At 36.4% G+C, this 144,179-nt stretch overlaps 4 protein-coding genes across 9 annotated transcripts; 3 read left to right on the top strand and 1 right to left on the bottom strand.

Annotated features, from left to right (window-relative positions):
* The first annotated feature begins 44,665 nt into the window (after window positions 1-44,665).
* On the top strand, window positions 44,666-90,140 carry LOC579173. 4 transcript variants are annotated; one of them, XM_779303.5, is made up of 9 exons: window positions 44,666-45,397; window positions 76,197-76,365; window positions 77,155-77,417; window positions 80,450-80,654; window positions 81,202-81,656; window positions 82,017-82,254; window positions 83,961-84,162; window positions 86,214-86,396; window positions 87,128-90,140. In XM_779303.5, exons 1-9 carry the CDS (start codon window positions 45,367-45,369, stop codon window positions 87,425-87,427), a joined length of 2,046 nt encoding a protein of 681 aa, XP_784396.3. In that variant the 5' UTR covers window positions 44,666-45,366; the 3' UTR covers window positions 87,428-90,140. The 4 variants fall into 4 exon arrangements, with proteins under 4 accessions (XP_784396.3, XP_011664479.2, XP_003723483.2 ...); XM_011666177.2 differs by lacking the exon at window positions 44,666-45,397 and adding an exon at window positions 56,460-57,346; XM_003723435.3 differs by lacking the exon at window positions 44,666-45,397 and adding an exon at window positions 67,983-68,388.
* Window positions 90,141-98,927: 8,787 nt separating this feature from the next.
* Window positions 98,928-103,809, top strand: LOC753028 (beta-3 adrenergic receptor-like). Its single transcript, XM_001180985.2, has 3 exons — window positions 98,928-99,335; window positions 99,667-100,119; window positions 102,922-103,809. Exons 1-3 carry the CDS (start codon window positions 98,928-98,930, stop codon window positions 103,252-103,254), a joined length of 1,194 nt encoding a protein of 397 aa, XP_001180985.2. The 3' UTR covers window positions 103,255-103,809.
* Window positions 103,810-112,987: 9,178 nt separating this feature from the next.
* Window positions 112,988-126,064, top strand: LOC100889523. The gene is made up of 12 exons (XM_003723434.3): window positions 112,988-113,163; window positions 115,948-116,128; window positions 117,184-117,255; window positions 117,723-117,799; window positions 119,102-119,155; window positions 119,792-119,892; window positions 120,378-120,500; window positions 121,466-121,546; window positions 122,608-122,746; window positions 123,605-123,687; window positions 124,271-124,367; window positions 125,456-126,064. The coding sequence occupies exons 1-12, from the start codon at window positions 113,008-113,010 to the stop codon at window positions 125,633-125,635; spliced, it is 1,344 nt and encodes a 447-aa protein (XP_003723482.2). The 5' UTR covers window positions 112,988-113,007; the 3' UTR covers window positions 125,636-126,064.
* Window positions 126,065-126,869: 805 nt separating this feature from the next.
* On the bottom strand, window positions 126,870-139,766 carry LOC100891210 (transmembrane protein 241). Of its 3 annotated transcripts, XR_004062118.1 has the most exons (11): window positions 139,657-139,766; window positions 137,162-137,289; window positions 136,395-136,476; window positions 135,777-135,880; window positions 134,939-134,990; window positions 134,397-134,491; window positions 133,686-133,756; window positions 133,131-133,200; window positions 132,070-132,228; window positions 129,689-131,026; window positions 126,870-129,188 (listed from the first exon to the last, which is right to left on the bottom strand). XR_004062118.1 is itself a non-coding variant. In XM_030974832.1 (10 exons), the coding sequence occupies exons 1-10, from the start codon at window positions 139,720-139,722 to the stop codon at window positions 130,897-130,899; spliced, it is 957 nt and encodes a 318-aa protein (XP_030830692.1). In that variant the 5' UTR covers window positions 139,723-139,766; the 3' UTR covers window positions 129,626-130,896. The 3 variants fall into 3 exon arrangements, 1 of the variants encoding a protein (XP_030830692.1); XR_004062119.1 differs by lacking the exon at window positions 132,070-132,228; XM_030974832.1 differs by lacking the exon at window positions 126,870-129,188 and having other exon boundaries at window positions 129,626-131,026.
* Window positions 139,767-144,179: the final 4,413 nt, after the last annotated feature.

Below are 144,179 nucleotides of genomic sequence, written 5' to 3'. Positions count from 1 at the left end.
GATTTGAGTCTCTAATTCCTAGGTCTGGGTCGAACAATCCATTTATACTAGATTGTACTTGGGGTAATGGCTACCAGGAAACCTGGAAATCCAAGATGGCGTCCGAAATGGCGTCTCCTTACTATTTACAGATAGGTTTTAATTAGCAAGATTAGAAATTATTTTTAGAGCTCAGGATATTCACCGGTATGCTTTGAATTGTCATGGTTTAGAGTTGCCTTATACTCAAACAATTTGAAACATGGCCTCAATCTTGTTTTGATTTAGTTTTAAATCCGGAAAGCAATGTAAAGATACTGATATTATATGTATGGGTGAGATACCTAATATCTTATAGCCAATATAAATATGTTGGCAGCAACTTTGAATGGCATCTTCCGTCTTGGATACATTGCTCTATATAAAAGCTAAACTTATTCTCGTGCATTAATGAATATTATTCCCCTTAAAATGTACCTTTTCACTTGATAACTCTACTGTAAAAAGTAAACCAAATCCGATTATGTTACGATACTGGCTATAATTTTAGACACCACCATTAATTTCCCGGTTTTCTGGCGGCTATTACACATTTTAAATAGTGTGAAGGGATAACTCAACCCCGAAACCTAGGTATAGATACCGAAATTACATCTCGTATATGGATATGTCACGATATATGGCTTATTTCAGTTTTCGTCGGCCATATCGGATTACAAGTGAGTATATAAGGCTACTTTAAACATTTATGATAATTCAAAGCAAACTCGTGAATATTCTCAACTCTTAAACATACATTTAATCTTCCAAATAAACAAGGGTAACTCACTTCCTGTCATTTTTAGGAGCATGGCGGCCATTTTGGACGCGATTTTGGATTTACAGGTATTTTGGTGGCTATAACCAATTGTACAGTGGATTCTTCGACCCCCGAAACCTAGGTATATACAATAAAATCACATTTCCAAGATGGATATACATCTAAAAAATAATAGATCTAGATAATATTATACATTCTCAGATTTTATTGAACAATAATTTGCCAATGTGTGTTTTGCGTAACTGCTAAAGCATGTGTATGCTACACTGTCGCTCATAAAGTTGGAAAATTTTATTTTTATCCCAATTTATGGAATTATTTTAAAAATAATATAAAAATAATAGATCTAGATAATAGTATACATTCTCAGATTTTATTGAATAATAATTTGACAATGTATGTTTTGCGTGACTGCTAAAGCATGTGTATGCTACTTTGCTTATCAACTAGGGGACCTACGCCCTTAAGTCATAAATGACAGTAATGAGGATTAATGCCCCACAAAAGGGCACTAATATAGCACATCGACACGGTTTTGATCCTGGGGCCTCACAGTTACGAGGCCATTGCTTTGTCACTGAACCATGACTGTACGCAGCGGGGGCTAGAGTAGGGGGCAGTTTCCATAAATAAAAAAAACCCAAAGAAAATGCAATACATTTTCAATAATTTATTGCATTTTACCCCGGTCCCCAACATAAAAAAATCCTCTGGATGGCCATGCATTATGGCTCAAGGCATGGACACACAGAGGATTTTTTTATGTTGGGAACCGGGGTAAAATGCAATAAATTATTGAAAAATTGATTGCATTTTCTTTGGGTTTTCTTTATTTATGGAAACTGCCCCCTACTCTAGCCCCTGATGCGTACAGTCATGGTTCAGTGACAAAGCAATGGCCTCGTAACTGTGAGGCCCCATGATCAAAACCGTGTCGATGTGCTATATTAGTGCCCTTTTGTGGGGCATTGATCCTCATTACTGTCATTTATGACTTAAGGGCGTAGGTCCCCTAGTTGATAATCATAGTAGCATACACATGCTTTAGCAGTCACGAAAAACATACATTGTCAAATTATTATTCAATAAAATCTGACAATGTATACTAATTATCTAGATCTATTATTTTTGAATTATTTTTAAAATAATTCCATAAATTGGGGTAAAACAAAAATATTCCAACTTTATGAGCGACAGTGTAGCATACACATGCTTTAGCAGTTACGCAAAACACACATTGGCAAATTATTGTTCAATAAAATCTGAGAATGTATAATATTATCTAGATCTATTATTTTTAAATTATTTTTAAAATAATTCCATAAATTGGGATAAAACTAAAATATTCCACCTTAATGAGCGACAGTGTACATGGTAAAATTGTCGTTATATTTAAAAGTAATCTTTGAAACTGTTGAATATTGGTTATACACACTTGGCGGCTATTTTGAAATATGGCTGCAAATGTTTTTCAGCATAATAATTTCCAGGAATTTGACCTAAATTTTTTGCAGGGAGATCTCCTGAACATGTTAATACCAAACAAACTTTACAATATCCAATTTCTCAAAACCCTCAAACTGGACTTTACATCTAAGGTAACGGATCTAGCCTGCGATTATGCTCCTAATTAATTAAAATAAATGACTTTATTCATTCTAACTCTCACCAATGACGGATGAAGTACAGAGAAGTAGGAAAATGCATCTCAGGTTAATGACGGATTTATGTCTCTGCATCTATATTGTATAGTCACAACGAAAAGAAATTTCAAGGGATTCAGCACTGTAAAAGTAAGACCGTTTTATCAGTTTTACGAAATGTGATGTAGAAAGATAAAAATTGAAGCCCTTAAACTATTGGATTGGCTTACAGATAAGGATAGGGATAACGAAATAGATTTTTACAAAGAACGCTTTGCGAATTTTCTTAATGCTTTTAATAACCAAATATGCCAAATGGGGTCATTAATGTTAGATAAAACGTAACAAAATTAAATTAGAGTTGATGAACAAGTTTATCCCCCCCCCCTAACAAAAAGAAAAAGAGATTCGTCAAGTCAGTTTTATTTTGTATTTATTCATAATAATACATGTACAAAATAAATTTGTTATCCAATACAATCGGTCATCCTCGTCTAATTCTTCGATAAAATCCGATTCGACCCTTCATAAGTCTTACCTTAAATTGAAATTCCACTCTGTGATTAAACTGTGTAGATAATTTTTTCAGTCGAACAATAATCTTGAAGTTTGCAGTACCAAAAGTTGTTTTCCAAACGAGGAGCAGGCAGAATGTTGTATATTTGCACACACAAAATAGATGGAAAATGCCCTACACGTACTTCATTTAATAAACGAACGACACTACAATTTGGCGGCTGGTCGCAATTGATATCTGTTTGAAATGTTATAGAGCGGGTGTTTTCCTGCTGAAGGAGCATTACAGAACAGACAATGGCTGGCTCAATTTGTATGATAGATGCTGTATATCATCGGACCAATCAGAGAGCTGATTCTACCAAGGACAACATCCTCCCTGGTTCATATTTCGTCCGAAGTCTTCGTAGGAAAATGTCGAACCATCTCGTTGGCAACGTAGTCTGTATGTATACATTTAAATGTCATCCTCTCTCTCTCTCTCTCCAGGCGCGGATCTACGGGGGGATTTAGGGGGTTTAAACCCCCCCCCTCTTGGGCGCCCCCCCCCCCCCAAAAAAAAAAAAGAAAAAGAAAAAAAAAAACGCACGCTGGAGAGAAACCCTTTCAAGTGCAAATATTGTGAGAAGATATTCAACTCATCTGGTAACCTAACCAAACACATGATAACTCTGGATATAACTGTGTATTAAACTGTTTACTTGATTTAAAAAGACGTTATCATGCACTGCTTTTTATGGTCTCCATTGTGTTAATAGATGCCAGGAAAACATCACTTACGGGGTTCAAATAAACACCCCCGAAAAAATCGGCTCGCCGCTTCGCGGTTCGTGGACGATGCTCCGCATCGTCATTATTTTGGTCAAACCCCCCTTCTCCTCTTTTTCTCTTTTATTTGTTGCAATTCCCTCTCCTTTCAAATGATACATGTATATCCGAAATGCGACGAAAAATTTGTAATCCGTTGGTATCACCAGTGGCGTAATGAGCAAAAACATTTTTTTTTTTTAGACTGGGGCGGGGGGCACCAAAAAAAAAAAAATCCGCGTCACCACCACTCTTAAGCGTTACATTCAAGCCCCGCGGAACGTTTTTTAAAAGTGGGGGGGGGGGGGGGGGGTGAGGGGGGGTGAGGGGGGGGGGCTAAAGTTTTTACCATCAGGTAAAGTGTAACGTAAATTGGCGTGGGCTCTAGGGGCAAAGCCCCGGTGGGGGTCAAGGGCGGAGTCCCCGGAAGCTCAGCGGTTTTAGGCATTTAATTACGTTCACATGAGCATATTTTTGACACCTTATTAGTGAAACTGGCAGGTCACTAATTGTGGGGTTCAGGGGGCTTCATGAAGCTCAGGGGCTTTTGGAATTAAATTACGGTCAGATGAGCATTCAGGGGCCCACCCTAGGGCCCTTGGTGGGGTCCACAGCCCCCGGAAGCTGGGGGTCTTGGGCAGTTAATTACAGTCAGATGAACATATTTTGATACCTTATTTTTGCCACTGGAAGGACAATATCTGGCGTGGGGTCCAGGGGGCGAAGCCCCCGAAATTTCAGGGGTTAAGGCATTTCATTACGGTCAGAGGAGCATCCAGGGGCCCGTCATTTGGCCCCTGGAGGGGTCCATGGGCAAAGCCTCCGCAAGCTCAGATGTTTTAGGCCTTTAATTAAGGTCGGATGAGCATATTTTGATTCCTTATTTGTGAAACTGGCAGGAACCGCAGGACACTATTCTTTCTTTCTTTCTTTCTATTTATCTTTGACATCTTTTTATTAAAAAGTGGGGGGGGGGGGGGCTCAAGCCCCCGAGCCCTGCCGTTCCGTGGACCCTGACATTTAGGTTTCTTAATAAGCATATGTTTTGCCTGACTGTAAATTTGGAAATGTTTTATTGTCCAACAAACGCAAAAAACCCCGTATAATTTACACAAAAGTGAGGAAGCATCACGAAAAATCATGTCATTTCAGCACCATTTGTAAATCACGGGTATCGAATTAGAAATAAAACAAGTTTGAGTTTTATTGGGGGGAGGCAAATACACCCCCCCCCCCACCCCCTTCCCATCAGTACGCTAGTGTGTATCACGGTGATACCAACGGAAAACAGATTGTCTACAATATTTACTTGTACATTCTAAAGGATATTATGCGATTTTTTTTTTTTTGCATTTTTATTAGTCTAAACGCTTCACTCGTGGGCCCTCCAGAGCCTAGAAGTGTGTTGCAGACTTAATTCAGTATTCGCTTTACAATTTTCTTAATGCACTTTTTCAAATTTCAGGGGGGACCATCCCCCTAAACAAATTGAGGGGGGACGTGTCCCCCCCCCCCCGTCCCCACGGGATCACCGCCCCTGGATATATCCAAGTTTGGAACCTATGGTCCGCCACTATATATCTCCTCCAAACACCTAGAGTCAGGACCAGATACTAGGGTATACGTGCCGTCAGCGACCTAGCACCTTCATTATGGACTGTGCTTCCTCTTCAGCTTCTAGATGCATCCTCCAGCAGTAAAAAGAACATCATCTCCTCCCTTTTGTAACTGAGTTCCAGTTAACATTATGTTTTTATTAAGGTACTCTCTCCCTCTTTTTCTCTCTCTGTCTCATTGTCTCTGTCCATATGTTCCTCTTTACCTCTGCCTCTCTTTTTTCTGTTTCTCCTCTCTCTTCATGTCTGTCGTCGTGTCTCTATTTCTCTTCCACCTACGAATCCCTTCCTCCCTCTTTCGAATCCCTCTCGCTATCTACCTCCCATCTTCATGCTCTACTACCTTCACATTTGGTCGTTTATTCTTCATCTATGTACTATCTTTCATTATCTTGTCATATTTTATTCTACCTTTTTGTCTCTTTTTTATACCTTTGGTCTTCTTCTTCTTTTTCTTCTTCTTCTTCTTCTTCTTCTCGTTGGTTTTCTTTTTATTAGAGGACATTTTCTTTTTTCTTTCTTTTTTCTCAGTTCAATTGCATGTATATTCCTATATGAAAAGTGTGATATTTTATATTAGTATTAGCTCGCCCTTGACTTGAGCTTCATCATTGTCATGTTAATCCTTTGTTGAATGATATAGTGACCTTGTCAATTATGAAGGCCATTTTCTTTACAGTTTTTTCCTCATCTTTTGTTTGTTGCATTTTAGCATTGCATGTTGGCCTCGAATGAAGGAAAAAGTTTTTGAATAATTGATACACGTCACTATGCCTACATTATTATTTGCTTGCTCTTTCTTAACACTGCATTCAGCCGTTCATGATCACCTACGTATCCTAATCGTAGTAGAATTAAGTTCGAGAGGTTTTCATGCCATGGCTAATTAAATGAACAATGATAATATGTTTATGTCTTGCACGATTAATTTCACTTATGGTCGCCATAGCGTTTATTATTTCTCATTTCGTTTCTATTTGGTACCAATGCGGAGAAATAATGAATGTCATTTTTGCATGTTTGCAGCTCAGCGAAAAACTCATTTGTTAGGGCTGTTTATGTCCTCATTTGTTTTGTTTTGTTTGTTTGTGTTTTTTTTTTCGTTTTTTTTTTTTTTTTTTGGGGGGGGGGGAGGGCCAATTGTTAAAAAAAAATGTATCCCATTATTCGTGAACTATTCACATTTGACAGAAAGCCTATAGGAACCTAGATCATCGTGATTTTTTTTGTTTTGTTGTTGTTTGTTTTTGTTGTAGCTATATTATGAACCTTATATTGACACCTTGACCGTATAGAGCATGTCGATAACTCGCATTTATTTGTTGTTTACTTCACACAATTCTGTTACTATAAATACTAGTTTCTTTTCTCTGTACTGTCTATCCTGGATATTTTATTTCTTACTATATTTTGCTTGGAAATTTATGTTTTGCCATTTTTCTTTGTCGTTTGTTAATGTATATTGTATTGTTTTACTGTACCATTTCTGGTCCCCATGGAAGACCAGCGGTAAAATAGTGATACCGCTGAATATGGGCTATCCGGCCATTTATTTTATCTCGTAATTCATAATTCTATTTGTTAAAATTTTACTGAATGCATGGTGTCTTTGTATTCAGAAATAAACAAACAAACAAACACACTATAGCAGATTCAGGGGAAAGGATTGAAATCCCATTACTTTGACGGTTTAACAATATTTAGATTTGTTCTGTTTGCCTAAATACGTAAAGAATAAATCCCAACTGATATGATGTCGATAATCAGAGTCCATTAATGAGCATTAACCAAACTCACTCTATCGCCATTTTGTATTTATCAAGATTGTTTTTTCTAAAATCTAAACTTCACATAAACGTTATTAGGAAGACATTATAAGTTCATCGAATTTATTATCCAGCTTTTAATCCATGAACATACGAAACACTATACTGCTTAGAAATCGTTCTTTTTTGCTAACCTTCTTGCAACTACACAACATTATTTGGTTTCTAAATATAATGCAGAATCATCACATTGGATTGTCTCGTTTAGATGTAACACATTCAGTAATTCAATTCCGAACAACCAACAGCAAATTAGAAATATAAGTAATCCTGAATGTTTTGCAACAAAAGGATAAAATTCAAATTCTAAAAGTCATATAGAATGGAGTTCTGACCGATGCTGAGAACATAAAGACCTGTTTTATTACGACGACATCACTCTTACATATCCGATCCTCTGTAATATCATCGACCATTTTAAATACAGTAACAGGTACTTAACAGTACTGCCCCCTCGCACTTACATGGGACATCATTAAATTATATATCCCAGCTAGGAACCTATACGGTCCACCGCTATAAATCTCCTCCAAACTCTCAGAGTCAGGCCCAGACACTTGGGGGAGCGTGCCTTCAGCAACGTACACCTTTATCATGCAAAGTGCTTTTTCTCCGAGACACACCATCCAGCAATGATTTTAAGCTCTGGAAAAGTACATCTTAAGTTTCTTCTCGTTTGTAATTAAGTTCCAGGTAACATTATGTCATTCATGAAGTTACCTTTGTTATTACATTTTACTTTCTCAATTTTTAACCTATTTCATACAATGTGTTTATGATATTTTCTTTACTTATTTAATTACGTTATCGTAAGTATTGTCATATTAAATGAATCTTTTCTTTTCTAGATCTAGAATCATTTAAGTAACTTTACAATGTAATTATACAATTTTATCATAGAAATTACAACATAGTACGCGCTATATACGCTTCACATGTATTGATTTTGTTTATCTTGCAGGAAAACGAATCCTACGTTAAAATTTGTATTAACGAAGTATACTTTAGAGTAAGCTGCTAGATGCATATTTATATTCACAGAGTAAAATCTACCAGAAGAAGAAAACATTGTTGATTGTCAATACACCTATATACAACAAATGTGTTTAATTAACAAAAACAAAAAACATATCCAGTTATTGCTATACTACAAGGGAATAAGAGACATTGGAGGTATAGACCAGTTTTGGAAACGCCCCTCTCTCGAAAAATGAAATGGAAGCTCTTATTACCAATCATGTGAAAAAATGTGTTATGACTAATACGTGATGATACAAATTTTGCCGGGAAACCGCCTACTAATTGATATATTTGGTAAATTATTATATCTGTCCGGATTGGATAGATATCGCGTAGTCCCATATACATCTTTCTGTGTACAGTGCTTGTAATTTTACCAAGACCGGGCCAAATTTCTTATCATTTTGATGATTCTAGAACCTTGCAGTACACACCAATACTTGTATTCTAAATGATCAACCTTTTCTGATCAATTCTTTCACAATGCAATCGCATAACCAGAACTGGTCTATAGGCTACCTTTAAGAAATATCATTATTTATTATTAAATGCAGTTTTCAAGTCCTTCCTTCCCGATGGTTGCCGTTATGTTTAATTGTGTTGACTGTTGTATTTTACCTCACGCTATCGCATTAGAATGAGCCACGCTGATTCGCTGAATCACTTGCCTCACTAACGCGCAACTTGATAAATAAATTACCATAATTACTTATATTCGGGGATTCGACCTCTCTCATTACGCTGATACGCGAATTGTTTTTGTATAAAGTAATAAACTTATTATAATGTACACCTTGCATAGGGAGCATCTTACAGAATGCAGAATGCATAAGGGGCTCATGAATTATTTTAGCGGCGTTTATTTTAGCTTCTAATGGATCCGTACGTTCCACCATTGGTCTCTGTCTGTCTCCCTCTTCGTCTAAGACAGAAGAAAATCGTGCACAACAGATTGTGAAAAGATTTGCTAGCAAGCCGGTCTTTTTAAAGTGTTGATCTGTTGGTGGCTGACTCATGGGATTAGTCCTGGCTTGCATGTACAAACAGTACGGTTAGCTAACGAATTGCCGGTGCATCTTTATGCGGCACAGTGCCTTTGGTGGACAATATCTTGTTGCGATATGGCATGCAATAATTAATTGGTTTATCGCATGGACGGAGCGTGGTGAGCAGATGTTTTTAAAAGAACATGGACAAATCAGCCAGTTTAATGCCAAATATCGTCATTCAACCTTGCTGCAAAAGATATGGACTTATTTATTTAACTATTTATTAAATTCTCTGCAACTTCTACCAGTACTTGTGATCTTCCGATGATATTTATTGTAAGTATAGCATTTTCAATTGCGACAAAATTATTAATCCTTAATAACTAATTTTTGTTGTCGGGATGAAAGTGATGTAACAGCTGTCCTTTATCTTAGTTTTTAAAGATGATAGTAAAATAATTGATTATAACTGATTATTAACGCACTGTGTACAGTTGTATAAAAACGACTTGTTTGCTTACTAGTTTCGCCTGATAAATAACTGATCTTGCATACTAAGATGTTGATTTTAAAATTCATTGTGAATTTTAAGCGTGCTCTTATTTCTTTGTTATGACTGTTTCATTGCAAAGCTAGTTTTCAATATAAAATTTGACACCAATCGACGCTGTCCAAAAAGTTAAAAGCTCTTTATTTTGCTCAAACAATGAATTTACTTGTTAAGCTATGCATATAAAAAAAAATTGACGGAGCAAATTCTTTACTAAAAAAATGTTAAAATCTTTAAACAATAGCCTTAATCAAAGTTAGAAACATTGAAAAAGTGTACAGATTTATTCTACTTAAAATTCCCTGCAAAATACTTGAATGTTGAAGGGAATAAAAACAATTACGTTATACAACGTAGTACATGAGGGTCCAGAGTTTGTTACTCTAAATGAACAATGACATATGTATAGCCATTTCATACTAGGATTCTAAGCGCCTTACGTTGTAATTGTTATTACCCCGGACCCAAGTCATTGGAAATAATCGCCAATCTGCACATGATAGTGCACACTCTTCCCTCTCTGGGGAGTATTCTAGCAAAATATATCGGTATGAGTTTCTAGAGTTACTTCCATTCCAGTTCTCTATAGTATGTGTGTATATATTCGGGTATGAACGCATGTCATGATAGCATTAAGTGTAGACAAGCAGTTGAAACAATTATGCTGCTAGGAATGTTATGGTGAAATTAGATATCATCTCTTAATCATGTTGCCATGGAATTTGAAACATTTGGTGTCTGGTGTCCTCACAAATTATTTCATGATATAAAAAAGGATATTGGGATATATGCAAGGAATGAGGGAGAGAGAGAGAGAGAGAGAGAGAGATTGGACACAGAGTCGTAGAATGACGCAGTATGGAAAGTAGGCCTACCTGAATTTCTCTTTAAAAATAACTTGTATTTCTGAAAAAAATATATTATTCCTTTTTTTCTTCTCCATGCATATATCACTACTACTATACAACTACTGATGATAATAATAACTAAAAAAGAAATAACAATGATTTGTTAACCCGGGGAAATGCTATTCTTTAATAACAGAGTAATTGCCACTTAAAACCCGTTTAGACCTGAGTGGAGGGTGACAAATTCATGTCGATTAATATCTAACCACAGGCCATTGGTACCAGGCCGGTATTCGAACCCTCAACCCTAGGATTGAGAATCATGCAACAACACCTCTACAATATACTTACCCTCAGTGTCGCCCAAATCGGTCGTTTTGATGTCGGTTTCGCGGGGGACTTAGCTATCAAGAAGCGCCAAGCCCCTAGAGGGGAACATCTACCGTTTAACATATCTCCAGGGAGGAGATTAAATTATGATCAGTCATGAAACAAGATGAATCATTATTTTGCGAGGGTGAGCCCGAATTCTCTATGGACAAAATAAGTAATTGAAATCAAGGGTTACATTTAACATCCACCTTACAACATCCCACTCGCCTCTCTTGCCCCTCTCTCGGGCTGTCCTTGTTCTTGCCTCGTAGTTTGAAAAAATACTAGTTTTAGGATTTAAAAAATTACAATCGCGACACTCTTTCACTCTAAGACATTTTAACATATTGATTAAACATGATTATCTAAGTTTGTGGAGTACAAAAAAGCATTTTAATTTAAAGTATGAGACGTGGTGCGTGTGGATTAATATTTCTTTGTTAAGTCTAGATGAATTTTTTTTTGGTTCTGTACATCAAATTTTGTTATTCATTGTTTTTTGCCCTTGATAATAATTTTTTTTTAACATATTGACATATTTGTTGTTTTGTTTGTTTACGGCTCTCGCATCACAAGCGGTTTTTTTCTCGAGAAGTATACGTTTGAACATAAGAAACATTGGGGGGGGGGGAAGGTTTACTTGAAATGAAAGAATAATAATTTCGTATTTGTTTGTTATGATATGACTTCTCATAGTGTTATAGAATAGACTATGATTATCGATATAATTGTTGTTTTATGCGTATAGCGCTCCTCGTTATCAAGTAGATGAAAGAACGAAAAATGGAAATGGGCCCCTGTCTTGAAAAACCGGGGAATTGCGTGACACACTTCCGGTTCCCAAACAATCCAGGAAACTCAATTGTTCCCCGTTAATTAAAACAATCTACTTAGTGAACCGGTTCCTCCGACTTAGGGAGATTTGTTTGTTTCGTTCTAAAACCTTGCTTCGAACTCATAAATGTCCAAAAGCAAACACTTTTGCGAATTGGAGTTTTAATAGAAAGCCACACCGGAGTGGTTTTTCCTCCAGGCACCCTTTGATAATATAGAAACGTTAAATCAATTTTGCCAGCCAACCAATTATACAACCCTATCCAGCACACACTATACAATCCTCTTGCGATCCGATTTTTGGAGAAATTGTAATTATATCAAACATGGAATTGTAAAACAATCGTCGTTTACTTGATTAACGATAACAATAACAATACTAACCATCGGGAATTTAAGTGCATTTAAGTCTTCTATTCAGAATAAAAGCCGAATTGGCATCGACCCGTAGACAATCACACTCACTATGAACATGACGGACAAAGAAAGAGGACAAAATATACAGTTCCTCATGTAGACAAAGGAGCATCCCTTCACTGCTGTTAGGTAAAAATGTGTAGAACAGGTGTCACATGCATATTCACCTGTTTTACTCATGTTTACATCATAGCAGTGAAGGGATGTTCCTTTGTCTACCTTAGGAACTGTATATTTTGTCCTCTTTCTTTGTCCATCATGTTCATAGTGACTACTGCATTGTCTGACGTCACTATATGATTCTGATCTGATCTAGCTCTTCCTCATCAATTGAAAGATAGAATTTACTAATCATGTGACAATTGAGATCCTCGATCAGCAAGATTTTACAAGTTTTAATTTTCATATCAGATGATATTGCAAATTCTTCCCAAATCGGAGCGTAGTCAGAGTGTGAGTGTGCACCGGGCCTTAGTCGTCATTGATTATAGGCTATCCTACCATATCAAGATATGCCAGTCATAACATCAAGAAAACTGAGCATGTTGGTTCAAAGAAGAAATCACTTCTCAAGTAATGTCTTTGACAAAGGGGACACCCTAAATATATAAGCAAGTTTAGTAAAAACAGCAATTTCTGACAGTGCTCAACTGTAGGAGCAAATGTAGATATAGAGGTTTGAAAGGTTCAGCTTTATTGGTAAGAGTTGTATATATATATATATAAACGACGATTAATATTGAAATATAGGTAAATAGCATATCATGCACATTTTGCAAATTCACTAGGAATTCCTTGATATATTTTTAAAATATACAATTAACAACTAAATTATTCTTACCCCTTTTAAATTTGATGGGTTAAAGGGGTTGTTCTTTGTAACTCAACAATGAAAGGTCAAAGGTGAACTGGTTGAATTAGGGTCTTCAATTTTTGAATACTTTTAGATGTAAGCTACAGTACATCACTTTCCCAAGAAACGTAAATCGGACAAATCAATTTTGACATACTTGAATACTTTTTAAGTGATAACAAAAAGTGATTTGCCTGTACAATAATATCTGATACGGATTCAGTAATAACCTTCCTCACTTAATGAACCTGCAGATTTTAAAAATAATATAATTTTCTTATGTCATTCGATTAACAGTTGGCTGTCAAATTTTGAGGAGTTTTTGTTAAGGATTTTATTCAAAAGTTTAGTATGTAACAATTCCACTGATAAAAGCTGCATGAGACAGGATTATGTGACATGAGTGAATATCAAAATGAACCGATAATACTTCAGAAGAGTTAAAAATCTGTGTTCAGCATGATCTTATCTTAAATGCCTTTGAAGGATTTGTGTTTTAAACAAAGACAGACATCTGAAATCTTTTCACGTAATCTTGCTTCGTTGGTTGATGAAAACTCAGATTAAAAATGGATGAGAGCCGGATTGCTGGAGAATGGAGAAACACAAGAGGAATGACGCGACTGTTTTGAAATCGAGGTTTAAAATCCGCCTTCATAAGATTTGCCAGAGCTTGTAATGATGGAAGAACCCGGGATGACTGAGTATGAGTAGATAAAAATGTATCATTGGAAACAGAAATGCTCGTGTGCGTTAATTAAAGGCGGAATGTTATGTTAATGTTAAAATGGGCTTGAAGAAAGGAGGCATCGCGCTGTATAAGGACCCCAAGGAAGAACAGTAGTGTTCTATAAACACTGCTGAATTGGGCTATCCACCGATTTTTGTACATGTATAAATATTTTACTTTGTATATTTTAATATGTATAATATTTTTTATCTGATTTCAGAAATAAAAACAACAACAACAACGGATTATAATACAACTACCTTGCCTTATCGAGTATTGCAACTTAGATTAGATAAGATAAGAATCACGTTTTTGTTGAAGATTTATGCCAATGTATCATAATTTTAATATCTGAAAATTCGTTTTTGTACACTATCACTCAAAGACATCATAGACTGTATTGCATTGTTACCTTATAATATGCCTATGTACTTTAAATTGTTATATCATATCTATTAGGAGGAGTCGTGTTACATATAGCTAAATCATTCAGCGGCGATTTGCCGTGATCATAATTTCGGAATGGGATTAACTATAGCGACTTTCAAGAACATTTTCATCAATACAAGTATTACATCACACAGTCTTCTTTAACTGCTAAAAATATTAAAGACTCGAATCTAATAACCATGCATTTATGAATCAATTTGTTTGAATCCAACATTCAAATTAGTAAAGGCCTTTACGAAAATACGTTTGTGGATATTATTCCAATAAGATTTGTTTTGATGTAGGAAGTGTGGAATATTTTTACAATTTCTGAGCGTAGAGTTAACTCAAATGGCAAATTTGAAAGGAAGCAATATTCAAGCGAACATTTTGGTATGCATAAGCAATAATATTTTTTACTAGTTATTCATTTACCAGCCCTTGATAACAAATTGATACTCTGAGGTTTTTCCCCTTAGCTCCAAAACTGAAGAAACCATTTTGGGGGATATCTTTTAATTATTTAAGAACATTTTATGCCATGTACGTGCTACAACTACCAGAGCATTATCGCGTAAAAGTAATTTCTTTTTGGTTTTAAGACAGCCTTCAACGTAACGTGCATCGATAGGGGTCCACGGTAATAATACCGACTTCATAAACTTCTGAATCCGGAAAAATGGGATTCCACCCAAACCATGTAGATTTGATAGTGCCATGTTAATTGCTAAACGTGCTAAATCAGGTTAATTCTATACTTACAGAAGATATTGATCAAAGTCATATAGATCCTTGTACAACTTGCAAATGGAAGTTCCTAGATTTATTATCAAATATATCACTATTCTGATTATAATTGCAATCGACGTTTCTTTCTATGTATATTCTTCATGTTGTAGCTATTATTGCCCCTGGTCGAAGACGTTCCATGCTGTTCCATCTATTTTATGCAACCTGGTTCTTTCTTTTATAGATCCCTTTTTTCTCGTCTGCTTCCGATGAATAAGTACCATGACGTAGGAACTGTAACTATTGTCATATCATAAGGAAGGCATTTCAAATTAAATATTCATTCCTAAGCCTACTTTTAAATGGCATGAGCATTCGAAATGGAATGCATAGTTGCATCCAATGACCACTGACCAGTTATCTAAGTTCTCTTTCAAGGTTCTGTTTAACACTTTGGGGCTACGTTTGTAAAAAAAAATATAGACAATCCATAGTCCTTTTTTTATACAGAGATGACATAATCCGTGATTCCTAGAATAATTTTGATATGTTAGGGCATTGTCAATGATAATACAGTATTTTGTATAATTTATAGTGGTTCAATGTTGCCCATAAAGGCGGACTATGTTTTTCTTACCACTTTTCATGAAATGATTGTAACAATATGATTTATTCTTGATAAAGTTTATATCTTCTCAGAACTTTAGTGATGAATACAGATTGATCACTTAAAGATAAAATCCAGTTCTGGTAAAAAACAAGAAAATTAATTCTCACAGAATCAAACGAAACTTACACTGAATGTTCAAGATTAAAAATAAATGACATGTGCCAAACAATTTTGGAAGAAAATGTATACTGGCTGAGTAATGAGCATAGAAAGACAAGGAAATCAAGGTAGTACTATCCCGGCACCATGTGTGTTGTCCCATATATAACTTTCTGTGTACAGTGCTTGTTACTTTACCAAGACTCGGCCAAATTTATTTTGATTTTGATGACTCCAGAATCTTGCAGTGCAAACCAATACTTACATGCTAGATGATCAACTGTTTCTGATCCATTCCACACCTTTTCTTTCACAATGCAATCGCATTTCCAGAACTCAAGTTTATCTTTAAGTTCTGAGAAGATATACACTTTATCTAAAAGGAATCATATCACCCCCTTAAAAGAGGTATAAAGGGAAATCATTCCTACTGGAACGGTTTAGTATGGCTGTAGTTGATGATTGCTTCCATGAAAAGAGAGGAGAATAAATATTCCTAATTTAAGGGCAACTGTGTAATATGGCAGTAACTAATGATTATTTTCATGAAAAGAGGTAAGACAAATTATTCTAACATTATGGAGAACAGCATAGTATGGCCATGATCTCTGTATTTGAAGTACATCTATTGTGTTCATATTTTTTATGGGACCTTGTCCGTATGCCATGCTCTTTCCATGCTCTCTGTATACCCCCCCCCCCCCATACACACACATTACTGGCGGTTTAATTGGCAAAGGAAAACTCTTATTGTTCTTCATCATTAACAAATCTAGCATTCTACATCTCATGTATTCTGTGTTTGATTGAGGTTGTGAATAGATAAAGTTGGCACTGAAAGCATCATTATGCTGTGCTTAATTGCAAGCATTCACAGATAAGCGTGCCAATAACATTTAAAGGTGCATGTCAACATTACTATGCTAGAAATTAGACGGAACTCAATGGATTGCCTTATTGCAATTGTCAATGCAGTACCAGTTAATGCACGTATCAGGAATTTGCCTAAAAGGGTATATACAATTTGGAATTGTTACAATGATAGTTCTTGCTAAGCAGGCAAAACGGATACTTGAAGTTTAGTAATGCCTTATGTATGTATGTATATATATATATATATATATATATATATGAGTGTGTATATTAAGAATGCTATAAGTAGGTCAACTTTTAATGGACAAAAATAATTATGTAAGGAGGTCCATGTAGATAGAAGGAGGTCCATGCATGCATATAGATGTACGTGCGGCATGCAGGCAACACTTAGATCAATATCACGATGTTTTCTGCAGCGGATGTGATTAATATTAGAGGATTAAAATAAAGAGGGTGATTATAAGAGGTTGAGGACACGGGACATGGAAAATAGAGAGAGAGAAGAAGGAAAAGCAGGAGGAGAAGAAGAAAAAGAAGGAGACGAAGACGAAGAAGAACAGAAAAAGGAGGAAAATATTAAGAGTTATTGAGATTATTTGTTTTAATTCAGAGGGAAAAGGAGAAAAAAGAAGGGGAAAAAGAGGGAGGGGAAGAGGAAAAAGACCTGTATAATAAGAATAAAAAGATGTATGGAAGGAAATAAAGACGGATACTTGGAAAGTAGAGCGGGGGAGAAAGAACAAAAGATAAAATACTGAGGAGAACATGTATAGAAGGGCGAAATTTGAGGTATTTGGGGCCAAGTAATTTTAAAATGTCGGATCGCGCGGTCTGATGCCACCATATACCCCCAAAACATAGTACAACATTTTTTGAATTTCTTTTTACTTTTGTTACGTTGTGAAAGTTAAACTGTATTTAAAGCCTTGCATACATCTGCTTAAAAATTGATGCATTGTAAAATTCAACCAAAAAGTTATCGTAATAACTGTGTTAAGAAGGAAATTCCCTCCGTTTTTGTATCATGTTTGTTGCTTTACTGCATTTCGTCAACGCTCCTATAGAGGAAGAAATAGAAGGAAAGAGGTATTGTTCATGCAACCTAAACATGAAAAATATTCGACGTTTCAATGACTCATTTTAACACTAACAGTCAATAATGCATTACTTCTCAGCATTTCCAAATAGAAAACACTTGTTATCACAAAAAAACTCTGGCAACAACAGATTCAATTTGAAGGCCATCCCTTTCACATGATGCTGTACTGAAACTGTTCTCAATGAAAAGTTGTAACGCTCGCGTAAATGTTGGCACTTTTTCAGCAACTTAAAAGGTCATTAAGTCATTATTAGACCGCGAACTTGTAATGCATGGAGATAATTACTTTGCAACATGAAAGGCGTGTGGAGAAGTTAAAGGCCGCTATACTCACAAAGCCGCTTTTCATTATGTTGTTAAAAAGGTGTTGTTATCAATTTATATAATTCCAGAAAGGGAATTATTACTTCAAAAATCTATTGGCAAGCTTTTAAGATCTCTCATGCATTTTCCAAACGATCTGATGTAAGACAACTAGTTTTGAACGTGCCATGCATATTTACCGTTCATAATACTTTCTCTGTTGAAGAAAAAAAATCGTCGATGCTAGCTAATTTCTATCTCATCGAAACGCGACATATGTTTATGATTGCGGTGATTTACCTCAGCCAAGTTGCTCATTAGAGTGAGGACTGCATGCTATATTAGCAATTAGCTCTAATCTCATAAATAAGGGTTTTGCTATCATACGATACGAGTTATTGTGCTTAGACGTGTTGTGTAAACTTTCTTTTGAAGAAAGAAATCAATCGCAATAAATGTTGATAAGGAAAAAACTTTTGTTCTTGCCGCCCGCCTGTCCCGTAACATTTAAAAAAAATTGTAAACATGTCAGGACTTTGAAAATATGTTTCTTTCTTGTGTTTCTAGAAACATTTTCCAAGGCTCCCCCCCTACACACACACACACACCAACAAACATGACATGACAAGCCTGGCTATGGTAATGCTCAGCGACGTAGCTTGGGTCCTGTTATTGAGGGGGCACTGGCATAATGCAAAGGAGCGGCGGCACCGGTCTCACTAGATGAATTAAATGCGAATGCAACCCATTGTATTTTAGGGGGATCCCCCCTCCCCATTCAGGGGCGTGTCCCATACCCGTACCTCCTCGTAGCTAAGCCGCTGCTAGTAGTACAGCATTCTTCATTTCCAGGATGACCTGCCGTTATACTGTAAAATGTCCCAGATGCAGATTAGCCGCTATAATCAAGAGTCGGAAGTGTCCTGGATGGATATGTTCCGCCTACATAATGAAACATTTCTTGTTTACCGACAACCAACACTGGTTGCGCTCGAGGGGGCTTCCCCACCAGGGTGTTTCCAATAAGATATTAACCTTTGGGCGGGGGGGGGGGGGTTAGGTGTGTTTCATATTATGTTAAATATGTGAACAAATTGTTAGTACGAACACCATATGCTTATTACTTGTTAATTGGCACTACATGTGGTAATTATAATTACACTCTAAAAACATATGCTTCATGTCTAGATGAGAGAGGAAGTAGAACGAACAAGCGAGAGAGCTGGAGAGAGAGAGAGAGAGAAATAGAAAGAGAGAGAGAGAGAAAGAGAGGGGAGAAAGAGAGAGCGGGAGAGAGAGAGAGAGAGAGAGAGAGAGAGATAAACCTCACTTTGTATGACTAGAGTCGTTGATCTAAAGCAGTTCATTCTTGAGACATTTCGGACACCAAAATGTAATGAATTAAGTCCGCTGTAATTAAGTTTCCCGGAGTCTGTCATGTAGAATTGGTTCAGATATCCTCCAATGGTGCTAGAATACGGGAATGTATAGCTCCAGTCGAAACAATAAGCCCGTATTGAGACAGATTATTGCCAAGTATGCGAATATACAGACTGTGTCCGGTTTGTAGTAACGTCCAGATTTAAAAAATGCAATACAACGCCATACTGACTATGCACACGTCTTGATGGTGCATTGTTTCCCATATTGTTCTCAGTGTTTTCAAAGGGATTAGGGACATGTTTATCCGGTGATTGATTAGTCTGTTTCACGACGTCTCAAGTCCAGGAGAAATGACGATTGTCTGATATAAAGTTCTGTTGACGATTCTTGTCGGTCAACCTCAGACACTTATCAGATTCATCAACCTGAACCCAACTCCATACTCTAACCTAACCTACCCTAACCTAAAACCCAAAGGAGAAATGAGTCCTAACTCATCTTTACTTTGACGAAATGAAGGTATGGGCAAGTGTCGGATCACTGAGATGACATCGGATATTAAAGTAGCTATACTGAGATTGTTAAAGATGGGCGGGGGAGGGGGAGATGGGGCTACGTGCAAGGAGATATGTAGAGGGGGAGGGGGGGGGGGCATCAAAGTACAATCAAGCTTCTGACTAACTCACAGGAGCTTCACTTTCTGAGGTACCCGAGAGAGGAAAGAGTGAGAGTTCCATGAAGAGAATGAGGCGGGAAGATTAAGAGGAAAAGGAGAAGGGAAGGTGCAAGAGAAATGCGGCATAAGCTACACTTTGATTCCCCCTGTCTCTCTTTCTTTCTTTTACTCTTCTTTTCTCTCTCCTTCTCACTCTACCTCACGCTCTCTTATTCTCTCTCCCTAAGCTTCCTCACCCACTCACTGCCTAAAGGAAGATCATGCGCGCATCTATGTCACTTTACTAACGAGCATGTTCTTGAGATGTGAATCCATGCCTGTGTTTTCACGTTCAAGTAAGATTAACATGAATCATGTTCACCCAATAACATCTCAAGGCCTGCATGTGATATTGTATCACATTTCCTTTTACAAAAGTCATGGAAGAAAGAAATATCATTTATCTAATTAATTTTGTTTGCATCAAGCAACATTTTTGGTAATATCTCGTCGCGAATGTATAGTCTTTACCTGACTGCTAAGAAAGCATTTGTATGCTTGTATGTAACCAACCACGAGACCGACGGCAAGGTCCTATGGAAAGGACTTGGGGGAATGAGGATTAATGCCTCACTGAAGGGTACTAGCGAATCCACTTGGTATCGAACCTTGGTCCTCCTAGTTACGAGACCATTGCTCTACCATTTCGCCTCATTCACAATGGAATTTATTCCGCTATGGACGCAACGGGAGCAGGGGTAGACTGGGACTAAAATTGGGGTGAGATTTCCAATGTGACCTGCCCATTCAATCTATAACGTTGTATAATTATAAGCTAATTATTTACCGTACCGGGTCTTAAATGGCAGATATCGATATTTTCAAAGCCAATGCAATGTACACTTCTGTCCCACGACAGAAAAAACCACCCATTATTAATCTATTTTGATAAATAATTATAGTACCTATATTTTTACCATCGCACCCTTAGTCATGTCATCTACAGTTCAAATTTCGAGATGACAGAGCACCTCTCTTATGATAAAGAAAGTGCCACTTTCAAGGCTTCTAAGGCCAACGTGCCCCCTAAAGATCTATTTTCTCCTACATCATGACATTGACATGAGCCTTTCCCTACATGTTTCCCTCTTAAAGTACTTCCTATTGTGAGTCTTTTATTCTAAAAAAAACAATTTCCCCTATATTCTTTTTTTTTTAAACTTACCAAACATCTATTTTGTTGACGATGACAGGTGCTCTATTTTGTGATTGTTTGATAGTTTGTAACAGTATGCGTAATCCGTTATTAGGAAGGGACCAATTGCTGTGATTGCAATTAGGGGCGTTACTGGACGGGAGATGGGGGTGGCACACCTCAACCTTTTGTTCTTCTTTATAAGCTATCTAAAAATGTGAAATCAATAACAGCTTTTTTCAGTCGATTTTACGGCAAATTTGGTACCACATCACCCCTTAACCATTCAAAATGGTGACTGCAATATTCACTTCCGTATGATTTTTTTTTTTTTTTTTTTTTTTTTTTTTTAACATGCTGCCATTATACATCTAAAAAAAGCTTGGATTGAAAGGGGTGATTATTGTGGAGAAATGCATCTACAAATACACGAGGCCCTATCAATTAAACTTTTGCTGAGTCAATTTTATATAATTTTAAGGTGTAAATATGTGCCATTTCTCAATCGTTTTAAGAAGACAATGAATGTTTGAAAGGGAAGACTATTATTAACCTAATCAAAGCGGAAATACTGCTAAATTATCACCTCCATTCTTTTTAACCTTATCTATTCAAAATCTTTGTCTCGATTCCACATCATATTTTAAGTTCTTACATGAAAAAAAGGTATCAATATGATTTTTAAATACGCGATATCTCAATAATTCAAAGAAGGCGCTTAAATTTGCCCTTTTCGGTTTTAACATAATTTTCTCCTCTTCTCTGCACGAAAAAAAAAGCAATCATGATTGTTAACATGAGAAGGAATCAACCATTGGAAATGGTAATTTGTTTTTGGATTCGGGCCATGTTCTGATAGAAAGGAGTTTTCAGGGTCTTGTTTCTAAATATCCAGCAATGACTGCACATGACAAAATTAATAATGTCAATTATTGTAATCAGCCATATTAAACTTGAGTCAATATATGTATATATGTATGTATATGATTATTACATACACCTAACGTATGCAGTAATTATGATAGTTATTATATTTATAATAATGATAACAACAATAATAATAATGATAACAACAATAATAATAATGATAACAACAATAATAATAATGATAACAACAATAATAATAATGATAATAATAATAATAATTATAACGATATTAATATCTCTCCAGTTTGAAACGCAATATGAACAATGAAAGCAGTGCTTCATTGTCAGCAATCACAATCATACGATAATTAATTGATACCCGTTTGGCACGTGTACCTCATTCAACAACTGTATAAAAGCATTCTGAATTGAGAGACAAAATACAATTACAGCGCGGATAATGTTATAATCCTGGTTTTAAATTTAGAATATCACGAGAATCACTGAATGATGTTCGCACAATATCATTTTCCTAATCACGTGGTTGAAAAAGACAATTAAAATCATTGATGTTTGAGCATCGTTGTACAATACTTAAATGTCTATTTACCCCCAACCCAGTAAATATAGCGTATTACTAAAGAGTTATTTATTTGGTTTACTATGAAATACAAAAATATATGAAATGCATGAGCAAACTAAATTAATTCGAGCACCCTGTTCAGCCCTCTAAACGATGAGGATGGTGATATTAAAGATCATGATGATGACAATATTGATGAATATAATAATAATGATAATGATGATAATGATAATAATAATAATAATAATAATAATAATAATAATAATAATAATAATAATAATAATAATAATAATAAAAAATAATAATAACAACTATAAATAAAATATATTAATAATTATATAATTATTTAAAAATATCAATGCCAGCATTCTTTTCAAAATCGCATTAAAGGGATCGTTTAACAATGTTAAATCTGAGATACACGGTCCTACATGTTACCAGTGTCTGTGAAATGGTGTAATATTGAAGCCCTTCAAAAATCACGCTTCAAAATGACCAAGAAGTGCCTCAAAAAAGTAAAACTCTTTGAGTGACCGGTTTTACCATACTCGTTTTGCCCAATAGACTGTAATTCCAATCATTAATATCTCGATAATCAGACAGGCGATCGGCTTGTAAAAGTCATGGAGTTCCTGACTGACCTAAAGGTTTATAATTATCATTGCAGCATGAGCTAAATCAAGGATTATTTCTAAAGGATCTAAGACAAAGTTACCGGATCCCTTTAAGGTGTTACAGCTCCTTTCGTGGAATCTGTGTGACCAACAAATAAATACCCCTTTAAACATCATATCCATATAATTATTTTGCCCCTTCACCCATGCGAGTCATTGCCCAGGCACACCGGGTACTTAACAAAAATTACATTTATATCTTTTCCCCGATAGCTTCGTGATTACAGTTGATCAGATTTAGCGAAATGCGACCATGAACATGAAAATCTTTTGACCGGACTTAAAAGTGCAGGGGACTTGGCCCAATAATATGTAATCTCTTGATGGATGGCCAAAATTTCAAAGTCAAATGTTAGCCAATTCATAATCATCCGTTGAGTTTGAATAGGTGGAAAGATTCGGTGGACCGTATTGATGTTTTTATTATTACCAGCGAGTTTCTTACATTGTACAAAATCAGTGCAAACTTCCTTCCAATGACAACCAGGTATGGTTATGAATTAAAGTAAAAGTGGCCTATATTTCTCCATGGGCGTAATGTATTCTCACTATGAAATACATAATAAAACCTGCACATGTAACGGTATAAAGCAGCATCCCTTATAAAAAATAATAATAATAATATAATATCTAAGATTTATATAGCGCTGGTATACAGATAATTTCTTAGCGCTTTACAAAACAAATGCAATGGAAATTACGGTTAAACTGAATATGTAATAAGGATTAACAAGAACCGTGAAATGAACATTGCGCTTCATTTGGACGAATTACTTAACTAGCAATGTAAAACAATAACATGATAATAAAAAATGAAAATGAAAATACAATAATTAAGTAACATTAATGAAACTGCAATAATCATGTACATTGGATAATGAATAAATTACAAGAAGATAGGACATGTGGTTATAAGTACGGTATGATGATGGGGAATTAATTTGTGTTGAATAGATAGAAATAGAACGGACAAGATACAAATAAGATCTTTTCTCATGCAGATGTATGTACCCTTTTCATGTGTGAATCTATGTTTTCATATTTAAGTTATGTATTCTCTCCCGAGCATCCAGGATGTTAAGTAAGGGGTGCCCTTGACGCTTTACTTTTGATTATGAGACAGAATATAAAAAAACTATCACAATTATTATGATTATTGTAGTCTTTCGTTAGTACCACGAAGTACAATATATTAACAAATAATTGTATATTGCTTTTATTATCATCACAGTTAGCAGACTTTTGTAAATAATTGTTAAGATAATATTTACATTCCGGTTTTATTATTATCACAGTTAGCAGACCTTTCTAAATGTTAAGATAATATTTACATTTCAATTCTAAGATGGATTTATGTTGTGGTTGCTTACGATGGAGCTATCTACTTTAGAATACAAACTTCATGTTCCTCCGTTTGAAAAGAAAATAAGAAAGCAAAGCATTTGCATGAAATTTCCAAGCAACTGGAGTACATGTTATCACTAATGAAGGTAAACCTTTAAAGGAAGAAAGCAATGAAGATTCGCGTCTATCTGGCCACGCCCATGTATCGTTAGAGAGGTCTTGTACAGAATGAGTCAATAAAGGATGTCTTAGGCTCAGTTTAGTGAGAGTGGTTTTCCTTCGTGCCAATGCACTTTCTTAATATGTTTCGTATGATTATTGTCTGTTAAATGAAAAGATTGTTGTTGAAAAAAGGCAGAGGAGAAAGCATATTACCATCATAACCGCCAGCATTTTTACCTCAATTATTAAAACTTTGTTGTGTTGTTGGTGTTACTACTACTACTATTACTACTACTACTACTACTACTACTACTAGTAGTACTACCACTACTACTACTAATACTACTTCTACTACTTCTACTACTACCACCCATTATTATTATCATTATTATTATTATTACTATTATTATTATTATTATTATCATTATTATTAACATTATTATGATGATTATGGTTATATCATCATTACTATTTAATGTGATATTATCCCCCACCCACGGATAATATCACATTAAATGGCACTAAAATACCTGATCCTAGTCTTCATGCAAATTCATTTAACTCATTTTTTACGAATATCGGCCCTGAACTCGCCAGCAAAATTAATAGAACTCACGCTCACTTTAAAGACTATCTTTCCAATCAAAACCAAGAGTCTCTCTTTTTAAATCCGACAAATCCTAGCGAAATTACTAACATTACCTAATCTCTTAACAACTCAAAATCGCACGGTTTTGATAAAATAAGTATGTCTCTCCTAAAAGAACTAATGTATCCACTTGCAAAGCCTTTAACTCACATATTTAATCACTCGTTATCGCAAGGTGTTTTCCCTGATCTATTAAAACTAGCTAAAGTCAACCCCATTCTCAAAAAAGATGATCCTCACGAAATAAGTAACTATCGTCCAATTTCCCTACTTCCAAGTATATCCAAAGTCTTAGAAAAGATCGTTCATAATAGGCTACACAAATTTATCACTAAACACAAAATACTCAATTCAAATCAATATGGCTTCAGAAAAAATTACTCAACTGACTTAGCATTAATTCAAATTTATGACAAAATTACAAGTGCCATAGCTAACAAAGAGCATGTTATAGGTATATTCTGTGACTTGAGTAAAGCATTTGATACGCTCAATCACGCTATTCTACTCTCTAAACTCAGTCATTATGGAATTCGGGGTCAGCCACTCTTATGGTTTAAAGATTATTTAACAAACAGAAGACAATATGTTACATTTAATAGTTACGATTCTGATCCTCTTTTAATTCAATGCGGTGTTCCTCAAGGCTCCATCTTAGGTCCACTGTTATTTCTTCTTTATGTAAATGATATTATCAATACATCCCCCCTTCTTTCTTTTATCTTATTTGCCGATGATACAAATATCTTTTATTCCCATAAAGATCTTAATATGTTAAATAATACCTTGAATTATGAAATTAACAAAGTATCCGATTGGTTTAAATCCAATAAACTTTCACTTAATACAAAAAAGACTCATTTCATGTATTTTAAACATCATTCTCATAATACAGAAACACCTGTATATATTAAAATCGATGGTATGCTACTAGAGAAGAAAACTAATTCCAAGTTTTTGGGTGTCCTTATAGATGAAGCCTTGACTTGGAATGATCATTTACACCAAGTTACAATGTGCATTTCCAAAAGTATTGGAATAATCTCCAAGTTAAAGTTTCTTCTACCCCATGCAACCTTATTCCTACTATATAATTCGCTAGTTCTCCCGTATATAACATATTGTAATAGTGTATGTGCAAATTGTGGTTCGACAAAAATTAATTCTATTTTCAAACTGCAAAAGAAAGCCATACGTATTTGTACAGGTTCGCATTTCTTAGCTCACACTGATCCTTTATTCTATAAACTTAAAACACTAAAAAATTTCGATCTGAACACTACTCAAGTAGCAGTTATTATGTTTAAGTACATTAATAATCTGCTTCCACCATCCTTTGATAACATGTTTAGGTTTAATAATTCCGTTCATTCATACTCTACTCGCATATCAGGAAACTTCCATCTTACAAACCCCAAATTATCAATAACACACAAATCTGTTAGACATTCTGGCCCGGACATTTGGAATGATTTACCCGACAACATAAAGTCTTGTTCAACCATCTACTCCTTAAAAGCTACACTTAAACGACAAATAATACAATCATATGCTCCCCTCTCTTTAAATTAGTATAACAAAACCGTGACTTAATTATTCTTTATCATGCAACTGCTCACTGCACCTGCACTTGCACCGCACCCTCTTGGTCACTCAGTTTTTTCGAAGAGAGTTATGTCGCCAATTCTTTTACGAGGCCGCCATCCATTTCCAGCCTAACCGCTCACGATGGTGGTCTCCTGCGTTCCAAATTACCTCTCTAATTTATCGAAAATATTTCATATTTCTTATGTTATTGTATGCTTCGTACATGTTTATCGAATGATATAATTGTACATGATTTTTCATTCAATTACTTTTGTAAACATTGTATTCATTGTATTTGTTATTGTTCGAAATTTTGTACTTTGACTTTGAATTTGTATATTTTTGAACGCAGAAATAAAATCAATCAAACAAACAAACAAAAACTATTAATCGTACTGTTGTTGTTGTTGTTGTCTTCTTTATACAGGGTGGTCCTTTCAATATCAAGTAATGATCTTCTAAGGGGACCAGTCTGTATGAATAAAAACATTTTAAGTTATTGAATATAAAACACGACAAAATAGAAACATTAATAAGGAATACAACAAATTAAATAAACTAAAACAAAATACACATAGATACATATGGAATAGCTCTTAAACGCACCGGCAATGACAAAATGTAGCAATACAATTTAAGACAATAATAATATAAATATGAATCAATTGATATAAATTTCTTTTCAGAGCATCACGCACTAACCAATATAATTTTGAATAGTAATATTATACATATAATAGAATTTCGGTTACATAAAGGGGGAAAATGATTATAACAATAATACAAAAGAGTGTTCTTTTCCCCCCTTTTGTCAACAGAAGCATTGACATTTTTCTGTTTGTATGATGCCCTTTCAATAACAATAATTCTTTAGTCAGTAATATCATTCGCTATTTCAAATTCCAAATTAGAGTCACTGAACTGCGTATAAACTGCTGACATCATGTGCTAAGATCACGCTCAAAATATGATTTAACCGTTGAAAAGACACCAGAGTTGAATATTCCAACATTGTATTTTGGATTATGCATATTTAATGATGTTTCTGTTTAAGATGATATCGCATTTTCACTCGCTCGGACAGATTACTATATCTGTCACACCCAAAACGATATCTCTGTATCAGTAAGCTGGTCCGAAATGAGATCCTTTGTGTTCCACCCACATTCAATTTTAAGCCGAAATTACCCCCAAATTAAAGAAATAGTATAAAGGACTTTAAAACACTTGGATTACATTTCAAGAAACATGAAACATCAAAATGTGATAATCCACCCACTTGATACGACAGATATGAATTCCTTGAATTCCTTAAAAAGTCGATTAAATTGACATGTTTGAAGGTAGGTTTCAATCTTTTTTTAGTTTATAGGCTTAGTTCTCAATTATCACTGTGTGTATGGGAGGGGTATTTTGCGTGTGTGTGTGCGTGTGTGTGTGGCGGGGGGTATTCCTGTTATGTCATCGGGGAGTTTCTTTAGCACAGAGAATGAATGAAGCAATGAATTTAGAAAAAGACTCAATTCTTTTCCACATATTTTCTATTCATATTGCCCAATTAAATCTCTATTTTGGGATCATATTTCGCAAGTTTTACGTCAATATCTCTGAACATATTTGAACCTAAAGTACCTAGCCATATGGGGTATTTGCATTGTTTTTTGTTGTAGTTTGCACGCGAAAATATAAAAACTTTGGGAGCCAAAATTTCAGATCCAGCAATTTAAGCATCTGGTAATCCAAAGGAAACGTTTTATTAGTATTTCTGAGTGTTGTGTTGTGGATTTCTTTCCCGTTTATGACACCTGACTTAGATGGCAATGCGGTAATCACAATTATTATAATATTGATTTGAGCAAAGTTGGGAATCTGCCCGGTTTGTGGAACAGGCTTGATTTACCAGAAACTGCTATATTTAGACGGTAGAAATGAAACTTATATGAGTGTTCTTTTTTACAAAGATAATGTTGCAAGAAAATGATACCTTGAGCATGTTAAAGTGAACACCCACGTCTTGTGAAATTAGAACATAAAGAGAAAAATCGAGAATGCCATTAATGTGCATTTGATGTTGGAGACACGTTTTCATAAATGCACTTAAGATAAGGATTATAAATAAGGAATGTCAAATTTTATCTGAACAAAATTGTTCGGTGTACACTATCGATTTTGTTATCTTGTGACACCTCCCGTCGACGGCAAATTTCGTCGGGTGACTTGCGGTGTAAACAGATAATTTCGTTTATCAAGAACTATCATTATCATTAACTCTTTAAAAATAAAGTTGATTGATAACTTTAACGCGAGTGGAGATTGTCTAGCAGTTATTTTAAATGGTAGATTAATTTTGTCAATTATGACAATAGAAACGTGTGTTGTGACGTTGCAGAATCATAAAATTGGAACAATGGTGGACTTAATCTCACTAAAAGTCACAACAATGACACTTGATATAGGTAAATTTTTGTACAAAAAACATCTGGCATCGGAATATTGCTTACCATTTCATGCAATGATTTGACAAATGAAATTTTGTTTTCCTTCTAAATGACAATAAAATTATTGAGAAATCTCACAAATAATTTATCACCGTTAACAAATCTCAATTCAGCAGTCTAACAGAAATAAAAAAATGATAAACTTGAAAGAATATCTTGTATTACCTTTATGCATTGACCGTCTCCCACTTCTCATTTGTGAAATATTACATAGCACTAAATATATAACCAGATTTGATTGTGTATTTGATATCTTTAATTTTTTTTTCGTTCCGTTTCTAACAGATTTAAAACTATCGAGAAAGCAACTTCTAACAACTGGAAACTATTTACTGAAATAACGCCAGAAAGAGTACCATCGTCACCTGAATCTTATTTATTTTTGGAAATAATGAAATATGGATATACTTTGCTGTTAAGGTAATAAAAGTAACGAACAAAGTCGTTTTTTATTTGGAGTCACGTGATAATGAAAAGGCCGACTACTTCGAAATGAATCATCAGTCCATTGTACGGATATCGAATTCACTACTGTGATTGTTGGAATATATCATGGAAATTCTTTTTGGCGCGTTTTTTGCCAAAGTAATCTCTCAGACGACTCTCTTCCGATTGTAACAAAGGAAAGATATCGAAGGATTATAAGGCGATAGGCACGTCAGAAGAGATTGAATTGTATCAGCTGATCAGCGGAAATTGGACCGATATTCGACCGGATATCGATGTGCATTGATTAACGGCAGACTATACGCCTGAGAACAACCAAATGAATTTTGAATACTCTCTGGACTCGGTGACAAATATTGATAAGTTGAATGTAAGATTTAAGGAGCGGGCATTTTCGGGAGTTGTCACTGTTACGGGAATCCATCCTAATGAAGTTTAATCAATGTTATTATTCTTTGTGATGAGTATCGGATTTAAGCGAATAAAGCCTGATTTTCTTCTTGTGGTGACAGTCATTTTGGATTAAAGCGGAGTTTGCACATTGTGAAAGCCCGCGATGCTATGTGGTGACTACGCTGATCCGTGGATCTACGAAGTGGATATAAATATTAATGCTACAAAGGTGAAGCTAAGTGACAAAACATGCTGGATGCTAATCATCTAAAAATCACAGATTTGCTTCTCAGGACTGGGACAAAGCAATGAACAAGTGCATCCTTGCCGCGTGTTTAGCTGAAGGTGATCATTAATCTTCGCCGACTCCTACTCTAGCCCGCGAGCTTTACCTCGGATTACAATCCTCGTACATCAATCGAGAAAGCCTTGATCTTCCTACATCCATCATTACAATTATTTAATCGTATTCAGATTTTTAAAAACTTGACTTGAACTTGAGCGCAGAATGCAGCTGGTCCCGGTTAGCAGAGTGAACTACGGCGATGGCGGAGGTGGGCTATTCCACACCGCTGGGGCCCAGTACCCGCCAAGGTATAATGGTAATCGCATAGATCATAATCGACCGCCTAGCTTCAACTTCAGTTCCTGGGCTGGCAACCTCGAGGGGATGTGGGGGCGAACCAAGGACAAGTTCAACAAAGGTAAGCTCATCCCTCCATGATTAACCCTTAGACGTTCACAGTTTTTGATCGGTCTGAATTAATCATCTGTGCCTCTTCAAATTGGCATCATTTATGTTTATTTTTCACTTTAACATTCTTTAAAGCCCCACTGTCCTATTGTAGCTACTCGCTCCCTCTATATAGAAAACTTCCCCAATCGGTGCCTGTTGGTCCCCCATGATCCTCTATTTCTTATGTTATTTGAGAGCTGAGTTGATGAGATAGCCACCTGTCAGTGACCTCGCTGTGTGGTCTAATTCCTTCTAGCCACACTAGTGTTGATAAGCTTTAAGACAAATTGAAATGCATATAAGAGGAACCAATATATATTAAACAAATCACAAAATGCATCAAAATTACCCATTCGTACATTGAAAAATTTATTATAAATTCAATCCCACGTTGCCAATTTAAATTTTAAATATAATACTTATTTTCATTCAAAAATTATTATATTTCAATAACTGCTACTGAATCAGACTCAATATTTTTGGTGATTTTTGCTCTTTCTTCGCGTGTGTTATGTGCAATTCATAGCATTTTGAATAAAAGGATAATGCTCACTCAAACTATAAAATGAGTTAACCCATCTGATCCCGTCTTCAAAGGACACATTATGCATGGCAGGGGCGTCCACCCACGGCCTATCAGGGATTTCTCTGTACGAAGGACGGCAAAGACTTCACAAAAATATCATCCCCCTTTCTGCCATTACTCGAAAAATAAATAATTACACAGTTTAGATTGAGCTGAGCGTGTGGGTATATATCGTGCATAAGCGTTTAAGCTTCGATCAAACAGTGTAGACACTATTGAGGTCTGGTGAGAGTGAAATTCGACGAGAATTATTCATCAGTTTCATCTTAGTGGACCTGACTTATCGACCTCCTTCTTTCTTGAGATAATTTGATAGGATTAACTATATGATGACGTTATCACATTTCATATCGTAAGTCTTTGATTTCTTTATATAACCTATCTATATCTTAAAATTGACTTTAATGAAAGTTTAGGAATATTAGCTCTTCCCCAATCATTCTAAGACAAAGCACATCAGAGGTTGTTGCATGCTTGATACGAACACCATGCTTACCAAAACAAAATTGTAGTGTATGATTTCATGAAATGAAACCGATAAGGTCATGGCAATATGTTTATTTCTGGAGACTTATTTACTTATTCAATTATTTATTTCTTTATAAATTCATGAATTTTTAGATTTATTCATTTACCTATTTAATGTACATTAATCTATTTGTTTGTTTCTTTGTTTGATTAGTTATATGTATTTACTATTTATCTTTCCATCAATTCATTGTCATTCATTTATGAATTGTTTTTCTAATTTTGAATTGTTTGTTTGTGTGTTTAAGCGCATTTATCATCGATGTATGTTTTTTTTTTTGTTAGAAGACATGTATCAATTAGATATGATTATTGCGTCTAGGGACCGACCTATAAGGTCACCTTTAGAAAGACGTGACCCAGTCTTGAACCAGGCTCCGTTACACTTAGTTTCGAGGCGAATACAGAGAGGTGACCTTACCGCTAGATCAACTCACATCTCCTTCATACAAACAATTACACATCAACTGAAAGTTACATGTAGAATTCTATTTTTCCGTTACGGTAATGAATTGTCGGCAAGTGTTAAATTAGGACTCTTTCCTATAAGGATTCCTTCAATAGAGATATCACGGGATGATTGTGGGTTGAAATGCGTGGCAATGAGTAACCCAGTGTTGGTTCAAATGATCGAAAAAGGGAGACATTTTTCCTTCCTTTAACTAAAAATAATTCTTCACGTGTCATGCTGCTCTTAAAGGTTTCTGACTTTCCTTCTACCTTTATCTGTACGTGTAGAATACGGGAATATGGAACACCTGTTTCAGACTTAATCATTTCGATTTACATTGTTTCATGCACTTTATAAATACATCTAGGTATAGTTTAATTTAATGATACTTATGCATTGTATTTCTTGGTATATTCAGGTCGAAGTAGATATAGATATATGAGTGTACGAAATTATATCCACTGGTCGTCCAAAGAGGTAGTTCCATTCATAGAACTACATAACTCCATAGTGTTTCAACCATCCCGACAACCATGAAAGGTGAACGTAATGCAAAGACGTAAAGTTTATAGTAAATATGGCTGTATATGTCAATCCTCTAAGTTTTAAGCATAACTAAATACGAATGCTATATCCAAATCATCAACCATTTCAGATCTTGTATAACTAAATGGAGGCAACATTCAGCATGTATAAAACAAACTGTGCTCTTTTACACTTTAGGCACTTGCCTCGTTGTTAGAAACAAGCACAATCGGATTTGTGCGAACACGAAAAATCCCAATTTTCAATTTCCTCAGGAAATCGGATATTGGTTGCTCCAATTATACTCGAGCTCGGGTGGAGCTGAAAAGCAGACACCGTTTCATTTTCAAGTTTGTGGGGAAAAGGAAAGGAAATAAAGAGAGAGGAAATAGTTATTTCAGTGCCGCAGGAAGTACTCGAAGAGGATACTAGAAATAGAAAATGTAAATCCACTGTCAATATAATTAGCCAACGATTGTAAATGGAGCATTAAGAGTTCTTACCCCTTTTGCAAGGGTCATTACGCATGCGCGTTTTCTGAAAACTGTACTCATTTGTGTATGTCGTATACTTTAAACCCTATAGAAACATTAAAACAATAATTTCCATATTAACAAAACTCTCAACTAAAGTGTTCATAATGCAATCCCTGCTTTGTTTATCGTGAGGCAAAAAAAGGATTATACATTTGTCAAATATAAACTGCTTTGAAAAAATGCGATAGTCGAATCACCAATATCGTGTTTGGTAAAATGATGTCTTTCTCTTTATTTTCATTACACTATCTTAAGCTTCCCTCTTTTTAAAATCTTCGTTTGGGCTTATTTTGTGATAATATTCGTATGACGCATCCAAAGATAATAATAATATTTAATTCATGCTGTACACTACACTGTATTTCCACTCATACAGTAAGCTTTGGTAAATATAAATTTGCTTTATTCACTTGATATTCTCTTGATGTCAATAAATTTAACTCTTATTTCGACATTTCAACCACATCAAAACCTTTGTGTCATCAAATTCTACCGACCTACGCGTCTATCATAGTTGACATGAACTAACTCTTCATTGTTCTATTTTCTACCACTCAAACCTGATCTGGAAAGATCCGGAGAGGCCGAATATACGAAGACCTAGGAATGAGGCCCATCATGTTTGCTTGTTCAATTCCATTTCCATATGTTTGGGGCCAGTACACCATGCATGAACTGTGACTCAGCACTGGGGTTTATTTTCAGCTTCTTCTATAAACTAGGGATATTTTGGGAAGGGGGATATATTAAGTCAGACTGCGGTGGAAAAACCTCTTTTTTAGACTCCACAGCATTTGAGTCTACTCTCGGAGCTATATTCTCCAGACAGTTCTTACACAATAGCATATATTTAAAGACGGGGTGGAGGGAGAGAGAGAGAGAGAGAAAGAGGAAAAGGAGGGGATGAGGTTGAAAAACAGGGTCGATCTTAAAATGATATTACCTCTTACTTAGTGGTTTCTATTAATTAGTGACGGGATCTAAGTGGCAACTTAGAACTATTTGCAAATAAATACCGGATTGTACCTAATTCTCCCAGGAAGCCTAATATTAGAAAACCTAGAATGAGTTTTAAAGATCTGCTTCTTTGTTGAATTTAGAACATTCAGAACGGGAATTCTTCAAAAATTATCTAACTTTAACTTTAAAACAGAGCAAATTTAATCTAATGTCAGTAAACATCTGGTAGCATAGTGACAACACATTATGCAGCTTAATAAAACGTGGTGCACAAAGTTTCCTTTTTTTCTAGTTGTGCAATTGATATAGTAACAAAACACCGTTTTACTATGTATTGTATAAAGTCATATTATATAAACATGTAATAAACCAACGCATTTGGCCACACCCTTCGTTTCGCCACTTTGATATCTACCTTTGATAATGTACAGAATTACAACATTTTTTAGAGATCGCTCTAAAAATATGGACCTTGAAATAGAATTTGATGTCCAAAAATAGTACAGATTCATGAAACCCCTGGCAACAATATTCCTGCACCCCTGTGATATATTACAGTGTCAAGAGAGTTGTGAACAGGTGATTGTCTCGTTCGTTAACGGTATTTCGATGGCTATAGCTGTCATTACCTTTGATTACGAATTATAGAAAAAGGTTGTTTGATAACCCTTCTCTATACGGATCTTGGATTGGTGCTTTTTTCAGTGTGAACCGTGCATTTTGGAATGGAGCCTTTCACTTTATAAAGAAAAATGAGGATACTGCAAGTATAATTGATATTTTATGATATTATGATCGAAAGCCATTATACAATGACGGATCTGTCTCTTAATAACGTACCAAATCGATGTTTGATATCTATTGACTTTCTTTTCGCAGCTTTCATAGGGATGTCTCCGGTGAAATAAATACTCAGTAAGCTTCCTAGATATTTTGTAATGTAGATATTGTTAGTTTTATGACGGGTTGTTAACTAAACTTTCAACGCATGTATAGAAGTTTACCTTTGTAAAAACATTAATGCACTCAGTGAAAAAATTGAAATAATAATAATAGCATCATACATTAAGGAGCTCTAAAATCTAAAAGTAGCGTAGCACTTACAAAATTACAAAATGTAAAGAGAAATGTTAAATACATGGACTCATTTATAAACGTTAAAAAAGATAAATCGCAATAAGTTACTGAGGGGGATTGTATGTCGTAAAGGGGTTGATTCTCTTGATGAAAATTTGAAAATCTCTCTCTCTCTCTCTCTCTTTCCCCTATGATATAAGGGGTTAGTTCAACTAAGGACCCCATCTACAGTACTGCTTGGTAAAGTGCACATAGGTTAATGAGTGTTAAGGATGCATGCTGAGTACGACGTGAATATCCCAGAGGGGTGCGCTTACACCCCTGGCTGCCTAGAGGGGTGGGCCTTCACCCCTAGGGGCTACATATCCTGTGTCTGAGTGGGTTATTAGTAGCAAGTGGCGAAATAAGATACTAGATACATGTAAATACACTTACATTTTATCAGCATCACCCCGACCGACCTATGACATGCTATGTTTATCATAATTTTAGATAGTGGCGTTGCGTTCGTCAAGATATTAAGGAGACACTGGCATTATGGGGGCACGGCTCTTTAAAGATTGATGACATGTGAATGAACAAGAAAATCGATTTAGGGAAAGCATGTGAGGGAGTCCTTCTATTTTCTGTGCATTACCTTACCCAACATCATCCCCCTTTCTTCTCTTTTTGTTTCTCTTTCTTTCTTTTTTTTTTATAACAAAACATTATTTGCTATGAATAGGAGATCATGTGCCCCTAGCCCCGAGCCCCGACCCCACGCCACTCACCCGTAGCTATCCGACTGATATTTTTTAAGTTAATGTTATTTTAAGTATTATAACCATTTTATACAAATTGATTTTACGTCTTGAGGTTGCTTACCACTGTGCATATTTTTTTTTCCACTGGCCACAATCCTCTATGCCGTTTGAGTTAATGTATACTCAGGTTGAGGTGAAGGTCAGTAAAGGGAAATGATTAAAGACTTTCAAAGTACCAGTTGACGGATTACCCAAGAGGATTATGATATTGTCAGTGGCCTATCAAGTAAGGGGCACGCGCTGGGCACGTAGCGACGTAGCCCCCAAGGAATTGAGAGCCTAATGGAAAAACGAAAGGGTGAAGAGAGATAGAGAGGAACGAAATGGAAGGGAAAAAAAATAATTCGAACCCTCCTTTCCCCCCTCTTTTCATGGCCTTTGTTCTCTACAATTTCATCCACATATAGTCTTAGATTGCATTTGAAGAGAGTACACACTTTAAAAGATATCCCCATATGATAAATTCGCGATATCTGTATGATGTTTTCTCGCGAAATTATGGGTGACGATATATTTAATCGGATGGTACAAAAATAATATGACAACATTTTAAATGACCTGAGTTAGCCCAGGCTAATTTCGAGGAAAAAATCAGGAAAAGTGGTTTGCGCAAAAATGTTCCAGTCTTCAATTATATCAAAGTGTATATCAGGCATCAATTGCAATTGCTCTGCTATCATCAATAATTTATAAGAACCATCAGTTGATCAAAGGTCAATGGCTGGACCCTTGCTATACCACTCTCGCAAAGACAATACAAGGCGAAGTAGATTTTCAAAATATCATGTACGTGTTAACCCCTCGGTTGTTTTGTGCTAGGATGGTCTTTGATCGAAAGTTTTCAATATTTCACAGAACTTTAAAGATAGAAATTTTATAAAAATTGCAAATATTACGATTATTGGGAAAATGCAACGTTAGTTTAAAATTTAGATTCTCATGAGTTATTTTCGTATCTTTTCATTCCATAGCTTATTGCCAAGGCCAATAGAGCAAATCGCCAATAACTATGGTCATGCAGGCCTCAAATGACGTCACAAGTGTATACATGAGAATCGCCAAACGGTGTATGGCGCATTATAGCATTTAAGGTGACAAAGGAATTTGCTAATTTTTGCTACTTTCAACGCAAGCTCTCCCGTTTAATTCCCTTCTGCTGTGAATTGTATTCTTGGGTTTCTCATTTGTCTTTCTCTTCATTTTTTACTCCAATTATTCAATCTTAGAATTTATTGGTAAGAACATATTCCAAATAAATACTACCTGAGCATTTGGATTAACATGGGTGCGTCTGTAAAAAGGCTACGATGGGGTGGAGAGCAAATTAAGAGTGCAACATCGTAATGAAATCCAATGACCAATGTTATAGTGCGGTACGGTATGTCATTGAAACAGCTCCCGTAGGAATTTTTGTTTTTTTGTTTTTGTTTTTGTTGCATTTTTGGATTCATTGGGGTCCAAGCTATCAGAAATTGATGGGGTTCAAATTTTCCCGAAGACACCAAATCTCCCTATTGCGCTTTATATAAGCCATTTTGGCGCCCAATATGGACCCCCCCCCCCCCCCAGGAAGCGAAGGAGGGGTCTGAAAATTTGAACCCCATCATTTTTGGCCAATTAGGACCCTTTTGAAGCCAAAACAGGGGGGGGAAATCAATTTTGGCAAACATACCGCACTATTAGAAAGAGTATCAAAGTAGCAGTTGCTTATATGTGAAAAGACGACATGATATAATAAACAGTACCATTATTACGTGAAGATAATCACATAACACCATATGAAGCCATTTAAAGAGTAAACAACACACACAATTAGCAAGGGCAACACAAACTCTTCAAAGAAACTTGTAGGAAAGAATAGTTAAGTCTACATTTATCTTGAAGAACTTTGAAATAAACGATGTAATAATATAGCTTTATGATAACAGAAGTGGAAACGAAGGAAGAAGGGGGCATATTGTGGGAATCTATCTTTCAGCGCAACGCACAAGGAGATTATCTAAGTTCTAAGTCTTACTCCGGTAGGTCAAATGGATACTGAAACTTTTAAACGAATAATTTAGGTTAGGGTCATGAGTCCGTGCAAGAACTGCGCCCTAGATTTGGTTTCCAGATTCAGGCGGTAGAATTTCAGCGCCGAATTAATTGTTTTCTGTCAAGAGATGACGCTATTGAACTATTACGAGCTTGCAGGTTCCACCGAGGTTCAAATGAAGCCCATAAAAATAGAAATATCAAAACTAAAAGGTGAGGTCCGAGGAGACTAATATTATGAGACTAATATTATCTTTTTCCTGTTTTCAATTAATTCATTGTAAAATAAATTACTGAATATTTGATTTTGTTATATTTGATATGATTTGATTTGATTTTCTTCTGCATTCATATAGGCCTAAGTACACAGTTTTTTTCGATAACATTAGTAATATAAAATACAATAAGTATTTTTCTGACAGTGAATCATAAATAAGCAAATATGTATAACAATTTTTATTTAAAAAAAAGGAAATGATAAACTGTAATAAATATTGAATTTCATCAAACATTATACAATTATTTGCGGAAACAAAACTGTCATTGTAAGCAGATTGCTTGAAAATAAGACAGCTCCACTGGCAGAAGAATAGACAGAAAAACATTCGCCATCATGTTTTGATTTGTCGGCTAAAGTGATAAGTTAAAGTAAATAATGTTACTCATTTTTAATTCTGTATTTCAGAGTAGTTATTCTTCGATTTTAATTTCAATACGATGAATTCATTTTATTACACATGTTGACGTTCTACTCGGAAACACTTGCGGCGGAATAAACTTTCTTATACAAAACATTTGGGGATGAATGCAACAATGTGTTTTTAAGATTCCTACTTTGAATCTAACCGACGTATCGCTCCTTAGAAAGCTCTGTGGTAACTTAGTATAAAATGATTGTATAGCGTCCTCTTCGACCGAACTAGATTTACAGCACCGTGATTGAAAATACAATGCTATTTGATTTCGCCGTTTATATATAATGTAGTATATGTGACATTATGTTGTTAAAAAGACTGCATTGAAGTTGAAAATGGCTTTTTGCTTCTCATTATTTTAAAGGGGACCCTATGATAATGGCGAGCGGGTATTTATTTTGTAAAGACACTGAACAAATCTATTCACTTTCGTTTCTGGATTATTTTTTTCACCTCTAAAACGATATTTATAATATTTATTGTTGATTTTCCTGCCTGTCAACATCACTTTTCACAGCTGACCAATGCGATAGCAGATATTGTTCCATTGGTGTATTTTGTATCATCACCAAACCTGTAGGGGTCAGGAGAACAAACGGATCAGTGCTTGTTGAGCTACAAACAAGCTGTTCATTGGAGGCGGTTGTGAAACAGAGACTTATGGCCTCTTTAAAGGGATAGTTGAGTTCTATTTTCAGACCGCAAATGCCTTCAGAGTGCATGCATATTGCTCTTATTCTTATCTATGACATTTCTAGTGCCCTTTTGGGACCTAAAATTGCGATGAAGGTAATTTTAGACCGCAAAATGTGTAAAACAGTTTAGCCACTACGATCATAGCATGGACCTAATTTAGTAGGTCCATGATCATAGCAATTCAGCTCCACTTTGCCAAAAATACGGTGATCGTTAATTAATAATAACAATACATGGGCCGGCTGGTTGTGCGTAATATAACCAACACGACAAAGCCAACAAAAAATCCAACATCAGCATTGGCTGAAATACAACGTAAAACGTAAAACGTAAATTTCGATTTTTTTTTTCAACGGCTTTTTCAAATTATCGAATATTTGTGGTGGTACACAAATATTAGAAATCGTTATATTTAACGACATTTCAGCCGTCTCTAAACCGATTTTGATCAAACAAGGATGCGTTTGTCATTTAAATTGTATGTTCTTTCAAATTTGACACTCAGTTTTTTATTTTATCACGCACAATATTATTGTGTAGCGCCCTCTTCAACAGAACTCAACTATCCCTTTAAACCACATGGTAAGATCAAAGGGTTCGGATCAGGATATCAGGCTTTACAAAATGCAGGGTAATAGGAGAAGAGGAAGTCAAAATATCTGATGGATAGAAGGTGTGCATATATACTTGCACAGTACAGAGTCGCCGGGAGAAGGTTTGGCCATTGGGTCACTGGGAGTCGAGGACGACTTGATGGCACCTATCAACAACAACAACAACAACAAACAAAATAAACCGTCTTTATCGATAAAAAACGAACCCAGACTCAATATGTTTGTGTTAAGGTTATAGCTTTTATGTTTCGGCCAACTAGAAATTAGAAACTAGAAAACTATTTTGCTGCCTCATACGATAAAATGAGACTACTGTCCTTTCAAGGTATGGCGTGTTAATATACGTTATGGTTTATCCGATGCTATTTTTTTAATGAAACATTGCATTGACTATCAATTATCATCGACAACATTGCACATTTGTCCAGCAAATTAAGTGCTTTCGACAAAAAAATTCTCACCACGAGTGTTTGTCATTGGCTTCCATCTGGATTTGGTTCCTACCAATTTCCTTTCAAAATAATCCTTCAAGAACCTCAGATGTCCGATTTGAACAGAGTGCTTTATCGTTCTTTCTTTAATTAGTCCTATTCCTGTAGTATTCCATTCTTCTATCATTCAACACTTGTTTACTATTCACGTTTTAACTTAAAAGATCGAACCAATCAGAAGTAGTACATTATAATCCATTTTAAATGCATTTTCCGCCTTTCTTGCTACAAAGAAGATTCCGAAATGTCATTTTCGAAAGCGCTATCTTTTTTTTAAACTAGAGAGAAATTTACGCTTTGCTGTAAGGAACCATCCACATCGGCCATGTTGATTCTAGTTGGTAACAATATGACGTATTTTGCCAAGTTGGTCTACCACACTACCCTGGAATATGCGCCATCTTGTGTCCAACTAAAACTGAGTTGGCCACACTCTGTGTATGTGTTTACTGTGTCTGTGCCTAAGAAACCATATAATTTAATTAATTTTAAGAACAAATTCGCCAATAACTTAAAGTTCGAATAGATTAGAGTTAAATGAATTGAATCGTGCAATTGAATTTAAAAAGGGTTGTTTTCCAGGCGGCTACACCTAGAAATGGCCCTGAATGTTCGAAAATCGCCTGTTTCTACAACGAGGGTACATTGAATTTAAAGGAATATCAATAACGTATCCTATGCTACACAGACCTGACGATGGCTTATTTCTTTTTCAAAAACAGAATACATCTTTTAAGCAAAGACATTTAAAACATATAGTCAATCACTTTGAAAGAAAAAAAAAATTTGCAGTTAAATTGCATTGGCGTTAAAGGGAAAAGTACACCCTGATATTAAATTGGTTTTTAATAAAAGCAGAACAAATGAGGGAAACAAATTAGTGAAAGTTTGAGCAATATCCGACTGAAAATAGGAAGGTTATGAATTATTGAAGTCGTCATCCGTAACATACAAATTGGCAACGCTGTGACGTATCTTGCGAGGTCCTCTCCAGATTGCTTTGTACAGAAATTGTCATAAACTTTCTCGGGTCCTGATGATAGCAATTCTTATTAATATTATTTACAATAATTATATTTAGGCTGAATGCATGGTTTAAATTTTTCTTTCTGAAAATGGAAGGGGACCGCGCGAAATACGTCGAAGAGTTGCTAACTTGTGTATGATTGATCGCACCTTCAAAATTTCGTAATTTTCCTATTTTTCAGTCGTTTTTTCTCAAACTTTCACTGAACTGTTTCTCTCATATCTCTGCTTCTTTTATGAACAATTTTGTATCAGAGTGGACTCCTCCTATCCTACGTAAGACATGGCGCAAAGTCACTCATGTCAAATTAAAATAATCGTGCAGGTGCCACGTAACCCTCAAGATGGCCTCTTTTAAGAGGGATAAAAATCGGATAAGAGAGAGAGAGAGACAGAGAGAGAGAGAGAGAGGGGTATAAGGAGAGAGATAGAGAGAGAGGGGGGTGTAGATATGAGGAGGGGTAATAGAAAGGGAAAGGTTGATGGTGATAGAGGGGGCAAAGAGAGTGAGAGACAGTTGGAGATGTAAGAGACAGCGACAGAGAAAAGGACATAGTTGGAGGGATAGAGAGACGTTGAAAGGTTAGCAAAAGAAAAATATGATAGAGAGAGAGGTATATATATATAGAGAGAGAGAGAGAGAGAGAGAGAGAGAGAGAGAGAGAGAGAGAGAGAGAGAGAGAGAGAGAAGCCTTGCGCTTTGAAGTTAAAAGCTTACATGATGCTTCTTTAATACAAGGGATTTATTTGATAACAATTCAACAATTTCAGCAATAGCTTAATGGATCATTGCGTTTTCGACACCTAACGTTCTATCTTCCAATAATGCCCCCTCTATCCGTGTTCTCTCTGTCTCTCCCTCAATTTCAGTTGTCCATCCATTCCCCTCTTTCATATCTTATTTTGACACACCCTGAGAAATTATGCGTGCTCAAAAGGTTCATATTGGAGGAAACACGCTTTGTGCCGGGCGGAAGTTTTGAAGATTTGAGATTTTTCTTGGCTGGGGGCCCAAAAGAAGGGGTCAGTAGAAATACTAGTGTATATGGTAACAGCAGCAGTTTCAATTGACGCATCTTTTACAAAGAGCATGGCTTACGAACAGATCTGTATGAATTATCTTAGAGAGCAGCTTATAATTATTATAAAGATAGTCAATACAAGGAAGGTAGCCCCGAGAACAGCGTTTCGCTTTAAGTTTAATTTATTTTTAATACACTTATTTGTTTGGCCGTCGATCTTTTCCTGAAAGTCACTTGTAATTGTCACTTGTAACTGTAAGTCATATATGATACGATTCTTTAGTTTTTGATAGCCCTTAGGTTTCCATTTCATGTTCTACATAATTTACGCAATTATTTCAAATTGGTTGTTTCGAAGGCATCCCCTCTTAAAATATTCCATAAGCGGCATCTCTAGTGAGCAATATATTTATATCAAGACACGGTACATTACTATAGGTTTTGCATTTTTTAATTTCCAATTGTTCAATTCTATATCACACATCCAAATATTAAACAAATCCAAATTCAAAGTTCATAAGGAGGAGTTGTTAGCACATTGAAAGGTTAATCAGTAGATATAACAGTTTCATATGAGTTACCTTGAAACAGAATTACATCAATAAATACATTTATTAAATCACAACATTGTATATACATTGTGTGTAATATGTGCTGTAGGTGTGTACATTAAAACAAAATTAAAGGTGAATGTTTTGACTTAATGTGAAAATGAATCGAGCCTCCTTTTGTGACATACTGTTTATGATCGCACAATATCTAGGTGTTCCTTTTTATCAATGTTTGTTTTTTCTTGTGCCATGCACCGGTTTTTCATCTAATTAATCTTGCTTTTACTCTAGAAATGTTTCAACTGCAATTAAATCAATCATATAGCCCGTAATATATTACGCTGAGTTATTATCAAATTCAAATGCATGTGATGCATTATACCGTTATCTTGTAATGATGATTATGAGCTTGGCTTTGACATCTCCAATTATTTGGATTTTACTTTTAAAATTAACGTCTTTGAAGCTATGTAGCTACATAATTTTTCAAAAATGCAACATTCGATTAGTTGTGTAATAAGATTCATCTATATATAGGGATAGACACTGTACATGACGGTTTAAGGGAGTGTGAAAACTTTAGTTGACTCCTGTTTTATCCGACTTTATCAGGCTTTGTGACAACTCTTCCAAATAATCCTCTCAAACACATACATGTTTATACAGTTGTTTTGCCACGATAATACAGACACATAGAGGAAGAAGGAGGGGAAGATTTGTTAGTGTGTGTGTGGGTGTGGGTATTTGTGTGGTACTGTGTGCGTGTGCGTGGGAGGCGAACAATACCCAAAATCGGTTGCTTATTTTTCTTTTTATAAAAATGAACAGGAAATGAACATCAAAACACAGTTACTTCAGACGTATGTGACAGATGACCATTACGTAGCAAATATATATATCATAAAATCGATTTTCGGGGGTAAATCCCTCCCCCTTGTCCCCTTTATTGTGACTTTCCCCGTAATACATAGGGATTTTTCTATATTAATCCCTCCAGGTGACACCGTTAATTAATTTCTGTCTTACTTCCCGCCTTTAAACTCTCCCAAGGCATTAACGCCTAACTTCCCAGCAACTGCTCTATACTTGTACATGGCTTAAATCCCCATCTTCACGATGACATGGGTTAACGGGGCTCGATGCAAGTTAACGGAAAGGCGACCAAGTCGTTAATGACAGTGTATTCCCTCGCTAGACTAATTTTATCGTCGAAATTAGAGTGGCAGCGGTAATCGTATACGCCGGACGTGAACCGATCCTGAACTTAGAACGCCATCTCCAAAAGTAGGTCTATCATACACTTTCTTGACTGCAAGGGGCTTTAAGAGGCCTTAGTTAGCTTCACAGATCTGCTACAAGGGCAAACGGCAAACTGAAACCTGATTAACGCATCGAGAAACTAAATATCAGAGCCTTAGCTGACAAGCTATCAGTTATCGAAAGCACCGGGATTAGCAATAAGCATGTTACTGTGTAGCAGATTCATGTGAAAAGACCGTCACATTTCCGAGCCTCCTGTTTAACTCTTAATCTTCGTATACGTGTCCGGAATCCACACGAATCTCACGTCAACATGGATGTGTGGGACAAGTATAAAAAGATGGGTAAGTTACCTAAATATTCTTAATAAGAGTTGCCTTAAGCCGGGTGCTATGAACATGTCAAGATATTCCAGGAAACGTTTATATACGAGGGTTCGGGGTTCATTTAAGGTTCCACTTAGAACCGTGTCCAGAACACGTACGCTACAAATGCACAATTAGGAATTACCTAGCAAAACAGTTCACCCGCATTTACTTCGCAACCGTAAGGAATATGCAAATCAATCATGTTTTAGGAAGGAAATGATAACGAATTGAAAATAGGTAACGTGCAGTGAGAAGAATATGTCTCCTGCACTTTATCTAGCATGTTAACAAAGTCGGTCAAAAATGCAGTATTTTAATTTGGTTTCAGATTAATTTTCGGTTCTAACTGAGAAAAACAAATCTCTCTGTTTTTATACATAACTCTAACAGATTGAAATTTGTGTAGCATGATGTTTTATATGTATATGGAGAAATCTTTTCATAACCGTAACATGCTGAATATAGTCATACTTTTAATGTGAACCACCGGCCAGAAAGAGGTAGGTGACTTCTTGATGACGTTAGCCAAATGACGAACGGAGTGAAACAAAATGTAGGCACCTTAAAAGCAGAGTTGGTGAACTATTTTTGACAAACTTGTGTATTTATGATAATTACAATAATACTAAGTTTTTATAGCGCTTATTACAATCACTAAGCGCTTCCGAACTTGGAGATTATTACTTATACTTAATGACTCCACTTAAATCCACTCTAAGGAAAAATATTGCTATTTTCATAATTTTTGCTACGATCACACAGGTTTCCATGCATACGAAATTCAAAGAATTTGTTCTCTCATTTCATTTGTATTGTGTGAATTTATTTCTTCAGAACAAGCTCACTGGATACAGCACCATTCTTTGTTTTACTTAAGAATGCACTTCGTGTGGAGACAATCATTCTCTAGACCAAAATATCAAAAAGAAAGCCCCCTTCAAAGTCATAAAACAAAATACAATTACTTCTTGGGAAATACATGTTTTGACTGACACTTTTAAATGTTATTTTACTTTAAATTAAATTTGTTTCGTTAGATATCAACGTGATGAAGGCACATGTATTCTTTGTGTATACACACTTCCCGTCAGTGTGTCATTAATTACGCTCACTTCCCCCTCCCCGTCTCCCAAATAGAGAGTCGTATTGGCTGTACTTGATTTAGCATCGCCAAAAAGGGAGACATTGGGCTTCTGAATTTGTACCCACTCTATACATGGCTTACGATTAAGGTCATATAAATTGCTCAACACTGGAATCTGATCATTTCCCTTAAACTCTTTAGGTGCTAGAATTACGCCTATGACGATACCATATTATTTAGGTATCTTAAGTTATATTTTAAAGGGTATGAGGGATAATACAATAATAAAGAAAAACAATAAAAATATCCGACTCGGTATGATGAAACAAACTGTCGTACCTCTCACAGATGTTAATATGACGAAATACCATTCAAGACCCCGTATTATTACTTTAAACGAGTTTTTTTGTTAACATGTTTACAGTTATTGCGGAACACACAGTTTTCATGACTGAAAATTATATAGGAGCACAATCAAAATAATGTTTTTATTTGTAGAGGTATTGTATAATAATAATGTATTGATGTATAATGATTGTACATGACTCTAAAAAAAGGAACGAGGCATTCTCAAACAACAATTTCTTAATCGAAAAATGTTTCACCGTCAGGCTCTTTGGTACTAAAACTATATTTCGATCGAGCCCGTCTCCTTGTTACAAAATATTCAACCTACTCTCCAAAAAGATGTGAAATATTAGCCAATGAACAATCATGTATACTACTTTTAAATTCTTATCAGGTTTCTGAATCGGTCACATGACATACCGCCGTTACCTCCCCGGTGTTTATTTTTAGTCGTGAACTTAGTCTCTTTCCAAAAGCACGTGACATCATTTCTATTTTAGAGCAGTTCTAGTTTTGTTTGTGTTTTTGTTTGTTTGTTGTTGTGTTTTTTTCGGAGGGAGGGGTGATGTGGAATATTACTTACCCTCTTCCTACTTTATATATGACTGTTCGTATATATCCCTAAAAATTTCTTAAACTGTTGACGTTTTACAATGTATGTTGTTGTTGCTGTTGTTGTGACTTTTGAGATTTAGATGGAGCTCTGTAATCTACTAAGATTATCTGCGCCACAAACTTTACATATAAACTTCAAGTCAATTAAATGAATAAGTTTGTTATCGTCTTTTTTGTCTTTACAAATGTTTTTTCTGCTGCGTTTCTCAATCATTTAAAACATAATTTCATTTGCAGTGATGGCTATTAAACGACACGGATTCACATTTGACGGTTAACTACAGAAATCTGTAGCCGGTCCTAAACAAGTTTTTTTCAGTATGATGCGGGAAGCATTGAATGCCCCTTTCAAACACGCCATCAAGGCCTACTATGGAGACTACGAGTCATGGTATAGAACTTGTTCTGGCGCACAGGAAACCGATTTGCCATTACTCATCTATTGCATCCCCTCCCATCATGCATGTCCCCCTCCCTGATATCAATTGTAACCCCTCTCATACCATTATGTTACAAGCCGTTTCAAAGGGCTCACTCACTCACTCTATACAGAGTCATTTTTTTAAGTATTCAATTTCAATTCCTTGGTGTACTAATATGTGTCTATCATACAAACTTAAAGAAAGTTTAGCGTTGATCACCACTTTTGTTATGATGATGATGATGATGATGATACTACTACTACTACTACTACTACTACTACTACTACTACTAATACTACTACTACTACTCCTACTACTACTACTAATAATAATAATAATAACATAGAAAATAATAACAATGATAACGTAAATAATAATATTGATAATGATAATGATTATCATAATAGCAGTTGTAACGGTAATATTAGTAATAGGCTATGATAATAATGGTAATGACAATATTAATGTTGAATAAGAGTGTTTTCATACGAAATCAACATGCATATCACATTGCTAAGAGGACACTGATGATATCGCCAAAATCAAGGGGCCCTGCCTGCATTGAAGCAGCTGTTAAGCTATGGGGGTGTTTCCAAATTTCAGAGTTTTCTCTTAGACTCCATTTAATGTCAGGCCGATGAATTTCAGGGGCCATAAATTCCCATTCTCTCCAAAATATCGCCAACTGCATAGTCATCATATCAATGAATTATGAAATAAAAGGAAAGATGAAAAGAGTCTGCAGTGTGTGAAGAATAAATTTACCGTCTCACCACTCTCCCTCTAAAAAATATGATTCAATATTTAGCCTCTTATATTTATACAGGGCCCTATACATCCCCCAAAGAAGCTGGCGCGTATTATATCAATGAATTACGATATAAAAGGATGGGTGAAAAGAATCTGCAGTGTGTGAAGAGTAAATTCATCGTTTCACCACTCTTCTTCTAAAAATATGATTCAATATTCAGCCTCTTATTTATACAGGGCCCCATACAGCCTCCCCCCCCCCCACAAGAAAAAGAAGCTAGCGCGGTGGTTACGATAACATAAAGGGATGAATCATTCCATCGGGGACATAAGTTTGCATTACAATGGGGGGGGGGGGGGAGACATCAATCGCATTTAGAATCAATCCTTACGCATCCATTTGTCATCGACGAGTTTCACAGTTCCAGGCATCTATTCTTCCTTTGCATTGATGTAATGTGTTTTTAAATGAATATTGTTTTCCTTTATGATTCGAAATCTCGGTTCGTACACTTGTACTGATATTGCAATTGATTGTATTATAAACAACTTTATAAACCTTGTTATTTGTCCACTTCATTTGCACTCGTTTCCTCACTCTTCTCATTTGTCTCTTAATCTCCCTGTCTCTGTCTCTTTCTATCTCTCACGTTTTATGAGTGACTACATAGTTTACATTTAGGGACCACTTATGCAATTTTTGCAATGTATTACAGCCATAATATCAGAAATATTAAAACCTCTTTTGGACCATAGGTACAATATCATGCGGGGTAAACAGTAAACACGACGACAGAAGTGAATGAATAAGAAAACAGGAAGAGGAGGAGGGTAAGAAGAAGAAGAGGAAGGGAAAAGAGCAACAAGAACAACAACTAGAACAAGAAAAAAGGAAGAAGAGATGAAGATGTAGAAAAGAAATGCAAAAAACGGAGAAGGAGATTAAGAAAAAGAATATTATCCTGTAGGTCCCATAGCGGTGTTTTCTAATCGGATTGACCGAACTACGAAGCTTGAATAATGTTTAGAACAGGATCCGAAGAAGATAAAAAGAGGGAGAAAGAGGGGAACACGTGAGGAAGATGAAGAAGGTGAAACAGGAGAAGAAAAAATAGAAGAAGAAGAAGACGACGAAGACGAATAAGAATAAGAATAAGAAGATGAAGAAGAAGAAGAAGAAGATGGAAAGAAGAAGGAAACTGAAATAGAAGAAGAAGAAAATTTAGAAGAAAAAAAGAAGACACGAAATGAAACGAAAAAAAACTAGAAAAAGGTAAAATAATGATCTAATCGAAATGACCTCAAGCTGAAATGGGGCATTGAGTTGGGTTATCTCATCCTGCACCGTGATTCCATATAGTATAGGACATTTTGTGGCGGGAAACGGCATTAGGCAGCAAAATTTATTTTCGAGTGGGAGCGGACGACAAAATTCAAGGTTTTATATGGTCGATGGGTTGTAAATGATAGTTTCAAGTTTAATCAGTCTCTACTTCAAGGTATTGATTTTTGCAAGATGCTCTTAAGTCCTACTTTCATAACCATGTTTAGAAGAAAAAACATCTTCTACTTGTTATCTATTCCCCGTAATTTCAAACTTTTACAATGTTGAACAAAGTAGGATTCTACCACCCTTTTTACAATGCAAATGTGAATACAAATAATTGCAAATAATTCAATTATTTGTATTCACAGAGACATCGCACATTAAGAGGTGGTACAAACGTGTAAATAACAAAAATATACATATTATTATGTATTAGTCAGTGTACATATAATATATGATGATTTGCTATTTCTTAGTAACAATGTACTGAATTATCAGGCGATGTTCAAGTGTAGTCCGCGAAAGTTATCTTAAAAATCTGATTGCTTTAGTTGTCATAATATAGACTGGGATAAGATAGAATACTACTTATTTTTAGCCCTAATAGTGGCCTAACCCGGCACATGTAAAGGCCACAAAGTTCAAAGCACCTTTAGGATGCAAAACTACTGGTAGTGCTATTAAGACAAGTAGATACAAATTTCATAATTTGTGTTTTTTAACTGTGTAGTTCTCATTAGCTTATGTTCAACGCGTATCAATTCTGGGTTATTACCAAAGAATTGTTGGATTTCATATTGTTTGAGTACAAAAACACAGTCTTAAGTTCGACTATAGAAGGTAACATGCAAAATATACAAACCAACTAGGCATGCTTCACCCTTTCAAAAACATCTTGCAACACCATGTTATAGCCAACGTATGTGTTGCCCCTCAATGACTAACAATGATTGAAGTCTTAACCACAAAAGTTAGAGGGATTAATGAAAAAGTTCTTTCCAGAAAAATATAATACTGTCATTGGCAGAGTACTCGAAACGGCTGTTGAACTTATAATGATGATGATTTGAATACAATGTGAAGGTTTAGAACGGCGGGAGTGCATATAGGCATAATACTCATGGTAAGATGACAAACACATTTAGTGGACATTTCTACCCTGTACAATGTATATACAGGGGCGTAAATCCGTACCGAGGAGTGGGGGGGGGGGATGATCGACGATAGCCATCACATACTAGCACGAGCACACGCCCACACTAATTTACGCAAGCGCGCGCGATCGCGCACGCACAAACACACACACACACAACACACACACGCACACACACACTCACACACAACACACACACGCACACACACACACACACACACCACACACGCACACACAAACGAACAAACAACAGGGGGTGTGGGTAATAGGCCACCGCGCGAAGCGCGGAAGCTTAGACGTTTCCTTAAATTATTAGGAAAGGAAGACGATTTATTGTACAGTTCTCGACTGTTAACCCTTGTCTGAATGAATTTCCTCCCCCCCCCCCCCCCCGCGCGAAGCGCGAAAGCTTTGGCGTTTCATTAAATTATTATAAAAAGAAGACGATTTGCTGTACCGTTCTCGACTGTTAATCCTTGTCTGAATTCAGTTTCCCGCCCCCCCCCGGCCCCCCCCCTCCCGCGCGGAATTTTTGGCGTTTCATTAAATTATTAGAGAAAGTAGACAATTCGTTGAACCGTGCTCGACTCTTAATCTTTGTCTGAATTCGGTTTACCCCTCCCGCGCAAAGCGCGGAAGTTTTGACGTTTCATTAAATTATTAGAGAAAGCAGACGATTCGTTGTTCCGTTTTCGACTCTTAATAAGCCCTATATATCTGAATTCAGTTTCCCCCTCTCGCGCGAAGCGCGAAAGCCTTGACGTTCCTTAAATTATTAGAGAAAGCAGACGATTGGTTGTACTGTTCTCGACTCTTAATTCTCGTCTGAATTCAGTTTCCCCTTCCCGCGCAAAGCGCGAAAAGCTTAGACGTTTGATATAATTATTATAGAAAGAAGACAATTCGTTGCAACGTTTTCGACTCTTATTAAGCCCTATTTATCTGAATTTTATTCATTCAATATAACCAACAAATTTATTCATTCATAGACCTACACAAACATCACAAGCATTGCAGCCCTTAAAAATCATACCCTCGTCCCTTAAGTTTTAGGTGTGAACAAATGACAACCACCGAGTAGGACTTGGGCAATGCAACAGTTACCGTATTATTTATCACTCTCAATCAGATGCATTAACAGTTTTCACACCTCATAACAAATGTTTCTGGAATTCATATAATGATACATGTACTGTGTTTATTAATTAAATCTAATAAATTCTTTAATTTCTTCAGCCAAATCCTTTCTCAAATATAAAAACAATAAGAATGCGTACAGGCTTACCTTGAAATAATTGAAGAGACAAACGACCACTGTAAGTCTTGAACACGCCAGGCATGCGCGTTCCTAAAATCTCCAGGAAAGGGGTACTTTTTCGCGCGACAAAATCCGGCCCGAGAATTGTAAAAAAAAAAGGGGGGGTATTTGACTTTTCACCCGGAGATTTCTTTAAAAGGGGGTGGTTTTTTTTCTCTCTCTCTCTCTCTTTGGACTCCTGAGAAATGTAAAAAGGGGGTTATAAAATATCTTGAATATCATAGAAAAATTGATCAAATCCCGGGATCAAATTCCTGAAATTCCTGCTAGCTTTGAAAGCTCATTCAGGATTATTTCATTTTGAAAAGTAAAAACATTGGCCCCCAGTCACCCTCGATCGACTAGAGCTCACCTGAAATTGGGGGGGGGGAGGGGGTGGTACATTTAGCAGTGTTCCGGATTTTTTTTTTTTTTTTTTTTTTTTTTTTTTTTGGGGGGGGGGGGTCTCCAAGGCAGGAAAAGCCAGCGAAAAGCCGGCGAAAGGGGGATTCAGAAATGTTGGCAGCCCTGAGATAGGGGGGGTGCTTTCAAAGGGAGGGAACGAGCATCCGCGTACCCTAAATAACATTGCGTGGGGGGGGGGGGCATCTACTGTACATGATTGCACTTTTTAAGCGCTCGCGCGCTGGCGCACTTTACGTCTGGGCTATAATAATACCTTGCAAAATAATGAAAAATCATTCTGAAGTTTATGAAGTGCTTGTTCGCGCACGTCGCGCAACTACTCTTAATAATGATCGTGACATACTGTATACGTGTAGGCTATACAGTTACAGTTATACAGCTATACAGTTATACATACATAAACAAATAACTCATTTCTCATGCATTATGCTGAAATTGAAACGATCACCTTTTTTTTCTTCTTCTTCTTCTTCCTTTTTTTTTCTCTCTTTTTTTTAATATCAGGGGGATGTTTGTTCAGGCCATCCCCCCTACTTCAAGCCAGGGGGATGCAGCCACCCATCCCCCCCCCCCGGATTTACGCCCCTGTGTTTATAGTGTGCATATGCCTACAAAGTTGCATTTACCTATTTCCCATATAAAAAAATGCACGGCAGTTATGTCATGGAGCAAGGCATTTTATCTACATTGCTCCTCTCCATCCAGGTGTTGGATGAGTACCCGGTAGGTTGGATTAGCAGGTGCAGAAAAAGCCCTTAAAAATCCGAAATGCTCACCACCAAGTGGAGAATCTGCACTTTAATGTGCAGAAGAACAATTGAATCCAGTTAAAATACTGTTAGCGCTTTGCAGTTTATGGTAAAGCGCTTGAAAAAAAAACAGATAGTACTATTATTATTAATATTATTATTGTCATCATTATAATATGAATATTATTATTTTCATCATTATCATCATTAATAATTATTGTAATAATCGTAATAAATTATGGTGGATATGGTGGATTTTTAACGAGGGCAGAAATTAACTAAAATTTTAATGGATTATATTTCTTGGGGCATCTCGGAAGACTAATAGCCCAAGGTCTACCTCGATAAAAGAAATGTTAGTTAGGTCCGCGAGACCATCATTAGGTTACGTAAAACCTCAGAATGCTAACATAGGTGCTTTTTTCGGGCAATACATTTATTTCAATTTGTCATATGTATTTGCTCGTCGAAGAGGTCATTAAAATAATGTATAGCAGTCTTTTATAAATAGCGGTCCTTATAAATAGCTAGCAGACCCCCTTTTATATTATAGGAATAAATCAACTTGACTCTCTGCATTTCCTGAGTTTTCCCAGACCTTGGAGGCCTGCATATCTTACTTTCGAAGAGGGTCCCTCGATCTGGCCTCGAACTGAAATCAAGAGATCCATATCTATACGATCTACTCTCTCCCTTGCTCGAACAAAATAAAGATGTATGAGTTCGAAACTACTTCTTTGGCGTTAATTGTAAAAATATTTGTACCTGATTACACATTACCCATTTCACATGATTATTGCTTATGCGCTTCGATCAAAAAATACAATTTTTGCTTTCAGTTCAAATCATTCCCGCACAACAACCATTAACCAATAAAGTAAAACGGCTAATACCAACGCAGTTGTAGTTGGAGCTTTTGGAGATTAGTCGTAAATTGTTTATTTACCAAAGGACACGAACGAAGATCTCTCCCAATGCAATTATTAATGAAATTATCGATCATTAACAATAACATGACCAGGAATGGCTTCATCCAAATCAGTTTTCTCCTTTGTGTATCATGCTGCCTTACGAATTGTGGATGTAATACCATGACCTGATATATTATTTCTTTTTAAATCTTAAATCAGGGTGTTTCATGAAAAAATAAAAACTTGTCCATAAACTAAACATGAGTGAAAAGATACTAATTTCAAGATATTTATCGTTTCTTGCAAAATGTGTTGACATACAGTATCATTACCGAAACTGCTTCGGATGATTATTTATACATCTAATACAATGTGTATAATCTATTGTTCCCGGGATGGTAGCTGTTTTTCCTTCTTTCTAGATTAGTGTAAGTTCCTCGACTTGATAAGCTCAATCTTTACGAATGATTTCCCCTCTGGATTTGCGAAGTGTTTCAATTAGAGTTGTGTCGTTATCTTTCTCTAAATTTTCAAACTTGTACCGTTATGAGTTATGTCATTCTCTACAAAGTGTTGTGTGATATCCGTGTTGAACTGTATTATGGGGGCATCACGTACTACTCAACAAAGTTTTAGAACGTGTTATTAAAAGCTTAGCGAACGTTTACTATTAGTATCCTCTGGCCCTCTTTCTAGGAAAAAATATTCCCCTCATGTTTTAATCTCGCTGAACTGACCCATAGTTCATCTAATTACTACTCGGAAATGAATCATGGTTTTGTAAGGGTATCATTACTAAAATACGTCACATTTCAGTATTCTGAAGATTTCGCAATTTGTTGGACAAATCATGATATCCAGTTAATATCATAAAATCGTTGTCTGTCATTTCTATTCATACAGCTATTATCCTTCATTGTCTATATTATTGATGACATTATCTCAATAAATGTATATCTATTAAAATGATGGTGGAGCAACAGATAGCGTGATGTACGCGCTATTTGTACAGGAATAACTCCACACATAATCATTACAAGTATTTTGCACAGGTGTTACTTTTTTTTTTTTTTTTACTATTTATGGGAAAAGCCCTATGATGTACTTTTGCTGCTTGACAACGATCGAACGAAGTCTATTGGTACACATAAGAATGCCAGTCACTGTACATCACTAATTGAAAAGAAATAATAACAATGAATACTCAATTCCAAGGGACAATTCGAATGTTCTGATATGGGAATATGACAATAAGACAGTAGAACATTTGGCTGATTCATATTTATGATGGTCATTTTGTCATAAGCTTACTCCCCTTTAAGCCTATCGTTTCTGTTCACTTTGAGATCAATAACAGAGGTTGTGTGATATCAGACGTCACTGCCTGTGTTATTACAAGCCCCAGCATGATGACCTAGGCCCGTGTTTAATGATTCATTGATACTGAATAGTCATTGTTTTAGGAAAGGTACTGTTACAGTAGAATTTGGCAAAGGACATCATCTGTTCTAATGTCACTTTTTTCAGATAGCCATCATGAGGCCATACTTTAGGTCTGTTCTATTTTGTTACTTTGACAATATAATAATTTCCCTCTCTGTGCCATTAACATAAAGGCATGCTTCAATTTTGTATGAAAACACTGTCCTTGTGCTGTGATTTGCGCGTGTGGGAACACATTGATCCATAAACTGGCTTGGAATATGGACTTGTGTGGGCTTAAAAGATTAAACGAGTTGGCAAAACCTGCGCTATTCCCTCACCCGTTTCAGTAGCTCTTCGTTGACGGGTTTCCATACAAACTGCACTAAGGCCAGTGAATATCAGGGAATATCTATCTATATAATTTGAATGGCTGTATCAGAAGCGATGCACAGTTATCAATATTAGCGATGACCAAATGTGGACATAGTGCTTCTTCCCCCGTCGGATAAAACTAGGTCAAAGTAGCCGGAAGTATTCGCTCTGAATTAAGATAGAAGTCGTGTTTTCGTTTATGGTGCTACCTGCAATCAATATGCTGGCACACTTCAAATGCTTCTCACCCAAACATGTCTGATGTGTTCAAGCATTAAATATTCAAGAGCTGGAATATCAAGGAGGGTTTTTATCATTGCATTTCCTGTCCACGGAGGTACCCTGAAGCTACCGGTTAGCCTCTGGGAGATGATGTTGGCTTGGTGAAGGTTGTGAATTTATGTTGTCACCCCAATTTCACTTAAAGTGAGATTCTCGGAGCAGTGAGAAAAGATCCGAAGTGCAGGGATCATCTCCAGGCACTGCGGAGCACATCATAGAACCAATTTCCCTTGGGTATATCACCAGGAGATTATTTCTCGTGTATCAGCATCCTTTCAAACATTGATTGATGCGTCTATTTCGCGAGTCTACAGCTCATTTACCACATTTGTTCTGCCATGTTTTTTCTCGAAATCCAGACTGGACCCGAGTTTTAATGCAGACATTCACCGGAAGCAAGCCTTGTGTATTCAAGTGACAGATAGGTTTTTTAATAGCAAGCTAGCTAGCTAGAAGCAGGAGGCTGCACAGCAGTTATTCCTCCATGATTAATCCTCCATTAAGACAGGGGTACTGTGTAAGAAAGGGAATAGTTCATTTGTCATATTCCTGTGCCTCTTCTTCCCATGTTTTCAACACTGTGACTTGTGTATATGCCGATGCATAGTCTTTTACATATATTCTTATCCAACATAACATGGCCGAACGGTATGTCTATACTCAAAAGGCAAAAGAAGAGTTAAGAGCCGCCAAAGACATTGCGGATCGCTTGGCCACTAGAGGATGGTGTAACAGTATATGTCAGGGAAGAGAATGCAGTGCATGTGAGTATACAAAGTCTTCTTCCGCACTCTCATACAATAACAAATCTATTTTTGTTTGTTAGTAAAGTTTTATCAAGTTATTTCGAACGGAACATACATTCTAGCATCAAATAAACCTTATTCTGTATTACTTAAAGTCCATTATTAATCGCAGAAGCACTGCCCCTTTAATTGTTGCTCTATGTTTTGGCATCATATTTGTTTGACCTTTGCGAGCATAACAAAGAGAATGCATTCTATTTCCGGTCAAACGCATTACGTAATTTGCTGTCTTATACAGCAAGTAAAGTACGGCCATCCTGGTTATTGTTGTACAGTGAAGCCAGGATGGTCCTAGTAATTATCGTGTAAGCTGTGTAGTTTATCTTAGGTAGGTTTTGGGGGGTATGTAAGTATAAACATACCTTTTGTATTAGGTAGTCTCTTTACGTTGTCGGCATCTCACACATTAGTACTGGCTACTCGATTTATGTCTAGAAAGGACACTATTATTTTAAGCAAAAACAATAGTAACAGATTTTTGAGTTTAGTGTTACCTGAATTAAATAATAACAAAAACTATTATCTCTTACTTGATTTGTATTATTTGAAATGTGGAAGTATGATGTGTAATCCAACCCGCAACCCGTGGTTACCCAAGCAATTTCAACTCAATTCATTTCACAGATAGGGGTAATTAATTTTGAAAAATCTGAAATTTACAAAACAAAGGGACTCTTCTAATGAAATAGTGTATTTAAAATGAAAATAGACTATGTCGTGTATTTTTATGTCTATAACAAGTTCCCCTTTGCCTTTAATTGAAATATGAAGGAATATCTTTTTTGCCAAAGACTATTCAGACGGACAAGAACACATTTTCGTCATTCATTCATTTTCATCCATGGCCTTGACCAATGCTTGAAATAGCTTTTAAGAGCTTGACAATGATTATAAATATTATTCCAAGGCACCTCTGAGTCAATCATTGTCTATGTGTAGCCATATTTGGTTTATTGAAATTCCGTTCCATTACAACGATTTCACAGCTGGTTTCAAAGATATCACTGTTTTTCATGACCTTTCATAACAGGGAACCCCTTCTCTAACCAATTGGTTGTGAGAAAGCAGTGGGTACTCATAGTTTTACGGTTGTAATCAGTTTCTGATCAATAATAATAATAATAACAATAATAATATTAAATACATAAAGCGCACTTATCATATTACTTTCTCAAGGTGCTATACAAAACAATAATACACAAATGGACCGGGTATCGCGTTGCCTCTTTCCGTTGCCGTGGTGACTAATTTAGATGACTCTGATAAAGTTCAGGATTCTGTGGAGATACTTCCGCTCGCATGCGACAGTATCACATATTTCTTGCCGAGGATTTTAAAAAGTACATTCCTTCTTCCATGATTAAGTAGCAATATATACATCAATATCACATACACAAATATACTGTACATGGTAGACATACATAACTATGTAAGAGGCTTTACATACTAACAAATTAATAGGGGAATTCTTTAAAGATCAATTCAGTTCCATAAAGTTAGTACATTAATTGCCAATTAAATTGGATTACTTTAATTCCTACAACTAAGTCTTATACAGAGATTGGCTCATCGAAAGCGATAATATGAAAACAAATCAAAGCTGCCAATTTTAAGTTATGAAGAAAAGTGCCAAGATTTGTATGATTCCATAGCATTGTTTATGATTTGCAGAGTAAATTAGCAACTAAATTAGTAAAGCACTTATCGAATAATGCTTGGTTTTCGTAAACTTTAATTTGTACGAAAATTAATTGCATTTTTATCTAATTAAGGAAATTTCGTTGAATGGTCGTATCAGGGAGTAGGTCTGTATTTTCGTACATGTATACACCTTCTTTTACGACAATCTTTTAAAGCATTTCCCCTGCCTGAAAGATACCTGAAAGATTCCTATCATATACAGTACGTTAAAAATATGAATTACTGGTATTACATGTACTTCATAATGTATCTTCTTTTGATCTGGTGGAAATCAAAATTTGTATATGTAGGGGGGACAAGAGATTTATTGACCCACATTAGTGACCTCTCAATCTATAGAAGGCTTCATTTCTCCTCAACTAAATGCTGAAATGATTAAGTAGCAATAAGTGCTTCCTAAAATAGTCTGAAATAAGATAACTTCTAAATTCGGGACATAAAATTTCATTCAAGGTATCAGGTGTTGGCTATCGATACGCCATTTAATAGGTATCCAGTGAATATATAATAAATTCGGCTGTAGGAATCTGGCGTGAACCAAAGTGCAGGAAATGTAACGCAGGAGGGAATGTCGAATTCAAGGTTTAAAAATAGATTGAAATACAAGCAGCCTTCCCAACTAAAATTACAGGTCGTCGTATATAGTGTAATTCAGCGAACTTTACTCAAGACTCCTCGATTTCGGGAAGCATATGAGTCATTAGCTCATTTCCAAGCAATTTTTGTATGTAAACAAATTAAGAACTGCACTTATTTTTATGATTCAAAGTATAATACCTCGAATTAAGAATTATCGTCCGCCAAGTTTCTATAGGTAATTTCTTTAACGATTTCTATACATTTATCATATTACAAAGATATCAATGAGACTTTACGAATATACTGAGTGCATAAATTTCTATTCATATTTTGTGTCATTAATATTTAATTATCATAAAAATAAAGAAGTATTTGAAGAAGATGTAAAGGTCATGATCTAACCAAGGTTTCTTTATTTGCCAAGAAAAGAAATTAAAACACACCTGTATTATCACTATGCAGATTACAAATGGTATTATTTAATTCACACACTCGCATTACTAGTCATTCAAAGTCCGAGCCAATATATCAAATTATTTCTGACTAGAACATTAAGAAAAACCACAAATTGGTCCAATTTCTGAATATCTGTCATTTTCGTGATATCTATGTGGTGAGTGACGTCATTCGTGGTAAACACCAATCAGATAGCCATCGAAAAACGGTGTGTAAAAGTGAGGAATTAATAGAAACTTCATATATGCATTTCATTAGACGTACAAAATATGTATTGCATTGATTAACAAGGGGAAAATGCAAGAGTGATAGATAGAGTGAATCTACACGTTGACGGGACATCATTTATGCTATCTTCTTCATCATCTTTAAAGTGTGAGTTTTGTATTATATATTGAAATGTATTCATTGATTTTGTAAAACCTATAATTGCGACTGAACTTTTCATATGTGGGATTCCTTCCAGTTTGAAAGGTACTATATAACGTTATATTGGTTTTTACGAAGTCGCTTTAAAAAGTGTTTGGGATGCCAGGATAAATATCAGATACAATGACGTATGTAAATACCTGCCTTTTTTTTTCTTTTCTTTTTTGGTCTAAGTCTTTTTGAAAGATTATAAAAACAAATACAAAATAATACAAAACAAACTCTAAAAATTATAAAATAATGGAACCAACTTTGTTCAAAATTATGTTTTCACCTTTTCTCAGGAAAAGTGATACAACGTTTCATCGGGTATACCTAATGTTAACCTTTAAGAAACTCCATAGATTAGAAATCTAATCAGGCTAATATGAGTCTTGTATTGATATGAGTGTAAGAATTGAAAGGGCTTACGCTGTTTTGTCTTGATATTGGGCTATATAAATGTCATTCGTTTTTTTTTTTTTTTTTTTTTGGGGGGGGGGGGGGGAGTAGGCCTACTTATTTGTATATCAAAATTACATTTCTTAAAGGGAGGCTTTACTACTTCAGCCAGAAGGGATTAGACCGCACAGCGAGCCAGCGAGGTCACTGTGACAGGTGGCTATCTCATTAACTCAGCTCTCATTTAACATAAGAAAAAGAGGATCATGGGGGACCAACAGGCACCGATTGGGGAAGTTTTCTATATAGAGGGAGCAAGTAGCTACAAGTAGGACAGTTTGCCTTTAATTGTAATCACCGATTACGTTCGTAGTTGCCTTATTTTTTTTTCGTATTTTACCTCCCTTTGGCTTTAATAATGAACGTTCATTTGTGTGGTTGCCAACTTCTGTCAAGATCAGCCATACGGATAAGGCTGCTTGAAAGCCAGTCCATTGTGTTATCATCAATCTCTTTTAAGCCTTCACTGTAAACCATTGTGAGCTTCGTGAATATTATATGGAGAGAGAGAGAGAGAGAAGAGAGAAAAAGAACTTACTGTGGTAATGTTCAGGGATTTTCATATCAATGTTTATTGTTTTGTAGAGAAAGTATCGTTGTATGACTATTTCCCGTTGCAAATGAAAATATAACATTTGTATGTATACAGTTATAGTTATGAGCCGAGTAGCATTTCCTCTGGCAGGGCAAGGACTTGCAACAGCGCCATCTTTCAACGGACGAAGGAAACAAAATCATTCTCTTGCTACGTGGTTGTGTAGCTCCTTGAAATGTGTTATGGCAATTTCTGTATCTACTGATTGATTCAATAACAAGCTTGTTAATTTCTTACCTCTATCGCCTTTTCAGTCAAACAATCCATTTTCTGATTACTTTGTACATAGTCCATCTGAATTAGTAACTTTTCCCTCTATATATGGAATCTTAAGGAACGTTTGAAAATATGAGTGCACTTGCAGTGGAACCAACCAAAGACTTTGAGTATGCCAAAGTGAATAATACGATGTCCGAATGGTGGTAAAATATAACCAGAACTTGATTCAATATTAACCATGGCTTGTAGAATATGTATAATAACTCTCACGAGGCCTTTATAATAAGTATCTTTCAGAGAACGGAAGCCATTATAATAATTTGGCTTTTTGCGCGCAAACCCTTTTCCTTTTCCTTTTCTTTTAATTTCGTTAAATTCTGTTTGTACCTGACTATGAGTGACCTACTTGGTTTTATTTAAGTTATTCTTTTTTAATATACTTTGTTTTCACGATTTTTAAATATTTCTGTGTACAATAATGAATATCATATAATTTCTGCTTTTAAACATAAATTGGGTATAGAGTTTTGAATTGAATAATATAATAAAAATCATTATGTACATTTTAACGATTTTGAAAATTATGATTAGAAAGAGTAATAAAGTTTCAAATAAAAAGAATTAAGATGCGTAATATTGAGATCAGGAAAATTAGTACTGTTAAATTGCAAAAAAATTATGTTCAAACTAATTACAGCTTATCGTCTACTCACCGTTAAAGTCGTTAACAAATACTGGTTCTTTAAATGTCAAAATATCAAATCAGTTATTTCAATCTAATTCTGATTCATCGAGGTCAAAATAACTGGGGCTTCATTATCTTCGCTTTGTTAGTATATGCTTTAAGCTTTATTAAGCGTCCCTCGTCTTTCGTTAAAGTTTTCCAGTCCATTATTTTTAGCCCACACAGGAAATGGCATCACACAGAAAAACTGATGTTCCAAGGGTATTTGTCCGCAATATTACCCCGCCAGTGAGTCAGGGTTTATTTCAGTCCTCTCCTTGTACGGGCCCCTGGAACTGTCATTTACCGTAGGAAAAAGGGTGCGATATGGCCCCTTTTATTTACTCTCTCTCAAAAAAAATGTATTCTTTCCTATTAAAGTTACTTTCTGATAATAAAAAAGAGTGATGGTGGAGCTACAATCGAGAACACCGCAGGATATCCTGATGCCAAATAACAGGACGTAATAATAGGTAACTTAAATTCTATTTTTTCTTTCCTCACAACGATTTTTCATAAGACGTTTACTCGAGCCGTTTTCGCAGTATGAAGCTTTTGCGAATCTTTAATATAAGTATAAAAGGCACCGTCACATTATGCAAAACGTAAATTATTTGAGTCTACGATAACTGTAGGGTATAGACATGGGTGTCGATCCCGGGGGGGATGGGGGGATATATCCCCCCCCCCCCCCCAATATCTCAGGTGGGGGGGGGGGGATGGCCTGTACAATCATCCCCCCCCAATAATTCACCATCAAAAAAAGAAAAAAAATGAAGAGAAAAATTAAGGATGAGAGCCCGATGAGAGTAGTTAATGGTTATTACTCGCAAGATGACCATCAATATACACATTTTGCTATCTCATTTTCATAATACATACATATATACGAAGTAAATAAGACAACCGTATATGAGGCAAGAATAAATTGAATTCTCGCTCATACGGCTTCATCAGGAATTGATGAATTTATTCAATGTGTTCAATCAACAGCATCATAGAAATGCAGAGCGCGAAATGCAAAGACGCAACGTCAAAAAGCAACGAGCTTAATATTAAGCGCGAAGCGCAAAAATAGCAATCTGCAATGCACATCAGACAATCCTGGACAGTGTAAACATAGATGAACTCTGTGACGATTTCGTGATGAGATCGGAGACAAGGAGAAAGATTTTCGGACATTAGTATGACTTATAAAATAGTTCTGTAATTGTTATGTTGTTTCCGTTCACCCTTTTTAAAATTCACGTCATTGTATCTTTATTTTTGTTTTTTTCACTCATTTTATTTCCTGATATTTCATAAAAGATTTTTTATTTTTGGAGAAAGATTATTATGTCACAACTTATTTGTAACACAATTATTTTCAGTGGGGAAACTGAATTCAGACAAGGATTAATATAGAGACAGTACAACGAATCGTCTCCTTTCTCTAATAATTCAGTGAAAAGGGCAAAGCTGTAAGGGGCAACTGAATTCAGACTTGGATTAAGCGTAATAATCAAATGAAACGTCAGAGTACACGATACAACGAAGCGTCTTCTTTTACGAATAATTTAATGAAACGTGAAAGCTTCCGCGCTAAGCGCGGAATGGGCGAAAATGAATACAGACAAGGATTAAGAGTAATAATTTATTGAAACGTTAAAGCTTCCGCGCTTCGCGCGGTAGGGGGGGGGGGGGAACTGAGTTCGTGAAGGACACGATACAACAAATCGTCTTCTTTCACTAATGTGAAAGCTTCCGCGGTTCGCGCAGGAATGGGCGAAAATGAATTAAGACAAGGATTAAGAGTCGAGAATGGTACATAGGATCGTCTTCTTTCTTTAATCATCTAATGAAACATCAGAGCTTCCCCGCTACGCGCGGGGAAAAGGGAATTTGATTCAAACATTTAGGATTAAGAGTCGAGAATGGTACATCGAATCGTCTTCTTTCTTTAATAATCTGATGAAACGTCAGAGCTTCCGCGCTACGCGCGGAGGAAGGGGAACTTGATTCAAACAATGATTAAGAGTCGAGAATGGTCCAACGAATCGTCTTCTTTCTCTTATAATTTAGTGAAACGTCAAAGCTTCCGCGCTTTGCGCGGTAGGGGAGAAACTGAATTCATGAAGGACACGATACAACAAATCGTCTTCTTTCTCTAATGTGAAAGCTTCCGCGCTTCGCGCAGGAATGGGCGAAAATGAATTCAGACAAGGATTAAGAGTTGAGAATGGTACATCGAATCGTCTTCTGTCTCTAATAATCTAATGAAACGTCAGGGCTTCCGCGCTACGCGCGGAGGAAGGGGAACTTGATTCAAACAAGGATTAAGAGTCGAGAACGGTTCAACAAATCGTCTTCTTTCTCTTATAATTTAGTGAAACGTCAAAGCTTCCGCGCTTCGCGGGGGGAACTCCCCCTCCCTGCACGCAACCCCCTAGGGACCGCGCTTCGCGTGCTCACTACCGCTTGGGAGGGGTGCAACTTGCCACACGCTTCTACCTCTTGATTGCTTTGATCCATTGCCGAAAATATTTTGACACCTATCATCCCCCCAACCACGGATACAAATCGACACCCTTGGGTATAGATAAATTCCAGAAGTGTACACAATTCGAGATATCGGAGAGCCATATACGTTTAGTATTCTTAGTATTCTTAGAAGGTTCCTGGTTTTATTGTATACATCATTTAATTTGTCAGATTGCGAAAATAAAATTTGTCGCAAACAATGCTTTTATCACCAGAGCATATTCAAACTATATTTTTTCAAATTAGGATTAACGGTGGAATGAATTATTAAGTAATGAAGTGTGCTTACATAATAGGATTCGTTACATAATTGTATAGACTATGGTTGAATGAGTTATCCACGTAAATGTAAATTCTTTCATTTTCTCGAATAGAGTTTTTCTCTGTGTTGATATTCTGCCTGCAAAATTAAAATATATCCATATAGATGAAGACAAAGTTTGCTTGCATTATCAATTTAATGTGCATCATTTATCAATCTTATAAATTATTTCACATTCAGTAAAGCCAAGAGTATTTTGGTACAATCGTTAATCAAAAGAAACCAGACAAGCATTTGTTTGAGTGCTAGAATTTGCTGCAAAAACACTTTGGCTGTAGTGTTCAACCTATTGTGGTGATAAAGATCAGTATATAAACCCGTCGGGGAAACCGTTGCCGACGGTTACAGTCTATGAATTGCAGTTTTCTCACTTAATACTCAAACCAGGGCTTTCTTCGATCATTCCCAGAGAGAGGAAATCATAATTGCCGGGACGTCGCTATAAATACCCAAATTAAACGCTCCATCCCACCTGATCAGATGCCAATTCTGTGTGCATTTGTCACCTCGTGTTCTACTTTTAGCATCATGTGGATTTTGTAACACAACGTGATGGATCTAACGGGTTTGGTGGATACAAGAATGATTAAGGCAAAGCAACAAATGTGTTCTAGCAAGTAGTTCAAATAAAGCATAGGGTACAAGGGCAAGTGAGGCCTCTCAGATACCGTATGATATTCCTTACCCCACTTTTCCAAACCTCTATCGCGTTTCTGTTCTTCTAAAATGTTTGCAATGTCTTGATTGCGCTTTTTTTTTTATTGATTAAAACTCGTAGATAGATTAAGAAGTTTGTGATCAAATACCTTAATCAAAATGTTGTTTGTATTTCTTACGTATTAATATCCTGGAATCAATTCCTTCTATAATTCTCAAGAATCGACTATGCTATTTCGAGTAATAAAGGTGATGGATCATTAAAGTGAGGGTGTGGCCGAGGCATGATAGCTTAGTGGTAGAGCAATGATCTGTTAACCTGGAGATCACGGGTTCGAAACAGAGTCGAATGCCCTTTGTAAGGCATTAATCCTCATCTCTATTTACATCAGATATGATTTGAATAGCAACTAATCCAGAAGTCCATCGGTTACTAATGTAAAAGCATGTGATTTCTTTCCTAGACGTCATAACAAAACAACAACAAAACAGTCAAGCAACCACTTATCATGATGACACAAATGAGAACAGTGATTGGATGTATAAGACTAGTTATTGGCCGATCTTTGCCGAGAGAGCTCCGATCTTATCAACGGAAATGATGAAAGGGAATGCTCGTGGTTTGAAGAGTGCTAGTTCGTTGCCAAGTCACACTTACAGTTAGAATGTGACATTCATAACTACTGAACCCCATATGAAATAATTTTACTATCTTTAATAGATTATGTTTCGAGTATCATAGTTTGTTCTCTTTTCTTAGATCTTCCCACAATACCTTTATACGCTATCATGTTAGTTGTGGCACTACTTTTTCAACCTCTTTACTATAAATTTCTTTCGCCTTTTTTCCATTTTTACCCACTTCACTTTCTTCATCTAGTCTTCTTTTTTGTCTATGTATTCATACCTTATCGTTTTACTCGTCACAATCATATGCTTATTGGGATGAACGCCTTCTTCTTTTATATTGTTAAAATGTTCTTTAAATTAGTTATTTCATTATGTGTACATTTAATACTTAGTCTTTTGTCTATATGATGAAATAGAAATAGAAGAATATAAACGTTACTTTAAATTGAATTGAATTGGGTTTAAATTAAGTGTTCAAATTCGGAAGACGATTTCAAAAATAAAAAATGGTTTATATTAAATTCTTCACTTTGCTTTCAACTTGAATATCAAAATTTATAAAATGGATGAAATAAGCTATCACATACCTTGTGTTATAAATCATGAGTGCGATTTATATGTTCTATATTGGATTGCACACTCATGTACATCTTTCTACATCTGTTTGCCTAAAATGAAACGTAGAGATATATACACGGATAGTAAGGGAATCCCTGTCCTAATGCGAAGACTTGTAGGGGCCTTGTCACGTAGGCAGCCTGAACCGAGTTTCATATTGTCAGACAATTACTTGTCGGACGATTACTGTTAGCCACGTAGACCTAGACAAGTAGACCCGGACCATCACCCTCCTACCTAGGACAAATACCCACCTGAGACAACTCGCCATGGAAAATTATTACGGACCTAATGAATAGACGAATATATTGATGTACTCGTGTGAAGTGTGAAGTTATGCATTAAGCTAATGGCCATCTTTCTTGTCGCTTCAAAGGAAACTAGGCCACCAATCATTCGAGGGGGAGGGGGTTCTTGCATCTCCCCAGTAATTGCGGTTACAGTGCACATTTTACAGTATTTCCAATCACAGCATTGCACCCCACTTATCAAAATGCATTCATAATTAATTGTCATGAATCGACATTTCTAATATGCCTTTGGGTACATTTACTTTTTTTCTTTTTTTAAAAAATGGCACTGTCTACGATGCCTTGGAGACAGTGAAATGTAGCCTGTTGAAAGAGACTAGCAATATCATGCGGAAGCCCTAGTCACCAAGGTCAGAAAATACCCCTTCCCGTCTCTCTTTTCCCGTGGGTGAGGGGGAAAGAGACAGTTGTCGGGCAATACGGGTGTGTAGGGTGCGATATACGCGGATGTGAGCTCAACCTAATTCGCTTCTCGTTTGCCCTAACGGCAGGGGATGCTTTATCATAGACCTGTGGAAAGCTGAATTATTCCCCTTTTCTATCTCCTCGACGAACGACAGCAAGAGGCCCCTCTAATACCTTACTGTGCCCCCTTCCTTTGTAAGGCATAAAGTAAGGGGATCACGATATGTCTGCAAGCTGCTCTGGCGGTGCAGCATAAGGATCATTGCAGTAGACATTCTAGTATATTCCCTGTCGATACTTTTTAAGGATTGTGACAGTGAGGACGGTTCATCTGGGAACAGGACTCTGTTAGTTTTCAATTCGGATTGCCACCGGGGCCTTTACGCCCCTAAGGTAAAATTTTAAATTTTGAACTGTATTGTTTTTGTCGTATACTTAATAAGAAATGTCCAATGGTCGCAGATATGGGTGTAGACCTTACGATTCTGCAAGGTAAGGTTTAAAGTCGTATTTCTAAGTATGTGAATATAGAATGTAGGCCTGATTATATCTTCCGCTGTGAAATCTGTTCGTGTGTCTAGGAGTTGATGAAAAGGGTAAAAGACAAACTGTGAAATGTGGGTGGTTGCTCTTTTTCGAGATCAAGAACATATTTCGTAAGCTAACAAATAAAGTTTGGAGGTTGGTTAACAGAAAAGTCATTCTGATTTCATTTTAGAGTGAGCCTATAAGATTTCTTTTCATAAACGGATTTAACGAAACATAGAAAACGGCCTCCCAACGCCTCTCTTCTGTCTCCTCATTGTTAAGGATAATAACCAGTTCCAAATGTAATTGATACGGTGCTATTACAGCATTTCATCTGAATTACATTTCCGCGATAATTATAATATCTAAGGAATGTACAAAGCATATCAAATAAACGAAACTGATATCAAATCTATAAGCAATGTTCATTCATAAACGCAGGATAGTCCATATTCATGATCGTCATAGAATATAATGTAATAGGATGAAAACACATGTTTTCTATATTTCAGATCACCTTCTGAAGATACATGAACTTTAAAAGAGACCAAATTCTAAATTTTAAAATGTTCTGATTATCAAAGATTAGATATTCATTACAATTCTCAATTGAGTGCTTTATAAGTCCTATAAAAAACCTGCAAGTTACTATCTCGCAAACAATCAAGATATACACGGAGCATCTATTTTCATTATTCTCCTGAGTAAAGCAGTGATTACTGAATGATATTAATTAGGATTTATAAATGAGAGGGTAACGTTTTCCAATCATGGACATTACGAACAAATGCCTTTTTATCGAACAGCGGGTTTTTATATTTGTATGCAACGTGTAGAGTGGAAAGTTTTTTTGCCAATCAGTATCACTATAATCAGATAAATGGATAGTGTCCATGGCTCTATGAAGTACTGTATGTATTCGATTTATCTGAAATTAGCATTTAATAACATGACACGACTGCATATCCAAGGATGCCCACATTAAGTTTTTGACAACAGAAAGATTACCTGGAGAAAGGCCAATAAAAAGTGCATGTGACTCACAAACCAAGAGGTAAGATGAATGAAAATAAAGAAAAAGGTTCAAGAAATATGAACACATGAAATGAAAATGGAGAAAGTAAAGTAGACTATTATCTTTGCGCGTAATGATTAATGAATTTGTAAAATAAGTTGGAGTTTCCCGAGTGACATGTGATTATGATTATAATGTCTTCTTTGAATTCTTGTCAACTTTCATCTAAAATGTTTGCTTGTTGGGAAGTGCAACACATAGAACAAGAAACTATATTTTCATCACACCGTATGCGATTAGTTACATGATGAACATGCAATGACTGTATTCTTATATTGTATTATTATCTTCAAATCTAGATATTGCTATAAATCATTTCCCCTTGCTACAAAAATATGTAGATATTTTATACATCCTTATATATAGATTGTAGACCAGTAACCCTACCTAAAGCCATATTTGGGAAAGGACAGTGTGGTTTATTGGATTTCAGGATAGTTCTTTGCTGCCATATATTTGTTGTTAGGGGGGGGGGTACAAAATGAACATTTACTTGTGATCACGTCATTAATGGTGTACAAGTTTTACGTGTTTCCTCTCGTCCATCAACTGAAATTCTTTTCAGTGAATCTTTCTCACCAATTAGTAGGTCAGCATCTAATTAGTTATTGTCGGTCACTGTCACTCTATTCCTCATCTAAGAAAACGTGACCGAGAATCATCATGCTAACCAAGAAAGGGACACTCCCGATCAACCGAAAGTGTCCCATTTAATAAACTTATCTTTAATCATTGGTATTTGTTTACACCCTTATCTCTTCACTTTAGTTGCTATGTCAAAAAATAAAACTTCACGTAGGTTATATTCAGGATGGTCTCTTGAATTTTTTGTTCAAAAGGAGTGGAGGGGGTGACAGACCAAATGTGCCGATACATTTGCAAACGGGCAACGCTAAAAAAAAGTCGCAAACATGAATATATTCTGCATGATGATGAGTGGCACTACAGAGATTTTAGATGGATGTGTTGGAACCCAATGCACCCCTTACTAGCGACGTCACTAATTGTATTCATCATTTTCCTGTTTTGCATAATTGTTATCTCATTATTGAAGCAAAATACTTGTTTTTGTCATATTTAGATGTGTATTTTCTGAGAGAAGTTGAAAGTAATTCCAAGTTATTGTACACAATGCTACAGAAGAAATTCGACTGATGATGAGTCTGAAAACAGGCACCTCCTTTATCATGTGAATTGTCGTATGATCTAAAAATGGAAGGTGACGACTTGTAGGATTAGTTTTCTCTAAAGCCGTCTGTATGGGTTATTTCCGTCCCCACGTACCGAGCGCCTTGAACGTTTGAGGATACCGGAAACGTCTAGGTGAAACAGGGGGCAATTGCATCTACCATTATTACATCATCCGTTGCCATGCTAACATTATCAGACATGACCCACCTAACTTTTAAACCTTGACAGTTTGGATTTTATTTTACTCAACACTGTCAGTTAGTGCTCTGAATCCCAGAGTTTTATTTTGACACATATGTAATTTAATTCAAAAATGAATGTTTCGCACCTGTCTTTAGATAACATAATCTTTGCAGGAACACACAATTAGATATTTATGAAAGCGGTATTTTAATACATGCCATTTCAAAAACATCGATAAGAAATTAAATCTGAAAGGTTATTATCAGTTTCTGATTTAAATTGCTTTGTATCAGAGGTCTTCCTAACATCGGAGGGATGAAAAAGGTTATTTCAATCCATCTTGTAATAAAAAAAAGACGTTGTCATTAATTTTTTATGTGGATATTATTTGATGATACATTGGTGGATTTAAGGAGGATATATCCGGCCCCAAACCCAATCGTGCATTTCTTAACATGGACACACGCACGTACAGGGTTTCCCTTGATAGGGTCTCTGTGCCCCTCTCAAATCTTACATCAAAGGCACACTATAAAAATGTAATTTCTCTTTTAAATTGATTTCTTCTTGTACACTCGTCAGGGATTTTGGGGGGTAAATAGTCACCCAAAATTATGATGACCTTTTTTCTTTTCACTGTCTTTGTCATTATGATCTATTTTGCTTTTCATTTACCTTGACATTGAGGCAGTGTGCCCTCTTTCATCCGAAACTCTGGTTCCGCCCCTGAATTACATTTTTTTTTACAAAGGAAACCTAAAATACATTTGATGAATAATCATCGTCTGGTACTTTCTAATAAAAGATCGTGTTTTGGGTTTTAAAAAACATCGTCTAACTTCCTGGAAAAGAGTCAAACATAGTAACCTCAACACGATCCTTAATTCAATTGCCAAAGAAGAGAATTGGTGAGTAAAATAGCTCATTGTCTGACATCTGTTTCCGGGTGAAGGAGAAAGTCTTTTGAACAAATTGGGGAGTAGTAGCTATTGGTTAATTAGATGATCCGGATGCACATGACGAGGGGAATATAATCCCTCCATTTATTATCGGAAATGTCAGATTTAGGGGAACCCTGTAGATGATCGAATACGTTATGTTTAACGTGTTGCTAAGCATCGATGCTGTCTAATAATGGGTTTAGAAAGTGTATGCCAATTTGGATAGTACCACGAGATAAAAATGATAAATTCACAATGTAACATATTTTAAAGTCAATAACGAAGAAAGTATTCATCTTAGAAACAACATAACTATATATAAAAGATACAACTTAGAACATAGTGTTACTTGCCAATGATTGTGCGGTGTTTCAAATCATCATATTTTTGTTGGTGGCTATGATATAATAAAGTTATCAACAATTCGCAAGGCAAAGGGAAATTCAATATAAAAAATGACATAATCATCAATGACAAGAAAAGGAAGATTTACAAAGAGGCGGGGTGACAAGACAATACTATAGACTGATACATTAATGACACATTGACTCGTGATATAACAGACACTCCGTTTTCAATGAAGAGTCAGCCGTCCCTGTCAGAACGAGCGCCTACCGCAAGTCGAGGGTTCTGCCCCATCCAAAATCTATTTTAGACAAAATTTGCCTAAGAAGTTAGTTTCTTCGATGACTAAATTCTATATGTTTTACTTTGTGTTCAAGCCTTCAGTAGACAAGTAGAATTCATAGGAATGGAGTTTCATTCCAACTTACTAGCCTATGCTTATTCGAAAGAAAAGCAAGGCCTTTTAAAAAATATTAACAGCTAGTCTGAGAGAGTTGATGTAAAAATGCATGACAATTAATTACTATTTGTAGAATTCACTTTGCAATGATATGTGTCTAAGTTGAATTATTCTGTAGACATCAGTGTAGTTTGAGAAATAACAATGTAATGAAGTCGGCTAAATGTTTATAAAAATGGGGAAATGTCCATAGATTTCTGTGTCATTGTATTTAAACACTGTAACCTATAGTTTATGAAGTAAATTGGAATCAAACTTTCCTAACTGCTTTAAAAGTCGTTTACAAATATTATTTAGGAATATCAAACGTTTTTTCATCTTTATGCAAGTAAGGTATTTTGAGAATTTTACAATGCTGTGAATTCTGATATTTATGGGATGGGACAGTAGAAAATCTGAATTTCTTTGAATCGGTGATGCCACTTTTCTTTCAAACAGCTCCGAACATTATACTATACATTATGTTAATATCTAGGTTCCAACAGTTCATTCGAAATATTTTGTGTTTATCATGTCGCCCTATTGTTGAATAGTTGCTAGTATTGTAATCATCACTATCTCTCATTGCCATGGAAATATAGCAAAAATGTAATGAGGTCCATCTTGCGGAGTCTATTTCAAGGGTGTTTCGCTCGGCTGTGCGCAGGTCTGACGTAGGTGTCTTTCTATTTGTCCCGCTCGTCGCCGGGAAACTGTGCCAAGCATTTCCCTTGGCTCATGAGAGCCATCTAAAAGGCGACTGTCCCATAACGGACCCAGTGACGTCACCGGGGAACCGGTGACGTAAACAGTATATATTCTGGTCAACATTTATCTCAGTTTCTTTTGCCTGAAATTGGTACGTGATATACAAGGAGTGATGAAAAATAAGGGACCTGAGTCATGATCCGGTTGGCCTACAACATGAATTATCCTCAATCAGAATGCAAGGAGCAACGCTTGGGTGTCCTCACATTCAGTAGCGCAGTTTCTAGTGTGACTCTTTTGTGGTAATGCAGCTGTGAGTGTAGGGTCTTGGATCTTTACTTTGTCGTCTGCATATAGCAATAGAACGGGAGTTGCTAGCCATTGGAATCCAGTCACGGAGGAAGGATGGATAGCTTAGCTCTGGCTTACCCTAGGAAGAATAAAGGTGATACTTTGGATTTATGTTTGCGTATTTGTTCTGGAATCTACTGGAAAGATATTCACGGATCAATTCATCTCATTTGCTGCTCGGAGTTGAGTTCTCCTGTATTCTTTAAGGTCTTCGTATACGTATTTACCGTAGCGACATAGATGTTCTTCCAGTCCAATAACGTGGTTCCAGCCGGAGGAGCGGAGGGGGGGGGGGGGCACTGTTGTCATGGGCGGGGTGCCACCTGTCTTACTCGTTTAAGTGCATGATAGAGAGCAAGGACATCAAGTGAACACGGTGACGTGAGAGTGCCATCCTTTTCATATTAACCTTCACCGTTTCTCTTCCTCTTACTCTCATTTTTGGAAAGAAATACTAACTTCTTTATTTCTGTATTTTAATATTCGATTGAGGCTGATGTATGAGCCCGCCCGCCGATGTATCTGCACCTGTTTTACTTGGTTTTTGTTGTTGTTGTTGTTTCTATGTATTGATTGGCCATGTGACATTTTGCTTGAGGGATGCTTTGACATTTATCTCCTGACTTACATGAGCCTTGAAGAGGTTTCCTGAAGTCATGATCGGTCTGTCATCTTATGACCATGAATCCATTTCCCTAACCTCTCCTTCTCTCCCTTTTTTCTCTCTTTCTTAAACACAGACACAAGCCCACACACGCTTAAACATTTTCGATTTCGACATCTCCTAGCTAACCTCACTTTTGCCAGTTTATAGTTTCCTTACTTGCTCTCTCATTTGCCCCCCCCCCCTCTTTCTCCACCCTCCCTCCCTATTTTAAGACATGGATTTATTTTGTAGATACCTAGGAATGTTTTTTTTTGTAAAATTTTCATGAGAAAATGGTGAACTTATGGGAAAATGATTTTTTTTAAAAATAATTTCGCTATAGATTCAGTAAGTAATGTGTAAATAGATCTCCTTATTAGCCCCTTCTTTATATACAAGTACAGCCCTTTCTAAATATAATTCGATGGTTAACTACTCAACAGTAGGGCAGTGTAAGGCTTGATTGTGGATGTGTCGTCGACGAAAGAGGCGACTGATACGTAGATGACTTTTAAGAATCTGTCCCTCTTTGGCTAAAACTATTTCCTTCTTCAAGGAGACCTTAAAACGTGTGAAATTTCAAAGCTTAATCCTAAATGTACTAGGCCTAGTCAAAAATATTTGGTATCGCATACGTTTCCAAGTAAACGCTTGCAATGTTTGGTTCATCTTCATGAAGGTTTCTAGCAGGAGAAGAAAAATTGGAATTATTGTAGAGAACATAACTTGACTTCAGTCTTGTCAATTCATTGATCACTGCTCTAGTATTCACTTAATCCAATGATCAGACAAACATAAATTGTAGATGCACGTGTCAGGTCACCTATGTTTCAAAATGACTTGGAATAGCTGTCCCACCAATAACAATTGTTTTTGCGCTTTCAAAGATTAGCTACCCACTCATAGTATAAAATTGTTCCCATTATATCTTCAAGAAGCGTTTCTATTTAATATACAGAATCAAGTTCTATACACTTAAGCAGGCCTATCCAGGGATGACGAGACTGTACGAGGGAGCCTCTGCAGTTCATGAGTTTCCTTTTTAAAGGTTTTACGCAAGAAGCGCTGAACAGTTGTGGCAAACTAGCCAAGGTTGTCTGCAACTTCCGCCTGCAACTGCTCCGAGCTCAAATTTGTCATTGGCGGATGTTCTATTCCAGATACCATAGGCCTACTTAATGTGGATCCACTTATTCATGTGCATAACGTTCAAAACATAATGGCTTAGCATCCCTCTCAAGTATTTTAAAGGCTTTGAAACAGTGTAGGGGACGTGCAATAGTGGCTGATTCTCTTGAAATTCAAATCCAAGAGTTGAAGGTTTGAATCCCAGCCCGACACTACCTCCTTTGTCAAGACTTTATTTCACATTTGCCACTTTCCGGCCAGGTGTAGATGAGTACCTTGCAATTGCTTGGGTCATTATAATAACACGGCTCTCAGGAATACAGCACCGAAGCTTGTAAACAACATCATTACCATTATAAACAGTATTATTATCCTTACTATTATATACATTGCGAAAAAAAGGGAATGTAATACAAACATTTAGTAGGAACTGATTTTTTTTTCGGCTGCAAATAGTTTTGTTTTAATGTTCCATCAACGCCAACGTATCTTGAATTTCAAAAAAATGTGTACAAGGCTTCATCAGGTGAAAAATAAATGGAATTTTGCGCGATCAACTTTATGTTGCAACTGGAAATGTCATAAACCATACTCAGGCATTGAAAACCACCGATAACTTATCCCTAAATTATGTTTCCTTTTGTTTCTTCTCTCTCTTCCGTACAGCGTATAATTTCGGCAACAACCCACACCGTCCACACTCGTCGCTGTCCGACCAACAAAACATGGGGACCCTGGAGCTGAGTCTGCGCTACCCGACGGGGGTTCACGTCGGAATGGAGCCCGAGTGCAATAACTTCCACGGCCTTGATGATCACGACGACCATGAACCAGAGTAAGTAGGAGTCTGAGTCTATCGTTTTCACACCTGGTTTTTTTTAGCGGGGCTAATTGAGGGTTTTTAGCCCTGCAAGTTAAAGGGCTTTCTTCTGTGTTTGCACTTGGTTTTTCGAAAGTGGGTTAGCACTGCAAGTTCCCGGGCTAAGCTGGACCTGCACCCGAGTAGGGTTATAGCGCGGCAAATAAACCGTTTTCACACCTGTTTTTTGCGGGGCTAATACCGTTTTCACACCTGTTTCAGATATCATCGGTGGCGCACACAGTCCTGCGTCAGGCAAATGACGTCTCTAGTGCAACGGACTTAAGGTAGTAGTGTTATGGGTATCGTAACCGCGTGGGTAAGGCACCGTAATATGCACCAAATGGTTCGGGTTTTGAATCCCAACGGCGCAGCGGCACTTCAAGGTTATTTGGCGAACAACAAATCTCCATTTGCATTCAAGTTTCATAAGCAGAGCCATATGTCAAAGTATTCGAAAACCTTTTTACAAACAAATTATACAGTCAAATACATTGACTGTGATAGTGAACGCCTCTGGCAATAAATGGGGTTAAGTAAGTTCATATCTTAATTAGATATTATGATCAACTCTTGCACTTCTATCCGATCACAATATAAAGGGTACTGTTGCAGAATTAGATAAAATGTATCCATGTAGATCAAACCTGTAATTTGTTAAATTTTAAGCAGGTTTTGTTATGTTATTCATTTCATTTTGATTTGCGGTGTAATTCATATCGAGTGAGAAAATAATCTTTTACAATATTCTTTACCATTTTATAGTGAAGACTTGTGGACACTGATGAGCATGATGCACGGTTTGATCGTGGTCACCATGGTGTTTGTCCTCGACACCGCGCAGGTCTTCCTTCGGGACTCGACGGAGGCTCGACCCGTCTTACTGAGTCACGTCGAAGGCTTCTTCATCTTCCTCTATCTCGTCTCCATCGCCTGGATGATCGTCGTCATAGTACTAAAGAGACCACTGCCCTCTAGCGACGACGAGGAGAGAATCGATACCCAGGCGGGAAGCCGATATTCAAATGGTAATTAATTCTCCAGCGTTCATGATGTATTTAGAATATAACCCGTGATAACAAAAAAAATGCCATTTCTATAGGACATTATGTAAACTAACAAGCATATTGGTATAGATCTGTAGGCTGTGGAATATTAATTTGTACCCTTGCATTTATTCCAACAGTTGTTGACTGCGCAAAATGCATTAATAAACCCTGAGTCGACAAACAATTGCAGGAAAAAAAGGAACTGTTAACAGACATAGTCTTGCCAACATTTTCATTCTTAAAGTATTCAGCGAGTTTCAAGTGAATGAAACAATATACCAGGGACTGGGCTGATCCTCATACATCATTGCGTCTATAATGGAAAAGAAGACTTTTGAAACAAACTTGGACAACGTAGGACTGCCTAACCCAAGTGATTTTGAGGTACAATGTTCTTCTTTGAATCGACTTATAAGCCACATTTGAAAGCCAATGGTACAAGGCGATCAATGTGGACATATATTATGTAATGTTAACCACAAACGGCCAGATCAGATTTAGGTTATGGATTGACGAGGAATATTATTTACAATATTCCAATTGTAATTGGATGACGGTGAAGGGCATGTGGCTTTACAAAGATAAGAAGAAGATGAAACAGTAAACCTGGAAAGGGGCTCAAGTTTACCAGAACATGTTCAATGCCCTTTATTGGGTGGGGCCAAATTTGGGTGATGAGTTGGGGGTTAAGAATGGCGAGATTCGTAAATGCCAAAAGGTAGAAGGGGTTGACTCGATGACAATGTTTCCTACAGCAGTAAAAATTGCCAGTACGGCTAACATGGATGCTTGCACCTTTAGGGGGTCACGACGTACTGTGAGGTCCCGACATAGTGGAAATATCTTGCTGTTGTTGTTGTTGTTGTAGAGGTTTTGTGGCCTAGTGGATATGTCACCGGACTGTGGATCACATGAGTCACATTTCGAGTCTCACCGTGACACTAATGTCCTTTAGCAAGACATTAATATACATTTGTCACTCTCCACCCAGGTGTTGAATGAGTACCAGGTTGGATGTGAACGCTAATGTGGTTAGATTGGCATGTGTTCGCTTGTCAAATGGCGGCTGCTTGGAATACTCCCCAGGAAGCGGAACATGTTCACTATCACGTGCGGATAAGCAATTGAATCAAATGACTGATAACAAATGAGTAATAATAACAAAAGGTTTGATACACTTGCACCTGGGTCACATTAATATCGTGTTTTTAATCAATTTCTTTTGCACGTAGGTTTTATTTGCTTCATCTGTCGAAATCTGAAAAAACGCTTAGAAAACTCTTTAGTCCAAATTTTAAAAATATTTATTAGAACAATATTTATTTCACCTTACTACATTTTACATTCTTTTAAGAAGAAAAGAATTGGCTTATTTCAAGAAGGTTTTCACTTTGTATACTTATATGGCTATGATACCAGAAACATGAAATAAAGCTAAGTGAAAAGTTGGCTGAAATTAACTTCTGAAATGTATAAGAAAGTTTCACATGGTTCACGAAATGTAGGTCGGGTGCTATTTTATCTCAATGATATAGGAATATAACTAAAGCATGACAGGTGAAATCAAGATTTCACCTGAGCTTATCAATAAACCCGCATGCTTTCATTAATAGTCGTGTTTATGAAGTTATTATAGCAACTAATTCCTCATATCTCACCGTCCATCGCAATAATAGCTGCGGTTGTGAAAATCACGCGCCTGCATTTAAATATAGGTCCCAGTGACCTTATCAATGCACATTGGCTTAGAGAAGAAGTTCTTGAGTGGGATCAAGAACTTGAATTTTCTAATTTTAGACAGAGTATAGTGTACGCGGGATTACAGGAAACACATGACGGGACTGTATTACCTTGCGGGACATTAAGAGCGCACGGATGCTCCTAAATCATATTGCAGTACATAGGCAGCTATTAAAGCGCACGGATACCGCGCTGCACACGACACAATCCCTCTCAATGTGACCTGCGGTGAGTCAGCGAAGGAATCAAATTGATTGTTCCGGTGCCATAGCTATAATAAATTTCATTTGGCTTTTCGTTGTTTGGTGTATTAAAAACGACGAATGTTTAATACAATCATCCAAGCTGTGATTGTGAAAGTGCAAAAACCTTGGCCCTTTTCCGGTGTCATCCCACAATGTAAATTTAACAATACCTATGAATAATATTATTAGTAAACCAGTGTCACGTTTTCTTTAAATAACTCAAGCTCTACATCAGTTCAAAACTGTGATAAGTTTCTGAAGTAGTTCTTCAAGTTCGAAGTGTCTTGTTCTTTAATAGGACAGACATTCACAAAGAAACAGTTTACTAGATACTTTTAAAGGTCAAGTTCCTTTAATTTAAGAAGATGTATTTATGATTTATTTGTGAACTTTCCCGTACACTTAATGCACAGCAGTGATTAATTTATTATACGCAGTTAACGATATTTTTTGCCACAGCATAATCGCGACAGTGCAAGTCATTACCTATCATTTGTTATTCAAACTCTACTGTGGTTGCTCCCATCATTACTATCATTACCTGAAGGTTCTACTTCATTCTTATACTACTGTTCATGGTTAATAGTGACTGATAATTTATTTTAGCTTTTGATATCCATGTGTGCATACGCGATTGCAGTTTTACAGAAATATCAACCATCCGCAAAGACCAATAGCCTCGCAAATTTTCACAACATTTCACCTTTTTAACATTTGAAAGACCTCTGCCAATGTCAACCAAAGATTTTTTTCTACAGGCAATCTTAAAATCGTCCTCCGGTTTATCTTTTACAAGCTTTTTTGTAATCGTGCGTGCATACATTTTCTAAACGAGATTGTCCGATGCATTCAATTCACCCTCTCCTCCCCTTGCTCTCTGATTCTTTATCTTTCTTTCAGTTGGATTGCTCTTTTCGAAACAGACAGTTTTGAAGGAGAAACATATCGTGGCACGTTTGTCATTTAGTTGTCATTATATCTAAAATTAATTATTTGTATGGTTCTTTTCTTCTTTCTTCCATGCAGTCGGATTGCTGTTTTTCGGAATAGGCAGTTGCCTGTGGGCCATCATGAGAACGGCGTCGCACATCGAGAAGAATGGTGGGCCATGTGGCGCCCGGGGCATCTTCGCCTTCGGGTCGATCCTCAGTGTGGCCTTCACTATGCTGCAGATTTACTACTTCTGGCGGTTCTCCCGCTATTGTATCGTCAGGTGGCAGCCCTTGGCCAAGTGAGTTTAAGAGATTAAAATTGATCCGGGCCCCGTTGCATAATACTTACCATTGATGGTAACTTTGCCATCAATGGCAACTACCATGGTAACAGGGCTCAACAGCCCATCAAAATCAAGGTTTCCATGGTAGTTACCATTGATGGAAAAGTTACCATCCATGGTAAGTTTTGTGCAACAGGGCCCGGTTGTTAGATTGTGCTTTTTGGATCATTAGGAATCTTAATATAACATATATATATATATAGGGGGGATACTGCTGATACATTCTATAATGACATACGAACCAAATCAATAAAGATCTGGTACCTTTGCAAACTATTCACTGAGATTAGTGCAATTCATATATTGTTTCCTATGTTGATTTAGAGGGGAGGGGGCGGGGGCTCCTTTTTGTCCAAAGAGGATAAAATTTCCTACGATTGGAATATTTTGAGCGTCATATAAGTTCATTTCGTTAGTTCAAAATAATCTAGCGTATCTAGGTAATGTTAAAAAGGAGATGTTCCCAACTCTCTCTCTCTCTTTCTATCTTTCACAATGTCAGAATGGCTCTCATGCACCTTTGCGCAAACAACGTCTCAGTATGGGCACGAACCATGATCGAAGAGACATGGGAGGACTTCTTGCTTAAGTACATGAAAGGTACATACGACAAGGGCGCCGGTAAGGGCTACGACAAGGGATCGTCAGGAAAGGGCTACGATACGGGTGGTGCTGCCTACGACCCAACGGGAGCTGGTACGGCGTACGATGCCGGCACTGGCTACACCCCCAGTGGCGGTTCAAACGGCGGCGGGGGTTACAACCCTGGTGGCGGTCCAAGCTACGGAGGAGGTAGTCGGACGCCGGGGTACAGCACAGGAGCCAGGTTGTTGCAGGAGCTGGCAGGGTATACGGCACAAGATCCAGTCCCTGTGTTTGGTGCGTATGGGGACCCTGTGTACGGCTACGGTTACGGAGGTGCAATGGATAACTACGTGAATCCGAATGACGTCATCTGTGAGTAAACCTTCTCACTACCTACCTTATTAACATTATTATTGCTCCTCTAGAAGCTGAAAATGATGACCCTTTAAATTAGTCATTCAAAACATCAATTGACTTTTGGTAATACATGTAAAAAATAATTCTACTCAATAAACGAAATACCTAAAACGGGCAAAAAATGTACGTCGTGGCATCTCATCAAAACTGATGGGTATGTCAATATAATTGATATCATAAAATGACACATTTGGTTACAGTTCAAGATCAAACTCCATGATGCGTATGTGACATCAAACATACCAAATACCTTGGACTTGCCCCATAAAGACCAGATTATCCTATAAGACGATTCTACATTATTTCACTACCCAGATAACGGTACCACATTCGGTGGAGGAAATGGCTCCCTCTCACCGGTTGAGGAGTGTCTGGACGGCAAGTACGACACTGGTCTTGGTCTGGCTACCTACAAAGCTTCTGTGTTCCTGTATTCCTTCACTGTGGAGTACAGTATCATCGGAGCGGCCATGGCTTACGTCATGTGGAAGAACATCGGGAGGAAAGTCCACACCAGCCAAAAACCCACCAACAGTACGGAAATGAGTTTTAGGTAGGTGTGAAGTCAACCGAGATTTTAATGATTGATGCATGTGTGGCATTTGTAGATCCAGGGGCCGACATTACCGGTGCGCTGGAAAATAATTCCGAGAGAAAAAGAAAGCTCCTTCCTATCCCACTCTTGGCTTCCTCACTAAGAAGGCCTAGAGAATTCAAGTGGGATTGATAAAACGAGAAACATGATAATTCTTATAAATATTCGACCCCCCTTCTATGAACAAATTCGGAATCTGCCTCTGTTAATGGTAGTGATGCCTGCTGTTGTTAATTTTGTTTGCATGGTCAGTTGAAACACTGAAAATAGCAAATAATACATATCTGCTGATTAAGTGCTGGTTAACTTCTTTACAGAAGTTGCGAGTTTTCCGCTTCGAGGATTCAATGAGTGCACAGAATGGAAAAGCGAGCTGAAAGAAAATTGGAAAATATTTATAGCATCATTTTCAACCCCACAAAATGACAGCTTAATGGTACAAATTACAGTAACGGAATGGAAAGAATTGATTATACTTTATTTTATGATTTTTAGCAGAGTAAGATAAAACACCCATTAGCAATTCCTTTCCATTCAAATTTGTATTGACAATCCCATCGGACATCTCCCTATATACTTTACGCATCCATACGCTCTATGTACAAAATAAAAGAATAGTGTAAAAACGTTTCCCACCCTCGAGAGTTACAGCTGTCATTTGGATCCATTTTTAGAGTGATTGAATTTTTCAAATAAATATTTCTCGTTATTGTCCCTTCTGCTTTATTCTCTTTATTTATTTTTTAAGTTACTGCAACTTAGTCCCCAAGAGAAAATCATTTATATAAATTAGAGTCCATAAACAAAATACTTAAAGTTCTGATTATGTATACCACTAATGGACATAAATTTACGATGGACAGTTAGTATCAGCTTTAAAATATTGACGATTTGATTCGACTTTCATGATAGAAAAACTCTACTGAATAATTCTGATATTGACATCATATTGTAACAATTTCTTTTGTATTATATAAAGACCAGCCACGCGTCTAAAAAAAGAACCATGAACCTAATATATAACGATAATATATTTTTTGAAGAATTTAAGACTAAATAAAACAATTTTGGTTTTTTCTTTCCATCAGTAACTTTGGAAAGAGTCGTGTAACAGTCAATTTGGACATTAAATTTTCATACATGTTCTTATACAATGGTTACGGCTGTATCACTTTAGCTTGTATGAGTATACCTCGAATAGCAGCACAGAGTGCGTCCAATATCCTTTTTTTTCCTCACAAATCACTGAAATACAATACCTCGAAAGAAAAAAAGGGGTGATTGCAATAGTAAAGAACAGTGTAGCAATGTAAAAATCGTTCCCCACATTTATTATTAACTTTACAATCAACATAATGAAAATAATAGGCCTAATCATAATTAGATCAATTTATATAGCGCAGCTACTATGTAAATTTACTTTACTCTGCTAAATATTATCTTAAAATCGATATAATTCACTGTAAGGTGGAATTAATTGTAGCAAAAATGAAGAAACAGTACATTGTTAAAAAACTGTTTTTAAAACCGCTTTTCGTGTTACCTTTCTATGTTATATTACCCTAGTTTATGATTTATATTTATATTACGTCCTCAGCTACAATATATAATTTCCATTAAGTTATTGTTATAATCATTTTAAGTACGTCATTGGTTATTTATAGTTTCGAGTGCGGTCTGCTCCTGGGTGTCCTCTGCACGATGTGTGGCGTTATCATCCTCATCCTCAACATCATCTATCTCGGTGACCCCGAGAAATCGAAAGAGAGCTTCGTCAGTATCCATGGTTACCGAATCTTTCTCAATTTCGTCTCGATATTGGGATGTATACTCGCTTTCATTGGAATACACAGAGGCGGTTGGCAGGTAAGATTTAGATGAGTATTCGCATGCCCGTTGCACATGAATGAGGAGTCGGTTCAATTGGGTTATCAGGGACTTTTAGATTCGCACGAAGACAATGTGGATTGCTACGGTCGACGTCCTTTTAATGCACTGCCTTGAATGGACGTCACACGTATCAGTCCACGCAAATCTAAAAGTCCCTATTACCTGCGCTAACCAAACCTGTGAAGTCCATTATTCCACACATCATTAATTTAACGCTATGGGTGCATTGTTCATCTCGCAATCACTTTTGGACGATGTCACCCGCACACGATGCGTCAGCTAGAGACCGGACCAGAGAGATCGAGTGTTCCGTCTGGCTTATGACGCCTCGTATTAAACGGCCGTTTCACCGCTGTTATACTAGTTGTCATTTGCTGATGTGCGATAAAACTATAGCGACTGGCACTGTCTCTGTGAAAGTGATATCGTTTGAAATAAACATTGCACACTTTACTTTGAATTATTAGAGTGTGAATTAATGACCTTTATATACCTCAATTTAAAAATCGAGCCATTTGATTGGTCGAAATTGGGGACGTGATTTTAGCCATTCCCGTAGGGCACTTTTCAAAAGACTATTGACCGGTTTTGGCATGTTAATCTCAATGGGAAGGATTTTAGCACACCAACTCGAGTGGTGCGCAATCAGACACCCCATTAAGACTAGGTCTCGATAGCGTAAACAAACTTGATTACCATGATTGGTAAGTCGCACATGTATTCATGTAAGTTATAATGACTGCTTTGATATTCGAGGCATAGTTGTTTTTATAGGCTCTCGGGGAGGTTACATCGTGCTATCACCCCTCGGAACGCTTCGGGGCGATCTAACCTCCCCTTGAGCGTATAAAAACAACTATGTCTCTCATAGTAGTCATTATTACTATATTACAGGCTTGATTACCGGAGGTAATGATTGCGTTATTGACACATCGGGTGCAACGGGTAAAACGCATTACTTTGCAATCACGGTTAAAATTACTTTAATTGATATGAAACTGTGATTTAATTTACATCTCAGAGGAGTATGAATGGGACTTTTTGATTATTTGATCATTAATACATTAATATAGCTTTCTATATACCGGTAGTTTTATAGAATTTTCTTGATTTTCTTATTCCAGTAATGGGATAAGATATATTAATCGAATTTGTCGATCATTCATATTGCTCCGGTTGTCTCATTTTTGCTCGCTGGACGTATATAGCAGACGACAATTGGCAGATTAGACGTCACTTGGTAGTGAATTTGTATGTGAGATTGCTTTGCTTAATATAAAATACAAGAACATTTTCCATATCTTTAAACTATCGCTGATATCTGATAATTAAACAGTTATTAAATTAAACCTACCAAACTACATAATACAATGAAATACCTGACTTAAAATAGGGGAGTTTGATATGGTGCACAATTGTACCCCTCTGTAAATAATCGAAAAGTCCATGGTGATCATGAATATTCATGTGTTTGCTTACCTCGGCAAAATGTTTGCTTTTACTAAATGGAAAAATGACGGTGGGGGTTGGATGAAATGGACATAATGAACCAAGCAGAAGTGATCTATGATAATTCATGCTTCTTATCCTTCGTGTGCTTGACATATAATCTTGCAATCGCCTGGCAAATTGAGTCCAAAGTTCGACTTGTTGTACATGTGTTATATAGTCAATGACAGGCTTGCAACCTATTTTGATCAAATTACGGTGGGTGAACTTTCAAAAGTCAATGGGACATGAGGGTTCCAATGAAAGAGCTAGTGATAACATACGTCGGGGTGGATGTGCTTTTCGTTTAAACAAAACAAGATTTTTTAACGATTTGGGGGGTAAAAGTCCATAGGCTAATTAACGTACATGTTAGGCAGCTGGACTGTGCCGATAGGGGGCGTTCTCAAATGGGACTAAACGGAGCTATATGTTCCCTCCATTAGTTTGTTTAAAACTGTACAATTAAAATGTTTTCCTTTAAAGAGTTCATTTTAGACGAAAGATGAAAATATTTGGTGGCCTTTTACTCGTTACAGACGGATCACAGCGCTGGACCTGCACATCGAGTGGACGCAGCGCTGCTATGGATGTGTGTGACTGGGGTGTTCCTGCAGGGTATCTACACCTTTGTAGCCTCTGCCTCTTCCATGGGCGTGTCCGAACACGCAGGGCTCATCTGGGTGGATGAGACTACGCATTTGATCCAGACCGTCATGCAGGTGAGAAACTTTAGGGGAAAAAAATCTTCATCGGGACGTAAATAAATGGTACACTTTAATTGTATAGGGCCCCGTCTTACAAAGTGTTGATATCCATGGCAACTTATTTGCGATTGATATCAATCACAGCTTTGTACATAAGAGATAGGAGACTGCAAACTTGCGATTGACTGGAGGACTTCCGATTGATATGGATCGATCGTAATCTTTGTATTAGACGGGGCCCAGGAGTGGAAATGTGCTATTTATGATTCATTTTAAAGATCACTTCATTTTGGAGTGAAAAATCCACATTCAAAATAGTGAAATCTACTCTCAAAAGCGTATTTCAATAAATACCTTGAAATGAATTTAAACCGTACATTGGTGATCACTCTAAACTCCTAATTAGATGTCCACTCTGTATTAAGAGAGTACGGTCTTATTACATATAGGGTAGCCTTATCAGTACTAATACGCTCTCCTGTCGGCTCTGTAATTACTAATTCTCTAGCAAAGATGTGAGCACCGAGCAATGATCAGATTAAGACCTCTTGTATGAGAGCTAAGACAAGAAATAGTTGAAAGTTATTGACCTTTTAGGCTGAAATTTGTGTTTTGAAACCAGTTACCGTCCCAGTCTATTATGGAAAGGCTGTGTATAACTCCAAAATATATAACAGATTGAGATAATAAGCTGAATATGCGTTTCTCTTCCCCAATTCCTTATCACTTCATTTTACCTTATCCAGGTGCTTCTAATTTTGGACGCCATGCATCGCAAGCCGCCTGAAGACTTCAAGCAGACCCGCACCAAGCAGATTATCATGTTCCTTCTCGTCTGCAACATCACCTGGTGGTTGGTCAACACGTACGAGCTCAAAGGTGGCTACGACCTCTTCGCCCTCGAGAACAACTACTACGGCGCCACCGCCTGGTATGTCATCGTCCACATCGCCGCCCCACTCAAGATCCTCTTCCGATTCCACTCCACCGCCTGCTTCTTCGAGATCTGGAGCACCAAGGGGGTAGATTCCAACAATGGACATTAATCCTTGATGGGCTGATCATTCGCCGATCATGGTATATGGTTGATTCCAGTGCCATTGATTAGGAGAGTTTGGCCAACCCGGTTCGACACGGGCACGATATTGCGAATACTGCTTTGTTCGGCAAGCACAGAACAAAAAAATATACGCCACGTTGTAACGTACTGAAACCAAGTTGGCCAAACTCTATGTATAGATGGCTCTGGTAGGTCCTTCATGGAGATGAAAAGCTCTCAACAGAGGGCGGACACTGATGGATTTTTTAAATCGAAAGATTAGGCCTATCCTTTGACTGCTGTTCTTGAGTTGTTGGAACATAACTTAATGGACTGCTTTATAATTTCGTTGGTTTCGTGTGAATGGACACCCAAACACAGGCAATAGATCATTTACTAACATATTTAAATGTTATGTACACACTCTCTCTCTCTGTGCAAAGGTTACTCTTGAGGACTCGAATGATTACCATGCTTTCCCAACACAGCAACAACCATAGCGTATTGAGATTGATAGTCGTAAAACGAGCGGTCGTATGCACCCAAAGTTAAGTCAATGGAGCTCCAACTAGAGTTTCCTCCCACATACAACCTCTATGGGAGAGAACTATATCAGCGCTCCATTTGTTAACCTTGAGTGCGTACGCATGTGCATGTCACAACTATCTCTCCAATACGCTATGGAAACAACTAATGATGCAGGATAGATTCTTTCAATACAAATACAGATCAGAAAGAACAGTTGAATTTACTAATTCGACATTTAGTATCCTTGGGAAACGTATTATTTAATTTGAATACATTAGTAAACATTGTTGTTGTTCTGGTGACACATTTCTACGTTTTCTCTATGAATTTTAATGCATTTGTCATGAAAGTGTATGAAATTTTTTTCGCAAGACCTATAACTATGACATACCCTGATAGGCTGAATTGTGAAGGGGATATTGTTTGACATTGTTCTTTGATGAGCCTTGTGACAAATGAAATGAACCTATATCTGCGTTCTTTCTTGTCGAATTATCAATGTTCGTAATCTGCGTGAAAGCTGTTGCTTTCTGTTGATTAATATGTAGGGTTGTGCATTAGAGTTTTGTTTCATTTTCCTCGAAGGAAATAATTTCTTAATATGTTGCCCATGTTTTAATTATGATCGCATAACTTTCATTTATGTAAAACTTTTCATATGAATAATTATTCATTGTTTATTAAGCAATGTGCAATGAATTTGTTCTATTCAACTTATGTGCAATATCTCATACTTTGTATTATCTTCAGTATGATTTCTCATACTTGCTGTCGCAGGCTGTATTTTTGAAAACTCTTTTCACAATGTTCGTTGTTTATAATTATGAAGGTACGTTTTGTCTATATGTGAAAATATTGATGGTAATGTCGCTCGATGCTCGTTTTGTAAGTATATTATTAAGCCAACATTGTAGAGAAAGACATATCCCGGTGATATATATATATGCCATGCGGGAGTCATGGTTGATTTATACTATCTCTTCTTGAGGCTTGTTCACACATGACTCGATTTTACCGCCGCGATATACTGCGTCATATGCGAACGGAGTGAGCCTTTGAGGCTGTGACTTGTATGACGCTCACCTAATCAATGAGAAAATGTGTAGTTCAACAAATGTACATGTATTACGCATTTTAGATAACATTTTGACACGATGGTCAAATTACTTGATTTTCTAAAGGTATTCTCTGAGAATGTAAGTAAAAAGAAACATCCATGAATGTTTCGATAAATAATTTAATGCTTAGTAAGGGTTTCCATAAACTTGTCACTTTAGTAATAGATCGTCATTATAACATATCGAAGTAGGACAGTTATTCGCAGAATACCTATTTTTCAAGAGCATAATTGCACCTCACATATGCAAAATATGTCTTTTATTTTAATGCTAACGTACGATACATTTTGTTCATGGTTTGTGTATATACCAATGAAAATAAGACAACATATAGAAATGGATATTGATTTCGTAAAATGTGTTTATTTTTAACAAGATCTAAGTTATATTCTTATTCGTACAATTGAGAATATAATTACTTTGGTGTAAACAGGGTAAAACGTTAATAAAATATCACCGTTGGATTCAAATAAAAAATACACCATTAACCCTTTAAAACACGACGATATGAAATATGAATATAATGAGATGGAAGAAATGCATATATTGTTGTCACGTTTACATGCAATTAGAAACAAATATATGTTTCATGCAAGGTCCAACGTAGCTATGCAAATGTGGCTACACAAGTATATAATATATATATATTATTTTTTGTAACAAAATCTAATGAAAATAATGATAGTTATTGTGTAATGGCAGCGATGGACATTGGATTCATCATACATAGTGTATCTTTGAAGATATAACTATATACATCAGTTTGAACCACACATGGGATACAATCCAAAGACTGGCCCAGGATCGGAAAGAGTGGAAGACTTTTGTTGCTGCCCTATGTGCCAGGAGGCATAATGGGCAGTAAGTAAGTAAAGTAAGTACATCAGTTTGTATAGATTTTCTGGCGGGTTTTGCAATACAATTTGAATAGTAAATGAATACAAGATGAGTGTATATGCACAGATATGCAAAGATGAGTCTAGAATGTCATGAATGCCTGTTTATATGCAATATTCAACATGTCTCTTATTTTTTATTATCTGCTGTCAAATACATTTTCATGCTCGAATCGAATCTTGATTTGTCTTCTTTTTTCTTTTGTGTGTGTACACCAAAATGGTGTAGCCAGTGGCACGGGGGCACATTTTTCTTGAATCGAATTGCAATTTATTTTTGTTAATTCATTATTTAAGGGGTGGTGCATCTATCCTTGCATCGAATTAAGTTTAATACAATCAGGCAGATTAGAAGAACAGAATTAACTCAAAGGATACAAAATTTATTTAACAACCGTGAAAAGCAATCACAAAGTGGCATCAAAAGGCACTAGGAAAGTTCTTTTAAACGTATTATTCAATTCCTATATTCGATATATTATAATTTTCATGTCCTTTTTATTGTTATTCATATTTCATTTTCTAAGGTTGCTCTTTACAAAACTACTTCTAGTATAAGGCTTTTTTAACATTATTACTGCTGCTGTTGCTGCTACTACAACTACTACTGCTACTACTACTGCTACTACTACTACTACTACTACTACTACTAATGCTGGTGCTTATGACTACTACTACTACTAATGCTACTTTTACTACTTCTGTTACTACCATTTCTATCGCTATTACTATTACAATTCTCCTGCAAATAATACAAGTATTACTCCTTTTACCACTTACATCAGTACTACTTATTCTATTCCTACTATAATATTACTACTACTTCTGCTGCTCATGCTACTTCTACTACTACAATTAATAACACTAATACCACTTATACGAGCACTACTACTTAGAGAAATAGCAGGATATTAACAACCATTGTTCTAAGTACTTTCCCTTTAAAATAAGCGTGGTCGGTCTTGATCCGAATAATCAATTTGATGAAATCTATCAAATGATCCGTCATTGATTTGCTCGATACGCGACTCACATCGTTCATCGTCAATGCGTCGCTGGCAGAAGAAAAACAGAAAGCAAGTCACTGTAGTGTCGGTCCTGCAGACGAAGTCGGCTCGGAGTCCATCGGTCTGCTGGTTGCACCAGAAACCGAAGAGAAAACATTTTTCGTGTTGGATGAGATCTTTTCGTTGACTTCCGTGCCGCTCGGTGTATTTCCTGACCTGGATAAGGCCTGAGAAGTACAATACTTCGTCTGTTAACTGCTTATGGTCAAGGTAGTTTTCTGTCTTCTTCCCTGCCACGATGTGCTAAGATAACAACAACAAAAGCGAAATAAGATGGTAAATGAATTCAAGTGAGTACGAAAAATCAAATATACACCAACAGCAACAAAATGTTGAAGAGGGAAAGTGTGTGTGTGTGTGTGTGTGTGCGCGCGTGTGTGTGCGTGTGCGTGTGTGCGTGCGTGTGTGCGGGTGTGTGTGAATGAGGCGATGATGAAAGGGATGTTATGTGTGTTTTAAAGTTCGGGTTAGTGTGTGTGCGGGTGTGTGCGGACGTGTGTGGTTGTGTGTATATATCCATGCATGGCAAAATTGGGGAGGAAAAGAGTTTGAGCAAAGGCAAAAAAGTTCGAAATCTACCCATGTACGGGCATCCGTCACTTAATATTGGGCTTGTTTCTTACATTTCGATGACGATATCACACCTAAAAGCTATACTTTATCTTTAACAAAATAGACCGGTTGACACCATTGTAATAAAGTGCCCCATGTTTTTCTCGCTCACTTTATAAAGTAGAAATTTGTCATTCGGGTAAGGAGCGTCACATTCCAATCTCAATCACATTATGCCTATTTACGCCATATGGTTCTACTTATTTTGGTTTATTAAATTGAGGGAAAGAAAAAATTGTATTGGTGACAATTGTCTTTCTTCTTGATTCAGAACAGGAAATTTTAATATTTTTCTCATCCACCAAAATAAAAATATAAAGGGGAGGGGGAAGGGTTATAATTATAAATTGGTAATATTTGTTTTCTATGAAGGGTTGGGGGTCAGTTTGAAGTGCAGTGAGGTTAACTTTTGTTTTGGACTTGCTCTGCTTTTATATATTCCTCTCATCGGATAATAATGATAAATTAATGCAAATCCTCCGGAGTAAACTTCTATTGATACTATTTCGTTGAATAAATCCTGGTAATACTGCGCATGTGTCACTCCAGTGACGGCAGCATGTATTTATAATGGAAGCGACTGATACACAAAAAAATTAACTACATGAATATAAAGGATAAAGGAATAGATAGGCACAGTGCGCATGCGTTTTGGGGTGATATTCGAGCCTTCAAATTATGCTTTAAAGTTCTTTAACATGAATATATGAACATAGGGGAGAAATTGCATTCCGTTAGTTGCGTTTTTGCCACAAACAGTTGGATAACAGAATTGGTTCGTCGCTTCGTTTCATAAAACTAAAGGAAATATTTAACAAAACTTATTGGTGTTTTCACTGCTCTTGATGTCAGAATTCTACGTTTCCCGCTCTAAGTGATATTTTCGAAAACAAGATAAGGAAATTGAAGAAGGTGGTAAGTAAAAGTATCAAATATCATTATCATTTGGGAAATAGACCATTTAATATGCAAATCTTTGTTAAGGGCCTCGTACTACACTTTCGCTCATAATGTTGGAATATTTTGTTTTACCCCAATTTATGGAATTATTTAAAAAATAATTTAAAAATACTAGATCTAGATAATAGTATACATTCTCAGATTTTTTTGAATAATAATTTTACAATGTGTGTTTTACGTGACTGCTAAAGCATGTGTATGCTACTATGCTTATCAACTAGGGGACCTACGCCATTAAGTCATAAATGACAGTAATGAGGATTAATGCCCCACAAAAAGGCACCAATATAGCACATCGACACGGTTTGGATTATTATTATTATTATTATTATTATTATTATTATTATTATTATTATTATTATTATTATTATTATTATTATTACTTATTCGGCAAAACAAAAGTGTATACAGAGGATTACATAGAGGAACAAATCATACAAAACAAAGGATGAAAATCATCGTGATTCCCATGAGCATTTACAAGTTGCCTGGAATGGGGTAGGCAAACTAAATCACCGAAACCGTGAAGGTCCCCCCATTTGATCATGGGGCCTCACAGTTACGAGGTCATTGCTTTGTCACTAGCCCCCGCTGCGTACAGTCACGCTTCAGTGACAAAACAATGGCCTCGTAACTGTGAGGCCCCAGGATCAAAACCGTATCGATGTGCTATATTAGTGCCCTTTTGTGGGGCATTAATCCTCATTACTGTCATTCATGACTTAAGGGCGCAGGTCCCCTAGTTGATAAGCATAGTAGCATACACATGCTTTAGCAGTCACGCAAAACACACATTGTAAAATTATTATTCAATAAAATCTGAGAATGTATACTATTATCTAGATCTATTATTTTTTAATTATTTTTAAAATAATTCCATAAATTGGGGTAAAACAAAAATATTCCAACTTTATGAGCGAAAGTGTAAACAAACTGAAGACAAATTAATTGTTAGATGCTGCTTGTAAGTGTCGGCTTGCATGGTGATGTAGATAACAGTAGGTTTGCGGTTACACCATGTGTGTGAGAGAGAGAGAGGTTTGAGGAGTCCTGAAAAGGACTCTGACTCGGTAATCTTTCTTGGAGGAGTGTAGTCCTGAAAAGGACTGTTTGTTATCTTTCTTAGCATATAGTTCTCAGGAGAACTATAGTGCTTGGAGAGGATGAGTGGCTCGACGTTTCGAACAGGTTGACTATCCGTCGTCAGGTGAACTTTCAGTCGTCACTCCTGACGACGGATAGTCAACCTGTTCGAAACGTCGAGCCACTCATCCTCTCCAAGCACTATAGTTCTCCTGAGAACTATATGCTAAGAAAGATAACAAACAGTCCTTTTCAGGACTACACTCCTCCAAGAAAGATTACCGAGTCAGAGTCCTTTTCAGGACGCCTCAAACCTCTCTCTCTCTCTCACACATGGTGTAGCCGCAAACCTACTGTATAAATTAATTGTTAGTGTTCATTCATAGCAAAGAAAAGTAAATGAAAGAAAAAAGGGGAAAAAATGAATAACAACGTCTTTTCATCTTTTCTACACATTTTTTTCAAAATGTGTTATCAAACTTTTCATCTTAAAATAAATTTTTACCCTAACTTTTAAAAGTTACATTACATATTCGAAATGTGGCGCTTCTCTTAAATATTAAAAAAAGACGAAAGAAAACGAGAGAAACCTTCACATAGCAATCAGGTGTCTGTTTCTCTCGACATGTTTCTTTGCATCTGTTTTGTTTCTATCGTTAACATTCTTTACGTAGCCTATCAAGAAAGAAAGAAAAGAAAAACTTTCGTGCATCGAAGATTTTTATTAATTTATTTTTTCTACGTTCCATACTACAATTGAATCACCCTCAAAAGCAAACGCTATACTCAAGACGTCACCTTGAGTAGGAAAGTAAATGATACAAAAGAGAAATAAAAGCATTTTCTTATCAAAATAATGTAGGTCTCTTGTGTATAAATGTAGATAGATCTTGAGTGCAGGAGAGATGAAGCTACAGAAAATGGAGTGTGAAATTTTATGGGGGGAATGCACGACAATTCTAAGAATTAATTATTTCTCCTTTCAAGGGAGATGCAGCGCATTTTCTTGTGATATAACGTGAATTGGGAGAGTCCCTTTGGAACAATTTTGCAGTCGCCTATAGACAATTATGAAATTGTTGTAAATGGACCTATCTAGGTGCATGTAAAAGGAATAAAGGCGTATGAAGAGGAAAATATGATATTCTGAAAAGTTATGATACAGGAGAAAGGGGAAGTGGAATACAGCGCAAATGTTTTGGAATATGAGAAACTAAAGTGTGGACTCCCTTGTGAGTTCAATAGAAGAGAGTGAGAGAGAAGGGGGTTTATTTTTAAAGAAAAGTACAACATACAATATGTCATTTCTGTTTATAGGGGAAGAATAATGTCATTATACGGAAATAGATTAACATCTTAGGACTAAACATTGGTTAATGTACCCGAAACCTCTTAATACATTGCATTTCATAATCGGTATGGCTAGCACATGGCAGTTTTTTTGGTATTCAAGAATTTACACCTTCATGGATTCTACTCCTTTGAATATATTCTTTTTTTTACCGAGTAAAACTGTAGAATACATCTATCTATGAATATTATCATAGACTGTAAATTCTTCACTGAAAAAGATCCTTCCTACCGCATCCAAATGATAACAGACAATTTTGCAGTTGCCTAGACAATTATGAAATTGTTGTAAATGGACCTATTTAAATGCATGTCAAATGAATCAAAACGAATGAAAAGGAAAATATGAAAATATGATATTATGAAAAAGTGATGATACAGGAGATAGGGAAAGTGGAATACAGCGCAACTGTGAGGGAATGGGAGAAACCAAGATTTTGATTCCCTTGTGAGTTCAATAAAAGAGAGAGGGGGGGGGGGTAAATTTGAAGAAAAGTACAACATACCGTACATCATTCCTGTCTATAGGGGAAGAATAATGACATTATACGGAAATTGATTAACATCTTAGGACTAAACATTGGTTAATGTACCCGAAACCTCTTAATACATTACATTTCATAATCGGTATGGCTTGCACATGACAGTTCTTTTGGTATTCAAGAATTTACACCTTCATGGATTCTATTCCTTTGAATTCATTTTTTCTTCACCGAGTAAAACTGTAGAAGACATCTATTTATGAAGATTATCATTGACTGTATATTCCTCATTTTGTTTTCTTCATTTGAAATGATCCTTCCTACCTTATCCCAATGAATATCCTGTCACATAATGACAAATTACAAGATATAAGCAGGTACAGATCATGAATAATAGGATTTGGCATTGTCATTCGGGATGAAGTTTCGAGGGACTGAATTTCTAAATATTTTAACGATTTCCATACCGAAAAAAATCGCTTCTTCAATCGAGCGCAAGATCAGATACATAACACATCATAAAATCGGACGAGAACCGGCATATTCAGTTTGGAATGGTCGTAGGCTTGTTTGTCTGTTTCGGTCTGTCTGTTCGTTAGTTTTACCTGACTGCTAAGAAAGCATTTTTATGCTTATTGCTACTTTAAGTCTTCTCCAATGGACTTGGTAATGAGGATTAATGCCTTATCAAACAGCATAGCGAATCGACTTGGTTTTGAACCGGGGACCCGATGGTTACGAGACGACTGGTCTACCACTGATCAGCACACCTCATTACTATGTAAATATTATGTTCTTGTTGCTGTTTTTGTAAAAAGAATAGAATAATGGAACGTCCGCTGCGCCATACGCTTTACTCCACTCCCCCCCCCCCCCCACAAATAAGAACCTGGGTCATTTTTTCTAGCGATTGCTACCTTCAGATCGTTTGCGTCACATGTGGTCATTCTGACAGGATGACATTGATACTGATTTCTTTTTTTTTTTTCCGGTATGCTTTTCTCGATGAGAGGGCGGTTACTTGAAGCCACATTCACACTAACCGATTTTTCTGCCGTTTGGGGTAATGTAAACTGTTGTCGATCTGCTGTTGGTCGAGCTCGTTACTGTGACTGTTGTCGGTCTAGAGTCGATCTCTGTAGTGTGACTGGAGTACAGTGACACCGCAGCAGAAAACAATATTCTTTACTCTAGCGTTATTCATGCGTGAGGCCTTTATCGAGACGCATCCATTTAGTGACACGCACTGTTTTCTCCACGACTTGCACTACTCAGTCATGATGAAATATTCAAATCAGTGATTGTACTTTCCTACACATGTTTTTCATTATGACTACAAGATCTCTTTTAGTGTCGTCTTCAGACTCTCTCTCTCTCTTTCTCTCTCTTTATCTCTCTTCCTTGCTCTGTATAAGACATCCATAATATTGAGATATGTTAGGAGAGGGAGAGAGAGAGAGAGAGAGAAAGAGATGTAATTATTAGATAATCGACCCCCCCCCCCTCCCAACAGTTTTTTCTCTCTCTCTCCTTACATAATGTCTATAGAATGGCTATATCTATAGAGAGAGAGAGAGAGAAATAGAAAAATCGGAGAGTTAGACGTATTTATTGGATCATCGACAAGAAAAAGAAAAAAAAGGTTATACAGTATTACAAATGAACGAAAGCAAAGTTGGATTTTTCTTCTATCATTTTCTTTTTCTGTTTTTTATTATGATAGTCGTTGCTTTTCGATCTTTCATCTTCTCTTCTACCTTTGAATTCTCTATTCTTTATCATTTTCTCTTTCTGTCTTTCGTCATGTTATTCTTTGTTTTTTCTTCTATCATCTCTCATGTTAGTTTGTTGTTACCATTCAATCATTCCTTCTTTCTATCTTTCCTCAAGTTATTCTTCATTTGTTCCTTCTATCACCATTCCTTATGTTATTCTTTGTTTTTCCTGTTATCACCTCTTCTTATGTTATTCGTTGTTTCTAATATTCTATTATTTTTCCTTTCTATCTTTATTTACGCTATCCTTTGTTTCTTTTCTTCTATAGCCTTTTCTAATGTTATTCTTTGTTTTTATCATTCTATAACCTTCCTAATGTTATTCTTTGTTTCTTCCTTCTATAACCTTTCCTTGTGTTATTCTATATTTCCTCCTTCTATAACATTTAGTTATGTTATACTTTGTTTCTTTCTTCTAAGACCTCTCCTTACGACATTCTTTGTTTTTCTCTTCTATACCTTTTCTTATGGTATCCTTTGTTTGTTTTTTTTACTTCATTTTATAACCTTTCCTTATGTTGTCATGCTGTACTTCCTTCTAAAGTAACCTATCCTGTTATTCAGTTCAGTTCAGTTCGTTTTTTCATTTCATTTTCATTAAAATACACGGCAAATTAAAGCAAATAAACATACAATTATGTATACATACTAAGGCAAACAAAAGAAAATTAGCCCCATGCCCCCCGGCCCCGAGTTTATAGGTTTAAATTTGTAGAAATTGGCACATGAGCATTAATGTATTTGTCGGTAATTGTTGGCTACTATTGTCGGTAATTGGGGGCCTCTACACCCCCCCCCCCCACCCCCTCCCCACTGAGAAGGGTCTAGCGACGCTTCTGCTCACAATTAGACCGATCTAGCAAAGTTCGGTCCAGGAAGTGAGTGAGAACGGGATGTAATTCCACAAGAGCAATAAATAAAAATGATGAAATTAAAAAAAATTATGTCCAAACCAAAGTGGGAAACCAAGATTACCTCTTTCTGGTTGCATAGTTGGCCTGAAATCAGACGTGAATACACTAACATTCACGTTGGCGTAATTCTGCACTTGATATAAAATTCACAATGCAAACACACTGCGGTTAGATACACGATTGATTATTTCAATGAGAGTAAATCAATTGGAAAAATATTTTGAAGGCTATATACACGAATCGTTTCTTCTCTCTCCTCGCCACGCACTACGTAATGCGATAAAACACTTTAATTTCCCCTCCTCGGTCAGTTCTGAGTAGCTTCTGTAGACGAATACATTTCATCCTAGTCATACTCGGGGTCATACTCCTTCAGTACGGTACAGTATACCACTAGATAAATGCAAGAGCGTTTTCGAAAATGTGAGAGGTGGGCTTTGCGGGTTATGCATTCATTTTCTACATTATTATGCTTCTCTTAAATTAAATTATGATGAAGAATTTTGTAAGGGCCTTGATTTATTTATTTTTATTTTTTTATTTATTTTTTTTTTTATTTATTTATTTATTTATTTATTTTTTTTTTTTTTTTTTTTTTTGGGGGGGGGGGGGGTAGCCGCCCAATCCCCTTCTCTCCTGGATCACTACTCGCTTGGGAATAACAACGTGCGTTTATTCCACGATTCTTTCTTTGCAGAGCGCAACATTTTCGACAATTAAACATGAATGAATCAAACTTCTCCATCCTACCACCTAATGACGAACCGGAGGGTGACTACCGCAGCATAGGACCCCGAAGATGGCTGGCAGCTTGGCTTGGGTCCATTGCCGTCGTCGCTTTCTTCGGTAACACACTAGTGATCTCCTGCGTCATCCTGTATCCGAAGCTGCGTACGATCACCAACGTATTCATCACCAGCCTCGCTATCAGCGATCTCCTTGTGAGTTTAACCATACCCTGGATCATCGTTGGGTTGGTATCAACCCGGGGTTGGCCGCTACCGGATGAGACCTGTATCTTGGTGGCTGTACTGCGGTTCACCTGCAGCGGTAGCAGTGTGTGGCATCTTGTTACTATCGGTACCAACCGCATGTTTCTTATCACCACTTCTAGTGCAACGTATCGAAAGGTATGACGAACCCATCCCCTATCTCTCCTGTTCCCCTTTCTTGCAAATTCTTGTTCCATTTCTAATATTTGTTGTTGTTAAAGTTTCCGGTAATCATGTATCATGTTTAGTATAATTCAGCCTAATTTTAGTATAATCTTGAAATGAATTGTAAGTCGAATATTTAACATAATATATTAATGTTTTGAATCATATGAAAACTGATCTTAGAATTAGTTGAAGGAAGCAGTTTTTTTTTCTTCAAAGTGACTAGCCGTTTTATGACTTCCAATACAAATATATTCCCCTCTCAGATCTTAAGAATTCTGTCTTTTCTATATTGCCCTTACAGATATACAGCCGCGTTAACACTGCCATTATTCTCTTCATCACCTGGCTAATCCCTTTCTCTGTCATCATTGTCCCTTACGCCATCGGTGCCACGAGACTCGGCTATGACGACGGGCCCCATATGTGCAGTGATCTGGAGGAAATCAGGCCGGACGGAACGGAGTACAGCATACATGCCTACCTCGCTGGCAGCTGGCTGACTTGCATACCGTTGTGCATGGTATTATGCGTGTATCTACGCATCTACATCTACATCCGACTGCACGTGAGGAAGCAGAACGCGTGGTCCACCGGGCAGCAGCATAGGAACACCGCGGTTGCTACTGTAAGCGCGACCGTAGAAGACGCAGGCTCGACCGACAAGGAAGGGGCTAATGACGCTAAAGGTGGTAGTGGGAGTAACACAGATGGCGCCCAAGTCCAGTCTAACCAACCAACGGAGCGCAGTGCGCAGGTAATAATATTGTTCATGTTCTTTCGGCAACTGCACTTAGTTCTTCTTTCTTTTGTCCAAGAAGACATTTCTAAAAAAAAATGTCTGGTTTGTTCTCAAAAGTGGAAGATTGGAAGGCCATGATTGAAGTCGAATAAGAATTAATTTTCGATAAAAATGATACTTAAAGTAATTTAAAGAAAGCTTTACTAATATTCTTTGGCAGGTTATAAATCCGCATTTGCCACTCTCCACCTAGGTCAAAGAAATGGGTACCTGGCCGGAATTTATTTCTTAAATGCTTCGAGTGCCTTAGGGTTTAGCTGGGCAGAAACCAGGGTAATATTACTAGTTCCCAAGGCTCTGAATATTTCCTGGAGTGGATAAGTGTGCAATATACATAAAGCTATTACTATATTAGTAGTAGTATTACTATTATAATCATCATAAATATCATTATTCATGAGGTAAGAGATAGAAATCGGAAACAAGGTGGTGGGGTGGAAGCAACAACAAGAGATAAGAAAGAGAAGGGAGTAGGATGAGATGGGGGCAGAGAAATGAGAAGAAAGAGAAGACAGATCGATGGAAAGCTTTCGTAGCTTGTTATGTATGAAAATGAGTTCATACTGGAATCTGGGCATCTAACGACATAGTTGTGGAAAATTTGTGATGGGAATATAATGATGAGAACATACAATATTCAAAGCAGATGTGGGACATCAATAGTACATCATGAACATTTCCAATTCATCACCCGCCCTGTGCAGTCTTCATTCAATTCCTTTTTCTTGATATCAAGAACTACCATTACTTTACAACAGAAAATCATTTCTTGATATCAAGAAATAGGAGTACATCTTAAAACGGCTTGCCATGGACACGCATGATCAGTGTACGTTCACGCCGTTCTCGTCCACTCATTAATCTAAAAGCCCCTATTACACTGTATTATTGTCTGTAATGGACTACGCTCCTTTGAACCTACGATTACGTAACGCAATATAGCTAATCTTTGTTCAATGCTTCCATGCTTCCGAGAAAATTCACTTTTTTAATATTTCTCTTTAAAGGAAAACTCGCCCCAAAGAATAAGTGTAGGTATTCTTAGAAAAGAGAAGTATTCCTGCCCTTTGATGTTCAATATCCCTTATGAAAATGTACAAGAGATACATCAATGGCGCAGCCATTTTCATGAAAATGTGACGTACCAGGTGAAATTGTACATGTATCATGCACCAAGCTTTAGTTGGAGAGATTTTTTAAATCAATAACAAAACCTGTACTTTTAACAAGGAAAAATCATAGCTGTGAAGATAGAAATTATGTTTAGTGAAAAATGTATTACAGAGGAACTATTGTAATTTATTCATTTAAACATAGTAAAATATAGCAGTTGACAAATCTTTTTCATTTATGAGAAACCGTCACCCTCGGAGAGCACCAACGTATTACAATAGTTCTGACTATTGTAGTACAAAGGATAATAGTAGGTGAATAAAATCAATAAATGAATAATACATATCTCAAAATAAGTCAAGTTATTTCTTGGGGTGCGGTTTTCTTTAAGCGATGGAATAAAACAAAAAGAGGGGATCTATTTTTAATTGATTAATTTGAAAACACGAGAGGGTATTTCCCACCCCTTTTCAAATTTCCTTAAGGTACATTTTCAATATTTTTAGTCTCTTTAGTAATAAGCTATCTAATTTCTCTTTTTGAAAAGGCTGCCAAAACTTTTCCATGAATTAGAGTTCTAGAAAAATTGTTCCCTTTCACCCTTTCATTGTAATTGTTGTTTACAGCCGCTCCGTGACAAGACTACGATAGCAAATTATGAAAGCATGCAGAAGGATCGTTTTAGGTGACATCGCAAGACAGCCATAACAAATGTAAATTGACGGATTTTCAAATAAGCAAGAAAGTTTTCATAATCATAACAAAATGCGAATGATCTCAATACTGTCGATTTAAAAGCATTTTACAAAGGATGCACTGAAAATAAAATATATTGTGACCATCATTATAAATTGTCTATATTTTCATGAAAATGACTACAATAACCTTAGAAAAGCTTTTATGAAAAAAGGATGATGGAAGTAATTTTTTTAATATACTATCAGAAGCTACTTTGACTTATTAAAATGGGAATATCAAAATTGCTAACATTTCTAAGACCCATATTTTACCCGTAGAAAGAATGTAGGGTAATTTGACATTCAAAGCGCTGTCACAAGCAATATATGGTAAACTAAAGATATAAGAAAGCCTGTTTTGCCTATCTTCGAGCTCCATTTTCACATACATTTATAAGATTTAACACATTTTCATACTTCATACAATTAAGCATTATGATGTTTGTTTCTGGCCAGATATATGTGAAAATACTAAATACAAATGTAAACTCCTATGGGTGACAAGATATGTTTCGGCAGCTTAATTGAACTCATTAATTAATTAGTACTATAATATAGTACTAATTAATTTGCAATATCCATCAACTTCTTACAAATATTTTCCTTCCACTGGTTGTTTTGTTGTCGTAATAAGATTAAACGTTCTTCATTGCAATGTTTATTACACATCCATATCTACTATTTATAGATTCTCATGTCTGCCGCCAATAAGAAAGGCAACGATCTGGAAACCCATACCACCATGAACGCAGGAACGTCTATAACCAGCCTTATTAAACCTTGAACCAAAATGGAATTTAAGAAACTGTGAAATACTACGCCTATATATTTTCTTCGTCGTCATAACTTTCTTGTTATCCAGTTTAATGTTTTTCTTTTGTTTTCTTATTTTGATCTGTGGCAACAGAATCCTATCGCTGCCGCCACGAAGCCACCAGTCAAGAAGGGCGACACTCTTGAGACCCGTATCACTAAGAATACTTTCTACGTGGTCCTTGGGTTCTTCATGTGTATGGTCCCATACGGCATTATTATTCTTGACCATAACTTAGGAATTAAGGGTACGCCTTTACCACAGGCTTTCCTTCTGTTCAATGTCTGCATGAACCCACTGATATATGGCACCAAGCATCCACATTTCAGGGGCGCCATACGAAACATCTTCTCGGGACGAATTTCGGGTCCACTGGTCATGTCCAACTCAGTCGCGACTGCTAGCACCGACCAAGGGGGTACATGATCATCTACTTATGTATGCCGATCAACACGTACCCACACTATCTACGCCAATTCATCTAAATAGCTTTAAGGTCCTTGTTTTTAAAGTTGATTTCAAATAGAGTGTCGAATTGGTGCAATAACTTTTATTCTCTATACTAACAAGTAACACAAACGCAGGTTTAATCTTTACTGAATATATTAGCCAAAAGGGCTGCACGGTTTTTACCCAACAATGTTATTTTATGAACAGCAGTAGATAAAGACACATTGAAGCTTATCGTTTCGAACTTGTCAGAGTATGAATTAACCGAGTTGAAGTACATTATATTCACAATAAAAAAATTAATTAAAAAAATGAGTTAGTTACTTGCATTGTGATCGCGCAGAATTAAGGAGAGGGGCGATGGAGGAGAAGTTACGGCGCCTTTTCACCCTTTCTTATAGTCATCGCTCCTTCTGCAAAGATTCTGCTGAACCTTGGAACAAAACCTTTGAATTTCCAAAAACTGTCAGACTGTAAACCAATTCAAAACTTGTCTCAAGACACATTTATTCAAAATTGCTTTCGACGATTAACTTTCTCTGTTCACATTGATGTTTATTCCATATGTATTGTAATTTGTAGGTTTATTTGCATTTCTTTTTGTTTCTGTTTAATATGTAATAGTTTATCATTGTATTTTGTTTGTTATATAGCGCATAGAGACTTAGGCGGTAAGCGCTGTATAAGCACCGTTTTTATTATTTTATTATTATTATTACAACTAACTTTAACCATATTTTGGGCCCGTGACTCCTGCGTGGAGTTATTACTATAACACACCCAAAATCATCTAAATCTACCACATTTGTTCAATTAACGTATATGATTTAAAAGTCTTTTATTTCTTACCTGTTTTGTGTCAATTTTCTTATCTATTTTGGAGTATTTTCCTAAAAACCGAAGACATTGGTATACACTTTCTTACATTTTCACGGCAAACAAGTGCATACTGATGTATTTAATGTGAAATGCAATTTGGAATATTACCGGAGAATGTAATCTAATCTATAAGTGTAACCCCCAAAACGTTTTTATGTCTGCTGTGTTTTAAAGGGGAAAATTGTGTTAGTTGGGCCAGCCGGTTACACGAGTCGTGAGCTACACACCCACACCACCCCGCGTTTCTTTTTTAAACTTAATAGTTTGAACGTTTCCTTGGACATGTCCCATGATTCATTGTCCAACCCGAATAACTGACAGGTCTTGTACTTTAATTGATGATATTTTTACGAACAATTTAGAAGAAGTTTGGTGTGGAACAATTTTAAGTGACGTAAGTGACCATTTGCCAGTATTTTTAATCAATAAAAAACAGTGTATACAAAATGAAGATAATAATTTTGTTTTACGTGATCTAAATGAGGAAAATATTGGAAAATTTATGCATGAAATACATAACTCTGATTGGACTTTATGTTCTAATGATCCACATTATAGTTATGAATGTTTTTAAGACAGTATGTTCGTATTTTTAATAAATGTTTTCCTTTGAAAAAATGTGTAAAAAGTAAAAAATATAATAACCGATGGTTTACTAAAGAGTTACGCAAAATGTGCAAAAAAAGTGTGAATTATATAAGAAGTACTTGAAAGATCCAATTGAATATAAAAAATATAAAAAAATAAACAAATATAGAAATATGGTGAATGGTAAAATTAAAAAAGCTAAAATAGAATATTTTAAGGCCAAATTTAGAAATGCATCAGGAAACATACGGAAAACATGGAAATTAATCAATGAAAGTCTCGGTAAGAGTACGAGTAACCATAATATGCCCGACTCGGTTATGTGTAATGATCAAGCTATATGTGATAAGAAAGAAATATGCTCTGTTTTTAATTTTTTTAAAATTAATATAGGACCTAGCTTAATTGATAATTTAGACAACATAGATAATGATTTTAGTAATGATGACATTTATAGTAATATTGATTTTAATTCATGTACAGCTTTTTTTAATCCCATTACCCCCACAGAAATAATCAATATTGTAAGTAAATTAAAAAATAATAAGAGTTGTGGTCATGATGATGTAAGTGTTAAATTATTGAAAAAAGTTGTTCATATTATATCATGTCCTTTAAGGGCAATATTTAATATTTCTGTATCTGCAGGTATAGTACCAGAGCAATTAAAACTTGCAAAGGTTATTCCTGTTTTTAAAAATGGCACTAAAGAAAATGTTTCTAATTATCGACCTATATTTATACTCCCTGTTTTCTCAAAGATATTAGAAAGAGCTGTTTATAATCGACTTTTTATGTTTTTAAATAAGTGTAATATTATCACTGAATGTCAATATGGTTTTAGACCTGGGCACTCTACATCTAATGCAATTATGCATTTTATTTATAATGTTTTGAAAACTTTTGAAAATAATCATATCTTAATGGGCCTTTTTTTAGATTTAAGTAAAGCATTTAGTACATTAGACCACACTATTTTATTGAAAAAATATATTATTATGGTATTCGTGGAGTAACTTTAAAATGGTTTGAAAGTTATTTAGAAAATAGAACCCAATTTGTTCAAATAAATAAAGATAAGTCTAATATAAAAAAATAAAATAAAAAAAAAAAAACTTAGATGTGGAGTGCATCAAGAATCCATCCTTGGGCCTCTTTTATTCATTATTTATGTTAATGACATGTGCAATGTTTCTGATAAACTGAAGTTTATTTTATTTGCTGATTACACAAGCGTTTTTATGTCTCATTCTGATGTCCAGGTTTTCCAAACTGTTTTTAAGCAAGAAATTTTGAAACTTTCTAATTGGTTTTTATATAATAAATTGGTTTTTAATTATGATAAAACTAAGTTTATGGTTTTTACAAATAGAAATATTGATTTTAACAACATTCACTTACGAGTATATGATCATAATTTTGATCGTGTAGATAATCTTAAGTTTTTAGGTATTGTAATTAATCATCAATTGAAGTGGCATGAGCATATAAATGTGGTGTGCAATAAAATAGCAACAAAAAAAAAAAAAATTTGGTATTTTATATAAAGTTCATTTTAATCCCTTAAATATTTTGAAAATGTTGTATCATACTTTAATAACACCATATTTTAATTACTGTATAGTTGCATGGGCAAATTTTAATAAAAATTATACGTTAAGGTTACTTAAGCTTCAAAAGAAAGCAATACGCATTATAACTCATTTCCAATATTATGCTCACTGTAATCCTTTATTTTGTAAACTAGGAATTTTGAATGTAATCGATATGCATAATGTTTATATTGCAGTTTTCATGTTTTCATGTTTTAATGACAACTTGGCTACCTTTTTATCAACATGTTTTAACTTGAATTGTGATGTGCATAATTTTAATACTAGAAATGCCCTAAATTATCACCTCCCCAAGATTAGAACGACTCGTATGAAAAATTCACTATTTTTTAAAGGACCATTAATATGGAATATTATACCTCAGGAAATTAAAAAATTCAAAACTCTCAATCTTTTTAAAATTAAATATAAACAATTTCTGTTAAACAAGTATACAAATCAGTATCAATAGTATGGGCAATTTTTGACATTTTTTTTATACTCTAATCGTGTATTATAGTAATTTTTAATATGTTCTTTGTTTTTTTGTTCTGTTCTTTTGTTCTCGTTTTCCTGTATGTGTGTTTTTAGGGGTAGGCTTTTATATAAGGAACTTCCCTCCTTTCTGCCTATCCCAAATGCTCTTATAAATTGCCATTGTATTTGTTATCACTTCCTTTTTTTTGTTTAATATTTTTTATATAACTCCATTCTGTATTTGTATGTTTTAAATGTTTTGTATGAAGAGTGTTGAATAAACTTTGAATTGAATTGAAAAAGGGGAGAATTGTGTTTGTTGAGCCAGCCGGCGACACGAGTCGTGAGCTACACACCACACCACCCCGCGCTTCTTTTTTAAACTTAATAGTTTGAACGTTTCCTTGGACATGTCGGGAAATACGTGTTTTTTTTTAATAGCTTAAAATTAAATCTGACGTCTCGTTTCTTTGTAATTTCCTTTTTATAAAAACTAATCTATGTACATGTATTTGAAACCTTTAAGTATAATTATTAGGAAATATTTAAGACACAATATATAAACGACTATCAAGTCTGCTCAAAGAAGTTGGATGGTAGTTTAGCCTATATCTTTAAACGTCACCTTAAAGTGGTTCATACCCAAGAATTTTAAAAAAGAATTTATCTAAACAAACAAATTGAAAATCAAATAGCTAGTTCAAACTTTGCTTTACGTTATTTAAACGCTAGATTTTCCAAATTGAAAAAGAGCCTCAATGAATAATGGCCTGTCTCCTACTTTTATAATTTCCTATGTGGATTACAATTTTTAGTGAGACTTACACTTAGGCCTTCGAAGAGCTTTGAAGGACAAGGTGGCAAGAATCTCTTGAAGCAAGATTTTATCCGGCGTTCTATATAAATAAGTTAACAAAATTAATATATATAATTGCTTTTGACGAAACACTTTTAAAAGCAGTGATATAGGGCTCGGTCTTGTCACAACATACTAGGCCTATGTGTAATTAACATCTATAATTAGCCGAAGAGTAAAAGCACTTCTCTTAAGATTTCTATTTCTTTTAAGGTTTTACATTGTTCTGAACAAATTGTATAACCCACTCATCTGCACGCTCAATCTTCACATGTAACTTTGAATCATGATCTTTATCATCTTACTTTGTTTAATGAAAAAACGTGAAACAATGCAATTTAAGCCACTTTACATAAGTTGTATACATGCCTCTTTGCTCCTAGTTTTTGTTTTTGTTTTGTTCTATTAATTTCTGTTCGCAAAAAGTTCCTATTTCTATTATGTTATGTCGTAAAGTAAAATAGTTGTTACAATGTAGAGAGCCGTTGAATAAATCTTACTGTAGTGTTATATATAGAATAATCAAGTTTATATTTCTATATTATCATGCCTCTGTGTGAGTGTGTGTGGGTGGCTATGTGAGGGATAAGAAGAATGGCGGGAATTTTTTTTCTTCACGTATTCGGCCACCAACGGGTTGATCTTGGCTGGTCACGATTACCTCCATGCAACATGTCTTATTTTATTCTTCTGACTATATTTTCCTTTTCTCCCCTCTTTCCATCAACACGGGTCCACAGTTCGCTTATATTTCTTAATTATTCTTATAGTTATAATCGACAGTCGAGGGGCAGTTGCGAGATCACCGAGGGGGGGGGGGGGGGGGGGGGGGCCGGGCCATGGTTTTTACCGTGAAGCGAAAAAGAAGCAGTCAAAATTTGTTCTGTATACCATATCCTTCGTTAACTCAGAAATTAATTTCAATTTAATTTCAAGGACAGATGAAATATTGTACCGTAACGTAATTCTCACCGATCGCTCTTTCGAAATTTCTTTCGTTTAGTGTGCATGTATAACATGGTGTGCCGGCTAGGCGCCCATGTATTTAAATTGGCCATATAAGAACTAGATCTCTATGAAATTGGCGTAATTATAGTCCAGTAGACGGTACCATAATCATGTTCATGACCTGGAAAAGTTAAAAATTAAAGTTAAAAATGACTACCTATGTATTCTGTCTTGTCAGACAGAAATCCTCAAGGCCATGAGGCAATTGCCTGATTAATATTCTAATTACGTTAAAGGGATAGTTGAGTTCTGTTGCAGAGGGCGCTACACAAAATATTTTTTGTGAGATAATGAAAAACTGAGTGTCAGATTTGAAAGAACATAATGTTTAAATGACAAAATCATCTTTGTTTGATCAAAATCGGTTCAGAGACGGCTGAAAAATAACGATTTCTAATACTTGTGTACCACCACAAATATTAGATATTTTGAAAAATTTGAAAAAACCGTCGAAAAAAAAAGAAATAACGCCTTTTACGTCGTATTTCAGCCAACGTCGATGTTGGCTTTTTTGTTGGCAGTTTCGTGTTGCTTATATTACCCACAATTATAGCTGGCTCATGTATTGTTATTTTTAATTAAATAATTAATTAACGGTCACCGTGTTTTTCTTTTAAGTCGAGCTGATCGTATTGACTAGAGTTCACACATTTTGGGGTCTAAAATTACCTTTTTGCGCTCAGAAAACAGAACTCAACTATCCCTTTAATAATGCTAGTAAGGTTAATTATTTTTCGTTCAACGTGATTAACCTCTGAGATAAATATTGGTTGTCATTAAATAAAATTACATTAAAATTGTTTTTCCAATTTTGTCTAGATAAAACTAAACCTATATCAATAAAATCAAATATGCAAATTTACTAATTATGTTAACTAGGCTAATTTTACTACATCTACAAGGAATATCTTCTCATAAATTAATGTGTTGTCTTTAAAAAGTGATTTAAATGCTGCATTGCACCATTTTCAGGCTGTTTAGATAATGAGAATGAAGTCCATATATTGTACATATTATAGTTAGCTCATTATGCTAATTATGCTTTTTAAGACAATTGCATTACTTTAAAAAAAAAGAACCGGTGTCATAATGAATTCCTCGTCATAAAAACCCTTAAAAAGTGGTATTATCCATGTTTTGTAGGCTCCCCAGATTAAAGATTAGCAACATATTACATATTGCACATAGGCTAATTATGATTATGCTAATAAGACTTATAAAGAAAATTGCCCAAGGTTGCCATCATAATGAATTCCTCGTCATAAAAACCCTTAAAAAGTGGTATTATCCATGTTTTGTAGGCTTCCCGGATTAAAGATTAGCAACATATTACATATTGCACATAGACTAATTATGATTATGCTAATAAGGCTTATAAAGAAAATTGCCCAAGGTTGCCATCATAATGAATAGTGCCTACGGTCGTACAATGGTAGCTGCGACCATGAAAATCTCAGAATATGTAGTTGTAATATACAATTTCCAAACGAGAATAGCTAATCGGTCAAGAAACATAGTTTTATAGCTTAATTAATATCTTGACCTTGAGAGGGAGCTTATCAACATAAAGAGTTTATCATTTACAATTTTATAACTTTAGACTCGATTTCAACCGCGATAACGATTACTGAATATTGTAGGATAGCATATCCTTCCAATATGTTCATTTGAACCAAATTCATGACCCCATACCAAAACTTTGTATTACCTTTAACAACTTTTCCGGGTCTGAAAAACTTCTACCGGACTATATATCAATTAAGTCCGGCAAGATAACTTGGGCTATATAGCTCCGTTCTAATCCAAACCAATCCGATCCGACCCAAAAGGTATTTGATATATACCGGTAGCGTTTTCTTGCAGTAACAAAGAGCTGGATACATTGCTTCACATGTGTTGTGGACCACTTTCGATAACGAAAGGTTGATTCAATACAATATAATGTCCTCTATCAAAATGAAAGGGACTTCAATCGGATTCGGGAATTAAACCGGCCACCCCCCCCCCCTTCTCCTTGAAACCCATATAAATATAGCCTACCAAAAATGCCCCTAAAATTTGCGTAATTTTTCGGAAGTGTGTCCCCAACTTTTCTAAAAAAAAACTATTGGATCAACCCCAGCCTAGATTTACCTTCTTTTTTCCAAGTCGGTGCATGGCGTCATCGTAATGTCGATCGTGGCTCTTCTCCTGTATCGATCTCGAGATCGTTGTATCAGATGCAGGGAACTGTAGATACGACCACATCTCTGTGACCAAAGGATGAGTCACCACCAAATATCCTGAAATTACGTTGAAACAATATAATAATCATGATGACTAAATGTTCGCAATTCATTTATTTCCACATATAAGGCCTATGTATTTCTCTTTGTCTTTGTCTTTGTATTTCTCTGTCTCTCTCTGTCTCTCTGTCTCTCTTCCTCTCTCTCTCTCTCTCTCTCTCTCTCTTTCTCTTTCTCTCCTCATGAACATAACGTATGCAGTTTCATATGACTAAAACAAAAATATAACAAAGAGAATTATGTTGTGTTAACATTGACATAAAAGAAACATTCATGATCAAAACCAGACGCCAATTGATGTTGATCACAATAGGTCTTTGATTAGACAATGCGTTTTGAGTGTGGTGCTAGCTGTAATTATTTTTGTTCTTTAAATAATTTTCCCCCCTTTATACTTGGTTCTTTATTTACACGACAAATTTGACAATTCGATCATATACCCGCAAATAATAAACAAATAATCAGACATATCAAACGGCATATAATTATGAAGGCTAAACAACGACCATGACCACCACGGCCCAGGTCTTTGGGGCATAGGAATACGAAATTGACAACATTTGTATTTCACAAATGATATAAGATATACAATATTGTGATCATGTTCATTTTGTCACGCTGCCAACACTCTCAAAACAGTTATAAAAATAAAACCATTTCTATGTTGATTTCCCTAATTATCCGGGACTACGGTACATGCCTCTGTTCAGTCCTCCCCGCCCCCCCCCCCCCCCACCCCATGGTCCACTTAGTGTGTACTTACCCACGGATCCCGCCACGGATGCATATAACATAGTCCATAGTGAGAACAAAATCATTATTAAGCCCTTATCAGAAATTATCCACAATTAATAGGCCTGGTATAATATAGACGACAACAGCCTCAGTTGATATACTGGAGTCTCTTCGAGCACATTAATATAAGCCTATACGTCGGCGGATTCAATGTGTACAATAAACTAGCGGATGTGGTGTGGCTATACTTTAGCCCTAGCTAGGCACTATATTGAGCTATCACCTGAAAATAGTAGAAGGGAAAGTTGAAGGGTGTATTTCGAAATATTCAGTAGCTGGGGATTCCCACCCATGTTTGCATAAGAAGGTTATATTTCCGTCAGTAGGATTGTCTTGCGTGTGAAGTGTGACGTCATCAAAAAATATTTTGTTGTTGTTGTTGTTGTTGAATTTCTCATTTTTTTCTTGATGTTCCGAGAGAACATCAAAAACAATGTCCAATTGCCGAAAGCCAATTGAATATATTAAGTATTGGCTGAGATATGACCATCTAATAAAGAGATTTCCTATAGGAACTCAGTGTTATTGCTCTGGTTCATAATGTTATGAACCAGGGCATTATTTGTGATGCTCTTTCGGAAAATGAAGACAAAAGTGAGAAATTCCAAAAACAAATGTTTTATGATGATGTCACAGCTTCTGGACTGACCCGGTAGATCGAAGGCTCCCGGTGAGGGGGGGGGGGGGGGTCACTCTCATACACAACTGCTATCCACCCGTGTTCATCATTCTCTGAAATGGATCCTAATAATGGCGGGTCGCCCGTGTTCCGAAATGGACCCTAATTCCTAAGGCGTATGTATCGCAAATTTAAAGCCTATCTGTACTATAGTTTGGCCAGGACTCAGGAGGAATTAGACCTCCCTACGTGGTCACTGGCAGGTGGTTATCTCATCAAATCAGCCATCAATTAAAATAAGAAAAAGGGACCATGAGCAGGGATCAACGGGTACCTCTCAGACCAAAATAAAATGCCACGCATGCCTTCAAAAAAAAAATTCCCCTAAGTTAGCCTTAATATCAATCGGTTCAGTATTTATTTCTTCTACACTTTGTTAATTTCCTTTTTTCCGAATTATCAAGAAATGTCTTTTTAAATAATTGAATTTTTATCATCATAATATTTACTCAAGTACATTAGCATTATTTTTTCATGAAAGCTCAATAAATGCGGATACACGTACACTGATGTAAGTTAATGGCAAAAGTCTGAATAAAGACCAGTTAAAAGGAAGCGAGTAAATAGTAAATGGGATTTGTAAATGAGGGGCTGAACCATTTAATCATGCCTCATCAAGTACCACGTAAGCGAAAGGAAAAGGAAAAATGGCCGGAAAAATTACCAGACGATGGCCAAAAGACGTCCAAATCAAACCAAAATGTTGGCTTCTGGGGTGAAGACTCGGTGGGTATTGTTTGATATTGAGCATCGCATCGTAACAAAACCCGTCTGTACGTTAATACACAGTCCCACACGTAATTATTTATGCCGTAAACGTAATTGTGTAAACATAGTAATCAGTGCATGTAAATTTACTATTCGGGCATGGCTTTGACTTTGACTGGAATGAAGGCTGAGGAGTGAGGATGATGGTGGTGGTGGTGAGGATGATAATTAATAAGGAGTATGATGAGATTATAATGATTATCTTGGCCTTGGGGTATGCATTTGATATATGCGTGTTCCCTGCACACCTTTTCAGCACAAGTGGAAAACACTCCGTCCCTCGGATAGGACGTTAAATGGAGGCCCCGTGTAGAGAAGAGTCACTACCTTGCACCTTAAGAACCCACAGCACTATTCGTATAAGAGTAGGGGGAAACCTCAGTGTAGTGGTCCACCTGCACACACCCCCAGTATAGTACGATAATACTCTGTAAAGATAGGCACATTCATGGGGCACTAGAGGGCGCTTTGCGCGCATACGAAAATCTGAATGGCCTTGCTGCGGTGGGTCGGCAATAATCAGCCCAAAACTTGGATATGGGAGGGTGGAAGGATATATCTTTTTTATAATGTTATCTGGTCTTACCCTTAACCATCCTATGTTTAATATATGTAGAAATAACATGCGAGTACGATAAGAGAAACATCGGGCCCATTACTGATGCAACTTTTAAAATATTAGCCTAGAAATGACCACCAAACGGAAAAAATTGACATTTTTTCCCGACAAATCTTCATAAAATCTGATTTATAAACAAGTCACATCTAGGTACACTAATACAAATACGATTTTCTGAAAATTCAGGTATTATTTTTTAAGTTTCTTTCAAGTATATTTCTGCGCATTGCAGCGCCAATGTTCTTCACTGCTTCAAAATCACCCTTGAAATTTTTTTTTTGCAACAAATTTGTTACGAGGTCCGCGAGTGTTCCCCGTTCCTTGCGTGTTGAAAGTTTGGTAATACATAGTTTACATTGACTCGCGCACGAAAAAATGGTCGAAAACAAAATGTCAAATGAAGAAATAAACAAGCTTTTGTATAGTTATAAGAGTTCTACCGAGGTTTCTTTGTCGATTTAATTTATTATATAGTCTCAATTAGAATTCAGAATTATCTCACTGAAAAGTTAAGAAACCGACGATGTTCTCGATCGTAGTTATTTTCATTTTGCCAGCAGCCGATCTAGCGTTGTTTGGGCAAAAAGCTAGGCCGCTGCCTTCCCATCGCAAACCTTTCCGAGTCCCGCTAAAATGGCGCGCTGCGGAGCTCCGAAGCTGCGTTGGTATCGCTGCAAACTTTCAGCCGGCTAGCTCCCCAAGACGGACCATTCGCGGTATGGCGAGATTGTGTGTGTGAGGTACGATTTTGGATTCGAGAACACACGTAATGCAACCGTGCGCGTCATATTCAGCTGTCGAATGTCTACGACCAATTTTACATGTACGATTTTTAGTACAGATACTTGGTCAGTTTTCTTCTTATATCTTTGGTTTTACAACATTTAAAAATATAATTTCTTCAAATTTGCCCCTAACTCGGTTCAGACTAATTGTGTGATGTGTTTTCAAGTAAAATTTTTGAATATATTTTTTTGCATGAATTTGCCTAGTAAAGAGGTCTGTACTCAAAAGGAAGAAGAAGAAGAAGTCCGGTGTGTAAAGTCAATACGAGTCGATCTTTTTTCTTTTGTTATACAAGCCTTTTCAGCACCCCCCCCCCCCCCTTTTTCAGCATAAGTCCGGTGTGTAAAGTGAATACGGGCAGATCTTTTTCTTTGTTACGAGGGAGAGATTTTGGGAATACGCATGCGGTCCCTCCGTTCCCATGGTGTGCGGGGGCAGGGCCTCAACCACCACACATAGCTGCATTACTATCCTGGCTGTGTATAAAAAGCTGTTTTATTGATTCTCAACATTTCAAACACCACTGAACAAAACTCAACTGATTTTACTCAAAATTGGTACTTTAGTGACAATTGATGACATCTAAATAGCAGTAAAATACAATTTTTTCAACTTACTGATGTTAAAAAGAATAATTAAAAATTTCAAATTGTAAGTGTAGTTAGTACAAGTAGTGTCAAATTGTTGATCAGCCACATCAGTTCTATTGTGTGCAGTCTATGCAATAGTGTGTGGTGTGTGTATTTGTATATTATACCTGCCTCTCAGCAAGTATGCAGTGCTAGAGGTCAATACGCATTAGCATTGACTCTATGCTTTGCTGGAGTGTCAACCACTGAAGGTCTACCGTTTACTAGACCTAGTATGAATCCATGACATGAGCCTGAGCTGAGGTCTAACTAAGCTAGTTAGTTAGATCTAGACTAAAAATTTCTGTCTCTTTCGTTCGTTAGCCTCTTATTTTGGTAGGGTCGGCTCCTCTCTTTAGAGACAGACCATAGGGTCTCATGTGCAAACGTGGCCATTTATGCCCGCAAAACTTCGCCCAAAGTCCTCAATTTTAGCGGATTCATATCCGATCCAATGCATTTATTTTTGAAAATTAGGCCTCGGCTAAGTTCCACTTACCACATTGACTGTTTGATGTGTTTCAGGGTCTTTTTCCGGATTTTCTTCGTCTAAATTGAGCTCCGTGTTGGAATTCTTGCAGCTAGCCCTTTTTAAAACTGTTTAAGTACTGTCAATGAATGACGTCATCTCCCTTCATGCATATTAATGTTGTTATATTTTGCAAAATCTAAATGTATGCACGCATGTCATGGTTTTTCTATTGACAGGAAAATACCTCTAGGGTAAGTAAACCCAGGAATGACCCATCTGGCGAAAAAAGGTCGCTTCTCAGAGGCTGTTTCTGCCGTTGTCTACATTCTTTGAAGTGGGTGGTATTCTTGCTGGTTCTACCCGCCATCCTTAACCATGCGTCTCTCTATAAGGAAGCAGAGTATCTGAAACCCCAAGGTGAGGAAAGATGAGGGGCAAGGGGAGATAGGGGAGGATGAGGAGGGAGGAGGAGGAGGAGGAGGAGGAGGAGGAGGAGGAGGAGGAGGGGGGGGAGGAGGAGGAGGAGGAGGAGGAGGAGGAGGAGGGGAGGAGGAGGAGGAGGAGGTGGAGGAGGAGGAGGAGGAGGAGGAGGAGGAGGAGGAGGAGGGGAAGGAGGTGGAGGAAGAGGATGGAAGATAAAGGAGGGAGGAAGAGGAGGAGGGAGATTGGAAGGAGGAGAAGGAGATAGGAGGGGGAAGAAAAGGAGGAGGAGGAAGAGGAATAAAGAAAAGGAAAGAGGAGGAAGAAAGTAAGAAGGAACAGGAGGAGGAGGAGATTAAAAAACAGGAAGAAGAGGACAGAAATGTAAGAATAAGAGTATGAAACAAGGGTAAAGTATGACGGGGCAGAACAGGCACAGAGCATGAGAGTTTAACCAACTACAATGTATATTTGTTTTAAAGTGAGTGAAAGAGCAGGGGAAGACATGGAGGATGGGCCTAGATGAGGAGGAGAACTCAGGAGATGAAAGAAGACAGAAGTGTGAGAGCTGGAGTAATAAGCCAGATTACAAGTGAAAACAAGTGTGAAGGGAGAGGAAGAGTTAAGAAGAGAAGTAGGGGAGGAGGAAAAGGAAGGGGTCTAGTAGGAGAAATAAAGTTTTGAAAAGAACACAGAAGTGTCAGAGTTGGATTAAGAAGAAGGTGAACAGGAAGGGAGCAGCGAGAGAGACTTCAGTTTTGGCAACTACGTCAGCAAGGAGAATGGAAAAAAATGAAGGTTGGAAGAGGGGAGGGATTAAGTATTAAGAGATTTCTCAGCTATTCAAGGTCACAATAATATTCATAATTTTGCAGTTTTTAGAGAAAACTGTCTATTATTCAATTATTGATGAAATGGCTTGTTGATAGTGATTCTGCAGATTTTGTGACTTGAGAAACAAAATTTTATGTAGGTGTGGATGCACTTGTCAATGATGTCTGTAATAAACATTTCTAATTTCTTTGATCTCTTAACATACTCTGTATTTCTAGGTGAACTGTTATCTGTAGGTTTAGAAGATCACAAGATGTTTATCAGGTGTTCAGGGGAAGGAGAACCCACAGGTATGAGCAAACATAATTAAAATGGTAATATATTTTAATGGGCTTCTTTTTTATCAAAGATTTCTTCACTATGACTTTCATGCATTATACAAAATAACCAAACAGACGCTTTGTCTGTCTACTGCTCTCTCTTTCTCTCTCTCTCTCTCTCTCTCTCTGTACTTCTCTTTACTTCTGTTTCTCTCTGTTTCTCTCTCTCTCTCTCTTTCTCTCTCTCTCTCTCTTTTCACTCTCTTTACCCAGGTCTAGTCACTGGGTACCTGCTAGAACATATCATTTGAAGTTTCCAAGCATTATCCACCACATACAAAATAACCATGTTAAGTAGTACTTACTACATTTGTATTAAATTACAAAAGCTGTTTCTTTTTAACTGATCAAACAGTGGCAGTGTTCATATATTATGATGATTTATAAATTATTGATTGATGTTTTTGTTTGTTTGTTTGTTTGTTTTTTTTATATAGTAATTTTAGATGCTCCAACTGGTATGTCATCAGATGTTTGGTGCCTGGTCCAGCCAAGAATTGCAAAGTTTACTAGAGTAAGTGAATAAATCCTGTCAGATAGTGCAAATATCTACATGAGGAGAAAGAAAAAAGTACCCTGTATATGAGGAACTGCACCAGCTTGATTTTATCCTCATGAAGAAAGATTTCTACCTAGGTGGTTGAGAGACATACTTACATCACTGAAAGTTGCTTGTGATATGAAATTCATTTCATGGTGCCTCGCATAGTTCTAAGCGGGAATAAACTCTTTGGAGCTCCATGATCTATGTCACAACTATCTCTCTCAATATGCTATGCCTTATAATGTCTTTCAACATTCATGTGACTTTTAGGCAGGATTGTATAACAAACTAAGCAATTTTGTGAGCTCAATCCTCATGCAGCCTTCTTGCGAGAATATTTTTTTCCGTTGACTCTTTTTGAATAAAATTTACTGAACTTTGATAACCATACAGATGGCAGATAGCTCGGGTTTCAGGTTTGGTTACTGTTCAGAGAGTATTTAATATTCACCAATAACATTTCTCTGTCTAAAGAAAGTCCCCTGCCCATAGAATGTGCAGCAATACAGCGTCCACAAAAATTATTTTTAGTACATGGTCGCCGACAACCTATAGAACATTAGTATTAAATTTAACATGCTTTTCACTTAGATGTCTGTGAATTTGTGCTTATGATGGTTTGGTGAAAAGACTCCCAAGTGTTTAAAGGGGAAGTCCACCCTGAAATTAAGTTAGTTTTAATAGGAGTAGAAAAATGAGAGAAACAAGTCAGTGAAAGTTTGAGCAAATTCCGATTAAAAATAAGGAAGTTAGGATTTTTTAAGTTGTGATCAATCAAACACAAATTGGCAACTCTATGACGTATCATGCGAGCTCAACTTCCATTTGCTCAGTACTAAAAAAATCTAAAATTTTCATTTTCCCTCAAGAAAAATTTCAACCATACATGCACCCTAAATATAATAATTGCAAATATGTTTCTATACTCCCCCTGCAAGGAACAAATATATATTCCGTCATCAATAACGAAGAAACATGATTTTATGGAATATTATGCACAAAGCAAATGAAGGAGAGCTCGTACGATAAGTCACAGAGTTGCCAATTTGTATTTGATTGATCACAACTTCAATAATTCATAACTTTCTTATTTTCATTCAGAATTTGCTCAAACTTTCACTCACCTGATTTTCTTATTATTCTGCCTCTATCGAAACAAACTTATTTTGGGGGTGGACTTTCCCTTTAATACTGACAAAAAGCCTGTTCATTTAATATTTCCTGTATGATGATGATGATATGTGGATTTTTATCATTTCTCCTATTTTTCAGGTGTGTTCGTATGACAGGACTGGTCTTGGATTCAGCTCTTCTTATCCGTACCAGGTAGGTTTCCATCAATCCATTCCATCAGTCTAATTTTTCTTGTAGATACATATAGCAGCAGATGTACCAAGGAGAAATAATCTTCAATTAAGTTCAAAATGAATTTGTAAAGTATGACGACAGATTTTACACTGAAACCTATGAGAGTAACAATGTACCGGTATATGCTTTTGGGAAATGTTCAGAAAATACATGTTTACACCATAACCTTTTATTTCACCAAAGACAAACGCATCCCCCCCCCCATGAAATATCTTTGAAATTATGCACCGTTCAATGACTTTTAGTTAATAGACCCTCCACAACTTTTGTGCCACTTTCATTTGTCACCAAGGTACAGGTATTTTCGTTCTCTTAAGTTTAATGTACTTACCTTGTTAGACGCCTTGAACATCTCTTGGGATGAATATGTGCGCATTATAAATGTTGTTATTATTATTTTTATTATTATATCAAACTTACTGGTTGTGACAGAAAGATTTTCAGAAACATATTTTAACCCAGTCTTACCCGTGATATTTTACATACATGTCCACTTGATGAAGGGAATTTTCATGGGGTACATTATACTTGAAGCACTTTAATGGCAATTGTCCATCTCCATGTAATTGTTTTTATTGAAATGTTGTTCCTTAGTTTCCAAAACATGATGATGATGATGATGATGATACTCCAGGTCCTACATCCAGCAAAATGGCAAGCAGCATTACCAAAGGGCAAGAGAGTACAACAGAGAGGTAAAATAGAAAGAGAGAAAAGGAAGGAGGGAGGAAGGGAGGGGACAGAAGAGAGGGAAGAAAGAGAGAGAGAGATAGAGAGAGAGTGAAAAAGAATAGTAGAGAGATAAGTGAACAGACCACATGAAATATAGCGAAAGATGAAAGGGGGAGACTGAGAAAGACAGTGTAAAGAGAAGAGAGAGGGGAGCAAGGATGGGGAACAATACTATAAAGTAGGAAAAAATGCTTGTAATAACACAAGAGATTGAGATGTCAGATTTACACAAATGAACATCAATTGATCTTGGATATCAATGTTTAGATGTTTGTTTGAAGGTACAAATGTACTTTCTATTTTTCTCTTTACAATCTAACAGGAATTTTTTTAAAGTATATATATATATATATATATATATATATATATAAATTGCCTTCATGCATGAATTGAATATTCAACTATCTTTAATCAAAACTGACCCTAGAAATATTTTTTCTTATTACAGGATGGTGGATGATCTACACTCGTTACTTCACATCAACTATACCGACACCAAGCCTCCGTTTCTTCTTGTGGGGTCAGAATTAGGAGCTGCAAATGCCATGTTCTATGCACAGATGTTTGAAAAGTAAGACCACCTCTAGAAAGCTGGGATTCCTTTCACAAAATCATCCTCATTGAAGATTTACCAACATGCCATTGAAACACATGTATTATAATCAACACACGTTCCAATGGGATGTATGGGAACTTGTACTTACGGCAGTTTCGTGAAACAGGTCCATGATGAAGTCAAAGGATTCTTCTTCTTTTAAGATAAGACATTGACAATCCACTTGTAGATATTATGAGACCTATCTGGTCTTCACCTGTGAATTAAAAGTGATGGAAAAAATGAACCTTTTATGTAATATTGTTTTCAATATCAATAGGATGACCATAGTCATTTCTAAAGGCAGAGCAATTAAAACTAATGTGTAGTTTTAGATTTTAGTGCAAATATCCGAAAGGAAGTCAACATGATGAACTTAATGGCTATACATTCTACACAGACCTCCCTCCCTCCCCCCCCCCCCCCACCCCCCACGACAGCTCCCCACACAACAGTCTCAGTGCTTCACTTGGAGATAGCATGTGTGTGGTGGACACATAATCCTCTGAGGTTTTTTATGTGTGTAGCGCACATTGACATTCTTTGAATTTACATGCCGGGACAGGAATCAAAATTATTTATACCTCTCGTGCATTTAATATTCCACCTGAGGAGGAAAATTTTAGTTTAGCTTAGTATTGCAGGTCTCGTGCTGCTTTTGACCCAAAATCAAAGAAACATGACAACAAGTTTCAATCATAGTTTTTATCGTGGATCAAATAGATGATATTTCTTTCTTTTTTTCACCCCAGAAGTAAAAGTTTTAAAGTTAAAGTAAAAACTGAAAGATCATCCAAGCGATGAAGAATTTATTTAGTATTAGCATTTTTGTGAGACCAAATTGTTAGAAAACTTTGTGATGTTACTTTGGCCACCAGCACCAAATATCTCCAGGTACCGGTACTATTACTGATTTTCCATTTCTTCTTTCCCCCAAACAGAGAAGTTAGTGATATTGTCCTCATAGATCCTCTAGTGGAGGGCATCTTTGAGATAGACGAGGCAGTCTTGGAGCAATTCTGGTGAGTTTGGGTGTTCCAAAGAAGAAATTTTGGAGGGTACAATTTGTATGGTTAAGAAATGTTTCAGCAGTTAGTACTTAGAACATATTCAGCTTGATTGCATGTTTGTTATAATATTCAATCAGTTTTCCAATGGTTAGGTTAAAGGTAAAGACCAGAATTGGAAACGCCCCAATTTCAAAAAATGAAATGGAAGCTCTTATTACCGATCATGTGAAAGAATATGTTTTGACTAATACATGATACAATTTTTGCCAGGAAACCGCCTACTAATTGATATATTTGGTAAATTAGTTTATCTACATGGTCTGTGAAAGATAAACGCATGTGTCGTGCACGTGTGCGTATAGTCCCATATACATCTTTCTGTGTACAGTGCTTGTAACTTTACAAAGACTGGGCCAAATTTCTTATCATTTTGATGATTCCAGAACCTTGCAGTACACACCAATACTTATATGCTAGATGATCAACCTTTTCTGATCGATTCCACAACGTTTCTTTCACAATGCAATCGCATGACCATAACTGGTCTTTACCTTTAACTACGAGTAATGTGCTCTCTTGATATGAATGGGGGGGGGGGTGTTCCATAGATGTTGTGAATGTGACTGTATGCCTAGCTTTTTGAGGAACTGGAATAATAGTCTTACACTTTACATTGTCCCAGTGATGGAACAGAAAATATCTTAATTAATTAAGGCTCATTTTGATATGATGCTGCAAAACTGTAGTGTTTTGTTAATGATGTAAAGTGTAATGTACACATTTCTGTATCTTATAACACAACGCTCAATGAATATGTGCAACTCTCTTGTTGCGAGCAGTTGCCATTCATTTTTTACATGTAAACAAAAATATTTTTTTTTTTTTGCAGCAGCAGTTAACGGCCCACATATGAACAAGCCTTTACTGTGTATCTCAAGTTCTACTCTGATATTGTACATCCTAATTATTGGGTCGACCAAACCATCAAAACTGCAATTTGTGCTGTGTGCGAGACTCAACGACAACATCAACAAAACTTCAATGTTAGTGATTTTGTTCGTATGTACATGCAGGTATGGTCATCTGGTGCCCACTCTACAGTCTCTTCAGCTCTCGGCTGCTATTGGTCTAACAAGGCTTGGATTGATGTTTGGCCTGGTAGAACAGCCAATCAGAGGAGAGGTTATATCAGAAACAGTACAGGCTAGACAGGTAAGTTCCTTTAACATGTTGAGAGGGAACCAGCTATTCATTAATGATAAAATATAGTGATCATCTTTTTCATGTTTTGATTATTTCTATTAAAAAATAGAAGTTTTTATATAATAATAATCATACAGCATTTATTATGCGCCATCGATCTAGTAAACTATTCCAAACCCTTCATCGATCCTAGGGGTTTAAGAGGCCACTTAGTGTTAGATATGCCATCAGATTGCGTAATATCAGATTCAGGCTTGCCTGCACATAATGTATGCACATTCTCCTTTCCCTATGGAGCAATACGCATTCCAACCAGGTGCCATTTTTAAAGATGCTCAAAATGATGAGCAACCTACCAACCAGTACCAATTCAAAACCTGAGTAGGTAGAGAGTGGCAGATATAGATTAATGTTGTACCAAAGGATGCTAGTGCAGTGGCGGGAACTCGAACTACAAACCATGTGATCCACAGGTGTCATGGTCGAGTGGATATGTCACCTGACTGTGGATCACAAGGTCTGCGGTTCAAGTCCCGCCGCGGCACTAATGTCCTTTGGCAAGACATTGATCTACAATAGCCATTCTCCACCCAGGTGTTAAATGGGCACCCGGTAGCATGTGAAAGTTAATGTGGTTAGATGAGCAAGTGGGCGCTTGTAAAAATGATGCCTGGCTGGAATGATCCCCAGGGAGTGGAGAATGTGCATACATTGTGTGCAGATAAGCCTGAATCCGATAACTGGGTAATAATATGTATCTGTAAACTGCTTTGAGAGGGCCTGCAGTCCTGAAATGAGCTATATATGAACAAAATATTAATGATAACACCTCTACTATGATTGTTTTCTATTTTCTTCTTGTTGCAGAAATATTTAATGTGCTTGCCAAGACACATCAGAGCAGCTGTAGAGGAATATTTTTGGGCCAACAAAAGTTTATCACAGATAAAGTGAGTACCGAACATAAATTGAAACCCACATCACATGTGATAGAAACGTCCACAGTAGTCCCTATCTGATGTCCAGTTTCTTCTATAATGGTAATATGTTGTTGATATGTGCACATATTCTGCATGCCTTACAATCGTCACATATGTGTTCGGGCAGATTCTGATTTTGATTCTGGGATAGGCAAAATTTGCTGATAAGTATAGAACAGTGAGTGCTTCCAATGACATATATATACATACATACTGGTACATATCATGTCTGCCTTTCAGCAAATTTCGTTATTTGATACAGCATACGGTATGCAAATTATGTGATTATTTGGGTCAGCAAATTTTGATTGGAAAAAAAATGTACACTCTGCTATAAAGCACTGTCACAATATTCACACACTGATATCATCATTTTCCTTGCCTACATAAAGCTGACATTATCAGATTTATACAACATTCATCTCAAGTATGTCAATATGTCGAATAAGAAGGCCTGAGATAATGCTGGCTTGGGTCTGTAAAATAATTATATTGTAGAATAGGTATCCAATAGGTTTTAATGCTCTTCTTTATCCTTTCTGTATACCTTTAGAACTGCATACAAAGTTAAGCCTTTCCCACAGAATGTATCTGTGACTGTGATCACAGGCAATTATTACGATGAAGAACTACCAAGTCAGTTAAATAAGGTAAGTTGCTGATGCACACACGTTTTTCATTTGTTTTTCTAACAACTGTTGACATGTACCTTAGTTTATGGGCCGATAGATTGAAATGGTATTTCAAAATAATATCCTTTCTTGATCTTGCCATAATTTCTCTTCCTCGATTCACCTGTTCTTTCTGTTGTGTTGTTTCTGTTACACAAGGATCAATAAATATTCTGAAACTGAATCTGAATTCTTATTGTTTCCTCTCTTTTTTTTGTTTCCCATTTCATTTGAATCTCTATTTTCCCCTCCATCTAAACTTTCATTTTTTTTCTTGATTGTATTTGCTTGTGCTGTTTGCTTCTCTTTTTCCAACCTTTTTCTTTATACCTTCCTTTTTTTATTCTTTGCCTTCAATTTCTTCACTTTTATCTATACCTTCATTACTAATTAACAAAAGTGTGTAAATATAGTTGCATGCATATCCCCAGTATTGTTGGTTGAATGCAGGTACTAAAAGTGAATAATCAAAGCCCGATATTGTATTATCACCAGCATAGTGCTAGGGTTGCATTGTCATCTTAGTTTGGTGATCTGACATTTCCGCCACTGAGCAACAATTACTCTGGGCTTTAGTTCATAAAAACAAAACAGTTTGGTTAGGGTTGCAGTTGGGTTTTAGATTAGCTTTGGGTTAGGATTAGATATAGTGTTTGTTCCAGGGTTATAATAATAATAATATGTCTTGTTTACCCAGAGTAGCCTCATCAGTGTTAATACTGATACTGTCCTCCCTGTGGGCCCTGCTATCATATTATTATCCTGGCTTTTAAAGCTTATCTGCACTCGTTTGGCCAGGAGGGATTAGACCTCCCTGCATGGTCACTGACAGGTGGTCATCTCATCAAATCAGCTCTCAATTAACATAAGAAAATGGGGATCATGGGGGACCAACAGGCACCGCTTAGGCATTGTTTGCTATATAGAGGGCGCAAGTAGTTGCAGTCCTGCTTTAAGTATTAGGGTTAGTATAGAAAATTGACCACAGGGCAGTTATCCCTGAAGCACGTGTCATACAATGCAATTTTTCTTTTAACAAACTATTTCTTTTATCCGTCTCTTCCTAGGTTTGGGCAAAAGCCACTCAAAAGCTGGTCTCCTCCATACACCCGTCAGCCAAACACCTACTCATAAACGGAGCAGACCATCATATGTTATATCGCAATCCCAACGCAGTCGTAGAACCCATCAAGAAACTGGTCAAGCATTGGAGGCAACGACACAGTAAATCGTCCAAAGGAGGATGACCCTACCCCAAATAGTTAATTTGTTTTTTTTAATAGTTCCAGTAGTTAATGATTTTAATTAGTTTTACTGATTTTTGATAAAAAAATACAGAACTTGGATATACATGACTTGTACAATCTACATTGCTTCATATCCAGAGGTACCAGAAAAAAAAGAAGAAAAAAAATTGTTGGGGGGGGGGGGCACATGTCACTCCTCAAGTGCCCCTGTATCCTCCTAAAGGCCACACCACTGAGGGGAACTTACATTGTAGTGATAGATTTTTTTGAATTCATAGCTTTAGAAATTCAATAGTTTGGTTCAATTTTGGCTACTGGGGTATTCAAATAATATGTATACAGATGGGAGTTGTTGCTACCTTGTTTGGCGTTCAACAATAAGGGATAGAGCAACGTCGATCTGGCACTGCTCAGTGGCTGCCGGGCTCACGATCAATTGGGCAAAAAGAATTTCCGTTTCGGTTTAATAAAATTTGGAGTGGACTATTAGGCTATTATTATTATTATTACTATTATTATTATTCATCTTTCTCAAATAGATTTCTACAATTTTTGTATTATGTTATGATCATGTTTGTATAGGCAGCACAGGACATCTGTCACTCTATTTCAATTATTATCTTCTCATGTTGACCACATCATGCATTGCTACTTAGGCTTGAAAGATACTAACGTGTCCAACACATATCCTACACAATTATTGAAAGATCTGTGGAAATCATTGACATAAACATGCTGAAATTTCCACATGTACCTTCTGAAGCTGGCCCTATGAAATAGTTTTTCACAAATTAAAGAATGCATCTTCTATCAAATTGCCCATCCAGGCATTGATGGCTTGAAAATGTACATAAACTTGTGAAAATCATGCTTTCTGATCATATATTTTGCATACCACTGTTTTCATGTACATTTGAAAACACTCACATGATTTATAAATCTTAGGAATGAAGAACTTGTATTGAACGTCCATGGAAATGGTTTTCATTTCAAATCAAAGCTCATGCAGATTTTCTAGTTCCATCAATTTTATTTCTTTATGTGTCTTTTGCCAACCATCTGAAACAGATATCAGATGAAATACTTGTTCATGTACTTTAGTATGATTTATGTTGTCATAATTTTCTTATCATCGAGGTACTTTGTTCCCTTTCTCATAATGTGCCTCAGGGTTTAAAGGGAGTAGTATTGAAAGCAAATAAATTCATTATTGAATACTTGGAAAGTTTTTGAATACTTTAATGTTCTTTAATAACATTGTGCTTTATTTAAGAGACTTCCTACTTTAATGGTTTGACTGTAAATTAATTACATAGTCAAACCATTGTGGAAAGGAAATTAAAAACAAGTCATGATGTATGCTTTGGACAGAAAATATAAATGTGTACATCCATCTCAGATAAAGTTGATCCCCATAAACAATACCAATAACAAAATAGATCAATACATAAAGTCAGTTGTTCTGTTTTATTTTCTTGGCATCGTTACATGTTTTAGTATGGACACACGACTGATCAAATGAAATATCCTTTTCCAAGCCCACTCAGTAGACATAATGGCATTGATACAAGATTTGTACATGTATTAGGGTAAGTCCAGCATATTTGGTCATTTAGTATCTTAATATGTCACCAAAGGGTTAAAAATCTTAATTTACTTCAAACCATGTCAATTCACACTGTATTATGGTAGGTCTGATCTGAGCGCTGGAAGGACTATTGCCCTAATGCAACCATCAGAGCTATCTCACAAATATGAGTATTTTACTCAGTTTTTTTTTTTTCGACTTAAGTAATATACTTGAATAGCAAATTTTGATATTCAATGGAATCTTTTGGCCAAGTATTTCACCCTCAAGTTTAAGACAGCTCCCTAGCTGACTTAAGCCAATAATTTTTGAGGCCTTGATTGCCAGGAATGTGGTTTTCGTACGCAGTCATTATAGGCTGCACACAACTGGTTTAGCATGTATTCAATGTGACATTTTAATTGCGTAATATTTGTTATTGACCATACAACGTCACATTAATGCTCAGTATTTTGCCTTAAAAGTCGGCTCGCTAAAGTAAATGATTAGATGTGATCTGAATACGAGTCGAGACTTTTCACTTAACCAATGCTAATTTACCTACTGACTTAATAATCCATGTACTGAATTGAATACAGGCACAAATATACTTAAATATTAAGATACAGTCGGTAACATGAAGGACAAATACAGGGTATATGTAGCCTGGACTTAACCATAACTTGCGTACTCATGTATGAATGGTATGAAGGCACAATTTGATTGAAAGCACAGAGTTTCAAACATTGAAATTCATATTACTGTCATTTCTCTTATATTCTAATATAAATATTTATAAACTAAAAAATATTTATATACATGAACATATATAATAATAATAATGATAAAACGCTATAATGGGTTCTTGTTGACTCGACACTCCTGACACTCCATAATTATAACCCTGGCTTTAGCATGGCTGCCATTACTCTAGCATTTCAAGGATATAATTCTTGCCATTTACTTCACCCGGGTCTAGTGTGGCATTGTCTTGCAACAGGACTTCAGTGCCGCAGTCCGCAGATGCTCTTTACAAAGTATGAGCATCGTTTTAATAGTTGAGATATCATCATAATGGCCATGATAAGTTGTTAAATTGTGGATCTCTTGATTCACCAAACATATTGCGCTATCATTTTTAAATTCTACGACGATGGAACATTTGGCACTTTAAAACTAAGTATTTTCTACAAATTGCAAGTGCATGTAGAACAGCTAGAAGAAATGAGCAAAGAAAAAAATTACAACAGGTGAGCATTACGATGTTAATAAGCTTCTCTGAAAATATGAACAGTGAATAGTCTACGAAACTCATTAAATAAATAAATAAATGTATAGCAATCAACTAAATTATTGTTGTTTGTAAGGTGGAATGTGGGGCCTTTGTTGAATGCCTCTAGCCATACATGTACTTTTGTGTGTAGTATATAAAGTCCACATGACGTTTAGCAGGCCGCAAGTTCACAATAAATACATATACATGTTTATACAAAATAATCTGAAATTCTGAAATGATAATAAAATACCCTGTAACATAATATTCCTGAAATATTTTCACTAAAAAATGAAATATTTGCTTTAGCTCAAATTCGAGAAAAAAAGGACAAAAAAAAATAGAACTAAGTCATCATGCACCAGCCCACTAACAAACCATTGTACATCCATGTTATTACACCAATGGGACCAACAAACAAACCGAGCAATAAATAGCGTTACCCAAAATGATGAAGACTTGGCCGGTCTGGAGAAGGTTTGGCGCTAAAACAGAAGTCATACGGTGGAATCGACTACAGATGTGGTAATGAAATTCACCCTGAGGAAATAAACGATGTCTTTTGACGAAATCTAAAATGAATACTTTTACATTTACGTGTATATACCCGTCTCCCCTTCAAAATACGGCAAGAAAATCTACATTCTAATTTGAATTATTAATAAAGATATAAACAGACAAGCCTTAAAGAGAAAATATACAAATTCAACATACTTTAAAGGTAATACAAAGTTCTGGGAAATTTTGAAAATTGGGTGGATAGTGATTATTTACAATTTTGATATATTTTGATGCCCCTGTGGATGTATTATAAGCACTAGAAAATTTAGCCCCTCAAACACTTCTGCTTTCGAGAAAAATTGAATATAAAAATTTACCGGTGCTCCCGGTAAATGTTGATAAATTTCAAATAGCGCCTACGGCCGTACAATAGTAGCTGCGTCTATGAAAATCTCAGAATATGTAGTTGAGATATATAATTTCCAAACGGGAATAGCTAATCGGTCAATTTTAGTCAAGAAACATTGTTTTATAGCTTAATTAATATCTTGACCTTGAGAGGGAGCTATACAACATAAACAGTTTATTATTTACAATTTCATAAATTTAGACTCAATTTCAACCTCGAGAATGATCACTGAATATTGTAGGTATGCTTTTAATATGTTCATTTGAACAAAATTCATGACCCCATACCAAAACTTTGTATTACCTTTAAAACATCCTAAAACTTCAAAATTTACAAGATACTATATCTTGTCATGTAAGACTTCAGAGAAATATAATATAAAGCAGCATTTACAATAGCACCCATTTGCTAGGTAACATGGATCAATATAAAAAATAAAATATTTATTTTCAACAAAAGAAAATATTTAATCAACCTCTTAAAAATAAATATCTATGTGAAATAAGGGTGATTCTTCAAGTTACCATAGCCTTTTTGCAACAACTTGTTACCAGCACCATCGGCTCACATTAACATGGATAAACCTGGATTTGCTAAGTCAATTCACTTAAGGGGTGCAAAGTATCAACATCTTAATCCCTTCAAATGAATTTCATTTCTATAACGAAATGATTAAATAAAACAATGGTCTGAAATGAGAGCATTTTTCTTGTTACCGACATGATTTTTTTCATTTGTTGGATTTTATTGGACAGCATTTTTGTTAATCATAACAGAATGAAGCGGTCGTTATTTGGCACTACACAATCAGAGGACTAACCTTTTTTTATTAATTATTTCATAGTCCATGTTCAAACCTGGGCCCTGTTTCATAAAACATCTCATCAACAACAACTGTCACATTTCTATAACAAATTATTTATGAACAACCAATCAAATGCAACTATTTCAGTAGCTTATAACAATTATGGTAATCAGTAAATAGTAACATGTTTTAGGAAACAAGGCCTAGGTTTAAGGCCTAGGTTTGAGCCTGGTCTATGAAACCAAGTATACTTTATGAATAGAAACAAAAATTTGTAATCAAAGAAAGCCATCAATTAAAAATAAATAAATAAATAAATTATCTTACTGTATTACCAGGGCAAATATTGACTCGACCCAAGGTATATTAAACACAAGAGGAGCTATTGACAGTATTAAAGGGAGTGTAGCTTGGCAATTATTGGTTAACGCCATCTACGTCTTCTTTTGGACAACTGCACATAAACGAATGGACTTGATATTCATCGACTTAATCTCTATTTGGTCAGCGTTCGCGAAACAGGCTGAAGTTCTCCTCACGCTTCGGTTTCGCGTATGTTGCACACGCATGATTGTTGCAGTCGCGTCGTATGAATCGGGTATTATACCCAAATGGCCCCGAGTCAGGCCACAGGGAAAGACACGTAGTCTCGTCGGGCTCTCTCCCTTTAAGGCAAGTTGTGCATGTGACACTGGTCTAAAAGAACTTATGCTTGTTCCTTTTCCAGTTTTGGCCCTATGATATCGTCCTCTGCGATGTGATGGGATGACTTTTCACCACTCCCATCATGCTTTGCAATGGAATGAATAAGTTGACCAGCAAGGCAAAAGAATATACTGCAAGGGGGAGAAGATAGGAGAGAAATCAGATTTACTATAATTATTTATTATTTATTCATGTAAAAATATTTATACAGGATGACAATATCAGCCAAAGCTGTTTTTCACATTTGTACATGATAACATACAAAATAACGATGAAATATAGTAAGCAAAACACAAAATATATTCCATGGATATTAAATGATATGACATTTTATTAAAATAACCAGCGACTAGAGACATGGATGTAAATTCATAACTTTACCCAGAATCACAAAATGAGATTATCCAATGATTGGAAACACAGTTAAGAAAACAGTGTTTACTGATGACTATTCCTGTAGTTGAAGACTTTGACTTCTATGAGGAAACTATCATTCTTTATATTTACATGTACCGGTAGTTTGTTTCATTTAACTGTCTGTGAAATGATATGTTGACAAGTACATGAAGAATTAGTCATAGGGAATTACAAAATAGAAGTACCTTTAACATTTAAATGTTTAATCAGGTTATCAACATGCTCTCACCTCAATCTTAATCAAACAAAATCAGTCAATAGAGTAAAATAAACGATAAACATTTTTAAATCAATAGCACATTGAAATATGTTGAAAACCAGAATGGACATTGATTGATATCTCTTTATGGGGGAAATTCAGGGACTGGGGGTATCACAGGGTCCCTTACCCCTTTTAAGCGATTGTTGTTGTCCGGTATAAGATAAATCTCCCCCCCCCCCCCCACCTTGTTTTATTTCTTTCAATTTTTGCCTGATAAACCTTTTTTTCTTGTCATAATTTGGGGGAATTGTCCCTGCTCTTGCTCTTTTTACAGAGAGTTAGAAACATTGACAGGTGATTCAACAATGCAGGAGATGTTCCCTTGTAACAAGCGAATTTTGGACAAACATTCCCCCCCCCCCCCAAAAAAAAAAAAAAAAAAAAAATTGTAATCATCATAACAATGGTAAATGAATAAAAAAAAAATTAAATGAAAAAAAATAAATTAGAAGGAAAAAAAAAAGAAGAAGAAACAAAAAACAAATGTGAAAATACCTGAGGAAGAAATGTATATTAAAGACTGTGAGGTAGACGAGAGTGGAAATGCCCACACACAAGATCTTGGATGTGGAGACAGTGAGGGAGAGAACAAAGTCTGGAAAAGCATGCTTCATGTACAGATGACATAAAGCCAGGGTTACTCCTAAGATACCACTGTTAAAGAAAGGGGAAACATTGGATATAAATTAGATCAAACAGAGGACTATCAGTCTTGTTAAATTTCAAGTTTAGAGGTGAAATGGGAATAAGTTTGTGTATGGTGATAAGTGTGACTACTTACTTGCCTGCACTAGCTGCAAGGGCAGTACACACAGTGCAATGTGTGGGATAATCAGAAAATCACACTACCACTAGTATACATGTAGTTGGGCAAAAATTTATCTCTATTCTATCCCCCTTTGGTGTACATAACTTGTATAACTATTATGAACATTCAATAATCAGATCTATTACTGTTGATTGTTGTTTGTTAGTCCAGTTTATTACTACATTTCTAGGTGACGTTAGTGCCAAAAAACAAATTATTATAATTTGTTTTTGTATGTGCACGCTGCTAATACTGCTTATCTACATGCATGGGGCCTCTGTGAGTCTTTAATGCAGAATCATTTCAACTCGGTCCATAACAAAATTAGAAGTGAGGTACATATGTATGCTCCATATTGGAGCCTGTCTACATGAATTTCAGTGACTTTATTATTACTTGTGTATTTCATATTCTGTTTATTATGTTTAGATTTAGACATGGAACTGTAAAACCATGCTTAGTTGGTAAAATACACATCATATGGCTCAGTGTTAGCCGCAAACACACACACACAATTAATCCATGCAAGATGAGTCTATTACAATGCATACTATATAGAATTTAACTGTTTTTTTAGAAAGAAAAAAATTAAGGATTCAAAACTGAGAAATATCAGTCCAAAGAGGGAGAAAAAAGAAAAAAAGTATTTTAAAAAAAGAGAAAAGATTTCCGACCAACCGACACATGTTTTGGCATCTAAAGAGCAATACAAAGGGTTCAAAGACAATTGAATGAATGATTTGCCTACCTCATCATGCACCCAAGATAGAAATGTTGCATGTACCAGAAGGGAAAATTGGTTGAAGACATAAGATCACCTGAGGATATAAAAAAAATCTTTATTCAGTTCTGCTCTAAGAAGAATTTGATTTAATCATTTGTTTGTCAACAATAACAACATCTGACACGATCCCAATGAAATATTATGTTATTTTATACAGAGAACATGTGTATGAGACAGAAAAAAAATCCATTTGCATATCCTTCAATATAATGGTATTTAATTCAATAGTAAATTTAAAAAATGAAAATAGTTGATTTTTCAAATGCTTATACACTGTATATTTAAAAGCTTGCGGGAATATGATTACAATACAGTCTTATAAGAGAGTTGTATCTCTTCTTTTCTTTGTTTTTTTAAATCGTGTTTTGCAAATAATATATATGTAAACGGTTGCTATCGTCATAGATGTCTTGTTTTGTTTTTGATGCTTTTTATTCATGTGTGTCACCTAGACGTGCTGTTCATAGCATTCTCCATGAATTTTAGATTAAAGCCAATAAAATATGAAATGGAACTCACCTAATAAAAAGCTTCCTGGAGCAAACACACACACACTGAAGGCATAAATATAATGAAGTCTGTCTATATCACTAGAAAAAAAAGGGGACAAAGAGAAAGTTTTGAAGACAAGATGACTACCATTATGGTCATTCTGTTTTGTATGATATAGGATAGGTTAGAATTCAATTCAGTCATATTTGTATTTGACTGATTTTAAAGCATAACAATCAAGACTGGTTTCCATTTCTATAAATTTGAATTGAATTGAATGATTTTTCCAAGCAAGTCAAACAAAGATAAGTTTGATAATGCAATTTAGTGCATACATGTAAAAGTGTACAGGTACCGGTATATCAATTACAAAATTGAAACTGTATAATTTTCTTTACCTATTTTTTTAAATCCCTATATACTTCTCATCATTCATCAAACTTTTCCTCCCTCCCCTCCCTCCATACCTCTCCCTCCCTCTCTCCTTCCCCCTCCCTCCCTCCCCTCCCCTCCCCCTCCCTCCCTCCCCTCCCACCACCTCCCTCCCTCCCTTCCATCTCTCTCTCTCTCTCTCTCTCTCTCTCTCTCTCTCCCTCCCTCCCTCCCTCCCTCACTCCCTCCCTCCCTCCCTCCCTCCCTCCCTCCCTCCCTCCCTCCCTCCCTCCCTCCCTCCCTCCCTCCCTCCCTCCCTCCCTCCCTCCCTCCCTCTCTCCCTAATATGCCAATTGAATGCTTTACCTCATAATAAATGTTTTCTGCCATTTCATATATATTGCACTTTGACTTGAGACGACGACATGTAAGAACATCCACTTGTAGCCACTCTGGTCATACTGTCAAGATATTAAATCATTTAACAGTAATTCAAATGGATTCCTTCACACTTGTATATAAACTTAAGAATAATGAGGTTAAAGGCCACTGAAAATTCATGTACATGTAATACAATAAATACCAGTAAATCTTCTCCCGATTGGTTCATAGGTGTTTTCTCTCAAAAATACAATTACCTGTAGCTGAAAATGTAATAAAGTCCCCTTTATCATATATCATAAAAATAGAAAATGAGCCAGAAATAGATGAAATGATGCATCGTAACATCAGCATAGGGCACGGTCATGCAGTCAAACTGACTTCCAATTATACTTGTACTGGTACCTTATATGATTTTCACTTCACTGTTTATAAAATCCCAATAGGCAAGCAGGATAAAAATTGCTTTCAAAATGTTATAAATAAAAAATAACAATGTAGAAGTAATTGTCTAGTTGATGACTAACCTGCGGATCTGTCAGCCATATTGTAATACCCGAAGCAGTCATTATCAGCCAACTAAAACAAACGGAAAATATAAAGACGTACTAATGTTACTATATTATTCCATGCAAACAGGTTTTTTTAATGCGAAGAAGATGGTGAATGTAAAACTCTGTGCGACTGCTCCTATCAATTGTATTCCTGTTGGATAAATTTATTAACTGAATTAAATTGGATTTACACTGTTGCTCACTGACTTTAAATGGAAGATGGTTCCATAAGGTGTTTTGTAAAATATGATTTATCATACCTGACTCAAATTGTATATCTATGGGTTGACAAGAGAATCTGGGTTTGATCGATGGAGACTGTTTGGTATGCCAAAATCAAAACTATCCAGCTTTGACTAGTGACCAAAAAGGCAAACTTCTTTGGTAATATTAAAGAAAAGAAAAAACAAATCTTGAAAGATTTGGAGGAAGGTAAGGTAGATAGAAGCAGCTCAAGAGAGAAGCCAAGAACCAGTTGAGAAGAGAACAGAAATTTAAAGCGGGACGGCACTACTTGTAGCTACTTGCGCCCTCTATATAGTAAACAATGCCTAAGGGGTACCTGTTGGTCCCCCATGGTCCCCTTTTTCTTATGCTAATTGAGAGCTGATTTGATGAGATAACCACCTATCAGTGACCAGGCAGGGAAGTCTAATCCCTCTTGGCCAAATTAGTGCAGATAGGCTTTAAAACCTGGGGAGGAATAACACTGCAAGAGTGCCCTAGCATCACAAAGAACACAGATGTGTTAAAAAAAGTTGCCATCAACTTCCCAAGTCGGGAGAACGTGACAGATAGATGTCATCTTTACCTGCAAGCCACCTGAGGCTTAGGATTCTGTTTATTAAGCAAGGCCACCACAACTGATGTTATCACCTCCACTTGTCCTTGCAGACAAAGAAAGATGGGAATCGGCTAATGACAAGAGAAAAAGAGGGAGAGAGAGAGAACAAGCAAAAATTGTAATTAACTCTTTGCTAGTTTTGATGAACTAATGATCAAACAATAGACCACCAAAGTGGACTTTTTCAAGACATTCAGTCTACATACATACATACATGTATGGTGTAAAAGTATTATATCTTGCATGCAAGCACCTGTATAATGTAAAAGTGTTCTCATAGGAGAAACATTGAGACATAATGAAATTGCACAGAGAAAGAGACAGAGAATTGTCATTATTTAGAGAAAAGAAAATTCTGACATGCAAACAAAAATTATGGGGGGATTGGATTTATTTTGGAGTCTAAATCTTGATTTCCATGGGGAGAGGTGCGCAAAAATGAATGGCACATTTTTCTTCCCTACTCAATATGTATTAAAGATATATTTGATGGGGGACACAACGGCCCATGCCCCTTGGACATGCATCCACCACTGAAGATTGCTTCAATAAGGATCTACTGTATGAACTTTAACCATTTCTTACCAATCTTGCAAGTGCTCTGGATCCTGAGTAGATACCACCCACAAAGAGAACCATTGCAGGGAGCCACTGAAAGAGTGCAGATCTAGAAAATAATCAGAAATATGGAATAATCTTAAATGAGATTTCAACGACCATAGTTATTCTCATGGTGTGAATCAAATAGTTATCCAGCAGTAATAATGTTTCAAAGTTGAAAGGCTAGAACATAAGCCCCTAAATATACAAATAATTGTACAGAAATGTACATTTAATTTCTTTGCAGCATTGCCTAATCCTTCTCAATCATTCCCTTCCCATTTCTATTTTGTAGCTCACATTTCCAACATGACATGTTGCTTTCACTCATTAACAACAACCCTGTTATGTGGTATAAGCTAACCCATTGACAGTTTCCAATCTCAATCTACTTGCCGACACACTTATTTACATAGCCCTACCCATCTCTACTTAACCCACCTTCCAACAACCTACTCCTCTTTGGTATGAACTGATCCAAACTGTTTTCTGCACTCCTTTGTACTATTACTAGTTAGCTTAATAGCTTTTACCCTCTCCACTTGTTATACTCACTAATTCATAATTTCACATTCCTCTCTCAAACTCTATTTTTAACTCACCCATCCCTCTCTATTTATTTATCAGCACACAACAAGATCTTTCCCAACCACTCTTTTCTAGATAACTGACTCATTCAGATTGTCCAATCTCCCCCCCCCCCCCCCCCCCTCTCTCTCTCTCTCTCTCTCTCTCTCTACTTGTATACTCACGCAGTGAAGCTGCTGCTAAGTTCGATGTGGCCGAGGGAGGCAACGAAACGAAGCACCAGGAACCCCACCAGGGTTTGCCAACCTTGGAAGAGGGTGGGGTAGGTGAAGCCAAGTACCCACAGCACATACTGAATCAAATTTATTGAAGAAAAGACACATTAGAAAGTGCTCTACATCTGCTGCTCTCTCTACCCAGGTGAAATAAAATGCCTTATGGGGGTATTACAGCTAAAGCCACATGACAACAAAATATTACCAAGATCATTACATCATCATCCTCATTAGGGATAGCCTAACCATCATTATGTAATTTATTGTCATCACCATGCAGGCATGCCAACAGGTAGAATCTAACGAATTCCAATGAATTCACGCTGGAAGGAAGATGGCTACAAAGTTGAAAGGGTCCAGAGGAGAGCGACAAAGATGATGACAGAGACGAGAGAACTTCCCTACACAGACAGGCTAAAGATTTTAGACCTACACTCCTTGTACTATAGGAGACGGAGAGGCGATGCCATTACAGTTTTCAAAATACTAAAGGGCTTAGTAAAGCTGGACCCAAGTCACTTCTTCACCTTATCACTGAATACTCAAACCCGAGGACACTCTCTAAAGATTTTCAAGGAAAGGTCTCGTCTAAACATAAGGAAATGCTTTTTCAGCAACAGAGTGGTGTCCGACTGGAATAGTCTCCCTCAAGAAATAATTGACTAAAACTCCATTGATATCTTCAAGATGAGACTGGATAAGCACTGGTGGTCTGAGCGATTTGAATTAAGTTAATGATATGATCAAAACCGTCCTAAACCTGCGCATGTGCAATGAGTTAACCTCTAGAACATAACCAACCCTGAAGAAGTGACCGAGGATTACAGGATCTACCTCTCCTCGTATCATGATGATGATGAATGATAGAATCATAATTTAATTTGATTTGAATACTTATTTTAACTCTTTAAACTTAAGCTTTACTTTTTTTTTATTCACTAGATCTAGACCTAGAGTCTAGTCAAACTTTAATTTCAAAGGCTTTCGTCTAGTCTAGATCTAGACCGAATTTTCCGTCTCTTTCGTTCGTTAGCCTCTTATTGGGGTAGGGTCGGCCGGCTCTCTCTTTAGAGACGGAAACCGTCTATACACATTCCCTTGATAACGCCACGGCCATTTCAGGTCGTAGCGTTTTGCCCCCAAAATCCCCCAAAATGTCATTTTACCTCGTGCATGTTATATTGTAAATTAGGCCTAGGCTATAATAAATCAGTTCCACTTACCAACTTGACTGAAATAAATGGGTCAAAATCGAAATCCATGTTGAAAAAAATTTTCAAAATGGATTTCGATTTTGACCCATAAATTCCTAAAAAGGGACTATTAAACTGATTATTTCAGTCAAGTTGGTAAGTGGAACTGATTTATTATAGCCTAGGCCTAATTTACAATATAACATGCACGAGGTAAAATGACATTTTGGGGGATTTTGGGGACAAAACGCTACGACCTGAAATGGCCGTGGCGTTATCAAGGGAATGTGTATAGACGGTTTCCGTCTCTAAAGAGAGAGCCGACCCTACCCCAATAAGAGGCTAACGAACGAAAGAGACGGAAAATTCGGTCTAGTCTAGATCTAGACTAATCACTGTTGAGAAAAGGTTTTTATAAGAAAAAATAATAAAAATAAAATAAAAATAGGTAAATTTGTTTAAACATGCAGCAGTTTGTATCGTGCCTCTAGGAAAGTCTAGGCTCATTTGTTTTCCATGCCTAGCAGTATGCAATAATTCATTTAACCGCAATAGTATACAAATAATGAATGGTTATGAGTTCAATGGTGCGAATATTTTCATGAGTTGAAAGATTAACATTCTATTCAACGAGGCGTCAGCCGAGTTGAATAGAATTAATGTTAATCTTTCAACGAATGAAAATATTCGCACCATTGAACGAATGAAAAACATTCATTATTTGTTTTATACAACATATCGAAGAAGATCTAATAGAACGTTAATCAACAAATTATGCTTTACTCCTTATATTAAAGATAAATTCAAGTTGGATTCAAGCCTTCTCGATTACATTCAGATTGCCTTCGCGTCAGATACACGCAGGGATACGCGCGCGCACGGCAGAGAGGTACGCAGTCTGCATATAACCAAAAATGCACGGCGCATATAACCAAAAATGCACGACCGTGCAATATACCATCTATTTAATATCATGTGACCAATAATCCTCCAATCGAATGACAGGGATCCACGTAGGTGTTGTATAATCTACAATAACACTAACTCCAGGGAGCTCCGACGCCGATGCCGAAGGCGTCGGACGCGGACGCCTTCGGCTTTTGCGTCGGAGCTCCCCGAGTTACAGTAACACCAATTTGAATGCGTGGGGCAGCCCAAATTGTGGCTAACCAATGCTGATAAAGGCTGTAATATTACATCAACAGCAAAATCTGAGAGCCTTTTCCACTAGATATTCAATACATACATTACCTTGTTAATCAGCACGGTACATATGTACAAACTGCAATACACAAAGGGGAGCCACACAGTAGCCATTCACTTTTTCAGACGTTTTCCTCTACGACGATCATTCCACGTACACTAGCTAAAAACCACTAGGCCTAGTTGCAGTTGCGTCGCGCGTCACGTCGCACTACTTAGCACTGCCTGGCCGACCTGGCCACTCTGCGCTTGGCATCCGCGTGATATATTTCACCTCCTGTCGAGTGAAATGAGCAGGCAGCGGGAACGGGGCCAGAGGCGAGACGAAGCTAACTGTTTAATTGGCACTTTGCATGTCATTGCATGATGATTTCTTTGTAACAGTTACCCGATAAAGCACCGGCAAAGTGGGCCTTCTTCCCGATTTACTTGATATTGAGGATTAAAGCCACTAATTCAATTTAATTCAATTCAATTCATTTATTTTCCCTCTTTCAATTAATATTTACAATGAGGCCTATAACAAAACGATGTAATAATTCAGTGCCCTTTATATAGAAAAACAAACTTTTTCTTTCTTTCTCTCTTTTTTTTTTCTCCCTCTTTGGGCTGATATTTTTCAGTTTTGAAAGCTCTAAAGGTACTATAGCTATGTCCCATTTGCAGGCCAAAAAAAATGAAAAGGTTAAGTTCCAACGGCATTTGAAAGATAATATTAATTTAGAACTTCTCTATAAAAAAAAAGGTGGGGCTTGAAAATGTCTTCAAGTGGGAAAATAACGACTATATATTAGTTGTCAAATCGACTTAGGAGCTATAGAGCCAATAAGTAATAGTCTTGGTTTTCAGACCATTGTACTGAATGGTCATACGTTTTATGCTGCGCAAAGATTCAATCAGTTTAATTTTGGCCATCACAAGAAGTGGGTTATTGATGTAGACAAATACTCTTGTACCCTTTACCGCTCATTTTATGTATGTTACTATCAAAGAAGAAAAAAGCCAGTCAGTCACTCAATAGTGTCTGACAGTGAAGTCTAGCAAGTAAACAGGTTTCCTTGCATAATTCAAATATTAGGACACTGCTAACATTTTAACTTCACAGATAGGACATACATGACATATTCATAATTCCTGCAAAGTTCTACAGAATTTGAGGTTGGCTGCAAAAGAGACATAGTATACCTTTAATACATTTTTTTTTTTATTCATTAAACATTTTTCCTTCTAAAAAATGGTAAAAAACAACAACAGATTTTGGGTTCGATCGCAAAGAGCAAGACAACATCTTTTTTTTCTTCAGGCCTGACTGTACATTTTCCGGACATTTTTACCTATTCACATATTAATATACATACAGATCAATTGCCCATCAAGGCAGGGAAGTATATTGTGCTTACCTCTTGATATTCAATGTGAACTTTTTGATCAGTTAGTTGTCCCGATTTTATTATATGGTAGTGAGGTTTGGGGTTTTCAGAAGTAGACTGTATTGAAATATTTCATAGAAAATCTTAAAAGCTTGCTTAAACTTAACCGTGGCACTGCAAACTGTATGGTTTATGGCGAAGTTGGTAGATTTGCTTTAGCTAGTAAAGTCGAGAAACGTATGATCAATTTTTGGGCGAGGGTTAGTCAGGGTAAAAAATCTCAGCTTTCATACATTATTTATAGTCTGATACGTAAGCTACATGAAAGTTGTGATTTTTAATTAAGGTGGATTGTGAAAGTCAAAAGTATCCTAGACAAGAGTGGAATGTTAAACTTGTGGGTTGAGGATACCCCCTTGAACCTTGGTTGGGTTAAGTCAGCTTTGGACCTTAGATTAAACGATATTGATTTGCAAAATTGGAGTAATGAAGTTCATCGTTTATGCTTTAATTATAGGCTTTTTAAACAGGAAGGTGGTTTGGAGAGTTATACATTTTGTTGAAATTGGACGTAGGTGATAGGATACCTCTTTGTAAGTTTCGTTGTGGTGATAATAAGCTGCCAGTTACCAAATGTCGTTATTTATCTGATCAACCTCTTGAGTTTAATATGTTCCCTATGTAATTAAGATACAGGGTGATGAATTTCATTATGTTTTGGTGTGCCTAGCTTTCAATGACTTTCGAAAGCAGTATGTTAAGAAATATTATTACAGTCGACCGAACGTTATCAAATTTCATCAGTTATTCAATGCAAATTCTGTTAAGCAGTTAAAGAACCTTTCCACATTTTGTAAGATCATTATGTCTAATTTTGGATAATTTGTTTTGTCCTTTTTAATACGTTAGAGTTATAGTGTACACACACACACATATATATATATATATATATATATATATATATATATATATATATATATATGAAAAATAGTGTTAGTTCTGCCAGTTGAGATGTAGGTTATCATGTATTTTTAGACCTAAATCCTTAAGCTTGCCTTTATTTGTTTGTTGTTCGCTGCCAAAGATTTTCTTGTTTTTGAAGATTTACTGTGTATGTTAAAAAAAATATCAATATCAATATCAACATTATTAAACTGTATTTCTTCCATGCCCCAGGAGGGGCCGTTAAAGAAATAAAAAATCATTGTCATTGTCATTGTCGGGAATCTACTTGACATGCATGAGGGCACTACTAGATTCGTATCTGGGACCTTCTGTTTAAGATACCCATGAACAGATAAACCACTCAGCCACACTCCTAGCTAGCATTGGGTTGAACCCCTATCAGTTGAGCTAGATACCCCTCCCCTAGCTCAGTGGCGGATTCAGGGGGGCCGGGGGCCCGCCCCCCCCCCCCCGAGTAAAAAAAGGGAGGACAAAAAAAAAGGGGAAAAAAAAGAAGGGAATAAAAGGGAAAAAAAAAAGAAGGAAAAAAAAGGGAGAAAGATTTTTTTTTTGTGGAAAAAAGTGTTTCCCCCCCCCCCCCCCCCCCCCCCATTGAAGGTAGGTCGATGGAAGGCCGGGGCCCAATTAACCCAAGCAATAGAAAGATATACTTGTTTGAAATTATGAATTGCATCTTATTTTACTAGGCTTTTGTTGATTTTTTTTTAAACCAGATGCTTCATATTATGGACCAGGCATACACCCCTAGAGCCCCCCCCCCCCCGCCAAAAAAACACAACAACTTGCAAACCAGTGGGTTTACGTCAAGCGGGGATGTTTAAGTCATTCCCAAATCCTTATCAATTCATTTGATAGTCTATATAATTAATACCATGCAATCAGTGATCAATCGACGAGCAAACTTTTGTTATTTCGAGGGAACAAGGTTTATGGTCCGACCAAGAAATCTATATAGTATAAAAAGTATATGTATTCTTGATTCTCTTTTAAAAAATATCGATTGTATCGTAATAGTAATTGTTTTCTTTCGTTTTCTGAAGTAACTTTTACTAAAATACTCCGTTCACTGCTGTTACGGGGTTAGGCTCGACTATAAGCACATGTGCTATAATCTGGCCCCTAGCTTTTACCAATCAATATTTTTCTCTTCATATATAGGCCTATGTAAATAGAGATTTGACGTAATTGCCTTGATTATAGATTCCCCCCCCCCCCACTCAGTGTTATTTAGGGTACGCATAATTATGCATGTTCCCTCCTACACCCCTCCCGGTGGGGTCACTCAATGTGACTTCCGGACCGCATGACCGTTACCAAAATCGCGGAAAAAGGGGTCAATTTCAAGCAATGTCCGCGGACAAAATATTCCTCGAAATAAAGAAAATAGGGGGGCACAGGGGCACAGGTGTCCCCGAAATTGAAAAATAGGGGTCAGGAAAAGGGAAAAGAGAAAACCGGGAAGAAAAATTCTCGGAGCCGAGTCTTGTCCTTGAAATATTGTAAAATAGGGGTAAATTTGCGAAAGTGTCCTTACAATCTTATAAATAGGGGTATTCCAAAGTACGATTTTGTCCTTGTTTTGACGTAAAAAAGGGGGTTCAATTTCACAAAATGTCCTTGAAATTGACCGCAAAAGGGGGTTATATGCATTGGTGGTAACGGTCATACGTGTCACTCTTTGCAGGGGAGTGACCCCACCGGGACACCCCTATTAAGTCCGGTGTGTAAAACGGACTTTTGTGTACTACGATCCGGACTTTGGTGATTGAAAAGTACCCCTTTACCGGACATTTTGGTAACACGCATGGTATCCCTCCGATCACGGAGTGGGGGGGGGGGGGCGGGTATAGATGCAAGCAAACAAGGATACATTATTTTGAAAGCCTGTTTTCAGTTAACTGTTCAAGCTCGAAGGATTATATCTCGGCCTAAGGTCATGCCTTCATGGCTAATAAATTTGGAGTGTACATGTATCTCCATGTAATTTCTATTATTTCATCATTACTCATAGATAATTGATTTTATTTTATTTTCTTCATGGTCTTTTTCAAAGTTACAAACTAGTTAAAACAAAAATCATGATGATAAACAAACTCTATAATTAATAAGCATCAACTTTATATACTTACATTGTAATACTAATATTTAGCCTGATACCTGTTATGAATAATTATTAAACTAATCAAAGTATTACCCCCCCCCCCCCCCCCCCCCTAGAAACAATTTTTTTCTTCT

The sequence above is a fragment of the Strongylocentrotus purpuratus genome, unplaced genomic scaffold (genome assembly GCF_000002235.5).
Source record: "Strongylocentrotus purpuratus isolate Spur 01 unplaced genomic scaffold, Spur_5.0 spur5_scaffold_7, whole genome shotgun sequence".
In the NCBI taxonomy this organism is placed as follows: Eukaryota; Metazoa; Echinodermata; class Echinoidea; order Camarodonta; family Strongylocentrotidae; genus Strongylocentrotus; species Strongylocentrotus purpuratus.
This window is presented reverse-complemented; position numbering and strand designations above follow the sequence as displayed.

Coding starts and splice junctions, on each gene's coding strand:
- LOC579173 (XM_011666177.2), top strand. CDS start 57,220: ATGGCCGAACGGTATGTCTATACTCAAAAGGCAAAAGAAGAGTTAAGA. Junction 57,347..76,196: donor GGGAAGAGAATGCAGTGCAT/GTGAGTATACAA, acceptor TCTTCCGTACAG/CGTATAATTTCGGCAACAAC. Junction 80,655..81,201: donor AGGTGGCAGCCCTTGGCCAA/GTGAGTTTAAGA, acceptor TCACAATGTCAG/AATGGCTCTCATGCACCTTT.
- LOC753028 (XM_001180985.2), top strand. CDS start 98,928: ATGAATGAATCAAACTTCTCCATCCTACCACCTAATGACGAACCGGAG. Junction 99,336..99,666: donor CTAGTGCAACGTATCGAAAG/GTATGACGAACC, acceptor TTGCCCTTACAG/ATATACAGCCGCGTTAACAC. Junction 100,120..102,921: donor CAACGGAGCGCAGTGCGCAG/GTAATAATATTG, acceptor CTGTGGCAACAG/AATCCTATCGCTGCCGCCAC.
- LOC100889523 (XM_003723434.3), top strand. CDS start 113,008: ATGGGATTTGTAAATGAGGGGCTGAACCATTTAATCATGCCTCATCAA. Junction 113,164..115,947: donor GCTTCTGGGGTGAAGACTCG/GTGGGTATTGTT, acceptor TTCTATTGACAG/GAAAATACCTCTAGGGTAAG. Junction 122,747..123,604: donor AAACAGTACAGGCTAGACAG/GTAAGTTCCTTT, acceptor TTCTTGTTGCAG/AAATATTTAATGTGCTTGCC.
- LOC100891210 (XM_030974832.1), bottom strand. CDS start 139,722: ATGGCTACTGTGTGGCTCCCCTTTGTGTATTGCAGTTTGTACATATGT. Junction 133,201..133,685: donor TCCAGGAAGCTTTTTATTAG/GTGAGTTCCATT, acceptor TTATATCCTCAG/GTGATCTTATGTCTTCAACC. Junction 132,229..133,130: donor TATCTTGGGTGCATGATGAG/GTAGGCAAATCA, acceptor TTTCTTTAACAG/TGGTATCTTAGGAGTAACCC.